Source organism: Sus scrofa, chromosome 10 (genome assembly GCF_054392235.1).
Source record: "Sus scrofa isolate SSC_HxYL_T2T_F1_AM1 chromosome 10, Sscrofa_HxYL_maternal_Yorkshire_Landrace_v2.0, whole genome shotgun sequence".
NCBI classification, from domain to species: domain Eukaryota; kingdom Metazoa; phylum Chordata; class Mammalia; order Artiodactyla; family Suidae; genus Sus; species Sus scrofa.
Window position 1 is genome coordinate 48,701,806 of NC_139392.1, and position 144,179 is coordinate 48,845,984.

At 38.8% G+C, this 144,179-nt stretch overlaps 1 non-coding gene and 8 pseudogenes across 1 annotated transcript; 4 read left to right on the plus strand and 5 right to left on the minus strand.

Moving 5' to 3' along the window:
• Positions 1–31,925: 31,925 nt before the first annotated feature.
• LOC110258105 (guided entry of tail-anchored proteins factor 1 pseudogene) lies at positions 31,926–34,225 on the minus strand (annotated as a pseudogene).
• Positions 34,226–35,295: 1,070 nt separating this feature from the next.
• On the minus strand, positions 35,296–36,222 carry LOC146399368 (olfactory receptor 8J1-like; annotated as a pseudogene).
• Positions 36,223–48,867: 12,645 nt separating this feature from the next.
• LOC110258530 (olfactory receptor 8K5-like) lies at positions 48,868–49,791 on the minus strand (annotated as a pseudogene).
• An 11,156-nt stretch (positions 49,792–60,947) lies between these two features.
• LOC110258858 (PDZ domain-containing protein 8-like) lies at positions 60,948–64,985 on the minus strand (annotated as a pseudogene).
• A 16,503-nt stretch (positions 64,986–81,488) lies between these two features.
• Positions 81,489–82,226, plus strand: LOC146399369 (olfactory receptor 4A47-like; annotated as a pseudogene).
• A 1,070-nt stretch (positions 82,227–83,296) lies between these two features.
• Positions 83,297–83,398, plus strand: LOC146399370 (U6 spliceosomal RNA). Its single transcript, XR_014818486.1, has one exon. It is a non-coding gene; the product is annotated as a U6 spliceosomal RNA (small nuclear RNA).
• Positions 83,399–87,162: 3,764 nt separating this feature from the next.
• LOC110258857 (dual specificity tyrosine-phosphorylation-regulated kinase 2 pseudogene) lies at positions 87,163–89,321 on the plus strand (annotated as a pseudogene).
• A 353-nt stretch (positions 89,322–89,674) lies between these two features.
• Positions 89,675–90,589, minus strand: LOC110258859 (olfactory receptor 4A47-like; annotated as a pseudogene).
• A 30,705-nt stretch (positions 90,590–121,294) lies between these two features.
• On the plus strand, positions 121,295–132,307 carry LOC110258860 (putative E3 ubiquitin-protein ligase MID2; annotated as a pseudogene).
• Positions 132,308–144,179: the final 11,872 nt, after the last annotated feature.

Here is a 144,179-nt window from a genome sequence, read left to right on the forward strand (position 1 = left end):
CAATTAAACTTTCAGGTGGTGTTTTGTAAGTGTGTGGCACTTATACTTTTACGAGTATCAAGGCTTAAGGTTGCACTAAGACTTCAGGGAATATTTTATATCTTGACAGACCTTCCCTCCTTTTTTAAAAATAGTTCTTCACCGGGCTGGGTTCTCTACCTTCTTTGATCATCTAAGGTTCATTTTTCTAGATTTGGTAAAGGGATTATAAAGAGCAGTGTTAATTCACTTGTAAAAATCTAAAAGGAACTGGACCCTAATAGTAATAGTGATATAAAAATAGTTGATATGAAACAGATTTTCTATCCTATGTATTTAACATGGCTGTAGGTATCTCATTTCAAGTTCTGCCATTTGAGAGGAAACATACAAATCTTAGGAACCCTTACTTATCTCAGGCTTTAAAAAACAGGGAGGTCTAGTAATCAGTTTTTTAGGAGATTGGTAATAATGTCACCTAAACTTGAAATATTTTTTAAAAACTAGTGTTTTCAAAATGCAAAATCTTTCTCCTCTTACCTTCAAGAATTTTGCCTATAAACAAAGCATTTCTGGGCCTGGAATACTTTCTCTCTTTATAGAAAGGCTTCACTTTATATTGAGTGCTGCAGCTTCCATCATTTTTAAAGGACAGAGACCTAAATGATAAAAATGGCATATAAAATATTACAATCTACCATCTCAAAAATATTGTTTATGGAGCTTGAAGATTCGAGTATTGATTGAAGTTTTATTTGTAAAAGAATGCTACAGCTTATGTGTTTTTTCTTTCTCATGTTCATATTAAAAGAAAAGCTAATAAACACTGTTTGAACTGAAAACAAAAACCCTTATGGAGAAAGCACTCGACCTCAAATAATTGCTTACTTCTATCACTAGGTCTGAAGATTGAAAAGATAGCCATCACTTTGCCTACTCTTTGTATCCTTTCTATGCTAATGGTTGGCCCTAAGTGGAAGTACATAAAGTTTTGCATCAAGATGCTCAATATTGACCAGATATCCTTTTGCAAATACAAAGAATGGGGAGGGTATTAATATACCTTTAAGGTCCTGCTAGCAATTCTGTTTTATAAATACCCAGAAGTGAGGTTGCTGGATCATATGGGGAGTTGTCATTCAACAAGTACCAGTTACGTAAGATGAGTAAGATCTAGGGATCCACTGTGTAACACTGTGGCTATAGTTAACAATACTGTACTATATGGTTAAAGGCCTTTTAGTGGACTAGACTCAGGTTAAGTAATCTTACCATAAATTAAGATTTAAAAAAATAGGCAGCATAAAAGAATCTAGACATCTTCAGAGGTAGGTGATAACTGAAACTGCACTCAATAAACACTAGAATAATTCTTAGCAGAACTGAAGACTTCAAAGGTAGGCTCCAGGATTGGTACTAGAAGTCTGAGTTCCTTTGCTTAATCCAGTATGTCTCATTCTACAGGAAGACTCATGATATCAGGCCATGCAACACTTGATGCTTATCTATGAAAGAGGAAGGGGCCTGCTAGCAGAGTGGGACTCACTAGAGAAACAGCAAATAACTTCATCTAGGAAAAAAAATAGAATTGGTTCATCAGTATCCGGCATTGCCTTCTCTTCCCAACCCCATTCTTTGGATCAGACTAGATGCCTGGTTTGATATGATAGAACTTTTGTAGCATCTCAAGGGGAAAATAAAGCCTCACAAGAAAATCTTTATCTTCTGGGTTTTCCTTCATTCAACTGACTTAAAATGGAATGTTCAAAAATAAATTTATTTTTTTTAAATCCTGCCTTATAATTTTATAATAAAGGAAAAGTCTAGGTATATAGAAACTATTTCTTATACAGGTTTGTAAGGCTACTGCTATTTCTTGTCAGCCACGAAACACTGGTGAAAATTAAAGTTAAGTCACATATCCTTTAATCTCCTGGTTGCTCATTAGTATTCATAAGAAGATTGTTAAAGCCTAGAGTATGATCAGGAATGACATTCTCTTTTAAGAAGTTGTTTTAATTGAATTATACTTGATTTATAATGTTGTGTTAATTTCTGGTATAGAGCAAAATGATTCAGTTTTACGTAAGGAATAACATACTTAAATACTTCAAATCAAGTGTGTTAGCCTTATTTGAAACTACATTCATTCTCACTTTCTGATTCTATGGTGCCACTGATTCAAACATTCAGATAATAGGCCTCCTCTCGCAAAAAAAAAAGAAAGAAAAAATGGAGCAATCCCAGAAGAATTAATATGAATAAAGACAGAGAGGGCCAAAGATGAAAATTTTGAGTTCAACATGCCTGGTAAGGGGGTATGACTGAAAAAGTGATGTGTACTTGATGGTGGAATGCACAGAAAATGAAACTAAGGTGTATTTTATTTGTTCTTAAAAATAGCTCATTACATATTTTACTACTCAATTAATGACTGCTATTTATTTGCTAATGAGCTAATCTGAGAGAATCATGACATGGAAATCAAGAAGGAAACGGTAGTCAATGACGACATAAAAGAAAGCTTGGGAGTTCCCATCGTGGCACAGTGGTTAAAGAATCTGACTAGGAACCGTGAGGTTGCAGATTCGATCCCCGGCCTTGCTCAGTGGGTTAAGGATCTGGCGTTCCCATGAGCTGTGGTGTAGGTCGCAGATTAGGCTCGGATCATGTGTTGCTGTGGCTCTGGTGTAGGCTGGTGGCTACAGCTCCAATTTGACCCTTAGCCTGGGAACCTCCATATGCTGCAAGAGTGGCCAAAGAGACAAAAAAGAAAAAAGAAAAAAAAAGAAAAGAAAGAAAGCTTGACGGAAGCAAGTAGAAGAGGTGTGCTAAAATGGCAAAGCATTATGTAAATTGACAAATAATACAATACAGGAATTTAAAAGAAAATTAGAGGATGAATGTTAATGATTTAAAATGGCTGCTTTTTAAAACTTATTTTTTTTTTGCAATATATAATCAACAATATATTAGATTTCAGGCAAATAGAGGAGATAACATAATTTTGGAAGTATAATTGTAGGAAATCTCACCCAAGGAATTGCCCTTCCCTTGCCATCTAATACAGTCCTGGACAATACTTTAATATCTGTAACCATTTTTCCTTGTCTTCCCCAAAAAGAACTGGGTTAACTGATTTGATAATAAATTAATGCATTACTGTTTATATACTGCATGTAACAAAACTGGGCATTTCCAATGAAGAACGATAATCCTTCTTTGAAATTAATGTATTAAAACTGTTTGGATCTCGGAGTGCCTGTCGTGGCACAGTGGTTAATGAATCCGACTAGGAACCATGAGGTTGTGGGTTCGATCCTTGGCCTCCCTCAGCAGGTTAAGAATCTGGCATTGCCATGAACTGTAGCGTAGGTCGCAGATGCGGCTCAGATCCTACGTTGCTGTGGCTCTGGCGTAGGCCAGCAGCAAAAGCTCCAACTAGCCCCCTAGCCTGGGAACCTCCATATGCCATGGGAGTGGCCCTAGAAAAGACAAAAAATAATAATAATAAAATAAAATTTTTTGGCTCTCTAGACCAGCCATTTACCTGGTATATACAAGTAATATTCCAGAAAATATTTGACTTCATTTAAAATCCCAAACAGTAAACATTAAAATAATACTCAGTGTTACGTTATAAAGTGTTTCTGTTTTTTTTCTTTTCTTTTCTCTTATGCTGTGCAAACTAATAATGTTATGAATACAACCTCATTTGGAAGGGTATTTTTGAATAACTTTCTTAATCTTTAGAAGTTTCTTTATAAAACTATTAAGTATTCCCCAGATCTGTCTGTGTAACACCTCCTCTCTCTTCTGGATCAGAATACTTGAGTTTGGTCAATTACTTCCATTTATCAGTCACCTTTTAAAATATGTCCCATTAAAAATTTTTTTAAATGCCTATACTACTTGTGCTGTGAATTTAGTATGTTTAAAAATGTGTGGACACCACTATTATCATTGTAAATAGAAAAGGGTAATCTTGTAATTTATTAAAGGAAATGAGAGAGAACATCTCCTTACGCTGGTAATCAAAACAGTTATTGTCTCAGGCCAAACAATTCTATGTTAGAGGCACAAGTGGCATCAAGGATGAAAAAGAAGGATGCCAATATGAATGGGGTAAGATAGAAGACCAAAAGAGAGTGAGGAAGAGAACAGGTGGGATGTGTGGATTATATGGTGTCATGTGTGCTCTACTATATATATTCATAGCCTACTAGGATTCATTCTATATACTCAGAGCCTGAACATCTCTTCAAGGCCACATATAATTAGAAAAACATAATGTAACAGCAAACAAATTACAAGGACAAGTTGTATGGTGCCAGAAGACTGGGTGGTATTTATGAATTGTGACTTGAGCACCTTAGCCATAGATTGAAGGAAAAAAGTCAGAAACCAACACATCAGACTTAGAAAATTTCCCTACAGCCTAGTAGCTTCTGATATTCAATAGGCATTGACACTGTTCGCTGTGACCTCCTTGTGACAATAGAGACAAACCATGAAGACCATTAGCATAAAACAAGAATAAGATTATAATTCATGAAAAACCAAAGTTGAAGCAATTCCTAGACAAAGGTCAAACTTCATCATTCTGAAAAGAGGAAGATATGTGTATCATCTGTTATGACCACAGTTTTGAGATGAAGAATCCATTTATGACTTGTGAATTAATTTAAGTGAAAATATAAAAGAATGGAAAAAATGATTTGTGTCTGCTATAATTTTTATATAGTACACTATTTCTAGCAGTATGTTAACCAATTTATAGGCATCATTTATTTCTAAAATAATATTAATCCCTTTTTTAACCCAAAACAAATAGCATTTGAATTTTAAGCCAATTCTCAGATAAGATAGTGGCAACTTTGAAAAGAGCAATGGCCAAAATCTACCAGCTAATAAGTGAAAGAGCTAGGATTCAAAACAAATTTAACTCAAAGACCTATACTCCCAACAACTACATGCAACTATATAACATCAAATTGTGTTTAGTTCATATTTTCATTATAGAAAATTCAACTAAATGTAGGTATTTATATTATATAAATACAAATTTATGCTACACATTTTATAATGGCGGATAAATTGGGAGCTAGCCATAACATTAAAAAAATTGTTAATTGACAATGTTCTTACTAGCTTTATTTACATATATACCATGAAATTTACTTATTGGAAGTAAATGAATTGCAAGTGAAATAATTTCAGTAATTTATTCTTTTACTAAGTCTATTGAATTATGCAACCATACCATTATCTGTATACAGCTCCAAAGTTGTAACTTTACAAAGTCAATATTTGTAAATAAACAGAGCTGTGCAAAGGTAACCACGATCCAGTTGTAAATATTTATATCACCACAAAAATTTCCTTTGTGCACATTTCTGGTTGATTTTCAATTCCTCCTATACCTCTAAGCCACTGGTGATCTACATTCTGTATCATATATTTGCCATGTTAGGAATTTTCATATAAATGCACTCATGTAATGTATAGAGTTTTATGCATAGCTTCTTTTGCTCAACAATTTTTTTTTTTTGTTTCTTTCATGGTGTAGCATGTATTAGAAATATCATCCTTAGAGTTCCCTTCATGTTTCAGTGGTTAATGAACTCAAATAGTATCCCTGGCCCCACTAAGTGGTTTAATGACCATGCATTGCTGTGGCTGTGGTATAGGCTGGCAGCTATAGCTCCAATTCAACCTGGAAACTTCCATATGCCACGTGGTGTATGGGCACTAAAATGAAAAAAAATATCCTTTGTATTACTGAGTAGTATTTGTATGGATATATTTTTTAATCCATTTACCAATTGATAGACATTTGGATTGTTCTCCTTTTGGCCTTACATGAATAATGTTGCTATGAATTTTGTGTAAGAGTGTCATTTTTATAAATATGTTTTTATTTTTCGTGGACTGATATCTTGGAATAGAATTTCTGGGGTGAGAGGAGAGACCATAAAACTACCTTTTATAAAACTACCAAAAAGTTTTCCAAAGCTTTTTTTCATCCCCATAGAAAAATAAGAGTTCCAGCTTCTTCATAATAATATTTGGTATTGGCAGTTATTTTGATTAAAGTCATTCTAGCTGATGTGTAATGACACCCTGCTGTGGTTTTAATTTGCATTTCTTAAATGGCTGATTATTGACCTTGATCTCTCTATTAAATCTGCAGCTGATGTGCTAGTCTGATGGTTCTACCAACCAGTATTGGACCAGTATAGAGCCTCACAGATTCTACAACTTTGGCCTTTCCCAGAAAAGCCGCTGAGATCATTTTGTTTTGAAAACAACCCTGTGAATAGGGATTCTTCAAATTCCACTCTGAATCAAATCAGCCCCTCTCTATCAGCAAAGCTGAAGGTCCTCATGACTTCCCTCCAATCACACTTCTAGATATTTACATAATGAATCTGATTTATCCAAAATGAAATTTGGCTTATTGTAGCCATCCATATAATGGAATACTATCTAGCAAGAAAATGTAGTGAGCTATCAAGGTACAAGTGGAGATAGGACATTTGGCCAATTGTGGTAGATTCATATGTAAAATTAAGCAATGAAATAAAAAATGAATTGTGTAACCCACAAAATACTGGTTGGTATTTTTAAGTAATTGACACATTGTTGTTTCAATGAAATCTTTAGTGTCTATGAATCATGTTTAAAAAAATTCTGTCCCTCTCCTCATTATACTGTACCCCAGTGTTATAATTTTTGGAAGTTTTTTAAGTGGAAAACTATGTGGTGGGTTACCCAATATTTTCTACAAGGGTAAGTCAATTTGGCAAATTTTTAACAAAATGTTTCTTATCTAGCTCTCTATTATAAAGAGAAGGAGGATAAAGAGAATGCCATATTTACTCAAGAGAAATATAGAATAAAACATTTGGTATTGGTCCAAAGAGTAAGGAGATTGTTACACTTTATGTTATAAAAGCAGTGAAGGAAATATCTTGGAGGATGGGAGATGTTGCTCCAAGATCATTACCGGAGGTTGTGTTTGTGTTTACAGAAATTGAGAGAAGTCTAGATAGTGCATTAACAGTGCTTATTCACCATTAGTGTATTTCAGTTTAGTGAATCTTGACCAGGATTCCAGTGATAAGACAGTATAGAAGAGAATGAGGGAGAATACAGAGCAGAAAGGAAGCGCATCTCAGATAATGAGAGGAGAGTGTGTGCTAAGATGCATGTACACACCTTGAGATTGGAACACAATTGCCTGGTTTTGAAAGCTTCCATAATGCCAAGGCATAGTCATCTAGAAAGTCCCTTGGATAGGCGTCTGCAGGGGAAAACAGGATCCTTTGAAGTGAAGAAACAAAGAACCATCATTCTAGAGTCTCCTTCTACTACTAACCAGCCAAGTGAGGTTAGGCAAGTTCTTAAAGATCACCATAGTCACCAAAAGGTATCATTATGTTGAAATGATTCTATGGGAGAACAACACACTGGTCAGCAATGTTGATTCCTTCTCCACTATGGAAGAGGAGCATAACATCAATAAAACCCTTTCATAGTCTCAGGTTCCACTGAGAGGTCTTCACCCATTGGGCAGATACTAGTGAAAATGGACAAAACTAGGAAATGAAACTTTTGGCCAATGACCAGTTCCCTACTAATTATCTCATCAAATTTTACCCAAAGGGTTTTCTTCTAAATTCCCCAGTTTAGGGACATGAAATGTGAGACATTCCAAGGAAAATATTCTATATCAGTTATACTAATATTGTGACAAAATCCTTAGTTCCTATTTGGCATTGTATCTTGTTCTCTTTAATTCATTACAAAATTATTGATTAATGACCCTAGGTTAAGAATAGACAGCCAGAGCAAATGTTTTAGTAAGCACAGAGGGCACATGGTTCTTTGGTATCTTTGTTATTTCCCCTGGAATTAAGTATGAGAACTCACAGATCTCTATAAAATAAGAAAGAATGAAATTATGTATTGTCTTCTAGTATACACCACTAGTTAATCATCACTGAAATACTGATGTATTGATTCAGTATAAGGTTACAATATGGAAACCCTTTATTTACTACATTACATTTGTTTGATGGCATAATCAAGCTCTGTTCACTGGGCATAGTGTTCATTACATGTATATTATATGTTTATTACATGTGCACACTCTGCCCTATAAACCTTGTTTGTGATGAGATATGAGAAAAAGAAATGGGTGTTGCAGGATGAGCTAAGTCCTGAATTACATATGGACCCTTCCAGTGGTTGCTACAACTCTGGATAGAAATCTATGGATTTGTGTTAAATGAGACCATCAGGGGAATTATACGGAGGATTCACTGTATAAACTTCCTGAACTCCCATATAAAATATAGTCTTGGTTTCCCATGGCCATTTATACAATATCCTTTATCATTTTTGCTTTAGTTACTTAATGTGATATAATGTTTTAAGATTAAAAACAAAAAAAATGGAGAATTAAATGTAATTTCTGGATTTAAATATTTCTAACTCATCTATAATGATTTCCTCAATTGTATTCAAGGTCAAAAAGCTTGCTGAGGACACTCTAAGGATTTGAAGATTTGTTTGAAGTATCATACCATATATAACAGTCAATGTGTATCTCAATACCATCTTAATACCAAATCACAAATCAAGGCATTTTGTAACAAGGCACAAGCAGAGATGAAACATTTAGCTATATTGTACCAGATATGTCTCCTTGATGGAAAAAAATTTAGAAAAATAGAGTATATTCACAGAATAATTATTTAAGATATGCAACGTGAAATTCAGACATATAAACGTCCTCTACACAATGTGATTTCTAAGCCTTTGGTGTATTTGCTTTTTAAGTCAAAGTGCCCTGTTTATACAGCATGAAAAAGAAGTGCAAGATTATCAACCCTTTCTTAGATTGCAGCCCAGTGTTAAATATTCATTAGAAAACAGAGGATTCATAGACAGTATATAAAATACACAATCCTTAACTTATATTTGCCCAGTACGAAATGGAAGCCAATTTCATATTCATCACATAACTCAGAGTGACTAAGGTGCAAGCTGATTCCCAGAGCTTTTAGCAGATGACTTCTGTGACCCGTATTCAGGATCATGGCCTTTGAGAAACTGGATGAACACCTCCTAGGAAGCTACTTGTGAGAATTTTTAAGTACTAACCCTACCGGATTTAAAAATGCTGAGGGACACCGCAAGCATGGTGGACTGAGGTAGGGATATCAGCGGAGCTCCAGGTGACAGTTTCAAGTTAGATTATTTTATGAGAAAGGGAAGAGGGTGGACAAATTCCCTTTGAAAATGGGAGGAAAGGTGGGAGGAAAGGGGGGGGAATAGTGGAATGTGGGAGTGTGGGCAGGGGCGAGGGGGGCGGGGAAGCGCTTGAGTGCTGGCACTGCCTGGGGGTTGCATGGCCAAGGGTCAATTGCCTGTGGTGCCTGGGCTGTGGTGGAGGCTGCGTGCATGGGGCGGAGGGGAGAGCAGAAAGGAATGCTGAGTGACAAAACAAGCATGGGGGACTGAGGTAAGGATTTCAGCGGAGCTCCCACTGAGAGCTTCAAGTTAGGCTATTTTTTGAGAAGGGGAAGAGGGTGCCAAGGATACATGTGAAAATCAGAAGAAAGAATTCCGGAAGGGGGGGAATGAGCAAGTGGGAAGGGGCGGGGCAGAATGCGCGAGTGTGGGTGGGGGCGAGGGGTTGGGGACTTACTTCTGGGCAGTATGTCTCTGTGCATAGGGGAGAGCAGAAGAGAATGCTGTGGGACAAAATGTGTGAGGGAATGAGGAAGGATGTCAGCGGAGCTTCTGCTGGCAACCTCAAGTTAGGATTATCAAAAAAGGGAAGAGGGTGGACAGGATCCAACTGAAAGTAACAGGAAAGCTGTCAGTGGGGGGGGGGGGTAAGATGCAGGAATGTGGGAATGCAAGGTGGGAAAGGAGTGGTGGAAACACACCTACCTATGCCCTGTGCCTGGACAAGGTGGGGTATGGGTGAATGGGACAGTGTGGGGAGGGGGCTTGCGAGAGACCAGGGCGTGGCGGTTGCGTGCGTGCGTGAGGGCTCCTTGCATGAGTCGCCTGCGAGGTGGTGGAGGTTGCTTGCGGGGGCGATGTGTACGTGAGGCGGAAGGGAGAGTGGAAGGGAGTGCTGAGGGACACCGGGAGCGCGGGGGATGGTGGGAAGGATGTCAGCGGAGCTCCCTCAGACAGCTTCAAGGTAGGGTATGTTTTGAGAAGGGGAAGAGGGTGGAGAGGATCCCTTTGAAAAGGGGAGGAAAGATCTCAGGAATGGGGGTGGGATGGGTGAGTGCTGGGAGGGGTGAGGGGGGGCGAGGACCCATTAGCGTGTGGCTCATGTGTATTGGGGGTAGCTGGAATGCGTGTGGGGGGAGGAAGAGCGGAAGGGAATGCTGAGGGTCACCACGAGGGAGTGGTACCTAGGGAAGGATGTCAGCAGAGCTCCTGGGGACAGCTTCAAGATAGGGTTGATTTTGAGAAGGGGAAGAGGGTGGAGAGGATCCCTTTGAAAAACAGAGGAAAGCTGGCAGGAAGGGGAGGAGGATGCGCAAGTGAGGGAGTGCCTGGGGTAGCAAGGGTGGCTGGGACCCGCTTGCCTGAGGTGAGTGCCTGGGGGGTGGCATGCTTGAGGGTTGTCTGTGTAGGGAGGAAGGGAGAGCAGAGGGCATCATGCTGAGGGACACTAGACCTGGGGGACTGAGGTCAGGATGCCAGGGGAGCTGCCCCTGACAGCTTCAAGTTGGGCAGTTTTCTGAGAAGGGGAAGAGGGTGCTCAGGATCCCTAGGAAACTGGGGAAAAGCTAGCAGGACCTGGGGGGAGGGGTATGGGGGAATGGGGCGGTGAGGCGAGGGGGCGGGGCCACGCTTCCCTGAGACCAGGGCATGGGGGTTGCTTTCGTGCCTGCGTCGCCTGCGTGGTGGTGGAGGTTGCCTGCGTGGGCGTTACGTGCGTGTGCGTTGCGTGCGTGGGGCGGAGGGGAGAGTGGAAGGGAGTGCTGAGGGACACCAGGAGCAAGGGGGACGGAGGGAAGGATGTCAAGGGAGCTGCCCCTGACAGCTTCAAGTTGGACCTTTTTCTGAGAAGGGGAAGAGGGTGCCCAGGATCGCTTGGAAACTGGGCAGAAAGCTAGCAGGACCTGGGGGGTATGGGGGAATGGGGCAGTTCGGCGAGGGGGCGGGGCTCTGCTTGCCTGAGACCAGTGCATGGGGGTTGCTTGTGTGCCTTCGTCGCCTGCGTGGTGGTGGAGGTTGCCTGCATGGGCGTTGCGTGCGTGTGGGGGAGGGGAGAGTGGGAGGTAGTGCTGAGGGAAACCAGGAGCGAGGGGGACTGAGGAAAGGATGTCAGCGGAGCTCCCAAGGATAGCTTCAAGGTAGGGTATGTTTTGAGAAGGGGAAGAGGGTGGAGAGGATCCCTTTGAAAAGGGGAGGGAAGCTGGCGGGCAAGGGGGAGGGATGCAAAAGTGAGGGAGTGCCTGGGGTGGCGAGGGGTGCGGGGACCCGCTTGCCTGAGGTGAGTGCCTGGGGGGGTGGCATGCCTGAGGGTTGTCTGTGTAGGGAGGAAGGGCGAGCAGAGGGAGGGCATCATGCTGAGGGACACTAGACCTGGGGGACTGAGGTCAAGATGCCAGGGGAGCTGCCCCTGACAGCTTCAAGTTGGGCAGTTTTCTGAGAAGGGGAAGAGGGTGCCCAGGATCGCTTGGAAACTGGGCAGAAAGCTAGCAGGACCTGGGGGGTATGGGGGAATGGGGCAGTTCGGCGAGGGGGCGGGGCTCTGCTTGCCTGAGACCAGTGCATGGGGGTTGCTTGTGTGCCTTCGTCGCCTGCGTGGTGGTGGAGGTTGCCTGCATGCTTGACTGAGACCAGGGCCTGCGTGTTGGGAGCCTGCGTGTTTGCTGGTTCCTGGCGTGCCTCGCCTGAGTGGTGATGGAGGCTGCGTGCGGGGGGGGGGGGGGCGGGGGGGAGAGTTGAAGGGAGTGCTGAGGGACACCAGGAGCTAGGGGGAGGGAGGGATGGATGTCAGTGGAGCTCCTATGGACAGCTTCAAGGTAGGGTTTGTTTTGAGAAGGGGAAGAGAGTGGAGAGGATCCCTTTGAAGAGGGTAGGGAAGATCTCAGGAATAGGGGTGGGATGGGTCACTGCTGGGATGGGTGAGGGGGGCGAGGACCAGTTAGTGTGTGGCGCGTATGTATTTGGGGTGGCTGGCATGCGTCGGGCGGAGGGGAGAGCGGAATGGAATGCTGAGGGACACTAGGAGGGCAGGGTACCAAGGTAAGGATGTCAGCAGATCTCCTGAGGACAGCTTCTAGGTAGGGTGTGTTTGAGAAGAGGAAAAGGGTGGAGAGGATCCCTTTGAAAATCAGGAAAGCTGTCAGGAAGGTGAGGAGGATGAGGAAGTGAGAGAGTGCCTGGGGTGGCGAGGGGGGTGGGGACCCGCTTGCCTGAGGTCAGTGCCTGGGGGGGGTGGCATGCCTGAGGGTTGTCTGTGTAGGGAGGAAGGGAGAGCAGAGGGCATCATGCTGAGGGACAGTAGACCCCTGGGACGGAGTTCAGGATGTCAGGGTGGCTGCTGCTGACAGCTGCTAGTTGGGCAGTTTTCTGAGATGGGAAGAGGGTGCCCAGGGTCCCTTCGAAACTAGGCGGAATGCTAGCAGGACCTGGGGGGGTATGGGGGAATGTGCCAGTTCCGCGAAGGGGCGGGGCCCGGTTGCCTGAGACCAGGGCTTCTTGGTTGTGTGCATGTGAGGGTTCCTTGCGGGTGTCACCTTCGTGGTGGTAGAGGCTGTGTGCGTGGGCGTTGCGTGCGTGGGGCGGAGGGGAGAGTGGAAGGGAGTGCTGAGGGACACCAGGAGCGACCGGGATGGAGGGACGGATGTCAGCGGAGCTCCTGTGGACAGCTTCAAGGCAGGGTATGTTTTGAGAAGGTGAAGAGTGTGGACAGTATCCGTTTGAAAATGGCAGGAACGATGGCAAGAAAGGGGGGGAACGCGCGAATGTGGGAGTGTGTGGAGGAGCAGGCGCGGGGCATGGACACGGTGCCTGAGCCCAGTGCGTGTAGGTTGTGTGCATTGGGTTCCTTGCCTGAGGCGCTTGTGGGCGTGGTGGAGGTTTCCTGCTTGGGCATTGGGTGCATGGGTTGCGGGGTAGAGTGGAAAGGAATGCTGAGGGACTCCAGGAGCGAGGGGGACTCAGGTAAGGATGTCAGGGGAGCTCCCTCGGAAGGCTTCAAGGTAGGCTATTTTTTGAGAATGGAGGAGGGCAGGATATCTTTGAAAATGTGAGAAAGTGTGTTGGAGGTTTGGGGACCACCGTAGTGCCAGTAAGGGACGAGTGGGTTGGGGACTCACTTGGTTTCTTTGCTTGTGTGGTGTGTTTTGCGTGTGTGGGGTGAAGGAAAGAGCAAGAGGGAATTCTCAGGTAATCGTGGTGGATTGAGGTAAGGATGATAGCAGAGCTCTAGCTGACAGCTTCAGGTGAGGTTTTTTTTTTTGAGAAGGGGATCAGGGTGGACAGGATCCCTTGAAAAATCAGAGGATCCCAGGAATTGGGGTGAAACTGCAGTGTTGGGAGGGGCGTGGTGGGCAGGAACCCGCTTGTGTGCAGCCCTTGTCTGGGCATAGCGTGACTGGAAGGGAATGCTGAGGTACTCCATCAGCCTGGGGGTACTGGTCTGTGGTCAGTGCAGATCTGGGCACTGGCCTCAGACGTGCTGGTCAGCCTGCTGCTCTGGCTAAATTTGAATCGTGGGGCTTAAGAGATGCAACCTGGTCTAATCCTCCCACTCCTCTTCCTGCGGTCTCCACATCCTGGGTGTAGTGTGTGAGGTGTGACCCTTACCCCCACACGGGTGACTAGGAGAGCAGTGGATTGGGGTTCTGATCCCTTCTTTACCATTAGCTAATTGGGTTATGAAGCAATTTCCCTGAGCTTCCTGCACCTGTCTCTCCTCATTTATACAATGGGAGAATAGCTCACAGCATAGTTGGAAGTGTGACTGAGACTAATAGTTTCCTGGCACGTGGAAGCATTTAGTGCATGGCCTCGTGCCTGGAAATACCAGTATATACATGTATTTCCAGATAAAGTACAAATTGTAGTAAGAAAGACTGTATTAAACTGCTGATTTCTTTTTGGTTTCTTCTAGGCATACCTCGCTGTGCCATATTCAACCAAAGCCCACCAGGTCCATCTTGTGAAGTCACAAGCCTGAAGCAAGTGGCCCTTTAGTTTAAGTTATTTGTGATATTCTGAGAGATTTGGCTTACTTCACCATTAGCTCCCAGCTGGATTGCTGCCTGGGTCTCCAAGTCTTCACACTTGCTTGCTTCCTTCCAGTTTTATTCTCCCTTATTTCCTCAGAGCAACAGAGTTACCAACTGGTTCAGAGCACAGACCTTGATGTTGGACACATCTCGTTCAGATCCCAACCCCACCCTGCTCTGCCACTTTTGGTGTGGTCTTGGACAAGTTATTTCACCTCTTTAAGAATCCTTTCCCTTGATGTCCCCATCATGGCTCAGCAGAGACAGATTTGACCAGTGTCCATGAGGTTCAATCCCTAGCCTCACTCAGTGGGTTAAGGGTCTGACTTTGCCTTGAGCTGTGGTGTAGTTTGCAGGCAGTGGCCTGGATCCTGCATTGCTGTGGCTGTGGCATAGGCCAGCAGCCATAGCTCCGATTTGACCCTTAGCCTAGGAACCTCCATATGCCATGGGCTTGGCCCTAAGAAGACAGAAAAGAATCCTTTCCTTTATTTGTAAAAGGGGGCAGTGGTGGTCTCTACCTTCTTTAGCTGTTGTGAGAAGTTCTAGAAGTATTGAGTGTAGAGTAGCCCATGGTAACTCATAGTAGCTCAGATAAATGGCAGATTAAAATGGATTACAACAGTGAGGCTGCTAACATAAGTGCATGAAGTGATGGACCATGGCATCTAGACATGATAGGGAGTTAAGCAGTAAGGTAGCAATGAATTGAAGAATGGGAGAAGTCAAAGGGAGAGACATTTTTTGAGAATGAGAAGTGGGTATTCTGAGAACTCATAGGTCATAGGGGTGAGAGGTTGTAGCCAGAGAATGGGCCAGTGGACTTCAGGACTTCTGAAGTGGAGCAACCTCATGTGTATGGAGTGGTCTAGGACACATAAGAGCTGTAAATGCCATGTGAAGTGGCATGTGGTCAGAGGTTTACAAGTGTTGGAGATCAAGGGACAGTGAGATTAGAACTGTGGGCTGAGTCATCGGTAGTCATTGAGGTTGCTTATCTGATGGCATGGATTGGAATGGAGAGGCAAATGGAGCTAGTGCTGAGCTAAGGTCCATTCTCATTAACAGGGAACAGTCATTTATTTCACAAATGTTTACCAAACTCCTAGTAATGCCATGGTGTAGCAAGACAGACAAGAGTCCTGCTCTCTGGGAGCTTGCAGTCTAGGAGGAGTGGTAACAGACCTTACTAATCCTGCCTATAAATAGCAAACTGCAAATTGAGGTAAGAGCCATAAAGGAAACATCAGGGTTCTATAAGAACTTGTAAGAGGAGGACCTGACCCTGTCTGGAATGTCAGGGAAGCCTCCCCTGAAGAAGTGATGAGAACTGGAAGATCAAGGGGAGTAGAAGGAGACAGAAGAGGAATGAATGGAGGAAGTATTGCAGATAGAGGAGACAAACATGTGCAGAGACCTGAAGCTAGAACATGGATAAGGAATTTGAAGCACTGAAAGGTGTCTCCTAGGACTAGAACATCTTAAGCAAGGGGAGAGTATTGGGAGCTGAGGCTGGATGGCGGCTCCCTTAATTATTTGAGGCTTTATCCTAGGAGTGGTGGGAATACTCCTACTAAAGGGTATTGATTAGGTGAATAACAAAATCAGATGTCTGCGTTTTCTTTTTTAAAATTTGAAATTAAACTTACTAATATTTCTCTCCCATGTCTTCTGCAAGTACAGAGGTATGTCATTAGGCTATGACTCTGATTCCTTATCTGTATTCCTTTGACAGTCTTTAAGATGTGGGAGGAGGAGGGTAATGTCTGCTAGATTGCTGTAACATTCTCGGGGTAATGAAAGTATCTTTTGCATTGAGTCATTTGGAAAATATTTCTAAAAATCTGAATCAAAGCACAACAGTCTTTCTTGTATTTTATGTGTCATTTGTTATCATAACCCTGAGGTGGACATCCATGAGTCTATATAGAGGGTTATTTTTTATACTTTTCTTTTTTCCTTTTATTTCACAGAATTATTTCCTCCCCTTAAGTTGGTTCCTGTAGCCACACATTGTAGGAGCAGCAAGTTATTCTCTTTTAACTACAGATGTAGTTAGGAACACCTTAATACTCAGTGGAGTTTTCCAGTCACTTTATGATGTGTCATGAGAGAAACTTTTGGTTATTTAGATCACAACTGAAAAAAATAACACAGAAGAATCTAGTGACTTTCACTCCCCCATGGCTTCTGTTGCTTTTGTAAGTAGCAATTCTCTACACTAAATATATTTTTGCTTGAGGTACCTAAAGTAGAATGATGTTCCTTCACACAACTATGAATGAAACAGACCAGAGCACCAAAGTGTTTCCAAGAACAAGACCACCAAAAATGGCAGCTAAGGTATTTTTGGAAGGTCCTAAGTGGAAAGTACTGGATTTCCATGGCATGAAATAGCAAGTAACTCCTTAGATTATCAAGTGTGTCTGAACAGAGTGCCCCGTGAAGGTAGGACTTAGACTAACTCACCTATCTTTTGGATATTAACCCCTTCCTTGTCAGATATGTGATTCTCAAATATTTTCTCCAAGTCCATAGATTGACTTTTCATTTTTTAGATTGTTTCCTTTGCAATGCATAACTTTTAAGTTTGAGGTAGTCCCACTTGTTTAATTTTGTTTTGTTGTCTTTGCTTTAGTTGTTGAATCCAAAAAATCATTGCCAAGATCATTGTCAAATTCTTGGGTCAAGAATGTACCCCCAGTGTTTTCTTCTAGGAATTTTCTGTTTTCTACTCTGTGTTTAAGTATGTGAACCATTTTGAGTTGATTTTTGTGTATTATATATAAGAAAGAGGCCCAGTTTGGTTTGTGCATGTGGCTGTTCACTTTTCCCAATATATTTATTGAAGAGACTATACTTTCTGCCTTGTAGTCTTGCCTCCTTTGTCATAAATTAATTGATCATTGATATGTGGGTTTATTTTTGGTTTTTTTCTTCTATTCCATTTATCTATCTCTGTTGTTATGTCAATACTATATTGTTTTGATTGTTGTAGATTTGTAATATAATTTTAAATCAAAGAGCATGAAGCATCCAGCTTTGTCTTTCTCAAGATTGTCTCAACTATTTGGGTCCTTTTAGGTTCTGTACACATCATCTGTGAAAAATACCATTGGAATTTTGATAGAGATTTCATTGACTCTGTATATTGCTCTGGCTAACATAGGTGTTTTAACTATACTAGGACTTAACCTGTGAGCACAGAATATCCATTAATTTCTTTTTAACTTTTTCAATTGACTGCATTAATGTCTTATAATTTGCAGTGTAAAGATATCTCACTTTTCTTTTCTAAGTTTATTCCTGGGTATTTTATTCATTTGATGCAATTATAATTTATCATCTAAAGCTCCGGTCACAATTTTGCTGTTATTACTTCTTCTTTTTAATGAATAGATCTTCCAGGTGTTAGACCACCATTTATCAAGGGAGGTTGATTGGATATTGATCATGCAACTCTATGCAATTGTGTGCTATATAAACACTCCAATAAGTAACCTTCTGGGAGTTCCTGTTGTGGGGCAGTGTAAATGAGTCTGAACCAATATCCATGAGGATGCAGGTTCAATCCATGGCCTTGCTCAGTGGGTTGGGGATCTGGTGTTGCTGTGAGCCATGATGTAGGTTGCAGACACATCTTGGATCCTGCATTGCTGTGGCTATGAAATAGGCCAGCAGCTGTAGCTCTGATTTCAATGCCTAGCATGGGAACTTCCATATGCCACAATTGCAGCCCTGAAAAGCAAACAAACAAACAAACAAAAAACAAAAACAAGTCTTCTTTATTAATATAACTTCAAATTTCTGTTACATATATACATACATATATATAAACACACATATGTACACACGTTTGTATACTAAGTTATTGTAAGGTAGGTAATTTGAAAATACTATCATTTGATTTTCATTATTCTGGTAAGATAAATGCAGTTTTTTCTATCAATTTCCTCAAAATAATTTTGTGAATTTCTACTTAGGAATGTTCTATTTCTACTTAGGAAAGTCATAACATTTTTAATATGCCCTGAGATGCACTTAGTGTATTCTCATTCCCTCCTAATATATTGAATTCTTTCAAAAGTATTACAGTGGACCATGACCACAAAAGAGAATAAAGTGCTATCCAAGAGTGAATTATTTTATGTAGATGGCCTGTTCCTAATAAAGATTCTCTGATTTTATATCTTACAAAAAGGGTAAAGGACAAATTCACAGATTGCCTAAGAAATAGCATATTCTTTATATCTAAAGCAGCTCAAGAGAGAAGTACAGACAAGACCTCAAGTTAGTAGAAGGAAAGAAATCATAAAGATCAGAGCACAAATCAATGAAACAGAAACAAAGAAAACCATAGAAAAGATCAATGAAATGAAAAGCTGGTTCTTTGAGAAGATCAACAAAATTGATAATCCCCTGGCCAGACTTATCAAGCAAAAAAGAGAGAGGACTCAAATCAATGAAATTGGAAATGAAAATGGGGAAGTAACAACAGACATCACAGGAATACAAAGGATCATAAGAGACTACTATGTGCAACTATATGCCAATAAAATAGAAAACCTAGAAGAAATGGACACATTCTTAGAAAAGTACAATCTTCCAAGACTAAACCAAGATGAAATAGAAAAGATGAATGAACCCATCACAAGATCTGAATATGAAACTGTGATTAAAAAACTCCCAAGAAACAAAAGTCCAGGACCAGATGGCTTCACAGGCGAATTCTATCAAACAATTAGAGAAGAGCTAACACCTATCCTTCTGAAACTATTCCAAAAAATTGCAGAGGAAGGGATTCTCCCAAACTCATTCTATGAGGCCATCATCACCCTGGTAACAAAACCAGAAAAAGACACCACAAAAAAAAGAAAACTACAGGCCACTTTCACTGATGAACATTGATGCAAAAATCTTCAACAAAATACTAGCAAACCACATCCCATAATACATTAAAAGGATAGTACATCATGATCAAGTGGGATTTATGCCAGGGATGCAAGTGTTCTTCAATATGCGCTAATCCATCAGTGTGATACACCACATTAACAAACTGAAGAATAAAAACCATATGATTCTCTCAGATGTAGAAAAAAGCCTTTGACAAAATCCAACACCCATTTCTGATAAAAACCCTTCAGAAAGTGGGTATAACGGGAACCTACCTAAATATGATAAAGGCCACATATGACAAACCCACAGCAAACATCATTCTCAATGGCAAAAATCTGAAGGAATTCTTGCTGAGATCAGGGACAAGACAAGGATGTCCACTATCGCCACTACTCTTCAACATAGTTCTGGAAGTCCTAGCCACAGTGATCAGAGAAGTAGAAGAAATAAAAGGAATCCAAACTGAAAAGGATGAAGTAAAACTATCACTATTTGCAGATGACATGGTACTATACCTAGATAATCCTAAAGATTCTACCAGAAAACTGTTAGAACTCATCCATGAATTTGGCAAAGTTGCAGGATACAAAATTAATACACAGAAATCGATGGCATGTCCATACACTAACAATGAAAGAACAGAAACAAATTAGGGAAGCAATCCCGTTTACCATCACATCCAAAAGAAAAAACACCTAGGAGTAAACCTACCTAAAGAGACAAAAGACGTGTACTCTGAAAACTCTAAGCCACTGATGAAAGAAATCAAAGATGACACATATAGATGGAAAGATATACTGATATACCATGCTCATGGACTGGAAGAGCTAATATTATCAAAATGACTATACTACCTAAGGCAATCTACAGATTCAATACAATCCCTATCAAATTACCAAGGACATTTTTCACAGAACTCAAACAAAATATTTTAAAATTTGTTTGGAAGCACAAAAGACCCAGAATATCCAAAGACATCCTGAAAAAGAAAAATGGAGCTGGAGGAATCAGGCTCCCGGACTTCAGATGGTACTACAAAGCAACAGTTTCTGCACAGCAAAGGAAACCCTAAACAACATGAAACAACATGAAAAGACAACCCACAGAATGGGAGAAAATCTTTGCAAGTGAATTGACTGACATGGGATTAGTCTCCCAAATTTATAAACACCTTCTGCAGCTCCATACCAAATAAACAAGCCTATCAAAAAATGGGCAGAAGATGTAAACAGGCAGTTCTCCAAAGACATACAGATGGCCAAGAAACTCATGAAAGGATGTTCAACGTCAATATTAGAGAGATGAAAATCAAAACCACTCTGAGGTACCACCTTACACCAGCCAGAATGGCCATCATCAAAAATTCTACAAACAATAAGTGCTGGAGACGGTGTGGAGAAAAAGGAACACTAGTACACTGTTGTTGGGATTGTAAACTGGTGCAACCACTGTGGAAAACAGTATGGAGATTCCTCAGAAAACTAAACATAGAACTACCATTTGATCCAGCAATCCCACTCCTCAGCATCTATCCAGAGAAAACCACAACTCACAAAGACACATGTACTCCACTGTTCATTGCAGCACTATTTACAATAGCCAAAACATGGAAACAAACTAAATGTCCATCAACAGAGGAGTGGATCAAGAAGAGGTGGTACATATACCCAATGGAATATTAGCCATTAAAAAGAATGAAATATTGGCATGTTTTGCAACATAGATGGACCTGGAAACTATCATGCTAAGTGAAGTCAGCCATACAATGAGACACCAACATCAAATGCTTTCACTGACGTGTGGAATTTGAAAAAAGGACAGACTGAACTTCTTTGCAGAACAGATGCTGACTCACAGACATTGAAAAACTTATGGTCTCCGGAAGAGACAGTTTGGGGGTGGGGGGTGTGCTTGGGCTGTGGGATGGAAATCCTGTGAAATCAGATTGTTATGATCATTATACAACTACAGATGTGATAACTTCATTTGAGCAATAAAAATAAAAATGCATAGTGTTTGCTAGTCAAGAAGGAAAAACAGGTTCTCATTACATTATTCAAGATTATGGAATGTTACAGATAGAATAAAGACATCAAAGACTTCAGCCAACCATATTACACATAAAGGTCACATATTTGAAATAAGACAGTCAAGGAATTAAACACAATATCAAAGTGCAGTGTAAGAAATATTTTGAGATGTTTTTGAGTATTACTGTTGCTACTATTATCACTTGTTTCAATTACTAGCTAGAGAGCTCATGTTTTGAGCACCTAATATGCACTGGAACTGTAATTAGCATTCATACAAAAGTATCATGTATTTCTCAGAACATGTATGAAAGTAGCTGCCATGGTTAATTTTATGTATAAGATACTCATACATAAAGGCATTAGTTTATACAGTGTCATACAGTATAATAATTTTTAGACTCAAAACTGAGACCAAGACCTCTCACAGCCAGCAAATTATATTATATAGGACATATGTTCACTGAGAAATAAGTAATATCAGGTACTCTAGAATGTATTTAGTTACCATCCTAATGCCATACAGCATATAGCACCACATTTTGATAAAATCTCTTTACCTTTGCACTGGATAATAGGCTTGAGAATAAGAAATAAGTGGCCTTGTAAATTTGTTCAGGGATCTGGTGTCTGGGTGGGATGTCAAGCCAGTAGAGAAAGTCTGGCATGCCCAAATGTTATTTCCAGCCACTTACACTGTTAACCTTATGATAGCATCAGAAAATATACTATAATTATCGTGTAGAAAAACACCAGACGCTGTGAGTTGTTATTATTGTATTGTACTTATTCCTCATTTTATAGAATTATTATGTGTTAATAAGGTATGGTGAGAAATGTTTAGGTTTTATTTTTGCCGCTTCATTAATACATATGTTCTTCATGTATAGTCCTAATGGTAGAATGATCAGCAGTGCATCTATTATCAGGTCAACATATTTAAATTTTGTTGGGCTTTGCCTTGCTGTCAAATACTTACAGGCAAGAAAAGGGGCTTAATACTCCCACAGCTCAACTAAACTTCAGGTAACTTTTTTTCTTTCTTCATTACCTTATTCTTGGAGCAGTTACATAAGAAAACAAAAATATAAATTCCATCTCTGTCCCTTGGATATGTGAAAGTTTTACAACCTAGGAATGTGTTGTTCAAAAACCTGGGAGCCTTCCATCCTTGAAGTAATAATCAAGAAAGATAAGGCACCTTTATCCTAGTCTCTATGCAAAGGTAGACCCTAACTTCCATTACGGCTAAATAGTAAGCACAGAAGCCCACCCTTCAGGGTAAGGACTTGGAGTACTTTAAAATTAGTTCACTCTCTGTTTACAAACACCCCCCTTATGTTTCAGAGGAGCTGAGTTCAATCTCTGTCCTTGGAATAATCTTGACCTTTAGCACAAAGTATTGAATAAAATTTTCCTTGACAATTTAATTCTGTCTAGTGCCATGCTTTTTTCTTGAAATATCTGCAACTCTTTACTACCAGATAAGTAACAAAAGAAAGAAATCTTACTCTCAAAATCCATAGGGGTGGCTGCTTTAGTGAGTTTGGACTGCTGCAACAGAATACTCTGAAAGAGGTGGCTTAAACAGTAATTATTTGTTTTTCATATTTCTAAAGGATCAGGTGCAACAATGTCAGGTTCTGATGAATGCCATGTTTCTATTTCACACAGGGTCATTTTTCTCATGCATCATTGCACAATAAAACAGGAAAAGAGTAGAGCTCACTTCCTCCTGGAGGGACTCCACCCTCATAAACTAATTGGCTACCAAAGGCCCCACCTCCTTGTACCATCCCACTGAAACTTGGGGTGCCAACATAGAATACAATTTTACACAAATATGCAAGCTATAAGTATAGTAACTCATTCTGTTTATAGTCAGCAGGATTTTGTTAGACTGTTGATGATACTATGCATGTAACAGTGATATACTCAAAGTTGGCCTTATTTCATCATTTTTACATCATTTACCTTGATTCATTATTATAGTCACCATCTTTTAAAAACAGTTGTTGAATAAACTTTAGGAAGATTTTTTTTTAAAAAAACCCATCATATTGCTTGGTCAATCCCCTTGGCAAATTGAATCTATATCAAAACTCAGTTAATTCTCCACTACTGAAATCAATAATAGGACATTTACAAATTTATTTTAATCACAAATTCATTTAATGTGCTTTAACATCTACTGAATGTGCCACTCTTTCTCAACAAACACCTGCAGGTTCATTACTGGATAAATAGACACATCATAAATCTAACCTGTTCAAATGGATGAATCATTGGTGCACCATCGTGATCACTTCAAAAATGTTCTTTAGGGTTTGGTTGTCATGATTATTGTACACCTGTAAATGTAATAAAATTCACTAAGGAAAAAAATACAACAGTTTTTGCAGACTTGATGAATTAATGGATCTAAGCAATGGATCTATCAATGGCTGCTGACATCAGAAAATGATAGATAATCAGACATTATTTATCCATGATGGAAGCATACAATAATATCTATAAAGTACTGTCACTAAAACAAAGAAACAAGCAAAAAAACTAACCAGTATCTTATCAGCACTTATTAAACAGGGGAAATTATTCAACAACCTCACAGGGATGCAAGTCTTAACATATAGATAATATGAAACTCTACAGGATAAAGCAGTCTTGTTCTTTAACAACAAAAACAAAATTACAAGGAACAAAGGAAATGAAAAAAAATGGAGACAGAAGTATAAAAAATAGACATGACATACATTAACCAAATGCCAATGTATGAACCTTTTTTGAATATGGATACAGACAACCTGTTAAACATTTTTAAGACAGTAAAACGTTCATCAGACAATAAAAAAAAGTTCTGAGCTTTTTATATGAGACAAATTACCACGTATGCTTTACAAAATATTCAGCTTATTTTATGAATGGACTGGTATATTTCTGATTGTATATAACTTCTGGAGGGAAAGCATCCTTTTCCTAAAAAATTCACTGTCTCATTTTGATATGCATATTTAGAAATATTCAAAGTTCTTTAATAGAAAAATTTGTCTTGAAAAACTTACAGTTATTTTCCTAATTAGTAAAATATTTTCTTAAAGGTGTATTTAACCTTTCCTATGAATAATAGACATTATATCCTTCTGACTTTTCTTTCTCAAAGCCAGAAATAACAAAAATACTTACTGATATTTTTGGCAAATGAAAAATATATTCATGCTATAAATACAAATAACTGTAATAACTTAAAAGATTGTGATAAATTGGAAAATTACTTGAAATAAACAATGAAACATTTGTGAAGAGATAAATTGTGCTTATAGGACACTACAAAATACAAGTCGACATGAAACATGAAAACATTAACTGTTTATAATAAGTTTAAATCTCACATTTTCAATGGTTTTATCTGGAAGTGTCTAGTGATTCAGGGATAGTAGAAATGGATGGGCATGATATTTGAATCAAAAATGGGACTTTTTTATATTCTCCACATGCTGGTTTTTGCCTCTTTTCCCTGGTTTACCATCAATGCTTCCTGGGGGATATGTCATTTTTTTCTCATAAAAATTATTTTCTTAATCACAGTTGTGTGTAAGCCTAAAATTCAGTTTTGGAAATAAAATGTTTTCTCTGAAAACCAAACTTGTCCATGGAAACACACTTTCTTTTTTTTTTCTTTTCTTTTTTTATTTTTTTCCCACTGTACAGCATGGGGATCAAGTTATCCTTACAGGTATACATTTTTACCCCCACCCTTTGTTCTGTTGCAACATGAGTATCCAGACATAGTTCTCAATGCTACTCAGCAGGATCTCCTTGTAAATCTATTCTAAGTTGTGTCTGATAAGCCCAAGCTCCCAATCCCTCCCACTCCCTCCCCCTCCCATCAGGCAGCCACAAGTCTTTTCTCCAAGTCCATGATTTTCTTTTTTGAGGAGATGTTGATTTGTGCTGGATATTAGATTCCAGTTATAAGTGAGATCATATGGTATTTGTCCTTGTCTTTCTGGCTCATTTCACTCAGGATGAGATTCTCTAGTTCCATCCATGGTGCTACAACTGGCATTATGTCATTCTTTTTTATGGCTGAGTAGTATTCCATTGTGTATATATACCACCTCTTCCGAATCCAATCCTCTGTCGATGGACATTTGGGTGGTTTCCATGTCCTTGCTATTGTGAAGAGTGCTGCAATGAACATGCGGGTGCATGTGTCTCTTTTAAATAGAGCTTTGTCCGGATAGATGCCCAAGAGTGGGATTGCGGGGTCATATGGGAGTTCTATGTATAGATTTCTAAGGTATCTCCAAACTGTTCTCCATAGTGGCTCTACCAGTTTCCATTCCCACCAACAGTGCAGGAGGGTTCCCTTTTCTCCACAGCCCCTCCAGCACTTGTTTTTTGTGGACTTATTATTGAGGGCCATTCTGACTGGTGTGAGGTGGTATATATCTCATGGTAGTTTTGATTTGCATTTCTCTTATAATCAGCGATGTTGAGCATTTTTTCATGTGTTTGTTGGCCATCTGTGTATCTTCTTTGGAGAAATGTCTATTCAGGTCTTTTGCCCATTTTTCCATTGGGGGATTGGATTTTTTTGCTGTTGAGTTGTATAAGTTGCTTGTATATCCTAAAGATTAAGCCCTTGTCCATTGCATGGTTTGAAACTATTTTCTCCCATTCTGAAAGTTGTCTTTTTGTTTTCTTTTGGGTTTCCTTTGCTGTGCAAAACTTTTCAGTTTGATGAGGTCCCGTGGGTTTATTTTTGCTCTTATTACTGTTGCTTTGGGAGACTGACCTGAGAAAATATTCATGAGGTTGATGTCAGAGAGTGTTTTGCTTATGTTCTCTTCTAGGAGTTTGATGGTGTCCTGTCTTATATTTAAGTCTTTCAGCCATTTGGAGTTTGTTTTTGTGCATGGTGTGAGGGTGTGTTCTAATTTCATTTCTTTGCATGCAGCTGTCCAGGTTCCCCAACAATGCTTGCTGAATCCTTGAACATGGAATATCTTTCCATTTCTTTACATCTTCTTTTATTTCTTTGATTAAAGTTTTATAGTTCTTGGCACATAAGTCCTTTACCTCCTTGGTCAGGTGTATTCCGAGGTATTTGATTTTGTGAGGTGCAGTTTCAAAAGGTATTGTATTTTTTCATTCCTTTTCTAATAAGAAATTCCAGATTCTTTACCCATTGCATCTCACAGTAACTTATTAGCTAGTTTCAAGTGTGTACATTTTACCCACTTTAGTGTTTGTCATTTTACTGTTTTTTTAAAAATTTTTATGTTTTAGATAAAACTGCTTTTTCAGATTTTCTCCTAGTAGTTTTATTGTTTTGATATTTCTGTTTAATTCTTTGGCTCAATGTCATGCAGTGATACAAAACAGAGTTGTGCTACCAGTGGATAGGCCAAAAACTCTCTCTTACCTAAGTGTGCCACATGCACAAAACAGATGGAGAGGATCAAGTGGAAGGAGAGGCAGTACAGCTAGTAAAGCTAATAAAGTCACAAGCCAAGGTACACAGACTAACACCCTAAAAAGCTGAGGAGGGAGCAGAACTCAGAACCACTTTTTATCACTTCAAGCATGGCACAATGATTTTCTGGTACACTCATGTGTTGAGGAACTTTGCATTCTATCTTGGTTGGATATTGTGATATTAAGGTATAAAGATATCTGAATATTATATTTCTTTTAAGAGAGATGATTTTATTCTTTTTTGAAATATATTTTAGCAGGCAATTAACAAGGGTTTTGTAAAACTGCAAAACTCTGCAAACTAACATAAACATGAGTTCATTTTTTAGCTTTCTCTTGGATACTGGAATCTTTCTCACACCAGCATGGTTCAGGCTCAGTGACATGGACAGAGTTGGTACAAAGAACATGGGTTCAGCTTTCACTGACTGGTTCCTTCCTGCTAAGAAACCCCAAATTTCCTTTGACTATTGTCTCAAACTCTGTCTTTTTGTTCTTTAGATCAGAAAACTGTGGGTTATTTTCAAGATTTCTATTTGAACGTTGTAGATTGGGGCCTTTCTTCAAAATAGAAGTTATAAAATGGGAAAATTGCCCATTTCTTGAGATTCTAATGCTTTTCAGCATCTGATTTTAGTCTCTTTGCAGTACTTTCAAGTTGTTTTTTCCACTAAAAATACATTTTATTGGAGTACAGTTGACTTACAAAGTTGTGTTACTTTCAGGTGTACAGGATAAGTAAATTAACCTGGCATACACATATTCATATATTATTTTGCAATTCTTTCCCTGTATAGGCTTTCAGAGAGTGATGAATACATTTTCCAGTGCTATGCAGTTGGTTCTTCTTACTTACCAATTTTCTATACTGTGTGTGTGCCAATCCCAATGTCCATTCTTATCCTCCCCTCCCCGCAATGTTTCTTCTTTGGTAACCACAATTTTGGTTTCAAAATCTTTGTGTTTGTTTATGTTTTGTGGATAAGATTTTTTTTGTATCATTTTTGGAATATAATAAGATATTAGCTTTTAACTGTGGGGTAATCAAGCTTAGTTGGATCATTGCCAGAAAGTTCAGGAAATCCTGAATTACTTTCAGTTTTTAAATTGTTTTGACCTGACAAAGTATTTTAGTTTGGTGTGTAGGTGTGTGTGTGGGGGGGGGGGCTTAAATATATTGTTTCATTTTCTTCTGGCTCACACCATTTTTTTTCATAAAGTCTGTATTCATTCTTACCTTTTTTGTGTGTTTGGTATATTTTCCTTAGGTCTTTTAAATTTCTAAATTAAGAAAAACATTTTAAGTCTCTTGGCACATATGTACGGTTAGTTTCTATTGTCTTTGTGTGCAAATTCACTATTTTATTTTCTTGCAGTGTCTATTTGCTTTTAAAAAATGAAAAATGTAAAGTTAGTCTAGAAATGATGATTTATTTTTCCCATGCTTGTGAGTAACCTCTTGCTTCTTCAAACCACAAATAGATATTTCTTTGGATGTTGGATGGACATTGTGGACATTTTTCAGTTGAGTACAGATGTGTTATCTTTCTTCAAACACTATTGAGTTTTATCTTGGCAGGCAGTTTATGTACTTGCAAATCAGCTTAATCTTTTGAGAGTTAATGTTTAGCTCTGTTAGAGTGGAGTATAATGATTCTTTCCTCTGGGGCAAGTTTTTCTCTCTTCTGCTGACTCCATTGAAAGTCTCAGATGTTGAATGAGATTCCTCCTAAGATTTGATGGAGTTTGAATGTGTCACAGCCCTGTGTGAACTGGTAGTTTTCATGTGCAGATCCTTGGTAGTTTCTCTTTCCCTGGTGGCTGTTCTTGACCTGGCCTTTTGGAATCTCACCTTAATATGTACAGTTTAGAAATCACTTGACTTTCAAACTTCATGTTGATATGTAATCACTTGGACTGCTTAGGTGTCTCCACCTAGTACTCAGCTCTGTATATTCCAGGCACCTCAGCTCTTCCTGATCTGATTTTGCATCTTCATCTCAACATGACTATTGTGTTCTCCATACTTCCACAATCACCCTATATAAGGGACCAGTAATTGCATCCCTTTACTCACAGGTCATGGTCCTCTGCTGCCAATCATCAGATATCTGAAAACACTCATTATATGCATGTTCTCCAATTTTTCCAATTATTTCATACATAGCAGTTTTTGCATCTTAATCCCTTATCTCTGTCTTTTCCTTCCCCACTTCCCTCTCCCCTTGGTAACCATGAATTTGATTGCTATGCTTGGGGGTCTTTTTCTGTTTTGTTATATTCATTATTTGTTTGTATTTTTAATTTATTTATTTGTCATCATTAAAGTTTTATTGATGTATAGCTGATTTACAATGTTGTGATGATTTATACTGTATAGTCATATTTTTTCACACTATATATAGTACATTTAAAGGTAATGTGATATTGCAAATTAACTATAGTTCAATTTTAAAAAGAGGAAGAAAGCTTATCCAGTTTTTCCTTATTTTTCTGGTCTCTCTCTTTTTTTGATGCTTCAAAAAGTGGCTCTTCTTTTATTAGAATAGTTGGCACTGTGCTATCACCTTTTGATGACCAAGAAAATCTTAGTTCAAATACTTTTGCTTCCATTGGGGATAGAATCTGCTAGAAGACATTGGCAACCAGATACATAAGCAAGATCATAATAATAATGCATGTTTACAGACCATGTCACAGGCTGACCTACATGTCCAAAAGAATTTTAAAAGGCACCTGTGCCCTGGGGAACTACAGACAGGCCAGTGATTCCACCCTAGCCAAGACCTCATTTTACTCTTCTGCCACAGCGATGGCTGTGTAATTCTATTTCTGCCCTCAAGGGCTCTTTATAACACCACCCCTACCCGCTTCCTGAGCACAAGGGATTGTTTTTAATATTGCCAAATTGTCTGGGAACTTCTTTTTTTATTTTTTTATTTTCCCACTGTACAGCAAGGGGGTCAAGGTTATCCTTACATGTATACATTACACTTACATTTTATCCCCCACCTTTGTTCTGTTGCAACATGAGTATCCAGACATAGTTCTCAATGCTACTCAGCAGGATCTCCTTGTAAATCTATTCTAAATTGTGTCGGATAAGCCCAAGCTCCCAATCCCTCCCACTCCCTCCCCCTCCCATCAGGCAGCCACAAGTCTCTTCTCCAAGTCCATGATTTTCTTTTCTGAGGAGATGTTCATTTGTGCTGGATATTAGATTCCAGTTATAAGTGATATCATATGGTATTTGTCCTTGTCTTTCTGGCTCATTTGACTCAGGATGACAGTCTCTAGTTCCATCCATGTTGCTGCAAATGGCATGATGTCATTCTTTTTTATGGCTGAGTAGTATTCCATTGTGTATATATACCACCTCTTCCGAATCCAATCCTCTGTTGATGGACATTTGGGTGGTTTCCATGTCCTTGCTATTGTGAAGAGTGCTGCAATGAACATGCGGGTGCATGTGTCTCTTTTAAGTAGAGCTTTGTCCGGATAGATGCCCAAGAGTGGGATTGTGGGGTCATATGGGAGTTCTATGTATAGATTTCTAAGGTATCTCCAAACTGTTCTCCATAGTGGCTGTACCAGTTTCCATTCCCACCAACAGTGCAGGAGGGTTCCCTTTTCTCCACAGCCCCTCCAGCACTTGTTATTTGTGGATTTATTAATGATGGCCATTCTGACTGGTGTGAGGTGGTATCTCATGGTAGTTTTGATTTGCATTTCTCTTATAATCAGCGATGTTGAGCATTTTTTCATGTGTTTGTTGGCCATCTGTGTATCTTCTTTGGAGAAATGTCTATTCAGGTCTTTTGCCCATTTTTCCATTGGGGGATTGGCTTTTTTGCTGTTGAGTTGTATAAGTTGTTTATATATTCTAGAGATTAAGCCCTTGTCAGTTGCATCATTTGAAACTGTTTTCTCCCATTCTGAAAGTTGTCTTTTTGTTTTCTTTTGGGTTTCCTTTGCTGTGCAAAAGCTTTTCAGTTTGATTAGGTCCCATGGGAACTTCTTAAACTGGGGAGTTATTAGACAAAAGTAACCCAGTAACCAGTTCTACCCCTCAGAACTGTATGCACGAGGCATTTGATAAAGGCTCTGGGCATTAGCTTTCATCCTAGTCACTCTGAACTAGATGATGAGTAAGACTATATTACAGGTCTAATGTGAGGGAAAAGAAGGGTGGATTTGTATGTTTTATATACTAAGTATAAATGTAAAATCTGTTCCTAAGTTTTCCATTGAATAAATATTTAACTCTAACAGTTGTCTGCCATATAATGAAAAGGGGGATAAAATCTTGTATTTCTTTTTCATGAAGGACAATTTGAGAAAATATAGCAAAGGCCTATAGGTCACAGAACATTTCTACTTTGCATACTATGATTAAGGTAGGAAGTTTATATGTTTGAACTTGTGATTTTATCAAATAATTTTTCTATGAATGTATAGTGTCTCTTTAATTTTAAAAAATTTTTTTTCAAGGCTTTAAAAATACCCTTCATTTGAAATACTTTAAAACACACAGCTCAAGCACAAAACAATGCATTATGGGCTCATGAATACATTTATAAAACATAGTGATGAAAAATTACCAGCTTCAAATAAGCAGATAATACATCCAAAGTCTTACCCAACAACTGACATTTCAAACAGAGGAAGTAAAAAGCACAAGCAATGTCAATTAGTGTTCTCTATTGATAGTACTGCATGAGATTAAAAAACACATTTTCATATGGTATTTGTCTTTCTCTTTCTGATTTACTTCATTCAAAATGTCTCTAGTTAGAAAATATATAGATATATTAAGAAATAAAAATATTTCAAATTATAGTAGTGGTCTTCACATTAAGTTACGTTTTAATCTGGATTAAAAATAGCATGAATTCTTTAAAGTCCTTAAATTATTAGAAAATTTTGAGGGGAGTTTCCTGGTAGCTCAGCAGGTTAAGGATCCAGTGGACACAGCCAGAAAAAGAAAAAAGAAAATTATGACTTTCCGTTGGCAATGTGACCTTTAAAATATGACAAGAATGCAAATCACAAGGAACAACATGTGGACACCACATGACATCACACAGTTCTTATTAAAAATCTGGTGCCATGCTGGCTAGAACGTAGGTGTGAGACTGATCTTTATGGCTTATGACAAATTGTATAAAATTATGACTCTTACAAGAATCTCAACATAAATTCCAAAAATAAACACGTTCAAAAATAAAAACTAACCTGTGGCCCATGTTTCTTTAAAAAAACACAATAAACAAACAGCATAAATCATATTTTCAACCTCCTAAATGACAATTCCTTTTTTTACAGTGCTGTAGCTGCATTCATCTTCTTTCAGCTGAAAGGGTGAAATGCAATAGCCACAACTTTGTTGCAGACTAAAATCCAACAGGTAATTCCAACACCACCTGCTATTCTAGTAGGAAATGCTGCCAGGCAGTCTAGCGGAGTTATCCATTTCCGGGCACCACAGCCACAGGGACAGAATAATACTTCCAAATGAGCGAGACCATCAGCACAGTTGCAATATGTAGAAAGCAACACTTACCACCCATTTTATCTTGGCCAGTGGCACTGTCCGTGCTTTCACGTGAGTTTTGAGCTTATCAGTTATCTTATTGATCTGCTCCAGCCTGGCGTATCTGGCAAACTTGGCCATCATGTTGACGGTGGGGAGCTCCTACTTCATATCCTGGATCTCTGCGTGCCTCTGGGACTTCTGCTCTGCATCCTCATGCAGTACCCAGGACATGAAAGAGAAGAATGGGAGTTCCCCTCGTGGCGCAGTGGTTAACGAATCCGACTAAGAACCATGAGGTTGCGGGTTCGGTCCCTGCCCTTGCTCAGTGGGTTAATGATCCGGCGTTGGGTAAGCTGTGATGTCGGTTGCAGACGCGGCTCGGATCCCGTGTTGCTGTGGCTCTGGCATAGGCTGGCGGCTACAGCTCCGATTCGACCCCTAGCCTGGGAACCTCCATATGCCGTGAGAGCGGCCCAAAGAAATAGCAAAAATACAAAAAAAAAAAAAAAAAAAAGAGAAGGACAGTCCTGAGGAGGAGGATCCTGAGTACATACCACCCAAACACGAAGCTGAGCACTAGCAGCCATGCCCAGCGATGGGCCTCCCCAGCACTCAACAACTCCCGGTGGCCCCAGCTCCACTACTACAGCTCCATGGCGACCACTTGGACTGCCCCGCCTGGGCAGTGAGGACCAGGCACTGCACAGTCACGATGCTGCATTTGCACACTGCTGTGTCTCTCTTTAAAAAATTTCCATCAGAGAAACACATCTGGTACTCTTGGCTAAATATCCCACCTCTGCTTGTGCCTTGTTATAAAATGCAGTGACTTTTGTTTTGGTGTTGAAATGCTGTATCATTATACATGGTACAACATTTCAAAGAAACAAAATATTTAGGAAGATGGGTAGCGTCCCAGGACAATCTGTCCTTAAATGTAACTAAGAGGAAACTCTTACTGATGAACTAGGAATATAAGATATTACATTTGATTTCCCATTTTCTTAATCTTAAAATATTATATAAATTTAAACAAATAAATAAGCATAACTGATAGGGGATATTTCAGAGAGGCATATGAAAAAACAAAGCTACATTTTATGAGGGAGTTCAGGAACTTTATACAGTGAATCCTGGATATATTTCACCTATGGTCTTGTGTACCATAAATTCATAGATTTCTATCCAGAGTTTTAGCAACCACTGGAAGTGTCCATTTGTAACTTATCCATAGTTCATCCTTCAATGCCCATTTCCTCACTCTCCTAGCTCATCACAAACAAGATTTATAGAACAGAGACTGTGCATATATACATGTAATAAACTCCATGCCTGGTAAACAGAGGTTGGCTGTTCAGACAAACAAATGTAGTGTAGTGAATTATAGATTTCCCTTCCTGTAACATTAGACTGAACTATCAATGTTTTAATATAGATTAACTAGTTAGGAGTATTCTAAAATAAAAGCTATACATAATTTCATTCTTTCTCATTTTTTAGTAGATCTATGAATTCTCATACCTAATTTCAGGCAAGTAAAAAGATTCCAAAGGACTATATGGACTCCTTGCTTACTAAAGATATGCTCTAACTACCCATTCTAAAACTAGTACCATTTATCAATCACTTAATAATAAATTCAAGGTCACAAGAGGCAATGCAAAGTATGAACTAAAGGATTTATCCCAATGTTAGTGAAACGGATTAAAGAAACCCTTACTCCAAGATGCCTCATATTTCTCCTCCCTACTTTGGAAGTTAAAAAAAAACTCAAATAACTTAATCAGTAAGGAAATTAGTAGACTTTAAAAAAAAAAATTAGGCGTGGGGGGGGTAGTCTGATTATAACCCAACAATGATCTTTCATGTCTATGAGTTTATATTTGCCATCTAAGACTACATTTCTCTTCTTATATTTTAACTATTATGAATGAAGATTTAGCACCTATATTTGAAGAAGCTCATCAACACTAAAACCAATTTATATGTGAACATACCCAAACAATATGATTTTCCATATACGTCTTTCAATTAATTCTTTATTTGTTAAGACTCATCACTAAGGTTAAATGTCAGTCACTTATTAAAATATGGATTTAGTGACCTTTCTCTGGTGATTCTGATTTGTAAGTCTGAGAAAGATTCTGGCCACCTCTATGTATTGAAAGGTATGCCACAGATTTTGTTGTAATCTAACTGATCACAAATTATCAGAAAACAGAACAAAATAACAAAACAGATTTTACTGTAATGGTATAAATAATTCTCACATTGTCCATTGAATATCTAATGTATCATGATAAAGAAAAATTATTAAACATAATAAATAAACTTGATCCTTAGAGCGGGGGAAAGGAAAAATCTTGATGAAATCGACTGTTCATGAATAAAATAAAAACATACTCAATGATACTTGAATATGCTTTCATATTGATATGTAAATGTATAATAAATTATATAAATTATTAATGGAATTGAATAATCTCAATATTTTATTAATACTCAGAATATAAATTCATTTGTATTTTTCAATCACAATATTAAAAGAGTTACATAGTTTTAAAGATACATGTCAGTTTAATTTCACTAAGTTAGCTGAAAAGGATTTTAGCCATCTGTAATTACATCTCTTCAAGATGCAGTGATCCATAAACCCAAACTTGTGCGGGAAAAAAAGAAAAAAGGTAATCAATAAATAAGAACAGTCAACTTATTTCTATCATCCATAGTTGCTGTTCTATTCAAACTTAATTTTTTAACATATCTTTCTGGATTCTAGTTCTGTATGTAGCTCATAAGTCCAAGAGTTTCAGTTTATTTTTTATTTAAATATTTATTTAATTTTGGCCATGCCCCTGATGTGTGGAAGTTCCCATCCTGTGCCACAGCAGTGATCTGAGCCATAGCAGTGATGACACTGGATCCTTAACCCACTGAGCCACTAGGGAACTCCTATTTTTAAAGTCAATGTTTATTAAATCTTAGCCAATTTTAATTCTGAGAATTACTTATAAACCTGCAAGCCAGCCATCTAACCTCAGTTTCTTCTAAGACAATGGCAGCCTATCCTAACCATCTCTTCATTTACCTATAGAGTTTTAAATTCATATTGACTTAAAGAACAGCCTGAATTTCTCAGAAATTTCTTTAAGGCAGCCTTCATGTCCTTATTCCTCAGGATAAAGATCATGGGATTCAGCATAGGAATCACCAGTGTATAAAACACTGAGACTGTTTTATCAGTATCCAATGAATGGTTTGTTTGAGGCTGTAAATACATGAAAAGAAGTGTTTCATAGAAAACTGACACTGCCATCATATGTGATGCACAGGTGGAAAAGGCTTTTTTCCATCCTTAGAATGGACAATACAATGTTGAAATAAGACATCAGAACTATAGTTATGGAAGAAACCAAGTTTGTAGCTGCAGATACAAATACTACTGTTTCTAGAAAGTAAGTATCAGAGCAGGACAATAGTAACAGAGGGACATTATCACAGTAAAAAAAAAATTATTGGAATAACAGTAAGACACAGAGAACACACAAGATGAAACTACAATAGCTGTGGAAAGCTGTAAAGGTATGTGAGGGAAACTAGTAGAAGGCAGATCCTCCAAGACAACACCACTATGTAGAGCAGTGGATTACAAATGCCCACATAGTGGTCATAGACCATCACAGCTAACATGAAAACCTCAGCCACAATGAAAACTAAGAACCGTACTTATTGGGTAGGAGGTGGTATGCTTCTGAACTAAAAAAAGGATAATAATTTTAGGGGCAATGACAGTCAAATTGCCAAGATTGATGATAGGCAAATGTCAGAGGAAGAAATACATAGGGGTCTGCAGTCGAGGGTCTACACTGGTGAGAGTGATGATGGTCAGGTTCCCAGCCATGGCCAGCCCATAGATGACCAGTAACACAAGGAAGAGGGGAAGCTGGAGGTCTGGCTTGTCTGAGACTCCTGTAAGAATGAACTCAGAGACCCATTTGAAATTTCCAGGAGCCATGTAAGAGTTTGGAAAGTCATCCATGGGGGAAAAACAAGGATAAGTGGTTACAAAGTTTAAAGAATTTATTTTCTGGACTGGGCCATTAGATTGCAAGGGAAGGGCAATTCCTTGGGTGAGATTTCCTGCAATTATTCTTCCAAATTATATCAGCTCCTCTATTTCAACTGAAATCTAATGTGCTGCTTGCTAGAGACTTTATCTTAAACTGCAAAAATAAATTTTATGTAGCAACTGTTTTAATTCACAAGCATTGCATTCATCCTCTAATTTTCTCTTTCAGAATTCTGTATCATATTATTTGCCAGTTTCCATAATGCTTTGCCATTCTAAGCAGCCATTCTTGTATTCCCTTAGGTCAAGATTTCCCTAGGTTATTAATACAGTCATAGACTATATTGTATCTTTGCTCTATGTGTCATGATTCTCATATTAGTTGGAAGGCAAATGGTATTATGAAAGCTTTTTGAGTAATCTAAGATATCTTTTTAGAATAATTGAAATATCTTTAGCTTCATTTTCAATGATTTTCATAATCAGGTCCATATCACTTTTCTTGTCTTACTAAGTTACCAGGCATGTGCTGAATATAAAATTTTATCTCTGGTCTTCTGCATTCTTACTCCTGTTGATTCTTCTGAGAGTGCTCCATTTGCTCACACACAGAGAGAGAGAGAGAGGTGGCATGTTATCTGAAAGAAGATTGTTCATTATTTGTAGCAGTGACCTTGTGTCATCAGAAACTGGAAATAAATCTAATGGCAAATGAGGCTAGCAAACTAGAATTTGGAGTATTAAAGAAATCATTCTTGGTCACACTTTAGGCATTTCCAATCTTTTTAGGAGTGTTACTAAGCAATGGGGAGGCTAAAAAGACAAGTGAGTTTTCTTTAAACTATTACCAATGGTTTATAGCTAATGAGTAATAATAGTACTAAAAATGTATTTAATATTGTCTCCATGAACGTAGAATTTTCTCTTTTTTCTGCCTTTTTTTTTCCTTTTTCTTTCTTTCTTTTTCTTTTCTTTTCTTTTTTTTTTTTTTTAGGGCTGCACCCATGGTGTGACATATGGAGAGTCCCAGGCTAGGGGTCTAATCAGAGCTACAGCTGCTGGCCTACCCAACAGCCACAGCAATGCCAAATCTGAGCCACATGTGTAACCTACACCACAGCTCACTGCAATGCTGGATTCTTAACCCACTGAGCAAGGCCAGGGATTGAACCTGCAACCTCATGATTCCCAGTCAGATTCATTTCTGCTGTGCCACGATGGAAATTCCAGAATTTTCTTTTATTATAAACTTGCAAGACTGGATTTTTTTCAAGTAAATTTATTTTTCAACACTTTATTTTTGGTTACTTGATCCAAAGTTATCCTAGTAAGTTAATTTTCTTCCCAAGTTTCATTTTCTCCTTGAGAATGTCATAGAGGTTGTGTCCTATCAAACCAGGAATCTTGGAGTCTACAGATTTTTAATATCTTGATTCTGCTTATACAGTGCCTTTCCTTAAATAGAAATCCTTCTTTTTTGATAACTTGTTTTTGGGTTTTTTGGCCATGCCCATGAAAAGAGGAAGCCTCAGGGCCAGAGATTGAACTCACAGCATAGCAATAACCAGAGCTATAACAAAGATAATAACAAAGATAAGGTAAATATTGCCTACCCACCTCTAAAGCAATGACAATGCCAGATCCTTTACCAGCTGAGCCATCAGAGAACTTTTAGAAATTTTAATTTAAATGTTGACAGATTTCTTTTACTATGAAATAGATGGTTTATCTAAAGATATTCTATTACACTTTGATTATATACTCTTCTTCCATATATGCTTTTGCTTATATTTGTATGTTAACAGAGTTAATGGAAATTTTCTTAAGGAAATTTGTGATGTATAGTTATATTATCAAAAAGGAACATCATTTAAAGTTTAAGTAATTGTGTATCCAGTTTTCTTTCACATATTTTTTTGAAATGTTTATTTTTTAATTTTAGCTAATATTGCAGAAATACAACTATGATATAAATCATCTCACTGAGAAAACATCCATTGTGTCAGTAGTGTTATAACTTATTTAAGTACACAAGACCTAATGGCACTAGTTTTAATTGTGAAACATAAATAGCAGTATGATATTCAACAATGCGCATCCTCCAAAAATGTTCTAAATATTGGAAATAAGTTTTACTTTAAGTATTGTATTATATCATTACTCACAATGTCCAGTGCCTTCCAAAATGAAAGTGAAGCGGCTCAGTTTAACATATAGTTTTGGATTTTTGGAAGCTGTACAAAGATAAGGTAAATATTGCCTACCCACCTCTAAAGAAAATCTGTTTCACACTCATAGAGTTTCTACATGGCTGTGGCTTTGAGATTTAGTGGAGCTCTATAAACCTTTCAGAGTCTAACTCCACCTCTGCACAGGTGATTCTAGCATCCACAAATTGCTTTTTACATCCTTGGGGAAGATTTCACTTGGGATTTACTCCTTAACAAGATTTCCCTCTAGGAGTTCATCCAGACACTGCAGCAGTGTTTGTGTGTGTGTGTGTGTGTGTGTGTGTGTGTACACGCATGCACATATGTATGTATGTGTGTGGTAGTCTGGACCTACATTATTGAAGTGAGTTCAACCACATGGCATCTAATTAAAGTGTACCTGTTGAGTAGCTCATTTGCATTGATATTTGTTATTGCAAAAATATAATATTAAAGATTTAGAAACCAATGAGTTAGCAGTGAAAAGAGAACAAAGTCCATTAATAAATTGTATTTTTTTATACCATTCTGTTGGGTTTTTTCTCTGCTTTACTTCAAAGAATACAAAATTAGCATAGTCATTATTTCAAGTAACGGGGTAAAGTGATGTTCAAAATGAAGATTTTTTTCCTCCAAAGAACAATCCTCAGTAGTAAAAGTATAATTTTAATTTTTCTTTATGATTGCCTTTCAAGTGAGAAAAGGTAGAAGATAACTCCAAGAGTCAAACAGAATGTTTAAAAATAAAGCCCTTGTGTCATGTCTACAAATTTCCTGTCCCACAAATAAATTTTTTACACACAGAATATTTTAATATATGTATTTACATATTAAAAGACTAAAAGAATTATGTAGAGAGGAACCTGCCATGGAGTAATTCTCTCCTTTGAAGCTTAAGTCCTCTTTGCAATAATATTTATTATTTTTTGACATAAGATTTTTTTCCTGTAGGGCCTTAAATTTAAAGCTGGATTTTGAAGCCAAAGGCAAAATGACATACACGTAACATGTTAATGCAGGCATATGGGAGAGTAATATATACATTTTAAGAGCAGATGAAAACAAACAGATTCACATTAAGTACTTATGGATGGTTACCTGGTCCTGGGAGAGATGAAAAATATATCAGTTTTCATGGGCAGTTGTAACAAAATATTGTAAACTGGTTGACTTAAACAATAGAAATATATTCTTAGTTCTGGTTTCTAGAAGACCATGATCCACATTGCTTAAAACAGCCAAACTCTTTTCTAAAGCAAAGTACTTTTGTGCAGTCCAATCAACAATGTATGTTATTTTTAAGAGCCAAACATTGTAGCTGTTATGATACTTTGTACTTGGGAATTTGGCATTTTTAATTTAACTCAAACTGGTGGGTTGGAAATAGCATTTCATTGCTTATGTAATTTCATTCCCCTGATAACTAAATATGTTAAGTCATTTTATGTGTTTATTGTGCATTCATATTCCCTCTGTGAAATGTCTTTTCAGATATTTCCCTCACTGTTATTATGTAGTCTTTCTGTCATTAATTTTTAATTAATTAATTTATTTATTTTAAATTTTATTTTATTTTTTAATTATTTCCCCAATACATTTTTTTCTTCTGTACAGCATGGTGACCCTGTTACACATACATGTACACATTCTACTTTCTCACATTATCATGCTCTATCATAAGTGACTAGACATAGATCTCAGTGCTACACAGCTGGATCTCATTGCTAACCCATTAATTTTTAGAGGATATTTATGCATAAGCTATAGCCTTTTTACTTACTTTGGCTTCTTTGTTGATAATAAATTGAACATACCTATGTGCATATCTTTTGGACATTCGTTCCATACTTCTTTTTATCTATCTCTATAATATATTGTTCTATCTTGATTACTATAGGTTTATAATCTTTTTATTTTTTTTTCCTAGGGCAGCACCTGTGGCATGTGGATGTTCCCAGGATAGGGGTCTAATCCAAGCTGTAGCCACCAGCCTTCACCAGAGCCACAGCAATGTGGGATCCAAGCTTCATCTGCAACCTACACCACAGCTCACAGCAATGCTGGATCCTTAACCCACTGAGCAAGGCCAGGGATCAAACCCACAACCTCATGGTTTTTAGTCAGATTCGTTAACCACTGAGCCACAACAGGAATTCCTATAGTCTTGAAATCATTATTGTAATTTCCTCAAATTTATTCTTCAAAATTGATTTAGCTATTCTGGAATTCTCTCTACTGTACAGAAACAGGCTAAAGCCAGACACAAGGGGATTTAGCTTTTAGATCTTAAGGTTATGTCTAGACATGCCTGCTCACTACAAAAGCAGTCACATTTGGTAGTGATTATTAAATTATTTTAATATTAAAATGTGGTCACTAATATAAAATTAAGTACATACCTTGTTAAAAGGTATACCTTTGGTCTTAATAATATAGTGTTAAATTAAGGGATGAGCCACTCAGCTGATGAGGATAAAATATTAAAATAGATAATGCTCCTTTTTTGAGTCATCTTTCCTCAACACCTTAAAGCCAGAATGTTTTCCTATTACATGTGGGAAAATTGAAGTGTTTGGAAAAATCTCTTCAAAAAAGAGTATATTGGCAGTCTGAATAAAGTAGTAATTGGACAGAAATTGAAGAAATCATTACAGAGTCCATGAAGGAAATCAACCTCAAGGAATTTTATAAATAATTGGAGGTTGAGTATATGCACTTGAGCCACTGGGGCCTTGCAACTATTGCCATTTAAAAGTCAATACAAATACTTTCCAATTTCCTAATTCAAAGCTCTTAGTGCATCAAGCCATTAATTAGGTATGGAGTGAACACAAATAATCTAAGTAAAATTAAAAGTTGTACTTCAGAAAGAAGTTTCAGTGTACAAGAACTAAAATATTTTCAAATAGGTTGGAAGCATTATTTCTAAACTCTTCATTATTATAAGTATAATGCAAATATGTGTTTTGTGGGTATTAAGACAATGACTGGGGACAGTGAAGTCAGGAATATTATAAGCTTTCTATTAAAAAATAAGGTAATGCTTTAGGACAATTCACATTGTATCCATAATGTCAAATAGCTGATGTTACTCATCTATTATTGATATTTTGCAATTTTGTCATTATTCAATGAAACGGATATGTCAGTATCCTTTCTTGGAAAAAAATAGTACTTGGAAAAAAATCAAAATACATAGCACTTTTTGTTAGTGCTTTATTTTTATTTTAAAGTATTATGTAAACATGTAAATCAATTACCTATCAGCACATACTTAGATTGTAGAGGAAAACTTGTGCATTTATTTCAGAAATAAAAATCAATATATATTGTTTTATAAGCACAAGACTATTTAGAGCATTTTTAAAATAGTAAAAGAAATAAAAACATGCCAACAACCAAGTGTCCATCAGTTGAAGAATGACCAAATACAAAATGATTAATCTGTATTCCACAGTTGGGTGCTGATATTAAAAATTAAAAAAAAACTTCATTACCCAAGAAAAGTGCTCATGATGAATACTCAAGTTACAAAGGTAAGTTTAGGCTTTTTGGTATGATTTTTTAAAAGTTCTTTCTGTATGGGTGATACTGCACATATAAATAATAATTATCTTTACTTGGGGGTTGTGCAAATTAATAGCAATGAAAGAATTTGGGGGAAAATCATACGTGATCAAAAAAGTCTGCAATATAATACAAATTGTTAGTCTCAAAAGTGAAATTTATTCTTAATATATATGCTTATGGACAGGATCCAAAGCTAACATGGTAAGCAGAATCGATTTTCTTGGACAATGCAGTTTTATATTTCATTTACTTGGTTTAATTTATGTTTTACTTTATTTCATTTTTACTTAAAAATTAAAAGTTTGTAGCTTTATAGAATTCATAATGAATACATAAATCTTAAATAAGTTTCTAGGATACCATACGATATTTTAAGATTTAGCTATATATTTGTATATATAGTGAAATATGCATATAATATATATAATATAATATATATTTATATATGGCTAAACATATATTTTAATTATATAAATAATATATTTTATATACCTATTTATATATAAATAAATATATATATAGCTGTATATAAAATATCTGCATATGTATAGATTAGCTAAATATAGCTAATTTGAAGTGATTAGCTAAGCCATCCCCTCACATAGATATTTTTTTCTTTTGTGATGAGAACACTTAAAATGAACTTCCTTAGTAAAGTAAACCTCAGTGCATTAAAAATGGACAAAGTTGAGAGTTCCTGTTGTGCCTCAGTGGGAACAAATCTATGACCCATGAGGTTGCAGTTTCAATCTCTGGCCTTGCTCAGTGGATCAAGGATCCCATGTTAGATTAGTTGTAATTAGACTCCACATCCATGTGCCATGGGTGCAGCCCTAAAAAGACAAAAGACAAAAAAAAAAAAGGAAAAAGTAAATGAAATATATGAATCTTAGATAAAGAGATCCTGATTCATATTTTGATATAATTCCTCACAATTTTCACTTTGAATTCCAGGGTAGATTGAAACAAGCATTACTGAGGTAGTGTATACATTTTTAAAAATCTAAAAAATGCCTCTTTAAACAAATAGGAGAACATGAAGATGTAAGGAATCTATGCATTGGCTGAGTGAGTAGAAAAGGAGAATGAAACCTTGTGTAGCAAAATATCAGCTCTGTTTGTACAAGCTCATGAGGGAGTCAAAGGAGACATGATGAAAGTTCAATTAACTCTAAAGGGTATCAGTTATCTCTAAACTTTGTTATCATTGACACAGCTTTTCAAAATATTGATGTCATTTAGGAAGTGACCAGATAACTCCTTTATCTTGAGCTTGCCAATCCTAAATCAACTTGTTTATCCAGAAGCTATCAAAAAACAAAGTTAGCTGTAGTATGAGAGTCTCTCAAAGGACATCTAGAATTAGCCAATATTTTTCTCATGGTTCTTAATTAAGAAAAAAATCTTCCAAATGTCCACTCTAGCTGTGAAAAGGAGAGAAGGAGAATCATAATACAATCTGACTAAAAATTTCCTTCTGAGGTGGCATGCTTTATTTCCTATTTAGATTAGATTTTTTTTTTGTCTTAAAAGCTATTTCTCAGGCTGCTCCCGTGGCATATGGAGGTTCCCAGGCTAGGGGTCCAATCGGAGCTGTAGCCACTGGTCTACGCCAGAGCCACAGCAATGTGGTATCCGAGCCGTGTCTGCAACCTACACCACAGCTCACGGAAACTCCAGATCATTAGTCCACTGAGCAAGGGCAGGGACCAAACCTGCAACCTCATGGTTCCTAGTCGGATTTGTTAACTACTGCACCAAGACGGGAACGCCTAGCTTAGATTCTTGAAGCAGATTTTTCATGCTGTGTTATAATAACAGATTTTCTTACTATTTAAGGCTTTTCTAACCCATACATTCTTCATGGTTCACTTTTATTTATCTTTAATACACAACGACTGCTATGACATATACATTACTAATTTTCTAGTTAATTGTACTCCATTTTGACTACTTAAGATTTTTTTTTAACATCCACAAGTGTAAGCTTGACCAAAAAATTTGGTATGGTTTTCCTTCTTTCTAAATATATAGGTTCCTATATGGTCTTGAAAATTACTTGAGATTTAAATTATCTGGCTATAATATTTATTCAGTCCAAGAGGAAGTGTTTCATCATGTACAAGAAGAAAGCAACACGGTCAACCATTTCTACTTTCTGATGGCATAATTGGACTGACAGAATATTAAACAACAACTTTGGGACCCACTTTTAACTGAATATTAAGATATTAATTGAGGATTTTGCATCAATTAGTTAAAGTTCTCCTCAGAGCATCTTTAACTTCTCTGTTTCTTAGGCAATAGATCAATGGATTCAGCATAGGGATCACCAGGGTGTAAAACACAGAGGCCATTTTATCCATAGAAGATTTGTGGATTTGTGTTGCAGGTAAATAAACAATAATGTCCTATATGGAACATGATCTCTACTGTCAGGTGTGAACTGCAGGTAGAAGGCTTTGTAACTTCCCTCAGTTGAGTTCATTCCGAGAATGGCCATGAGAATAAATGTGTGTTATACAAGAACAATCAAGGGTGAAGAGAGCAAATTACACCTTGAAAATATCAAAAAGATCAAATCTAATTCATGTGTGTCAGAATAGAGCATGGATATCCCAGGGGGACAGTCATGGTAAAAATAACTGGTGATGTTAGAGGTTAGAGCCACAGAAGGACAACTTAAATAACTTAATGGTGAGAATCCATAACACAAAAGTGCTAGAGAGCTAGGGAGTGAGTACTAGGCCCCAACATACTTTCCCTGCCATGGTGACTATGTAGAGGTTTGCAGATGGCTACATAATGATGTTAGGCCATTGCTGATAGCATAAACATCTCAGTGATGATGAAAATCTCAAAGACTGCTAGTTGGGTGGCACACCAATGATAGGAAATTGTATTTTGGTGAAGGACAAAGTTGACCATCATTTTTAGGCCAATGAGAGTGGAGTAACCAGATCAGTAATTGACAAATGTCTAAGCAAAAAGCACATGGTACTTTGGAGTTCAAATGAGTCTGGAAATCATGCCCAGATTTCCCAGCACTGTGATACAGAATATGACCAGGATGATTCCAAAGAGAGGCACCTGCAGCCTGGGGTTATTGGTGATCCGCATGAGAATAAATGTAGTCACCTTTGGTGCTACAGTATGATTGTGTTTCTCCATATGGTTCATCTTGGTAACCTGTGTATAAGATCAGTACTACTTATATTTGAGATGCTCTCCTCTTTTTTAATGGACACTCCTGGAGGTATATGGATTGAATCCCAGCAGCAGTTGAGATCTTCACCCTAGCTGCCCCAAAATTGGATCCTTAAATCATTGTACCAGGCTGGGGACCAAATCTGTGCTGCCTCAGAGAAAATATTGGTCCAGAATTCCAAGAAATGCCATCTCCTAAGGGAATTAAATACATGATATATGAGATATAGAATTGTTTTCTTTGTCTCAAATATAAATGGAGATTCCTCTTCCCATAAGGTCAAAATCACACATACCTACATTCACATGGCAGTGAAAGTGCCTAATGATTAGCTTTTCTGATTGTAATGCTGTTCTTGACATCAGCTTTTGCTTACTGGACAATCCATTTTAAGACATTCACCTCAAGTAAGTACATTTTCAGCCACAAAATTAGTTCAAGAGCCAGGCTGCTCCAACCATAAAGTTTCCCTTTTAGAAAGACCTAGATGATACAGGTAACTGACTTCTTGCTTGAACCTGCTTTTCCCTTCTTGCACATTAATTTCTGCTCTTATGCTTTTAATTCACCAATACAAACTGAATCTATGCACACCTCTGTTGACCACAATGAAAGCAGAACCCATGGCTTTTCTCCCTCCCTTGCTCTCTCCTCAACCTCTTTGTGTGGCTCTGAGTGTGCCATGTACCCTCCAGGGTATGAGTAATAAGCCTTGTTTTTCAAGGTTCCCTGATGACTGTCACCAGGGTGCATCCTGAAATCATAATAAGAATCACAAGGGTTGATGAACCACACACTAGCTCTGGCCAAGGGAAATGTCCCTAGGTGCTCACCAAAAATATTAAGGCCCAGTGGAGTGCCCATTCCTAGTTGATAGACTCACAAAGCACACATTCACTGAAACATTTGTAAAGTACACTTTAAAGGGGCAAGATATTTTGAAGTGACTGTTTTGATACAGCTGCTTAAATATATCAAATGACCTATATACTATATTTCTGCTTTTTTAAATTTTCAAGTAATTTATAAAATAAAAATCAACACCCAAACCATGCAACTTAACATTATCAACAATCATCATGCCTGTTTAAAGTTGTAAGACAAAGACAGACATTGTAAACTGTTGGTGGAGTGATGGATTACATGGTGATTGTAAAACCTCTGACCATTGAATATAAATTTAAGTACTTCCACTTAGTATAAAGTCAGATTTTTACTCAATTCAAAATCCAATGCTATTTTAATTTTAGAATTTGGCTATTAATATCTTAGTTCTCCTTTGTCACTTCAGTAATTTCTGACAAATTACCTATACTGAACTTCCAATCATACATCCTTCTTTTGAATAAAAGGAACTTGGCCATTCTGACTATTTATGAATTCTGATGATATATGGAGATTCATGTAAAGAGACCCAGTAGAAAACAAAACACAAATGAATATCAAGCACTGACAGAGAATGCATTATGTGCCAGGCATTTTTATGAGCACTTTACATATATTAATTTACTTCATCCACACAATAACTTTAGGACCTGCCTTAGATCCCAAAATCTGCAGATACTCGTGCCTCATCATCTACCTTCCTTGTCCTCAGGGGATTCTGAATCTGCAGATTCAAACACTGGTAAACATAGCAATGCATGTATTGAAAATAATCTGTGTCTAAGAGGACCCATGCAGTGCAAACCCTTGTTGTTCAGGTGTAGTTTGTATTACCATAGTCCACCTGAGAGTCAAGGAAACAAGGTGCACAAGGAGTGAATTAACTTAACCAAGTTATCTAGATAATAAGTGGTAGAGTCAGGATTCAAAGTAATTCTGTATTCAGAATATATCTACAAAAACATAATAGCATTCTTCTCTTCTAGTAAGGTCCACCTGAGAACAAAGGAAGTAAAAAGTGGGACAGGAGAAATACTAGGTAAATAGGGATAAAGATCCTTGTTAAAATAGATACTTTAAGTATTATGTTCATTTGAAAAAAAAATGCTAAGTTTGTCTAAATGCACAACATAGGGTTATCAGAGACTATACTTGTCTGTAGTACATGTTGATCCTATTCCTGATAGATAAATATGTTTAAACAAAAGAAGCAGTTTTGCACAGCATAATGCTTTCAAGATCTTTGGTGATGTTTCAGTTTAAGCTGTATATCCTGAGAAGTTTTCAATGACCAATATTTGCTACCTACCTAATTGGAAAATCTGCTTTTACTTCCTATTGTTTTCATCTTCATTGTCTGTCACAGAATATTTTGGGTTTTTCAAACCCCTTTGAGACTCATTTTGTTAAATATTTGATATTATTCAAGAATTTTAAAAAGGGCACACAATTACCAAGGGAGAGTTCCTTGGGTATTTGTTAATTATTCTTCAAATGCACATTAGGAAAAGTCAAAATTATGTCATGCCTGGGTCTAACTGAATAAATAAGTTACCTGATGGCACTAAACATTGGAAAAAATAAATATGCCTTTGTCAGCATCTCAAGTACATAATATAATATACAGGCTAAATATATTTTAAGCATACATATGCAATTCATGAGTAAATGAAAAGTGACTTTGTTGAAAAGCATTATATATTATTATGACAAGGTATCATTCATTAACCAAGTATAATTTTGATGGATGTATAATTAAAAGTCAATATAAGACAATGTTTAATGACATTGTTTTTCCCAATGATCTGTAGTAAATATTTTCTTCATCAGTTCTTAAGTTATCTTTCATCCCTTTCTGTATCTTTGATTTTCAGAAACCTTATATGACATACTTTGGTATAATTTCCTTTCTGTTTATCCTGCTTAGAATTATGTTAGAATTGTATATCTTGGGGTTATAGTTGTTGTTTTTTTTAATTTTTTATGGTTTGGAAAAAAATCTGGCCAAGATTTCTTCCGCAAGATTTTCTGCCTCATATAATTTCTTCTTTCCACTTGCACTACATTTGAATGTACTCTATGAAGCTTGCTGTTGTTCTAGGGATCACTGAGACTATTTTCATTACATTCATTCAGTATTTCAGTTTTCCTTTGACCTCATTTTTGATAGCCTTTATTGTGATGTGTTTAAGTGTACCTATCATTTCTTTTTCAGCACATTATATGTTGTTTTTCACATTCAATAAATATATGTTCCTTTCAAATATTGCATTTTCATCTCCAGAAGTCCCATTTGGTTATTTTTAATCTTTTATTTATCTTAAAATATGTTTTTATTAATTACTTAGTATATTGAGTATATTAATTACTTTAGTATATTGAACATAAATAGATTTTAAGAATTTACCTGACAACAAACACGTGGTTCCCTGACCAAGAGTTTAATAAGTGTTTCCATCAGGAGAAATGTGGATTTCTGTGGAATCAATAAAAGAAATATTGAATCAACAATAAGGCATGTTGGGGAGGGAGTGCCATTAAATTGAGACCTAAAATATGAGGATTAATTTGACTGAATACAAGGGAAACTATTTATCCATGCATTTTAATTAGACTTTGCTCTGGAGCTGAAAAGAATGCAATTGTATTTATTAGAAATATTATCAAGTGACATTTGGCTTTTTCATAGACTATTAAAATAACATTTCATATTGGATATTACATACAAAGTTTGCATTGACTCTTAAAGACCCCGTGGGAGGCATTTTTTACTTCTTTGTTCCTTAAGCTATAGATTAAGAGGTTAAGCATGGGGATTACTAAAGTGTAAAATACAGAGGCCATTTTATCAGTATCAAAGGAGTGTACATAAATGGTAGAGACCCATAGACCACAACCACCACTGACAGATGAGAACCACACTTAGAGAAAGACTTTTTCCTGCCCTGTGTAGAATGCACTTGAAATATGACTATCAGGATCAGTAGGCAGGACACTAGGATGACCAAGAGGGAAGAGATCAAATTAAATGCTGAAAATAATATGGTCGACAATTCTATTTCTTGTGCATTTGAGCAGAGCATAAGTACCAAGGGAACATCATCACAACAGAGATGACTAATGATATTAGCGACACAAAATGTCAATGTAAAAATGTTAATAGTGAACATTAGTGCCTGAAAGGCACTATAGATGTATGGAATGCCTACCAACAAATGGAAAAGTCTCTGGGACATGATAACATTGTAGAACAGGGGGTTACAGATGACCAAATAGTGGTCATAGGCCATGGCCAACAAGCTAAAAAATGCACTGATGATGAACATAAGGAAAAATCCAACTGTGTGGCACATGCATAGTAGGAAATGGTATTTTGATCCACAGCTAAATTTATAAGCATCTTTGTACAAATGACTGTAGAATTACCAAGATCAATGAAAGTCAGGTGTTTGATAAAAAAAAGTATATAGGGGTGTGTAGGTGGGAATCCATTTGGGTCAAGATGATCAAGCCCAGATTTACCACCACTGTGATTGTGCAGATGATGAGGAAGATCCCAAAAAGTGGGGCCTGAAGCTCAGCCTTCTTTGTAACTCCCATCAGAATGAATTCAATCAGTGATGATAGATTCTATTGGCCCATTTAGTCCAGTTAGCTTGTCTGGCAAGAAACAGAGAAAGTGCTATTAGCTTTCATGTGGTGTTATCTAAATAAAGTATAATATTGTAAGTAGAATTATTTTTCTTTTTTTTAATAAATTTTTTTATTTTTTTAAATTAATTAATTGATTAATTTATTTTTATTTTCCCACTGTACAGCAAGGGGGTCAGGTTATCCTTACATGTATACATTACAATTACATTTTTCCCCCACCCTTTCTTCTGTTGCAACATGAGTATCTAGACAAAGTTCTCAATGCTATTCAGCAGGATCTCCTTGTAAATCTATTCTAAGTTGTGTCTGATAAGCCCAAGCTCCCGATCCCTCCCACTCCCTCCCCCTCCCATCAGGCAGCCACAAGTCTCTTCTCCAAGTCCATGCTTTTCTTTTCTGAGGAGATGTTGATTTGTGCTGGATATGAGATTCCAGTTATAAGTGATATCATATGGTATTTGTCTTTGTCTTTCTGGCTCATTTCACTCAGGATGAGATTCTCTAGTTCCATCCATGTTGCTGCAAATGGCATGATGTCATTCTTTTTTATGGCTGAGTAGTATTCCATTGTGTATATATACCACTTCTTCCGAATCCAATCCTCTGTCGATGGACATTTGGCTTGTTTCCATGTCCTGGCTATTGTGAAGAGTGCTGCAATGAACATGCGGGTGCATGTGTCTCTTTTAAGTAGAGCTTTGTCCGGATAGATGCCCAAGAGTGGGATTGTGGGGTCACATGGAAGTTCTATGTATAGATTTCTAAGGTATCTCCAAACTGTTCTCCATAGTGGCTGTACCAGTTTCCATTCCCACCAACAGTGCAGGAGGGTTCCCTTTTCTCCACAGCCCCTCCAGCACTTATTATTTGTGGATTTATTAATGATGGCCATTCTGACTGGTGTGAGGTGATATCTCATGGTAGTTTCGATTTGCATTTCTCTTATAATCAGCGATGTTGAGCATTTTTTCATGTGTTTGTTGGCCATCTGTATATATTCTTTGGAGAACAGTCTATTCAGGTCTTTTGCCCATTTTTCCATTGATTGATTGGCTTTTTTGCTGTTGGGTTGTATAAGTTGTTTATATATTCTAGAGATTAAGCCCTTGTCGGTTGCATCATTTGAAACTGTTTTCTCCCATTCTGAAAGCTGTCTTTTTGTTTTCTTTTTGGTTTCCTTTGCTGTGCAAAAGCTTTTCAGTTTGATGAGGTCCCATGGGTTTATTTTTGCTCTAATTTCTATTGCTTTGGCTTTTCAAAATGGGGAAAAATATTTTCCATATCTGATTTTGAAACTAAAATAAACAACAGAATCTTCTCAAATAGAGGGAGCCATATGAAATCAAATGCACAGTTACTCCAGATTAAACTATATAGTAAGCAGTATTTGGAACCTAAACATGGAATATGAAACACCATCTACATATTAATATAGAAATATTAGACCCTGGAGTTCCCATTGTGTCACAGTGGTTAACGAACCTGACTAGGAACCATGAGGTTATGGGCTCAATCCCTGGCTTCGCTCAGTGGGTTAACCATCTGGTATTGCTCTGAGCTGTGGTGTAGGTCACAGATGCAGCTCAGATCCTGTGTTGCTGTGGCTGTGGTGTAGGCCAGTGGCTGCAGCTCTGATTCAATCCCTAGCCTGGGAACCTCCATATGCCAAGGGTGCAGCCTTAGAAAAGAGCAAAAAAAAGAGCGAGAGAGAGAAAGAAATATTATACCTTATTTCATCTCTGCAATGGCATTAGAGTTTTCTTTAGTACATGTCCATTTTGTCTGAGAATTCTTGTGGAGTTTTAAAATTGTTCAATAGACTATAACGAGTGTAACATATGATGGAACATGTAATGTGAGAAAAAAGAATGTATACATGTATGTGTAACTGGTTCACCATGCTGTGCAGTAGAAAAAATACTTATATACAGAAATAAAAATAAAAATAATTGATAAATATATTTTATTGATAAGTTCCACTTGCTACATTTCATAAAGTTTGTATGGGAAATCAAGAAAACCAAGTAGAACTGCTCTGACTGAAGATAATGAACTCCTTTGGCTTAATCCACCTTGATTACCTTCTTTTCACATTCTATTTCTCCTTTGTGAAAATCTGGAACTCTGTAAGCATGATTTTCAATTGGAGGTGTAGGTATCATTCAAAATATTCAAACAGATTAAATGTAGGGTATAATCATTATAACACGTAATCCTTGGTTTAGCCTGCACAGTCCAAAAGGGCCAAGGCAGAAACTTCTCCCTATCAAGTGAAATTTCTGAGAGCTGTTAGTTAAAAAAATAAGTCACTAAGGGAGTTCCTATCATGGATCAGTGGTTAATGAATCTGACTAGGATCCAAGAGGATGTGGGTTCGATCCCTGTCCTCACTCAGTAGGTTGAGGATCCAGCATTGCCACGAGCTGTGGTATAGGTTGCAGATGCAGCTCAGATCTGGTGTTGCTAAGACTGAGTCAAGCAAATGAATACAAGCTGTGGTATGGGCCAGAATCTCCAGCTCAGGTTGGATCCCTAGCCTGGGAACCTCCTTATGCCATGTGGCCCTAAAAAAACAAACAAAATAAGTCAAACTAAAAAGATAAATGGAAGATTTTATTTGAACCAAATTAAGATTTATAACCCAAGACCAGCCTCTCAGAAGATCTGAGAACTGCTCCATCCATTAAAGGTAAAAGCAAAGTTGTTTAAGAATTTGAGTCAGAAGGTTATACATTAAAGGATGGATTATTGATAGTTTATACAATTCTCTTGTATGAATACAAAGCAAGCAGTGAGTCATGGGTCATTGTGGCCTTGTACAAAATTAAGAAGGAAGGTTATCTCCTATACAATTATCTTCTTAATATTAGGAGAATATTGCTCTTTATGATTCAGCAGGCATTTCTGCTGACAGGGAGGTCTGGTTGATTCCTAATGCAGATACACAATGCACAGTAAAGGGGGCAAGAGGCTAAAGGGTAGAGAAAAAAATTTTGTTTAAAGTTTTCTGACCTGACTTAAATATACATTTCTATTTCATCAGAGCTGTCAGAGAGGAAGAAATTCTCATTTACCCTTCAAGGTTCTTTCAGCTGGTCTAAGAATTAAATTTCCATGAGATAGACTAGCAGGAAAAAAAATCAAAGTTGTATAACATGTAGATATGAGAGAAGCCCAGGAAAACTGAGGAACTTACAGAAATTGCCAAAGCTCTGACCTTCAATATTATCTTCAGCTAAGGACTAAAGAGGATGTTGGGGGTAGTGATTTGGGACTTCAAAGGGAAAGGAGGTATTTCACATGGAAATGGAAAAGCAAATATTTGATAAATAGATATTTGTTGGCCATGCAGAAACAATGACACATGGTGTTCTGACCTCAAGGCACTGCCTGAGTTCCCCCATCACCCCTAGCAGACTTTCTCTACAGATATGGCTGGTGATATTTCTACTATGGGAACAAGCCTTTTACCTAAATTCTTTCAGGTGATAGAGGGGAAGATCAAATAATCTTTCTGAGTCTTTTGGGTATTGAATTTTCAACTGGAAACAATCACATGCTAAAGAGACATTTGATGGAGGAGGAGCAAATGTCACTCCCCTAAAGGCACCAAGAGTCTGAAGCCGCTGAGTGACACTTGGCAGAGCTCTAGGTATCTTCTAACTTTTAGTGTTGATTTAGCCAGTTTGATCCAAGGAATAGAAATGCAATACTGGAGATTTGCTAAGCTATTTCTATCTAGCCATTTCATTTTTAAAAATAAAAACTAAATGTTGCAAGGCCTTACAATGTTTTCCTTACAATGGGAGACACACTGAATCAAGCAAATGGATACAACATTCCAGGAGCAATCCTACCACTTTGAAGACTTTATTGTATTGCTGGGAATTATTCTTGTGTTTATTGAGTTTGCCTCCATTTTGAGTGTCAGTTATGAACTCCCTCTCAAGATAGCTTTTTCAAACTACACCACAGCTTTTGGCAATGCTGGATCCTTAACATACTGAGCAAGGCCAGGGATCAAACCCACATTCTCACAGACACTATGTCAGTTTCTTAACCCACTGAACCACAAGTGCAACCCTGAAGATGTCAAGACTCTTTTAGCCTGACCATACTAATATGAGAATTTACTCCCACTAAAATACTCATAAGGGTACACTGCAGTATTGTTAACTATATACACAATGTTATACAGCAGATAATCAAAAAAAATCAAAGTTGTATAACATGTAGATATGAGACATACCCAGGAAAATGGAGGAACTTACAGAAATTGACTTATCTAATCCTAGTCTTCTTGCATGATTGAAATTTTATATATGTTCATTAGTAATTCCCCATAGCAATCTCACCTCTGGGTATTTATTGATAAGAATGCTATCAAGAACTCTAAAATGTTATGAATACACTGTCCCTTCTTATTAAAAAAGATGTCTTTGATCATTTTTTTCTTTTTTCTTTTTTTTAAATTTTTATTTCAGCCATACCTACAGCATATGGAAGTTTCTGGTCCAGGAATCAAACCCAAGCCACAACAATGACTATAGTCACAACAGCGATGATGCCATCTCCTTCACCCACTGAGCCACCAGGGAATTCCTACTGGTCATTTCTTAATATCTTTATGCAACATTTTATGTACTTCCATTTGGAAGTAACCACTACAGCAGACAGGATACAAAAGGATGCAAAAGGATGACTGGCTTTTTAATCTTCAGCCTTGGTGATAGTAGTTAGGAATTATTGGGTTTCAGGGGTTTCTCTATAATCCTTAAATCATTCTATTTATTTTCCAGTCTACTTACTCAGTTTCTAAAACCTATTCTGAAAACAAAATAAAACAAACAAACAAAATAAGTAGTAAGCAACTAGTTGGGAAAACAAGTAGAAAACTGAAAAAAAATATACAATTTCATGCATGGGAGTTCATCCTTACATGTAAAGACTTACATCCTTATATTGGAATTATTTTCCTCTAAAATATTGCAAACTTTTATAAAATATTGTAAAATAATACATATTTTAATGTTTTTTAAAATATTACATTGGACAAGCAGTACATAGGACATATACTAAAAATATTTTAATCTAAAATTCATACATAACAGGGTATTGTGTATTTTATCTGGAAAGCCTAACCTTATTATTTTATAATAGCTTAGATCAGTGTTGATTTTTTTCAGATTTTTTTCTCTTTACTTGCAATATCCAAATATATTTTCAACTTTTTAAAATAAGAGGGATATATAAACCTAGTCAATTTGTAAGATTTAATGTCCTAAAAATACTCCAGTTAAAAAGGGAGATAATGAATCTTTGTGGTGCAAAGAATCAGCTGTCAATGACCGTAAGAGTGTCCATGTCCAGAAGACAGAAACCATTGGAAATTACCTATAGCCAGATGATAATTGAAATCAACAATTCCTATCTATTCACCTTTAATGAAGAATTGAGTTTCTTCACCAACATAATTTTTGCTTTTTCTTTGGGTAGGGAGAATGTATGCCTTCCTTCTCTCTTTGCCATGCTCCCTGAGGAAATAGCATATAATTGATTCACGTGATTATGCCCAAATCATCTGAGTGATTTAAAAAAATTGCCCATGGTTTTTGCTAATTATCTAGGACACGTTACACATTCTCTAGTTGAAAAATGTAAGGGACGATTAAATAAAGATACAAAATAGCATAAATGATCCCACACTTCACGGAGATCCACATAAAAGTACTTTGCTCACCTACACAGAGTTAATGTTTAAATTAAGCATGGAAAATACTTTGACATCAATTTTATTCCAGTAAAATTAGGAGAGTTCCAAAAGTCACAATAAATTTTAAAGGGCATTGTCATCATCGCATACAATTTTTTCTCTGAATTTATTATTCAAATGAAATATGTACTGGCACTGTGTTAAAATATATATCATTTAACTTATGTGAGAGAGATATTGTTCTCATATTCAGGCGACATCAAACTCAGATAAGCCATGTAATTTGACAAAAGCTGCATGATTGATAACTAGAAGATTTGAAGTTAAAGCCTCATATTTAAATGAGTGATATATAGGCTTTGTCCTTTTTTTTTTTATCTTTTGCCTTTTTCTAGGGCCGCACCCACAGCCTGTGGAGGTTCCCAGGCTAGGGGTTCAATTGGAGCTGCAGCCACTGGCCTATGCCAGAGCCACAGCAACTTGGGATCCGAGCCGCATCTGTGACCTACACCACAGCTCACAGCAATGCCAGATCCTTAACCCACTGAGCAAGGCCAGGGATCGAACCCCGCAACCTCATGTTTGGATTTGTTAACCACTGAGCCACAATGGGATTTGTTAACCACTGAGCCACAATGGGAACTCCCCTAGGCTCTGTCGTTTTATATGGCAAACATATAATAATGGTTGTATAGCAATGTGTTACTATAATGCTTATCTCAACCCTACTGTTTCCTGAGCTGAGATCCCACAACTCTAGGGATCAGCACAACTTCACTGAGAATAAAATCTAGGAGAGTCCATTCATGGCTCAGTGGTAATGAACCCGACTAGTATCCATGAGGATGCATGTTCAATCATGTCCTTTCTTGGTGGTCAAGGATCTCACATTGCCAGGAACTGTGCTATAGACCAGCAGCTCTAGCTCTGAATCAACACCTAGCCTGTGAATTTCCATATGCTACAGGCATGACCCTAAAAAGAAAAAAAAAATCTAATATAAGAGAGTATGTTCCATCTCATAATATGTTACTTGTGCCCTCTTCCTCTAGGACTTCCATGTGTATAAGAACTGAGGGAAATTCACTTACAGTTAGAGCTGGGTCTCAACTGTACAGATGAATATGTTTTGAAAAATGTTTTATTTGTTTCTAACATATAAATTGGTATATAGTTTTCATTCATATAGCTTATTTGAGTGTATCTACACTTTTGCATTTTAATTTGGCTGTTCTTTTTGTTACCATTTTTTTTGAAATTTTATACATGTGCTAGACAAAACTGCTTTTTAAAGATTTTTTTCCTAGCAGTTTTGTTTCTTTACTTCTTTTGCCCAAGATCCTGCAGTGATACAAAGCAGAGCTGTGTTACCACTCTCTCCCACCTGAGAGCTCCACAAATATGATACAAAATTGGATGCAAGGGATGGGGTGAGTAGGAGCAGTCCTAAAATTAATGTTAGTACAAATGACCTCGTGTGGCTCAAGACCTCAGCTAAACAGAAACGCTCCCCTGAGGAGGTCATTCCAAAGGCTCAGAGCTGGCCTTCTAGGATCAGGCAAGGGTGTGGACATCCCAGGCCTGCTGCAGTCACCCTTCACTGCACAGCACATTCAGAGTGTGGGCTCTGGGTCCAAGATCATGTCGTGGTTCTACTGTGAATCAGTGCTCTTGTTTAGGTGGTTTCTCTCCCTTTATGTCTCTGTTTCTTACCAGTAATGTAGGGCTGATCTTTGGTGGGTCCCAGCTAAGTGAGCTATTAACCAAAGCCCAGCCCAAGGCCTTGGTGAAGGTCATCTCTCCTGAGAAGCATTCCCAACCCTGCCATACACTTGACTGTCCCATCTCCCTCCTTGTGTGGTGTCACCCATGTGGGAGGAGGGATCACTGTGCCCCTGTGGCAGTTCTGTTGCCTCTGTTCTCACCCCATTTGTTCTTGAATTTCTCCTGAGAAACTCAGGGAGACAGAGGTGAAACACTGGAGCCCTGCAGGTGACAAGGACCAGCTTTGAAAAGCCATGGAGGAAATGCTGCAGAGTTAAATTGATCCATCCACTAGGAGCCTGGGAGACTGGCCACCCCCAGGGAGATGTTTATGGACATGAGTGTGGGGTCTGGTTGGTCTGGACTGGGGACATGGCCACTAATCTGAGGGCTAGGCTCCTTGTTGCAGAGGATCCCAATGTCCCTGTCCTCTTTCTGACCTGATTTCTGCAGTGAAATGCTACCCCTACCTCACTGAAATGCCACCCCTACCTCACTGAAACCCCTACTGTCCTGCCAGACAGAGGGCTCTGGAACCATGAGTGAACAGTGTGTCTGGGCCTGTGACTTCTGGGCTTACTGCCTGCAGTTGGCAAGAACAGGATGATCTGGATGGGGATACAGAGTAGAATGTCAGAGGTGGCCTTGCTTGTTATACAGCAAAGGGATTAAACACCTCAGTGGGCAGGACATTCCCCAGCACTGAGGTCTGGCCAGGTTTGTCTTGTCATGTCGAGGGTCTGAGGGCCCCCACACAGGCCTGAGGCAACTCCCATGGGGAAGGGGTGAGGCACCTGGAGGGGCAGCCTGGCCTGGGGGCTGTGCTAGACATGGAGTCAGGATACCTGGTTCTAGCTCTGTCCCCACCTGGCTGTGGCTGGAGCATAACAGTGGGATGGAGTTGGGGAAAATGGTCATGTGCAGAATTTCCAGTGGTGCTGGTGTCGTAGACAGTTCTGAGCCTGTGGGGCTAACTTGCCACAGGGCATTTGGGCATGGAAGCCAAAGCCACGCCAGAGGTCCAGAACTACCTCTGCCCTAGAGGACTCCCCTTCCTCTGAGGAATTCTAAATTTCACATATGGATGTTTTTGACTGTGCCCCAGGAAGTGACAGGATTCACAATGGAGAAAACCAGGGCATTGACCCCAGAGAGTTGTGGTGCCTGTCAACAAACTGATTCCTGTAAGCCCAGACTCTTGCATCTTCCCACTCAGAGAAAAGCACTAAATTTATTGACTAGTTTGTTCTTGATACTGGAAATAGTATCAACCTGATACTCTTGCTGTTTTGTTTTCTATGTTGAACCTTTCTGACAATTCTTTGATGTGGTTTCACAGTTTCTTTACATACAGTTGTGCTTTCAATTTCCCCCTCTTTGCACTAACATACAACTGTGATGTTTCTACTGCCTCTCCCAGTAAATATAAAAACACTATACTACGTTTTACAAATATCATTGGCAGCATTACTGAGCTTTCCATAATTGAGGTTTTACAGAGTTAAATATGTTTAAAACATGACTACATTTTGATGAAACTATAGTTTTTCATTATTTCTACCGCCCTTTCAAATATTTCAGTTTCTGTAGAATGCCTGGATGTCCCTAAAACTTCCATGGTAAAATCCAAAGCCACCAGCCATTTACTCTGCCTTCCAGGTTATCAGTGGTAAATGATTTTTTTAAATGATAAGATGAAAACTGGTTATTACACTGAGCATAGATCCAAATATATGCCCAAGAGTGGGATAGCTGGGTCACATGGTAGTTCTATGTATAGTTTTCTAAGGTACCTTCACACTGTTCTCCATAGTGGTTGTACCAGCTTACATTGCCATCATCAGGGCAGAAGGGTTCCCTTTTCTCCACACACCCCTCCAGCATTTGTTATTTGTGGACTTATTAATGATGGGCATTAGGACTGGTGTGAGGTGGTATCTGGTAGTAGTCTGATTTTCATTTCTGTAATAATCAGGGATGTTGAGCATTTTTTCATGTGTATGTTGGCCATCTGTTATCCCTTTTATTTGACTAGCTTTCTACTGTTCAGAGAACTTTTGTAATTATTCTATTGTTCTCCTCACAACTATCCTGTGAGGTAGTTTTGTTTATTCCTTATTTACAGCTGGAGAGACTGCAGCACAGAGACATTTTGTTGGCTTCACTATGGTTACACAGCTCACTAATGGCCAACTCCATAAACTCTTTTATGGAGTCCCAGGCTATAGGATCTGGGCCAGAATCCTTACTCCTATATTATGCCTTTTCCTGCCAGCTGTAAAAGCTGTTCCACCATTAAAATTCTTGTCCATTTCACTGTGTATCAATTATGACAGTAGTTACCTACAAAAGGGAAAAACATATGTAAATATATGTTATAGTCATATAAAAGGCCAAAAATTTTATGGTATACCAATGAAGGTCATGCTCACACATTTTCTCTCAGGCATGTGTTACTGGTATCCACTGATGGACTGAGTATCTGAATAGAACTTCATTTTAAGAGAACTGGTCCCAACTCCTATGTATTTATGCTGTCTAATTTTTAAAAAATGAATAAATACATTGGAAGCATTCAGAATGATCACCACTCCTTTAAGCCTGTAGGATGTCAGAAAAGCAACAAATCAATTTTTGCATGATTCCTCTCTCTCACTACATTTTCATGCATGAAATTATTTTTAAAACAAAAATCGAAGCAAGTTCCCTTTAAAAACAGTCCTCTGAAACTTCAAATATGCTTGCACATGCTTTATTTCCTATGGGAGAACTGAAGATGACAAATAATCATAAATGTTTAGAACTTCCACTTGAAAGGAAATCATCAACATTTTGAAAGGATACATTTCAAAATCCTACTGGTTATTCTCTTTTAACTAATCTTGTCATCCTCTCAAAATTCTCAATCAACTGCATTCTATATTTATTTCCTATTACATTTTGTTTTTCAATGAAAGCTCTTCAAATTAACCACTAGAGACTTATTATACTTAAACTGAACAGAAACTTCAGGAAAAAAATTCACAGAAGCATAGAAGGAAGCAGTATATGTAAACTTTTTTTTCTTTTTTTTACCAAATCAGTATAACTGACTAAAGCTGTGGCTTTTGCTTTCACATTTGGCAGAAGCAAAACAAAAAAAGCATCCCCTAAAGCCCCCAAATAACAAAAATCTCAAGCAAGTAGAATGTCCAACTTTATAACACAAAGTAAGATTCAAAACCTGTTCCCTCAATGATTTCTGTTGTCAGTTTGGGCATGCAGCAAATTTATTGTTATAACTGTGAGGGAAAATAAAATATTAAGAATATGGACAATATCCTATTTAACACTAATTCAAAAACTAGGAAGAGGAAGGAGAAATAAAAAGACATCACACATAAACACCCAGAATTATCCTACATAATTAGAAAAATTTGTAGATAAATTAGTAAAAATAAATTCCCAGTAAAAACCCAAAAAGCATGTCTATAAATACAATATGAAACAACCAATTTAGGGAGATGGTCATGTTTTTTCTGGAAAACAACATTTACATCTCTAGTTCTTACACCAGCAAATAACTGCGGAGGAGCAGACCAAAGTGCATAATAAGAGAGTTAAATGAGTTGTATCTGTGGTACTTTAAATGCAACTTTTCCTCAATTACTTGAAGGTTGAAACAGACTTAAACAGACTCATATGGGCCAAACAAGTCATCTGATATGCTACTGAATGGCTGAGGGTCTATTAGTTGGGTTCTTTCACTATCAAGTTCTTCTTCTGTATCATCTGTGTACTTGCTTATTTATTTATTTATTTTTGGAGTGCTGATCTAAAGACAGACTTTCTAAAGTTTCAATATCTTCAATGCCTACAATGTAGTGGCTCATAAAAAGTATTAGAGCTTGTAGTCTTTAACCTGACATAGCTAAAACAGCAGAAAGAAGTGTTTTTTTCCTCAAATAAGTTGTGTCTTTTTCTTCTCTAACAAGGGAATTATTATGTTCCAACTCCTGATCAATTTCATTCTGCGCTTTACCTAGCATGAACTCTAATTTCTGGATCCTTTCCTCTGTAGGCAAGCCCTTGTGCATGTCATGATTTATTTCTTTAACTGCAATGAAAACACTGTCATCCAGACCACCCTTCTTTCTTACTAACTTTATTTCCATGCTGTTTCCCCATTTAGAGTGACTTTTTGGACCAGAGACCTCTGTGTCGCTGCCTTTGCTGTCTGATGTGTTGGGTATGTGTTTTGGCAAAGGATCTACTAGATCAGTTTCTGACTCAGAAAGGTGAGTTTTAGAGACCTGATGCAGATTTAACAAAAAAGAGCTTGTATTGATAATATGTCTTGTCAAACCTGTTATTCTATTGACTGACATGCCAGCTTCAGCATCAACACAAGGGAGCAGGCCTAAGAAGGTTTCTTGTCCTTCCAGCAAGAGATTTTTCAGGGCCCGCTCTATCTGCTGATCAGTTGCTCCACAAAGAGGAGTCTTGGCTAGACAATTTTCTTGACATTTATTATGGCAAACATAAGCACAGAACATAAACTGGGAATCAGCTTTAGTCCAATTTTTTTTTCTTACAGTAGTCACACCAAGTTGGGTTCTGTAACTGAGTATCTTGGAAACTACGTTTATTTTCTGCTAAACCCATCTGTCCAAAAAAGTGTTGCTCTTTAGTCAAGGGAGAAACCACTTCACCAAATGGAGGTCTTTTTTTTCTCTAAGTTAGTTACTACATGATGCAATTGCTCTCCTTCTTTCAAATATCTGAAATGAACAGTAATATCACCATTGAACCCATTGTCATTGAACCCATTTTGCATACTCAGATTGTGTAGTGTGGTTCTTGTGACAATGGCCTTAGGTGATGGGGCTTCCAGTCTGAATTTGGAAAAGTATTCCATGGTTGATATGTCTAAGCATTCTAAAGTCATCACTTCAAGTTTAAAGCTAACATGCCCCCAACAGACAAGACCCCATAATTTGATCCGTGTACCACACATTGTGATGCTCAATTATCTGTGGCAGGCCTCTATGTCAAAGAAACAGCTGCCTCTGGTTGTTGTCCATCTTCCTAGCTTATTACAATAAGGAATTTCTGATGATTCCCATGTTTTAGGGTCATCTGAACTGTCCTTAGGAGGATAGGAAATTTCTGAAGTCAAATCTTTCACCACTTCCTGCTTTGCTAAAAACTGTTTAGCTGCAGCTTCTTCTATGTGATCCAGATTTTTTTTCTTGCTTTTCAGTAGGTTTATCTGTAGGAGGTGGCAGCAAAACTGGGCTTTCAACAGGAATATCTCATTCTGCCCAATATGCAACCTCAGCAGAAGGCAAAGGAATTTTCACTTGCGGTCATGGTGGCACAGGCTGTTTGAAAGTGGGTCCCTGGGTGGGTTTTGATATTTGTGCTTGTTCTGTTATCTCAGAAGATTTCAGGGCTAAGGATTTATGTCCTTCTTTGGATGGCAGTTTTGGTGGTGCCAGGTGCCTTCCTATAGCTGATTTCTGGTTTTAAACTAGTGATATATTTCCAAGAGTTTTTCACAGAAAGTATTGTTGGCATACATTTGGGAATGTGCCTTAATGACTGTGCCTCATCTTTGACCTCAGTTTGTGCTCTGACATCACTCTCCGAGTTCTCAAATTCTGAATCCAGGACTCTATTTTCAGCATCTATTGCCAACCCATTTGTTTCCTCTTCATAGTTTGGCTGGCATGAGCTTGACAGAAAGTTTTCTTTCAACTATCCAAAATTATCTTGCAGCATCACACTCTGTTTTCTCTGGTGAACAGGCCTTTCATAATATACCAGGACTTGGTTGCCAGCATACTTGATAAGCTTCTACACTTGCAGTGTAGATGTAATTTTCATACCTCCAATAGCAATTAGTTGATCTTCTCACTGAATATCTGCAATTTCAGCAGGTGATTTTGGGGCCACAGTCTCAATTATGACATGCCCAGCGTATGCATCAGTTGACTGGACAAGATGAAGTGTAAATCCAACACTTTGTAAATTCCCCTTTATTAATTCAACCATCTCAATAGAACTCCTATGTTTTTTTGTGTGTTTGTTTTTTGTCTTTTTTTTTTTTTTGCCATTTCTTGGGCTGCTCCCACGGCATATGGAGGTTCCCAGGCTAGGGGTCTAATCAGAGCTGTAGCTGCCAGGCTACACCAGAGCCACAGCAATGCAGGATCCAAGCAGCATCTGCAACCTACACCACAGCTCACAGCAATGCCGGATCGTTAACCCACTGAGCAAGGGCAGGGATCAAACCCGCAACCTCATGGTTCCTAGTCGGATTCATTAACCACTGCGCCACGACAGGAACTCCTTAGAATTCCTTTGTTTTTCTTCCCAAACACTACTGCTCAGCTCAAGTGTGCAATGAATATTTGCCTCTCTATCATAGGATCCAAAAATAAGTAACTTACTACATCTAACACTGTAACTTTAAGTCAGCCTTCTGTAAGTGCCCGTTGTTGTATATGGATATGCTCTTCATCTTCTTCAAATCCTTGCAAGAAGGAATGGGAAAAATGGCTTAAACCTCATCTTGTGACTCAAAAGTGTGTGCTTGCTCCTGTAGATTTTCTTGAGCTGGTTGAGGATGATGTAGTTGAGCTGGGGCATGGACTGCCCTTGGAACTGGGACCACACCCCGAAGTCCATCAGTGGGTCCTCCACGAGGGAGAACCAGTGGGTGAAGGGCATAAGGGTGAGGGAGAAGCTCAAGCTCCCCACCATTGGGGACAGCTTGATGAATAGATAGGTGGACTTGCAGAAGACCAGGTCCATGTCTATGGCCAAGTAGAAGCCCCCATTGTACTCCACCTCCACCTGTTTTTTTTTTTTTTTTTTTTTTTTTGTCTTTTGTCTTTTTTGTTGTTGTTGTTGCTATTTCTTGGGCCGCTCCCGCAGCATATGGAGGTTCCCAGGCTAGGGGTTGAATCGGAGCTGTAGCCACCGGCCTACACCAGAGCCACAGCAATGCGGGATCTGAGCCGCGTCTGCGACCTACACCACAGCTCACGGCAACACCGGATTGTTAACCCACTGAGCAAGGGCAGGGACCGAACCCGCAACCTCATGGTTCCTAGTCGGATTCGTTAACCACTGCGCCATGACGGGAACTCCCACCTCCACCTTGAAGGTAAGCTCTGCAGTGGAAGTGGTGGGCAGTGCCTACCCCTTGGGGCCCTCGGGCTCCAGGTGACTGAGGGCCCAACTGGCTGGAGGAGCCAAATGTTCTTGATGAAGGGCACCCTCTTGCCCAGGAACACATCCCTCACACACATGCTCAGCCCCTCCATCAGGTGCCTGGTTGTCATGGTCTGCAGCAGCTCCTGGAACTCCACCTTGATGTTTTTGGTGACCTCCTGGCAGGCTAGTGTGGTGTTCTCAGCTCCGGGAACAGGAACAGAATGGTGGCATTGAGGAAGTAGCAGTTCTTCTGCCATCGGGGGGTGGGGATCGTGTAGGTTGGGTCCTGCCACCCTCAGGGGGCCTGCTGGAGGACTCCTTAGCCGAGCTGCTGCAGCCACAATGGTACTCCCTCAGGGCTATAGTGGAAGCCATCAGCTGCATGGGTGGCCTGGTCAGGCTGTGGCTAGGGCTATTTGTGGTAAAGCAGCAAGAACTGGGTGAGGAGCACGAGGAATGAGCCAAGCATGGCCCATGCCATGATTATGAGCAGCAGCCCCATCCTGCCACCACCTCTTCCTGGGGTGCCCAGGCCCTTGCCGCTGTGCCTACTGTCTGGTTTCTTCGTGCCCCTCTCCCTGCTGCCACCATCTTGAGGACATTGTGTGAGCAGCTCTGTTGGCCTCCTCAGGTTGCTCCTGTTGGTGCTGAGGCTGAGGTGGAGGTGGCAGCAGGGCTTTAGGGTGCAGATTTGTGCTTTCATCTGACCAACACATTGCATTTAGGAGAATTAATTTTTAGAAGATTTCAAATCATATACTTTGTGATCATAAGCTATAAGGACACTGTACTCCCCATTGTCAAAATTTTCATACTAATTTTGGAAATTCCTCTTATCTGAAAAATGAGTAGGTTGATTTGTTTATATTTAATGAACATTTTAATTCTGAGATGGTATTTCCCTTAGGAACCCCCGAGATAAGAAAAGTAGAGAGCCTAAGAATGATTTGGCTTTTAGATTACTATAGAACTTTGGTCTTTTTCTCCACTTTATGCTCTATTTGATTTTTTAAATTAAAAAAAAAATTTGGACTATGAATTTACCTGAAAAAGAATTGGACACCTGGGAACCAAGAGGACACAAAAATTTATTCTTGGATTATTAAATATATTTTAAAATGTCACATATTTAAACAACGCCATCTCTCTTTGGCAAAATAAATATGTTATATATGTGAATAAGTACAAGACTGAGTGGCAATACCTATCATCCTTGAAAGTATTGTGACAATACTTATCATCCTTGAAAGAAGATATTAGGATTAAAACCATTGTCATTTCTGTTCTGTGCCAAAGGCTCTGGGGACTTATTTCTAGCATTTATTGTGATTTTCCCATGTACTGTTTACTGCATAAATATTTTGTTATCAGTATTGCCTTATCTGATTCTCACAAGATCCCTTTAATAGGCATTTTTATTATGCTTGGTCATAATGTTAGAATCCAAGTGTTTGAAAATTTTTAATAACTTTTCCCCATCACATAATATAACTAAGTAGAAAACCCTGGATTTGTACCTAGGTCTCTACGAATGTGGAGTTAGTGTTTTTACTCATTTCATTTCATTGTCTCTCCTGCTTTGATCCAAGAACAAGTTGATAACTGCTGAAACCATATATTTATTTTCTTTACTTTTAATAAAAAGTCATTGGTGCAATGGCCTTATATGAATGGTCTTATATTCTTATTTTCTTAGTGGCAGCCTGTAGCTGGATATGGAATTCATTTGTGCAGACTGTTTTGGAATGTCTGATATACTGGAAGCATAATTGAATGTTTAAAATAAGCAAAGGACAGATATTCATATACACAATCATATATTTGTAATATTAACATTGTTAATTAACTTTTTAGCTATAAGTGGCATTTGTAACAGTGAACTTATTTTTAATTCATATATTAAGCTTCATTATTCTTTTACTGTCCTTTTTTTTTGTCTTTTTAGGGCATATGGAAGTTCCCAGGCTAGGTGTCAACCAGGCTAGGTGTCAAATTGGAGCTACAGCTGCTGGCCTATGCCAGAGCCACAGCAAGCCAGACCTGAGCTGCATCTGCGACCTATACCACAGCTCACAGCAATGCTGGATCCTTAGCCCACTGAGCAATGCCAGGGATCAAACCTGCAACCTCATGGTTCCTAGTTGGATTCATTTATTTCCACTGAGCCACGATGGGAACTTCTATTGTCCTATTTAACAAATATAGATAATATGGACATATACTGACACACAATTACATACAATTCAACTGATGCATTTTTCTTATATGTATAAATAAGGACCACCTTTCCAGTGGCATGAACTAAAGGGCTTGTCCTTGCAACCATTCAGATCCTCCTGCTCACAGTCTAGCTGCTTTCCCTTGCATAGGGACATGTAGCCAAAAGATATTGCAAAGACCATTGTCAAGAGCTTACTGCCTATGTTTTCTTCTAGAAGATTTGTGGTTTCAGGTCTTTATTCCATTTTGAGTTTACTTTTGTGTGTGGTATGGGGAAGTTTTCATGTTTGATTATGTTGCATATAGCTCTCTAGATTTCCCAACACATTTTTCTGAAGAGACTGTCTTCCCTATTATATATTATTGCCTTCTTTGTTGTAGATTAATTGTCCCTATAAGTATGAGTTCATTTTAGGTTCTCAATTCTGTTCCATTAACCTATGTGTCTATTTTATTGTGCCATTACAAACCTGTTTTGATGACTGTAGCTTTGTGGTATAGTTTGAAACCAGAAAGCATAATGGCTTTAGCTTTGTTTTTCTTAAGATTGATTGGGTTGTATAGATTCTTCTTTGTTTCCATAAAAAATAACATTATGTTTTTCTAGTTTTGTAAAAAATGTCTTTGGTATTTTTATACTGAGTTGTATGGGATCCATAGATTATCTTGGGTATGATCATCATTTAACAATATTAATTCTTCCAATTATTGATCATGGTATATTTTTCCATTGGTTTGTGTCATCTTCAGTTTATTTCATCAGTACCCTGTAATTTTGTGGGTTTTTTAAAATAATGATTTTTATTTTTTCCATTATCACTGGTTTATAGTGCCCTATAATTTTCTTGGTATAAGTATTTACCTTCTTAGTTATGTTTATTCCTAGGTGTTTTAGTCTTTTTAATGCAATTGTAAATGAGACGGTTTCTCGATTTGTTGATCATGGTGTATGATACTTTCAAAGTAATATTGAACTTAGGAAACATTTTTTTTTAAAGATTGTAGCATCTATTTTCATCTGTGATATTAGCCTATAATCTGGTTTTGGTATCTACATAATGCTAGCATTATAAAAAGAATTCAGAAGCATTCCTTCCTCAGTGGTGTTTTAGATTGGTTGACAAAAATAGATGTTAATTGTTTTTCTTTCTTTTTTTTTCTTTTTAGGGCTGAATCTTTGGCATATGGAAGTTCTGAGACTAGGGGTCAAATCACAGCTGGACCTGCCATCCATGGCAACATGGGATATAAGCCACATCTTCTACCTATGCCACAGCTTATGGCAATGCCAGATCCTTAACCCAATGAGTGAGGCCAGGGATAGAAGCCAGATCCTCATGGATACAAGTCAGGTCTGTTAACACTGAGCCACCATGGGAACTCCAAGTTTTAAAGCTTTTTTGATATTTGGTATAATTCATACATGAAGGTGTCTGGTCCTGTTTGCTTTATAGACTATTTTTTAATTACTGATTCAATTTCACTACTGGTAATTAATCTGTTCATATTTTCTACTTCTTCCTGATTCAGTCTTGGGATATTGTGCATTTCTAAGGCTCTATAGTTTCCTTCCACACTGTTCATTTCATTGGCATATTATTGTTTATAGTAATCTCTTATGATCCTTTATCTTTCTATGAGGTCAATCTTCTTAGCTTGAGGCTTTTTTTAGCAGCCTACTATATGATCTATGCTGGAGCATGTTCCATGTGCACTTGAAAATAATGTGTATTCTGCTACTATTTGATGGAATGTACTATATATATATGTTCTTTATATATGTTAATTTCATCAAATATAAAGTGCCATTTGAGGCCAATATTTCCTTAACAGTTTTATGTCTGAATAATCATTCATTGGTATAAGTGGAGTTTTTAAATTCCCTAAGATTATTGTGCTATTGTTTATTGCCCCCTTAATGTCTACTAATATCTGCTTGATATAGAGGACCTCCTACACAGGTATATACATTTAAAAGTGTTGTATCTTTCACTGGGATTCATTCTTTTTATCATCTTTTAATGTCCTTCTTTTTCTCTGTTAGAGTCTTTGTTTTAAAATCGGTCTTGTATCTCATACTGAGTGAAATGAGCCAGAAAGACAAAGACAAATACCATATGATATCACTTATAACTGGAATCTAATATCCAGCACAAATCAACATCTCCTCAGAAAAGAAAAGCATGGACTTGGAGAAGAGACTTGTGGCTGCCTGATGGGAGGGGGAGGGAGTGGGAGGGATCGGCAGCTTGGGCTTATCAGACACAACTTAGAATAGATTTACAAGGAGATCCTGCTGAATAGCATTGAGAACTTTGTCTAGATACTCATGTTGCAACAGAAGAAAGGGTGGGGGAAAAATGTAATTGTAATGTATACATGTAAGGATAACCTGACCCCCTTGCTGTACAGTGGGAAAATAAAAAAATTATAAAAAAAAAAAGAATTTTAGGAGTTCCTGTCATGGAGCAGTGGTTAATGAATCCGACTAGGAACCATGAGGTTGCGGGTTCGGTCCCTGCCCTTGCTCAGTGGGTTAACGATCCGGCGTTGCCGTGGACTGTGGTGTAGGTCGCAGACGCGGCTCGGATCCCGCGTTGCTGTGGCTCTGGTGTAGGCCGGTGGCTACAGCTCTGATTCAACCCCTAGCCTGGGAACCTCCATATGCCGCAGGAGTGGCTCAAAGAAATAGCAAAAAGGCAAAAAAAAAAAAAAAAAAAACCAAACAAACAAACAAACCAAAAAAAAGAAATGGAGGCAACCCCCGCCAAAAAATAAAATAAAATAAAATCGGTCTTGTCTAACAAAATCATTGTCACCCTCAATTTCTTTCTTCATTTTCCTGAAATAGTTTTTCCATTCCCACACTTCATTTCACTGCGTTTTTGTATCAGAAATGAGTCTTTTGTAGGAAGCTGATATTTAGGCCTTCTTTTCATATCCATTTGGCCACTCTATATCTTTTACTGGTGCATTTAGTCCATTTACATTTAAAGTAATTATCAATAGGTATATACGCCCTGCCATTTCATTAGTTGACTTTGGCTTCTCTTTGTAGTTCATTTTTGTTTCTTTTCTTTTGCTTTTTTTCTCTTACGATTTGATGACTACTTTATTGTTTGAATTGCTTTCTCTTTCTTTGCGTGCATACCTAGGATAGTTTTTTATTTTGTTGTTACCATTAAGGATGTGTATGTTAGGGGTGTGTGTGTTAGGGGTGTGTGTGTGTGTGTGTGTGTGTGTGTGTGGTTAGCTGAGCTCTTAAGTTCAAATGAATTTTATTTATTTTTATTTGATTTTTGTGTGTTTTTTTGGACCCACTCCAAGGCATGTGGAAGTTCCCCAGCAGGTATTAAACACACACCACAATTGCAACCTGCTCCACAGTGGCAGCAATGCCTGATCCTTAACCCACTGCTCCACACAGGAAGTTCCTCAAATGCATTTTAAAAACTTTGAGTAGTTACTCAGACCTGCCATGTTTACTTTTTTCACCCTGGCCACTTATTCTGAATATAATTTTACTACTTTTTTCTGTTGACCTTCTTACTACCTTTATACTTGGTTGACCTACTAACTTTAATCTATGTTTTCCTTTCCAATGAGATTTTTCAGTTCCTGATATTAATATCTCTATTGTGGCCTTTTCTTTTATGCTTATAGAAGTCCTTTAAATGTTGCCTGTAAAGGTTGTTTCATGGCGCTGGAGCCCTTTGAATCTTTCCTTGTCTGTAAAACTTTTGACCTTTCCTTCAAATTTGAATAAAAGCCTTATCTTGTAGTGTATTCTGTGTTATAGATTTTCCCTTTCATCACTTCAAATATATATTACCACTTCCTTCTGCACTGCATTGTTCTGATAACTTTATGTGTTGCCTTGTAAGAAACATGTTTCGTTTCCCTCATTGCATTTAATATTTTCTCCTTATCTTTAATTTTTGTCATTTTAATTGCAATGTATCTTGATGTGGTTCTCTTTATGCTGTTTCTGCTTGGGATTCTCTGTGCTCCCTAGACTTCTGTGTCTGTTTCTGTTCCCAGGTTAGGGACCTCTTCAGCTCTTTTGTCTTTAAATTTGTTTTCTGCCCATTACTCTCTCTCTTCTCTTTCTGGGACCCCTGTAATGCCAATTCTGGAACACTTGAAGCTGACCAGGGGTCTCTTAAACTGTCCTAATTTCTTTTAATTTGTACTCCTCTTTAGCTTAAATGAGTTACACTATTCTGTATTCTAGCTCACTGATATCTTCCTGTATATCATATTATCTACACTTGATTCCTTCTAGTTTAATTTTTATTTCAGTATTACTCTTTATCCATTTCTGGTTATTCTCCATGTTTTCTAACTCTATAAAATCTTCTAACTTTTCACTCTGTTCATGTAATTTTCTCCCAAGTTATTTGAGCATGTTCACAATCATTATCTTGACCTTTTTAGCTGGCAGAATTTTATAACCATTTATTTTAATACTTCTTCTGGGGTTTTAATTGCATTTCTTCATTTAGAACATATTCCTTTGTTGCATCATTTTGCTGAATTTTCTGTGCTTTATTTCCATGTATTTGGCATTGTCATTATGTTTCCTAATCTTGAAGAAGTGGATATTTATAGGAAATGTCCCATTGGCATATTGCTTTCTGTTCACCAAAGCTATGTGTTCTACTGATCTCTGATATGTGGGCTTCATGGATCCATGTTGTTGAGGGCTGGCTCCTTTGCACACACTGGTAGATGGGGCTGGAACTGGTCCTATTGATTTGCAGGCCCTACTTGTGTGGTGGCCACTTGCTGCTGGTGGACAGAGACAGGTCATAGCATGGCTAGTTGTATAATTGAAGAGTCCAAGTCCTGGTGTAGGCCCTTGGTAGGTGGGGCTGGGTCACAAAGAAGCTAGCTATGAAACTTCACCAGTCATGGGTCTAGTGTGGTTAATTGGCTGTCAAAACACATTCTTTGGTAGATTAGCTGAGGGCATGATTCTGTCCCAGAGCTGATGTCATTCTACTGATGGCGAGGATTTTCCAGGGTGTTCTGATGTGGTTCTAGCCTGCTGGTGGTCAGACTGAGTATTGACAAGCTGACTGCAAGGCATAGTGTTGCAGAGGGTGGTATCTTCTGTGGTTTGCTCAGGCTATGTCCCTGAATGTAGGGCCCAGTTAACTATTTGTGGATGATGCTGTTTCCTGAGGAAAGTGGTGTCATTGATTGCTGATCTGAGCCAGTTTCCAGAGTCTCTAGCTATGTGACATGGGTCTTAGTGTTGGCGGCAGCTCACTGGTGGAAGAACTAGGGACCAAGAGGTTCTGAGACTTGTACAGTCCCACTGGTGAGTGGGCTACATCCTGAAATGGTTGACTGAAATATGACTACAGTCTCACGGCTGGAACTACACATTGGTGTTTGGGGCTATGACACAGTGGGCCCTGTGCTTAGATACAGCACACTGTTGGCTGAATCTGGGTTCGGGAGTGTCTAGTTGTTGTGCCCAGGGTCCTGTAGGTGTTGGGATACATGTGGACAAGGTCATGGCCCATGTTGTCCCATTGTAATACATTCCCTGATGGGTGAGGCTGGATCTAGGGCTGGTGATATTTGAATGATTAGTGAGCCTAGGTCTGAGAGTGGTTAAGGTCTCAAGAGGTCCTAGAGTAGCCAATTGGATGGCATTTGAGGATGTATCCTTGCTTGGCCCAGGACTTCTCAATATTAGTGTGAATGGATAGTGAGCAAGTTGTGGCTAACCACTAAAAAACTTGAAGGAGCATTCCAATATGACACTTTCCCACATGTTTCCCTATTTTAGGACACCTCACCAAAATGGCTACTGCCAGCATCTATGAACCAAGGAGAGTTCAGTTTCCTCCTAGCTCTCCATGAGGCTCTCCAAAATCAGCAAGTGGTTTCTCTCAGGCTCCTTTCAAATTACTATAACTGAAAATCTGCAATGAGTCTTTGGATGTGTGTGATTTTGTGTGTAAGATTTAAGACTGGAGTCTCTATTTCCCACAACCATTTAGTTTTCCCAAAAGGATGCCCTAGTATCTTTCAAAGCAAAATATTTTGGAGGCTCATTTTTGCAATACAGCCCCACCCTGGCTTGGGTAGCTCCATGAGTTTTTGAGTCCCTTCATTTTTTTGTGAGAAATTTTGCAGTTGTATTATCCTCTTATTTTTGGGTTTCATACATACTCAGGCTATGAGACTTGACTATATCTTGTCTCCTCCACTTCAACTTGTCTTATTGTTATTCCTTCTACATCCTTAGTCATAGAGGATCTTTTCTGTCACCAATAGTTGCTTCATAAATTGTTGTAATTTTCATATGTCCATGGGAAGAAGTGAGATCAGGGTCTTTCTACTCTACCACCTTGGCCATTCCCCCCCTGTATGTCTGTTTCTATGCCAACATTCCACTGTTTTGATTACCATAGGTTTATAATATGTTTTAGAATCATGAAGTATTATTGTTTTGGCTATTTGGAAACTCTTGAGAATTCATACAAATTTTGCATTGGATTTCTCTATTTCTGCAAAAATATTTTTGGGATTTTGATAGGGTTTATGGTGAATTTGTAGCTCATTTTAGGGATTATTGATAGTAAATAATATAAATGATACTAAATATTCCATGTGATGAATTTTTTTTTCCATTTGTGCCTTCTACAATGTTTCAGCCAAATTTTGCAGTTTTTAGTATACAAAGCTTCTGTCACCTTGCTTAAGTTTATTCTTTAGTACTTTTTCTTCTTAATGCTTATTATAAATGGAATTATTTTTAAAATTTTCTCATTATATTATTCACATAAATTCAACATCATTTCATGAAAAAAAACACTCACAATAAATTGGGTACAAAAGTAATGTACCTGCATATAATAAAGTCTATATATGACAGACCCACAGGATATGACATATTCAGCATTGAAACATTGTAAGATTTCCCATTAAAATCTGGAGCCAGACAAGAGTGTATATTCTCACCACATCTTTGCAACATAGATCTGAATTTATAGTTTTCTACATATATAACAGATAATCTCTGATGTGATATAGTTTTATTTTTTACTGTCTGTAACAGTGATTCTGATGGTAACCAATTCCTATTATTTGGCTCTCATCTTAAGCATTACATTTAGGAAAGACTATCTCTAATTATATTATCTTTAGTAAAAAATTTCCCTCTATGTCTGTTGGAATACCATATTTGTTGTCTTGACTAAAACTACTTTATAACTAGCTTACTCTTTATTGTCTGACTCTATCATTAAAATATAAGACTGAATCATGAAGAAACATTTTTAAGTTTTCCTTGTTTTATTAATTGCTGTTTCCTCAACCGTAGTTAGCATATAATAAGTATGCTAATTTTAAAAAATAAAATAATTTGATAAATAGAGTTATTATATCTAAATTGGTGATATTTTTTCTTTATCTAACCAAATGTAGGGCAGAATAAATTGAGTATTAAATAAAATAAAAGCAAAATTTGCTAGAACAAGTGGAGAGATATACAGTGAGTTAATCTTTACAGAAAATAATTTAACGGATATGTTGCTCTTGGTTTTTAAAATGGTTCTAAATCTGTTGTTTTTCAATGTTACATTTTTTCTGACTTTAATTCTATAATTAGTTTAGTAGCATATTTACATACAAATGTACTTTTTAAATTTTGTGGAAAATCCCAGTGATTTTAATTAGGCAAGAATCAGTCTTGGACACATTCCAGTTCTAAGACTTAATGATAAATGAGACAGATGCTCACAAGCCTTCCCCCATGCTCCCAGCCTTCTTTTCCTCCTGCTCGCCTGAGACGCTCTACCGGCTCAGGTCTCGCTCCAGCCTCCACCTCCCCATGCCTCTCCGCTCGCTCATCTCCCACATTGTCTCTGCCTCGTTTTCTCTCCTAGTTGAGGGGAAAAGGAAAATCACCATCATCTTCCAGGAGCCCCCTTGGCCTCAGAAAAACAAGACCAGACATGATCCTGGGTTCCCACTCCTGAAGGATTGGCTGAGCATGGAGCAAGCAGGCAGCCTGGTGGAGCCTGCATGAAAGGTCATGGGAGGAAAGCCCCTGCAGCCCCTGACTCTCTCCCCTTGCCCAGCTGGTCCTTGGCCCCAGCCCTGCTTTCCCAGGAGCAGGCCAAACACACCTCCATTGATGGTCTAGTGCATCCGGGGGAGCTAAAGATTTGGTACAAGAGGATGAGATTAAGATGGTGGAATAGAAGGACTGGAGCTCATCTTCTCTCCTAAAAAAAAAAAATTCACTACTAAAACTGAGCAGTCTTCACCCAAATGGACTGGAAACCTTAAAAAAGATATCCTACTCCAGAATAAAAAGAAGAGGACACAAAAAGAGACAGGATGAGTGATTTCATGATATAAACAACCCCATACCTCCTGGGTGGGAAGCTCTACAGACTGGAAACTAACTAGTTCAAAGAGACTCACCTACAGGAGAGAGAGTTCTGAGCCCCACATCAAACTCTTATGTGTGGGAATCTGGCATGGGGAGAAAGGGCCCCAGAGCATCTGGCATTGAAGGCCAGTGGGGCTTGTGCACAGGAGCTCCATGGGACTGGGGGAAATGGAGACCCCATTCTTAAAAGGTGCAGACAGACTTTCACATGCATTGGGTCCAAGGGCAAAGCAAAGTCTCCATGGGAATCTGGGTCAAACTTGACTGCAGTTCTTGGAGGACATCCTGGGAAAACAGGGGTGAATGTGGCCTGTTGTGAGGGAAGGACATTGAAAGCAAAGCTCTTGGGAATATTCAGCAGCCATGCCTTTCTCTGGAGGTAGCCATTTTGGGAAAATCTAGCCCCACCCATCAGTAAGCTGCTGAGAAGCCCCAGGGCAAACAACAACCCTGGTGGGATCACAGCCCTGCCCCTCAGTAATCAGGCTACCTAAAGACCCCTCAGTCACACAGCTGGCTCTAATCCCATCCAGAGACTAAACCCCACCACCAGAGGGATTAGAATCAGCTCCACCTACCAGGGGGCAGGCATAAGCCCCTTCCATCAGGAAGCCTACAGCAAGCCTCCCATACCGAATTCAGCCACAGGGGGGCAGACATCACAAGTAAGAGAGGCTACAATTCTCTCTGGAAAAAAGGACAGCACACCAAAAACCTATAAAAATGAAAAGACAGAGAACTATAACTCAGATGAGGGAGAAAGGAAAAACCCCAGAAAGTGAGCTAAACGATGAAGAGATTCATAGCCTCCAGGAAAAAGACTTTAGACTGTTGATGCTGAAGATGATGCAAGACATTGGAAATAAACTGGAGGCAAAGATGGATAAGTTACAGGAAACACTGAGCAAAGAGATACAAGGTATAAAACTTAAACAAGAAGAGATGCAAAATACAATAACTGAAATAAAAAATTCACTAGAAGCAGCTAACAGCAGAATACAGGAGGCAGAAGAAGGAATAAACGAGGTGGAGGACAGATTAGTGGAAATTATGGATGTGGAACAGAAAAGAGAAAAAAGATTGAAAAGAAATGAAGAGAGTCTCAGAGAACTCTGGGACAATGTGAAACACACCAACATCTGTATTATAGGGGTGCCAGAAGGAGAAGAGAGAGAGAAGGAGACAGAAAAAATATTCCAAGAGATAATAACCGAAAACTTCCCTAACATGGGGAAGGAATCGCTCACTCAAATCCAGGAAGCACAACGAGTACCATACAAAATAAACCCAAGGAGAAATACACCGAGACACATATTAATCAAACTGAGAAAATCTTGAATGCAGCCGGGAAAAAAAGCAAATAACATACAAGGGAACCCCAATAAGGCTATCGGCAGATTTTTCAACAGAAACTCTGCAGGCCAGGAGGGAGTGGTATGATATACTTAACGTGATGAAAGGAAAAAACCTCAACCAAGATGACTCTACCCATAAAGGCTCTCATTCAGATTTGAAGGAGAAATCAAAACCTTCACAGATAAGCAAAAGCTGAGAGAATTCAGCAACACTAAACTAGCCTTACAACAAATACTAAAGGAACTTCTCTAGGCAGAAAAGAACACAAGAAGAAGGAAATAAAAAAGAGCAGCAAAAACAAATCCAAAGCAATTAATAAAGTGGCAATAAGAACATACATATCAATAATTACCTTAAATGTTAATGGACTAAACGCCCCAACCAAAAGACATAGACTGGCTGAATGGATGCAAAAACAAGACCCATATACAGGCTGTCTTCAAGAGACCCACTTCACTTCTAGGGACACATACATATTGAAAGTGAGAGGATGGGAGAAAATATTTCACACAAACGGGGATCAAAAGAAAGCTGGAGTAGCAATACTCATATCAGACAAAATAGACTTTAAAATGAAGACTATTTTAAGGGACAAAGAAGGACATTACATAATGATCAAAGAATCAATCCAAGAAGATATAACAATTTTAAATATCTACACACCCAACACAGGTTCACCACAATATACAAGGCAACTGCTAACAACCTTAAAAGGAGAAATCGACAATAACACAATAATAATGGGGGACTTTAACACCCCACTTACAGCAATGGACAGCTCAACCAGACAGAAAATCAATAGGGAAACACAGGACATGAATGATGCATTAAACCAGATGGACTTAATAGATATTTATAGGACATTCCATCCAAAAGCAACAGAATACACATTCTTCTCAAGTGCACATGGAATATTCTCTAACATTGATCGTATCCTGGGCTACAAATCCAACCTCAGTAACTTTAAGAAAATTGAAATCATATCAAGCATCTTTTCTGACCACAACACTATATGACTGGAAATCGACAACAAGAAAAAAAGGCAAAAAACACAAACACATGGAGACTAAACAACATGCTACTAAACAACCAATGGATCACTGAAGAAATCAAAGAGGAAATTAAAATAGACCTGGCAGGAAATGACAACGAAGTTACAACATTCCAAAACCTATGGGATGCAGCAAAAGCTGTTCTAAGAGGAAAGTTTATAGCAATACAAGCCCACCTCAGGAAACAAGAAAAAGCCCAAATAAACAAGCTAATTTTACATCTAAAGATACTCCAGAGAGAAGAACAGACAAGACCTCAAGTTAGTAGAAGGAAAGAAGTCATAAAGATCAGAGCAGAAATCAATGAAATAGAAACAAAGAAAACCATAGAAAAGATCAATGAAATGAAAAGCTGGTTCTTTGAAAAGATCAACAAAATTGATAAACCCCTAGCCAGACTTATCAAGCTAAAAAGAGAGAGGACTCAAATCAATAAAATGATAAATGAAGAAGAAGAAGTAACAATGGACATCACAGAAATACAAAGGATCATAAGAGACTACTATATGCAACTATATGCCAATAAAATGGAAAACCTAGAAGAAATGGACACATTCTTAGAAAAGTACAATCTTCCAAGACTAAACCAAGATGAAATAGAAAAGATGAATGGACCCATCACAAGAACTGAATATGAAATTATGATTAAAAAACTCCCAAGAAACAAAAGTCCAGGACCAGATGGCTTCACAGGCGAATTCTATCAAACATTTAGAGAAGAGTTAACACCTATCCTTCTGAAACTATTCCAAAAAATTGCAGAGGAAGGGATTCTCCCAAACTCATTCTATGAGGCCACCTTCACCCTGATACCAAAACCAGACAAAGATTCCACAAAAAAAGAAAACTACAGGCCAAATTCACTGATGAATATCGATGCAAAATCCTCAACAAAATACTAGCGAACCACGTCCAACAATACATTAAAAGGATAGTACATCATGATCAAGTGGGATTTATGCCAGGGATGCAAGTGTTCTTCAATACGCGTTAATCCATCAGTGTGATACACCACATTAACAAACTGAAGAATAAAAACCATATGACCCTCTCAATAGATGCAAAAAAAGCCTTTGACAAAATCCAACACCCATTTCTGATAAAAACCCTTCAGAAAATGGGCGTAACGGGAACCTACCTCAACATGATAAAGGCCATATATGACAAGCCCACAGCTAACATCATTCTCAATGGTGAAAAGCTGAAAGAATTCCCGCTGAGATCAGGAACAAGACAAGGATGTCCACTCTCGCCACTACTCTTCAAAACTGGTGCAACCACTGCGGAAAGCAGTATGGAGATTCCTCAGAAAACTAAACAGAGAACTACCATTTGATCTAGCAATCCCCCTCCTGGGCATCTACCCAGAGGAAATCATGACTTGCAAAGACACATGTACTCCGATGTTCATTGCAGCACTGTTTCCAATAGCCAAGACATGGAAACAACCTAAATGTCCATCGACAGAGGAGTGGATCAAGAAGAGGTGTTATATATACCCAATGGAATATTAGTCAGCCATTAAAAAGAATGAAATACTGGCATTTTTAGCAACATGGATGGACCTAGAAATTATCATGCTAAGTGAAGTCAGCCATACAATGAGACACCAACATCAAATGCTTTCACTGACATGTGGAATCTGAAAAAAGGACAGACTGAACTTCTTTGCAGAACAGATGCTGACTCACAGACATTGAAAAACTTACGGTCTCCAGAGGAGACAGGTTGGGGGGGTGGGGGGATGTGCTTGGGCTATGGGATGGAAATCCTGTGAAATCAGATTGTTATGATCATTATACAACTACAGATGTGATACATTCATTTGAGTAATAAAAAAAGAAGAAAAAATAATACTTAATGATAAATAATGTTAGAAATATAAATGTCCAGTGATCTTTGCCCCTGTGGAAACAACGTAATATCCTTTTAAGAACTGATAGAATTTTTTCAGAAGGTTCTTTGTTAGGCTTTAAGCAATGCATTAGAACAAAACAAGAAAGAAAGAGGAAAGAAATAAAGGGAGAAAGAAAAAAAAAAGCAAAGAAATAGAAACAGCAGAAGAATATAGGCTCTCAAATACTCGAGTCAACTATTCCTGGCCACACCAATATGACAGGATGAGAAGACTAAATGATTGAAGGGTATTTTTCTATTTTGAAGTTTGAGAAAAAAAGAGTAAGTTGAGATAAATATTCCTGGGATCTGGCTAGATCCTACCTTGCCAAGTAAACATAGGATTTGATCATCTTCCTGATAAATTATCCAAATGTATTAAGCCTTTGATTTTTTTTATAGTCATCCTGGTATTTCTTTTAAACAATCTATAGTGAAATTAAAATGTTGTAGGAATAATCAGAAGACTCCATGGAGAAAATGAACAGATAGATGAATAAGATAAATTATTTTCACAAGAAAAAATCCAGTCTTTCACTCTTGGCATCAATATGGGATGAATTACAGTTCTTTATGTATAACTTAAAAGGTGCCCCCTCAGACTGTGAACAAAAGTCCACAAGGTAATACTCTCAGTAAATATTGAGAAGCAGACTTTAGAGTTGTGTGACTTTTTTATTATGAAAAATTAATCATTTTGAAATAAATTAAATTTAGATTCCATTTCTCAAGTTTTATCTTTTAAAATTTTGTGACCTCTGGTAGATTAATGAGATATCCTGAGCCTCATTTTTTCAGCTATAAAATGGTCATTGCTGTTCTTATGAAAGTAAATATTAAATGTGACAAGTAAATTGTGAGTGTTTGATTGGAATTCACTGTAAGAGTTTATAGCAGTGGAGTGATAAAATTAAAGAAGATTCAAAGAGAATCCTTTGGGCTGCTTCAAGATAACACATTGTTGGAGGGCAGAATAAAACTGTAGAGACTTGGCAGGAGGCCATTGCAGTAAGCCAGGAAGGAAATCAGGGTAGGAAATCATCAAAATTGTGGTATATTTTGAACATAAAGGCAACAGGATTTGTTAAAAAGATGAATAAGAAATATGAGAACATGAAAGGGAAAGCAAAATGCTGTGATTTTTTTGTCTGAGCATTTATATTGAAGGTGGTACCATTTAATGATGTGTGGGACACTTTTTATATTATGGAAATCTTAAAATTTTGTCTTATATGTACCAACTTGAAATCCAACTGCATTTGGCAAAAAATGAAGATATTTATGCAAAATTTAAAATATGGTAGTGACAGCGGATTGAGAGACAAAACTGAACTGATTCAGTATTTATTGATCAAGACAATCAGAAAGAAGTCTAGTGGTTCTGTGACAATCTGAGCAGTGACCTATTCATAGTTTGATCAACTTACAAGAGTTATGTAAATTAGTTTAAATGGGCCTCAAATATTACACCTTTGCAACTTTATAAATTTTGTTTTTATGGAATATTCCCAACTCTTCTTGTTCATTCACTTTTCCCTAAAAACTCAGCTAAGGCATTGCTTCCTCCAGGAAGCCTTATCTGGTTCCAGCTTGAATGATATATTCCTACACTGTTATCCTTAGCCTTGCATCATTATTCTTGTAATGCACTTATTACACTGGCCTGGAATTATGTGATCCCTCAATATATGTCATGTTACAAAGGGGAGAGAACTGAGCCTCATCAACTTCATAATCACAATGATTATGACACATTGGATTCAAACAAATTCTTCATATTCATTGTTTTAATTAAATTGATAAAAGATAAAACTTATAATTCATTTTAAAGCTCCCCTACCTTGTTTTATAGATAAAAACATGTAATATGTGAAGTCATCCTCTTTACAGACTAGATGAAGCAAAGGAGCAATATAACTTATTTCATCCTCTTGGGGTTCACACAGAATCCAAAAAAACAAAATGTCTTTTCATTATGTGCTTGTTCTTCTATATTGTTACTGTGGTGGGAAACCTGCTCATTATTATGACTATAACTCTCAGCAAGACCATGAAATCACCAATGTACTTTTTTCTTGCTACTTTTTCATTTATGGATGTCACATTCCTCTTCATCTAGCCCGAGATTAATTTCAGACTTGCTCTTTGGGGAAAATACGACATCCTTTGAAACTTGCATGACTCAGCACTTTATAGAACACTCTTTTCAGTGGATCAAAAGTCTTCCTTCTGTTGGTAATGGGCTATGACCACTACATGGCCATCTGTAAGTCCTTGCAATTTTTGGTTATCATGAGGCAAAAGGTGCATGTTGCACTACTGTTGCTGTCCTGTGTTGGAGGTTTTCTGCACTCAGTATTTCAATTAAATACTATTTATGGACTCCCATTCTGTGGCCCCAATGTCACTGATCATTTTGTGTGTGATATGTATCCCTTATTGGAACTCATTGGCACTGACACATTTCATTGGCCTTACAGTGGTGGCCAATGGGGGACTGATCTGCACTATTGTTTTTCTGTACTTACTCATCTCCGATTGAGTCATTTTGCACTCTCTAAAGAACCTGAGTCACAAAGGGAGGCATAAAGCCCTCCAGACCTGTGGTTCCTACATCACTGTGGGTGTCTGCTTCTTTGTTCCCTGTATTTTCATATGTGTAAGACCTACTAAGACCATTCGCATTGACAAATCATTGAGTGTATTTTTTACAATCATAACCCCTATCTTGAACACATTAATCTATAGTCTAAGAAATTCTAAGATGACTAATGCTACGAAGAACCTCTGGAGAAAATAAAGGCAGATCAGGTATTAAAAGTAATTGCATTTTCTCTCATGAAGAAATTAATTTAACATAAGGGTATATTTCTTTGGAATGTAAAAATCTTCATAAATCTGATGCAAACTTTCCTTTCTTTGAAGGATTTATGATAATAAAATTAAGGAATAAACTATATGTTCATAAACAACTATAGTTTTTTTTTTTCTGTTAGAATGTAAACTCTGTAATGTTTGTCACTTCACCTGGAGAGGTGGAATGCATTTACAGTAGGGAGTCAATAAATAACATATAATGTAATAGTCAATGAAATGTTTATACAGTTACACTAATTTTTTAAAATTTATTCATTTATTTATTTATTTTGATTTTTTTTAGAGCCACACCCATGGCATATGGAGGTTCCAAGGCATATAGGTCTAATCTGGGCTACAGCTGCCAGCCTACACCACAGCTCATGGCAACACCAGATCCTTAACCCACTGAGTGAGGCCAGGGATTGAACCTGCAACCTCATGGTTCCTACTCAGATTTGTTTCCTCTGTGCCAGCACAGGAACTCCTGGTTACGCTAATTTTTAATAAATGTCTGAAGTTAGTTTCATTGCTTTCTCATTCTTAATTTAGTTTTTGGTCAGCATCTCAACTTTTATCTACTTTTTTTTATTGTACTAGATAAAATAGTTAATGATATCTGGACCATCCTCTTTATTCAATTTCATTTGCTTCACAAATAAAATTTTTAGTGAGATATATATTTTTTAATTCAAGATTGAAAATATTATGGATAATAATAAATATTAACATTGGAATGCAAGCAGAAGTAAAGAGAGTAGAATAAACCTCATACATATCCCAAACTATTATCTCCCGGGATTTCCAGACTCAATCACTATGTTTCTGATATTAACTCATAACTTGCAAGTACAAGCATGTTTTCATTTGTTCATGTGTTTATGTCTCTGTGTAAACATTGTACATTGCTCTGCTTAGCTTTCTGAAAATCTTTACATACTAGTGTATATATATACCTAATTAATTCTCAGTTTCCTCCTACTGCTTTACTTCTTTATAAGGATACACTAAATTGTGCCCACTTTGGCAGCACATATACTACAATTAGAATGATACAGAGATTAGCATGGCCCCTGTACAAGGATGACACAAATTCATGAAGCATTCCATATTTAAAAAAATACACTAAAAATGATATAACTGTAATAAGAAAGATCAAACATAATTCCATACTGGATCTGTTTCTTCAATTTTGTATGCTATTGCTTTTCTACAAATTAATCACTAAATGGAAGTTGTCTATAGCTTAAAATAAACATAACGCATGGCCCATCTCCAGGAATCCTACCTCTGGTGCCTGAGTATTAAGTTAAAATACCTTAGTTTAGCACCAGGAAACATCCTGCCAGGCCAGCTGTGAATGGCTGCAGGAAAAAAGAAATTAACACATGCCCACTGGAATCTGGCCAGAACAAGAAAATATTTGCAACAACTTATTCCTTTTCCTTCACTATCTCACCTCTCCCCGCCCCCCTTTTTTCCCTTGTAAAGAAACTAGCATCCAAACCCAGGCAAGTTGTTTCTCTGGGACACTAATACACCATATCCTCGGTCTGCTGGCTTTCCAAATAAAGTGTCTATTTCTAGATACAACTTGTCTTTCAGTTTATTGCCTGAGATGGGGCAAGCAATATGAACTTGAACTCAGTAACAAAAAAAAGTTGTTTTTATTTTAATCTTAAATTTTCATTCATTTTAAACTTCATTGTCTCGGTTTTCCTTTGTTGGTGTGCATTTTATATATTTTATATTTCATGTACATTTTTGAGAAATTGACGGCAAGTTTTAGTATACTATAATGGAAAAGAACATTGCTTTTTAAGGAAGGTAGTTCTGAGATCAAATCTTAGCTAAGCTACTAATAATGTAAACTGGCAAAACATGACAACCTTAAATTTTGGTAAATGTAGAATGATGGACATATTTGCAAGATCAATTAAATAGTCTATATAAGCTCTTAGACAAATAAATTGCTTATTAATATTAATTATTGTGAACATTTTATTACTAGATTCTTTTAAATGTAATAAAACTACTCACCTGGCCAACAGTGTTAATCTAAAATAGATACTAGTGTGTATAAATATAAGTAAATATAAAATATATTAATTAATTAATTAATCTATCTATCTTTAGGAAGGATTACTATTTTTTTGTCTTTTTAGGGCTGCACCTATAGAATAAAGAAGTTCCCAGTCTAGGGGTTGAATTAGAGCTACAGCTGCCAGCTCACACTACAGCCACAGCAATGCCAGATCCTTAACCCACAGAGTGAGGCCAGGGCTTGAACCTGAGTCCTCATGGATACTAGTCAGTTTTGTTACTGCTCAGCCATGATGGGAACTCCAGGTATAATTATGTATAATTTCTCTTTGCCAGATGAGAAGAACACTGAAGTTCACTGGCCTCTTAAGTATTATTGCTATTGGACTAATTCCTTATCTTCTTGACAAAACTTGGATCTCTATTTTTTGTTCTCTGCTCCACATTATCTCTGTACTTCCAAAAACTTGATGTATTATAGCTGTGAGTCTAAATTCCCTGACAAAAACACTCCGAGGGGTCAAAAATCATTTTTCTGTGAACACTGGTTCTCTACAGCATGCAAGAAGTGTATGTAAAGACTCAAAATATAGGAAGTTATTCAGAAGGAGTATAGAGTATGTGTTTTGTTCAACATCAATTATCCTGACAGTAGAAGAAAACATGGCCCAGAATAAATGCTTCATCAGTATTTACTTAATGAGCAACCATCATCTCTACTTAACCCTATTAGTAGTAATTGCTTTTGTAAAAAAAAAAAAAAAGGCCCTTGTTAACCATAATGCTTCTGACATGGTTGGCATTGCATTCTTGGTTATAAATTGAAAAGCAGGATTTTATGTCTGATACATGTGAAGATTCTCATCTGAAGATATTGAATCATGTCTATCCAGTTAAAGTAGGAAGGACTTAGTGTATTCAATTAACTGGCTTGAAGAATCTTTGGAGATTTGGGGTCACAGATTCTAATTTGAGCTACAATTAACAAGTTGCAGAAGCACACCTGACAGGCCAGTTTTGCTCAAGGGGATGCTGTTCTGTTGATGCCAACCATGTCACCACTGGCTAAACTGCAAAGGTGTCACCACATTCCTAATCCCAGAAGCACTCAGAGTCTCAGAACTACTTGCTTCCAATAACTAATATTCATGCAAAAATTTGCACAAATCCTCCTGGTTGTTGGAACCCATATAAATATGTCTCCATCCAGTTACTTAAGGGGGTGGGGAATGTAGCACTTTGGCCTTTAAATTGCAAAAAATGGATTCACATTTTGGAAACTCATGGCATAGGCATATTATATTTATGAGTATTTTGCCTAGTCACACACTCCCAATGTTCACTAGAGTTGGGATTAGAATCTTATAATATGGGTTTAATTTATCTCATAGAGAGTTGTTTATTCCTACAGAATTTTATTTTTTTATTTTTTTGTCTTTTTCTTTTTTTTTTTTTGCTATTTCTTTGGGCCGCTCCCGCGGCATATGGAGGTTCCCAGGCTAGGGGTCGAATCGGAGCTGTAGCCACTAGCCTACGCCAGAACCACAGCAACGCGGGATCCGAGCCGCGTCTGCAACCTACACCACAGCTCACGGCAACGCCGGATCGTTAACCCACTGAGCAAGGGCAGGGACCGAACCCGCAACCTCATGGTTCCTAGTCAGATTCGTTAAGCACTGCACCACGACGGGAACCCCCCTTACAGAATTTTAGAATGTCCATGTTTCTACCTTGCAAGCAGGAAGAGAAGGAGAAACAAAAGACCAGGAGGCTTCTGGCTAGAGTGAAGTCGTGGATACAAAAGAGAGTTATTCATATATTTACTGTTTTTTTATGGAATACATACTGCTTAATAATTGTGGCTAGTGATAAAGTAGAAATAAAAATAGAACAGTTCTTCGTCTTCTGGCACTACCAGAGTTCAGAAAAAGATTTGGAAGCACTTCTCAAGGAGCTCTTTTACCTTAATTGTAAGGTATCAGACAGATGCTATCCTTAACTAAAAAAGAAAAAAAGAAAAAAAATGCTTGTTTTGCATTACTCACTCTAATTTAAATGAGCATTAAGTGAAAGTCAGGTGGCGAAGTATGACATTCCATGCAAAAGAAAAGCTGCGGTAGCAATGCTCTGATCATGTAGACTTTAAAACAAAGGTGGCTACAAGAGACAAAGTAGGTAATTATATAATGATTAAAGGATCAATCCAAGAAGATATAACAATTGTAAATAATAAGCACTCAACATAGGACCACAATGTATAAGGCAAATGTTATCAGCTCTAAAAGAAGAAATCATCAATTATACAAAAATAGTGTGGGATTTTCACATCACACTTAAAGCAATGCACAGGTCATGAAGAGAGAAAATCAATAAGGACCCATGGACACTATATAATGCATTAGACCAAATGGGCTTAGCAGACATTTATAAAACATTCCATCTAAAAGCGGAAGAATGGGCATTGTTCTCAAGAGCATATGGAACCTCCTCTATGATAGATCACATTCTGGGCTACAAATCTAGTCTCAGTAAGTTTAAGAAAATGAAATCAGGTGTGGCCTGGGAGGAGGCTCTTGAGCAAGTCAGCAAGGCAGTGCAGCCCACTCCCTCATGCACTATGTGAGCAAGGCCTACAGCATGCCAGGGAGGGTGAGGCATGTGAATGGGCCAGGTGGTGCCACCTGAGCAAGAAGAAGAACATGCAGTGGCAAGGAGAATGTAGGGCCCCCAGCTGAGGTTGGGTTGAGGGGATGGAGATGACTGTATGTGGCTGGCTGTAGCTAATGCTGGGTGTCAGGGTGCTGGAGATCTTCTAGAGGAGCCACCTGGGGGTGGCCATGGTGGCACCACAGAGAAGTAGCAGCAGCAGCAGCAGCAGCAGAGATGATGCCCCTGAGATGCATTTTCCTCTCCAGTGGCCATGTTAACCAGGAAACTTTCCACTGCTGCTCTGGGTGGATATCTGATCAGTAAGGAAGCCTGGACCCTAACCCCCCATGGGAGCCCACCCCAGAGACCCATACCAGCCCCAGGCCAGTCCCTGTGGCACAGGGCCATGCTGCCCACAGAACCTTGAACAAAGTATGCACCACCAGTGGGGCAGCTACAGGGACCCTGGGGAGGATTGCTCGCCCTCGCCTGGGCTCTGCTTATTTTTGCATGTGGGCAGGGGCTCCTCTGAGCTTTCCTGGTGGGAGCCCTCCCAGGCCTCCTCTACCCCAGGCTGGGCTAGGTGGTGGTGCCCAGGCTGGCAATCCAGCTGCCCCTCCGGGCCTGCAGAGGTCAGCAAAGTGTGCCACTGGCCTGGCCTAGATCCTGCCCAGCTTCCCTGTGGGGTCATGAACTTACCTGCACTAGGGGCCCCACTTAACTTTGAAGCTTCCAGAGCCCTGTCTGTGGGTCCACCTACCCACTGCTCCCTGGAAGCCAGAGTTTACCATCCTGGCTCTGCCCTGGGGAGAGCTGGCTCCACAGCCCAGAGAGGTGGGGCAAGGCCATAGGTCTGGGTGACTTTCTTCCCCTTGACCCTCTTTTGTTTCATCTCTTGCACAGCTGCCAGGCAGAAGAGGGGACAGTGCATCAGTTTCAGGCTTCCCAAGGGCTTGGCGCAGGGGCCACATGGAGTGGGGAACAGCCCACCCTCCCCCATTGCCCTGACACCTCTCCTGACCAGCAACACTGCTGACACAGCCCACGGCTGGCCCACAGTAAACACACAATGAATGATCACCTATACTTGGGCAGCCACAGCCCCAGACAGATCCATGTTCAGCAGCTGTTTGAGGCTAAGAGCAGAAGGCAGATGGTGCTCAGGCCACAACAAAATGGGCTTACAACAGTAAGCAAAACAAGGCTGCTGGTGGTGTCAGAGTGGCAGCTGGAGACATTTGCAGATGGCAGGGGAGCTCTACCTCTCTGAAGTCTCTGGAATGCATAGGGAAAATGAAAGCCACCCCTGTGGCACCCAAGCAAGCAACAAAGCAGTATATGCAAAAACTAATCAGCTTTGAACACCATGAGATTTTCTGCTACCCTGAAATATATTTCTTTGGTCCAAGGCAAAGAAGCACCAAGGCAGGCCCAACAATAGTAGCTATGATGATGACCAGGGATGTTATGTGCAGGTGCCCCACAATCCTACGGCTTACAGGTATGAGGTGCTCAAGGTCATTGGGAAGGGGAGCTTTGGGCAGGTGGTCACTCTTACCACCACAAACTCCACCAGCATGTGGCCCTGAAGATGGTGTGGAACTAGAAGCACTTCCACCAGGAGGCAGCTGAGGAGTTCCACATCCTGGATTACCTGCAGAAGCAGGACAAGGACAATACCATGAACATCATACACATGCTAGAGACCTTCACCTTCCACAGCCACATCTGCATGACAATAGAGCTGCTGATCATGAACCTCTAGGCGCTCATTAAGAAGAAAAAGTTTCAGGGCTTCAGCCTGCCTTTGGTTGGCAAGTTTGCCTACTTCATCCTGCAGTGCCTGGACACTCTGCACAAAAACAGGATAATTCACTGTGACCTGAAGCCTGAGAACATTTTATTAAAGCAGCAGGGTTGAAGTAAGATCAAAGTGGTTGATTTTGGCTCCAGTTGTTACCAACATCAGCAGGTCAACATGTACATCCAGTCCCATTTTTACCAGGCCTGCAAGTGATCCTCGATGCCAAGTATAGCATGTCCATCTATGTAGAGCCTGAGCTGTATCCTAGTGGAGCTCCTGACTTGTTATTCCCTCTTGCCTGGGGAGGATGAAGTGGACCAGCTTCCCTGTATGATTGAACTTCTGGGCATGCCCTCCCAGAAAATGCTGGATGCCTCCAGGTACAAAAATAACATCTATGTTTCACATATTAGTATGGGTGGGCTCTCAGTGCAGGGAGGTGTAAACCAAGATTTTATGTCTTATTTCTTATTTTATTTTTCTAATATCTGTAATAAACCTATTAATTCTGAAACTATTACATTATTTAAGAGAGAAACATGAGAAAAACTTCCACTAAAAAATTTACAGTAATAACTCCATAACATGCCTTATCACATGAAACAAAATTAGTACCTCAACATAGACATTTACACACAAAACTGTACATATTTTCATAAGAAATTGTGAAAACCTTAAAATTTTTTTCAAATAAAATACATACTTTGAACTAGGAAATTATGAACATCTTAAAAGTATGTTTTGATCATTGGAAGTATTCACACAATAAATGTCTTCATTATGTTCACCTTATTAAACATGAGAAGAAATTTACTGCAGTTAAATAATCACGCATAGCCTTCCTGGAAATAGCAATTCTTCTTTGAAAATAGGTGATGTATGTCCCTACTGCTTCATTATCTTTTGCTGGTCCAGAGCTTCTTCATGGCATTTTTCATCTCTCCATTTCTCAGAGTATAAATTAAAGGGTTCAACATAGGAGTGACAATAGTGTAAAACACAGTCAAGGATTTATCACTGGGCAAGGTAGAAGGAGATTTCACATACATAAAAATACAGGGCACAAAGTACAGGACCACAACAATAATGTGAGAGCCACAGGTGGATAAAGCCTTGTGCCTCCTTTTTTGACTGAGATTCTTCAGGGAGTGCAGAAATGACCCCATAAGAGATGAATAAGAGCATAAAGTTGACTACACAGATTGCCCCATCATTGACAACCTCAGTGAGGCCAATGATGTAGGTGTCAGTGCAGGCAAGTTCTAACAAGGGGTACATGTCACCGATGAAGTGGTCAGTGCCATTGGGACCACAGAAGGGAAGGTTGTAAACAAAGAGAAGCTGGACTACAGCATGTAGAAACCCACCAACCCAGGCCAACAGCAGCAGCAGAACACACACCCACTGATTCATGATTGTCAAATAATGCAAGGGTTTGCAGATGGCCACATAGTGATCATAGGCCATGACCACCAGAAGTATTGTCTCAGCACCACCAAATAAGTGTCCTATAAAAAGCTGGGTCATGCAAGCTGGGAAGGAAATGGTTCTCTTCTCATAGAGTAAGTCTATAATCACATTTGGTGTGACTGTAGTAGAAAAACAGCACCCATAAAAGATAAGTATCCAAGAAAGTAGTGCATAGGAGCATCCAGAGTTGGGCTGATCCTCACAGTCATGACAATGAGTATGTTGCCCACCATTGTCACAATGTAGATGAGCAAGAACAGGACAAACAATATTTTCTGACCCTGGGTGCTCTGGGTGGGCCCCAAGAGGACAAACTCATTTACATTGTTCCTTTGTTCCATAGTTTCTTCTCTATGTTTTATTTCAGAGATCAGTACAAACTTATGTATAAATGTAATCATTGCCAGTGACTTCCTGAAAGCTTAGGTTGATTTGTTTATTCATTCAAGCAATAGGAATTGTGGTTTATCACATTCCAGTACATTCAGATATTATAATACAAAGCTGCTCAAAACATGATCCCAACCTCAAAAATCTTACACTTTAATGGAAAGGCAAGTAATTAGATACATATGTGGGAAAAGGACACATTATTAGTCTTTTTGTCTTTTTTTTTTTTTAAGGGCTGCACCCATGACATATGGAGGTTCCCAGGCTAGGAGTCTAATCAGAGCTGTAACTGCTGGTCTATGCCACAGCCACAGCAACACCAGATCCAAGCCGCATATGCAACCTACACCACAGCTCACAGCAATGTTGGATCCTTTATCCTCTGAGCTAGGCCAGGGATCAAACCCACAACTTCATGGTTCCTAGTCAGATTCATTTCCACTGTGCCATGACGGGAACTCCAAGGACACATTATTAAATAAATGAGTTTCCACAACTAGATTGCCACCTGGAAGCTAATTAAATTGTACATATTGCTAATACTTTATACAAAAAATTCATTAAATCTTTAATAAAAAGATTAAAGCAGGATTTCCTTCATACTTACTTTCCCAGTTAATAAAGGAGATGATGTGCTACGTTTGAGGGGTAGAAGAGTCTTCTTAATCAATCAATGAAATCCCACATAGGTATCTTTGGAAATTTCAAAACTTCTTAAGGATTTAGGAATAGATACTACATTGTCAATACACAAAAGTAGTTTGGGGAAAAGATTTACACTGTAGAGTGTTTAAATAGAGTTAATATCTAAAGTAGATGAAGACCACTAAGCAAATAACAAATTAAAAATATAAATAAAATATAGGGTGTTCCTGTTGTGGTTCAGTGGTAACAAACCCAACTAGAATCCATGAGGATTTGGGTTTGGTCCCTGGCCTAAGTGGTGTAGGTTGCAGAGGTGGCTTAGATTCCACGTTGCTGTGGTTGTGGTGTAGGCTGGCAGATGTAGCTCCAATTCACCCCATGCTGTGGCCCCAATTATATATATATATATATATAAATATATAAAACATTTAAACAAAACAATTAAAGGAAAAAAACATCTAAATTGCCAAGAAACATAATAGGATGCTGATACTCAGGTGTGAACAAAAAAAATAAGAATTGGGGTTTTTTTTTTGTTTTGTTTTTGTTTTTATTTTGTTTTGTTTGTTTTTTGTCTTTTTGCTATTTCTTGGGCCACTCCTGCAGCATGTGGAGATTCCCAGGCTAGGGGTCCAATTGGAGCTGTAGCCACCGGCCTACACCAGAGCCAGAGCAACGCACGATCTGAGCCGCGTCTGCAACCTACACCACAGCTCACGGCAACGCCAGATCGTTAACCCACTGAGCAAGGGCAGGGACTGAACCTGCAACCTCATGGTTCCTAGTCGGATTTGTTAACCACTGTGCCACGAAGGAACTCCTAAAATAAGAATTGTAGTAATGGCCTGGTTACTACAGAATTAGAAAGTCAGTCAGTCAAGTGCTATAGATGTCACATCACGTTCTAGATTTTAAAAGATTAACAAGAAATTCTTAGAGAACATATCAATTGAAAATATCATGATATTTAGAAACATCTGCCAGTTAAAATATCCCCAAATCGTTACACTTGAAATTAGTTTCTAAGTACCTGATGTTAGAGAAGGTAAATTTATTCTGGATCTTTAAATATGAAAATATTCAAAGAGAGTACTACATCATAGAATTGACTTCCACATACCTTAGCAATCACAAACTAACTTGGCTGATCATGAGGGTCAGATAGAGGAACATTTAAAAGGATAAACTCTCAAATCACCAATGAACTCCTGCAAAATGTAAAGCCTAGTTCAGAATCTTGTGTATATATATAGTTCCTGGGTTATCTACATAAGGAGACAGATATTCAAGCCACATTCTTGGTGGTGGCGGCTTCTCCTTTGTCCTTCATGCACAGATGCCATCTCAAAATCAATAAAGGGATGGATATATGCACCATCACTGGACCTTGAACTGTTTCCATGCTTGCAGCAAATCTGATTTATGTCATTCTTTCAGAAAAATATGACCTTTCAAATTTTTGAGAATTTTAAAAATGAATATGAATGTCCTTTTATGTGAAGAAATTTGAATCTTGATTGTGAACAGAGATTAAGAATATTCATGGCTAGCAGAATTTATCCTATTAACAAACAAATGTTCAATCAACATTTTGATTAGAGGGAAAATTGTAAATTTTGGATGAATTTTTTAGATAAAAAATGCTATTCGTGTTTTACCAATAAAATCAAAATATTGAAATAGCCTTTGCCACATTTTGATTCTCAACCAGTTATACTATTTGGTCTTCATTACATATTGTTGAACTTTGGGTTTCTTGGAGGATGAAGAATAATTTTGTATACATACTCTATTGTTTTGAGTCAATCATTTTAATTTGTGAAAAAGCCAGTCAAGTCGTTACTGGCACAGGCAAATACTCTCTGAGATAAGGGCAAAAGACCGCAAAACACTTTATCTACAGCTAACTGCAGCTCATGTTATTGAGTTATTCACTTGGGGCATCTCCAAGGGTGATTCTTATCTAATTAAATTCTTAGGGACCTTAGTCATAATTTGGAGGGCAGAGTCTTTATCTCCAGAGATGCCACCATGATAAATCACCTTGTAGAACAGGACTTACAGAACCCTATGCTCTGGAGGGAAATCTTAAAAGAATAAATAGAAGCCAAATCACCAAAAGGGAAAAGCTCAGTCTGGGCATAAATGAAATATGTAAAAAAGCTCTTGTTTAAATCATTACCTTCAAAATAGGCAAAACTGTTTAAGATTTGGAGAAGAGACTTGTGGTTGCCTGATGGGAGGGGGAGGGAGTGGGAGGGATCGGGAGCTTGGGCTTATCAGACACAACTTAGAATAAATTTACAAGGAGATCCTGCTGAATAGCATTGAGAACTATGTCTAGATACTCATGTTGCAACAGAAGAAAGCGTGGGGGAAAAACTGTAATTGTAATGTATACATGTAAGGATAACCTGACCCCCTTGCTGTACAGTGGGAAAAAAAAAAAAAAAAAAAAGATTTGTCTTTGTAGATGACATCTGACCTGATTTCCAGAAGATGATGAATGTTAATTTCAGAACAAATCATTTAAAACTTGTTTCTAATGTAGATAGTTCATCATATAATTTATCACAGAGTTTCAAACAGGCAAGTTGATAGAATTTGTGTTTATGTGAGAGTGAAATAGAGAAACATTTGTGGGACTGTTCTATTTATCTCAAAGTGCTGCTCATGGAGGATTCACCAAAAAAAAAATACACTAGGTCACAAAAGATGTTGCAATAAATTTCAAAGTGCTTTAATCATACAGACTATATCTATCTATCTATAGGGATAGAGAGATGTGTATATATATATATATATACGCTTACATATGAAATATGTTATATATATAACATTAAAATGTTATTCAACTAGAAACTGATAACAAAATTTTAATGTTTTCTCACTATTTACAAATTAAGCAACACAAGTCTAATTTACCCATGAACATTTTGAAAAATAAATTTTCAAGAGAAATATAATGGTATATGCATGTAATATATATTTAAAAATCTATGAATTATATACATAAACTACATATAATGTGCTACATAGTTTCATATGTAAATTAACTAAGTACAGCTAAAGGAGTGGTTAGAGAGACATTTCCAGCTTTAAAAGCAAGTATTAGAAAACAAGAAATATTTTAAGAAATGACCAAGCTTTCATGTCAAAAAGCAAGAAAAATAAAAGTAAAATAAGGATAGAAAGCATTATAGCATAGAAATAGGATATAGAAGTAAGAAATCACTGAAATAAATATTGATTGAGGAGTTCCTATTGTGGCTCAGCAGTAATGAACCAAACTAGTATCCATGAGGACATGGGTTTGATCTCTGGCCTCACTCAGTGAGTTAAGGATCCAGCATCATTGTGACCTGTAGTGTGAGTCACAGACGCAGCCTGGATCTGGCATTGCTATAGCTGTGGCAGCTACAGCTCCAATTTGTCTCCCACCCAGGAACTTCCTTATGCCACAGGTGTGGACCTAAAAAGACTATATATACATATTAAATTTTCATTGAACCAATTCCTGGATTCATATGTTTTATTATCCAGCTTTAAAAGCAACATATGAATCATATGGAAACCTATGAATCCAGGAATTGGTTCAATGAAAATTTAAAAGCTCCTAGCAAAATGGATTTAGAAAAATAGAGAAAAAATAAATTATCAGAATCAGGAATCAAGAGAATGTCATCACTGCAGATCCTACAGATCTTAGAAATATAATAAAGGCTATGATAAATTAATTTATGACAGTATACTTGCCAACTAAATGAATTGTCACTGCTCCGAAAAACCCAACCTTCTAAATAAACACACTAATAAAATAATGTAAAACTAGAATAATCTACTACACAATACAATTAATTATTGGGAATCCTTCCCTTCCCAAACAGAATTCTATTCCCATATAGCTTTACTAATGAATTCTATACAAAAATTAAACAAGGAATAGTACCAATCCTACCTAAATAATATTAGAGATGGGAGGAAATTATTATACTCCCTGACTCATTTTATGTATGCATCATAACCCTTATATAGAATGAAATAAGGGCATCAAAACAAAAATAATCAAATTGATATGTCACATCAACATAAACACAAAATTCTAAACAAAATAGTTTGATTTTTTGGATGTTTTATTTTTAGATTTTTTTTTTCTTCTTATGGTATATGAGGCAAGTCTGGAACAGTGTTTCGTCAGGGGCTAATTACGTACCACTACTGATCCAAAATCTTTCTAGTATTTAGCCTACTGCACTGACCCTGTGAACCACACAGTTTTCTACCTGGTGAGAATAGGCACTATTCCTGGTCCAGTGTGAGCACCAAGGACCTTTCTAACTAATCCATCTGGGTAAATCTTCCCCAGCCTCTGGTAGTTTCCTCAAATCCATGAATTGATGGGGATCATCTCCAGATGCCCAACATTCCCTCCCTCAATCTCTCTGAATCTCTCTTTCTGTCCTCCAAGTATATCATATGCAATTAAAATAACATCAGAATTCTAGCTGTCTTGGTGCACTGGTCTCCTCAATCAACATCATCTCCTCAACTCAGGAAGTCTACCAGAATCTTCTGAGTATCTCTCTCTGTGCCAAAACATAGAAACATTTTGAAGGTAATAAACTAGAAAAATCCTAGAGCCCAACTTTTTCCCATTGCTCAGTGGTCACTGATAATTGCTTATGAAGTCCAGTGTCTTGAAAATAATTATTTCACATTATTTGTTTGTTTCCTTGGTTTTACAAAAACCTATACATGAATATTTATAGAAGTTTTATTCACAATTTCAAATAGCTAGAAACAATCAAAATATCTCAATAGAGAAAAAATAAACATGTGATAAAGTTTAGAATACTACTTAGCAGTGAAATGGACTACTGGTAAATAAATAATATGTATAAATTTCAAATGCATCATACTAGGAACAAGAAGCCAGATTTAAAAGACAAAATACTGGGTGTGATCTTACATATAGTAAATGCAAAAAAAAAGCACCAAAAATTCTTAGAAACAATAAGCAAATTCAACAAAGCTATGAGACAGAAAATTAACAAAAAATGATTTTCATTTATATACATCAACTATGAACCATTTATAAGCAATTTCATGTTAAGTTTGTAAATAATCCCATTTGCAGTGGAAGAAAATGAATAAAATGCTAGGTATTCACCTGAGTTGAGGGATGTATGATTTAGCTTGGTTGTGGTAATCATTTCACAGTATATATGTCTGTAAAATTATACAACTTATATACATAAAATTATTTTAGTGGCCACACCCACATCATATGGAAGTTCCCTAGCCAGGTACTGAATCCAAGCCCTAGCTGAGACCTATGCCACAGCTATGGCAAGGCCAGAATCTTTAACCCACTGCGCCAGGCCTGGGATGGAATCTGTGCCTCTACAGCAATCCAAGCAACTGCAGTCAGATTCATAATCAATTATGCCACAGAAGGAACTCCAAATATATACAGTTCTAATTTCTCAATTATACTTCAATAAAGCTGGAGGATGAAAAGACAAAACTGTAGGAATGGAAATGAGTCAGTGTTTTCCAAGACCACTGTTTTCCAAGGTATAGACAGGAGATGCTACAAGGAGGCATGAGGAAATAGTTTTGGTGGTGAAACATTTTGAATATTGATTAACATGTTGATTACACTATATATGTATTTATCAATTCCTGCAGAACTTTCATGAAAAATGATGAATAGTATACTGTGAAGATTGTGTTTTGAGTAAAACTGAGAAACAAAGAACTCTTACATTGAAATATCAGACAACTGGAAAATTTAACAGAAGACAAGAAACTACTTAAAATATCAGCCAAAAAAATTAAAAAATTAAAATTTCAATGAAATATGCTAGTTCTTTATGAATGTAAAAGAAGAAGTGTTAAGTGGAAATAGCTACCCAGTTTGTGGATAAGAATTCACAATTATCTAAAGATACAAATTTTTTCTCAATCAATCTTATCAAAAATAGTATGTGTATTTTTTTACAAGACTAGCTTATTGAAAACAAATTTTTAAATATAAATGTGCAAGAATAAACAGAGTTCTGATAATGTAAAGTAATAAAGGAGACCTAGACCTATGAGATATCAATGCCTATTATATATATTTTTTAGGGCCACACCTGTGGAAGTTCCTGGGCTAAGGGTCAAAAAGGAACTGAAATTGCCAGCCTATGCCACAGACACAGCAACATGGAATCCAAGCCATAACTACAACTTACACCACTGTTCATGGCAATGCCAGATCCTTACTGCTGAGCCACAGTGGGAATGCCTCAATATGTATTTTAAATCAAAATTGATCATATTTCATGTTAAACAATAAAAGAGTAAAGAGTAAAAAAGAAAACACTGGGAGTTAATAGAGACATGATTTTTATCCAAACATAGACTATATTTTAGAATACAAAGTTGGGATATCAACTAATGAGGAAAAATAATTACTCATCTATAAAAATGGCCATCTTCAAAAATGATTAAAATTCAATCCCCACTTAACTCTTTACATTAAAGTGTAGATGGTTCAAAAATTTAAATATAAAACAACAAAAATAGTTAAATTTTTTTTTTTTTTTTTTTTATTAAATTTTATTTTCCCACTGTACAGCAAGGGGGTCAGGTTATCCTTACATGTATACATTACAATTACAGTTTTTTCTCCCACTATAAAACAACAAAAATAGTTAAATTTTAAGTGTTGAAAAAACATGGGAGAATATTTTGGTAACATTGAAATAGGGAAATTCTGGAAGTTCCTGCTGTGGCACAGGGGGTTAATGATTTAGATTGTCTCTGCTGCCAGTTTGATTCCTCAAACATGGAAAGTGCTTTTCCATCTCTTTAGATACATCAGTTCTTTTGCAGATGTTAATTTCAGACATGAGAGGCTTTTTACCTCTAACATGATGATTATAAATGTCTCATCCTGCTTAATATCCTCAGTTTATATATCATGAAAGCCAAAAAGGTTTATGACACTGGGTTTCACATAACCCTTATCATTAATGTATATGCAGAAACAGTTCTATGTTACTTAAAATGTCTATAAAATTCTTCTTTTAGAAAACATATCACTTTTATAGTAAAAGATATTTCAGAACCAATAAATTATATATTCATAAATCTAGGTGTAATACCTTAAATAAGTGGCAGTCACCACACAGGGTCATAATTTGCATACTAGTAAAATGAGATTACAACCCTGAGTTTTTGTATCTAGTAGACTAAAATATATGAACATATGTAACACAGTTCTTGCACTAATATAGATAATCACTCTTCATTTTCTTTTCATTTTTTCTGCTGTACAGCATGGGGACCAAGTTACACATACATGTACACACAATTTCTCCTCCCACTGCTGTGTTGTGATATAACTATGTAGACATAATTCTCAATGCTACACAGCAGGATCTCTTTGTAAATCCATTCCAAGAGCAAGAGTTTGCATCCATTAACCCCAAGTTCCCAATCCCTCCCACTCCCTCCCTCTCCCATCAGGCAGCCACAAGTCTATTTTCCAAGTCTATGATTTTCTTTTCTGTGGAAATGTTCATTTGTGCTATATATTAGATTCCAGTTATAAGTGATATCATATGGTATTTGTCTTTGTCTTTCTGGCTCATTTCACTCAGTATGAGTGTCTCTAGTTCCATCCGTGTTGCTGCAAATAGCACTATGCAACTCTTTTTTGTGGCTGAGTGATATTACATTATGTATATATACTACATATTCCTAATCCAATCATCTGTCATGGACATTTGGGTTGTTTCCATGTCCTGGCTATTGTGAATAGTGCTGCAATGAACATGCGGTGCATGTGTCTTTTTGAAGGAAAGTTTTGTCTGGATATATGCCCAAGAGTGGGACTGCGGGGTCATATGGAAGTACTATATAGATTTCTTTTTTTTTTTTTTTTGTCCTTTTGCTATTTCTTGGGCTGCTCCTGCAGCATATGGAGGTTCCCAGGCTAGGGGTCGAATTGGAGCTGTAACCACCAGCCTATGCCAGAGCCACAGCAACGTGGGATCCAAGCCGCGTCTGCAACCTACACCACAGCTCACCCCAACGCCGATCGTTAACCCACTGAGCAAAGCCAGGGACCAAACCCGCAACCTCATGGTTCCTAGTCGGATTCGTTAACCACGGAACCACGATGGGAACTCCAAATGTATAGACTTCTAAGGCATCTCCAAACTGTTCTCCATAGTGGCTGTACCAGCTTACATTCACACCAACAGTGCAGGAGGGTTTCCTCTTCTCCTCAGCCCCTCCAGCACTTGTTATTTGTGGACTTATTAATGATGGCCATTCTGACTGGTGTGCGGTGGTATCTCATGGTAATTTTGATTTGCATTTCTCTAATAATCAGGGATGTTGAGCATTTTTCATGTGTTTTAAGGTCTTTTGCCCATTTTTCCATTGAGTGGTTGTTTTTTTTTGCTGTTGAATTGTATAAGTTGCTTGTATATCCTAGAGACTAAGCCCTTGTCCATTGCATGGTTTGAAACCATTTTCTCCCATTCTGTAAGTTGTCTTTTTGTTTTCTTTTTGGTTCCCTTTGCTGTGCAAAAGCTTTTCAGTTTGATTAGGTCCCATGGGTTTATTTTTCCTCTAATTTCTATTGCTTTGGGAGACTGACCTGAGAAAATATTCGTGTTGTTGATGTCAGAATGTTTTGCCTACATTCTCTTCTAGGAGTTTGATGCTGTCCTGTCTTATATTTATGGCTTTCAGACATTTTGAGTTTAATTTTGTGCATGGTGTGAGGGTGTGTTCTACTTTCATTGCTTTGCATGCAGCTGTCCAGGTTTCCCAGCAATGCTTGCTGAATAGGCTTTCTTTTTCCCATTTGATGTTCTTGCCTCCCTTGTCAAAGATTAATTGACCATAGGTGTCAGGGTTTATTTCCGGATTCTCTATTCTGTTCCATTGGTCTGTCTGTCTGTTTTGGTACCAGTACCACACTGTTTTGATGACTGTGGCTTTGTAGTATTTCTTGAAATCTGGGAGAGTTATGCCCTCTGTTTGGTTTTTGTTTCTCAGGATTGCTTTGGCGATTCTGGGTCTTTTGTGGTTCCATATAAATGTTTGGATTGTTTGTTCTAGTTCTGCGAAAAATGTCATGGGTACTTTGATAGGGATTGCATTGAATCTATAGATTGCTTTGGGTCGTATGGCCATTTTTACAATATTGATTTTTCCAATCCAGGAACATGGAATATCTTTCCATTTCTTTACATCTTCTTTGATTTCTTTGATTAAAGTTTTATAGTTCTTGCATATAGGTCCTTTACCTCCTTGGTCAGGTGTATTCCGAGGTATTTGATTTTGTGGGGTGCAATTTTAAAAGGTATTGTATTTCCGTATTCATTTTCTTATATTTCATTGTTAGTATACAGAAATATGACTGATTTCTGAATGTTAATCTTATATCCTGCTACTTTGCTGAATTTGTTGATCAGTTCAAGTAGTTTTTGGGTTGAGTCCTTAGGGTTTTCTATGTATAGTATCATGTCATCTGCATACAGTGACTTTTTACCACTTCTCTTCCTATATGGATGCCTTTTCTTTCTTTTGTTTGTCTAATTGCTGTGGCTAGGACTTCCAAAACGATGTTGAAGAGCAGTAGTGAGAGTGGGCATCCCTGTCTTCTTCCAGATTTGAGAGAGAAGGCTTTCAGTTTTTCCCCATTGAGGATTATATTTTCTGTGGGTTTATCATAAATGGCTTTGATTATGTTCAGGAATGTTCCCTCTGTACCCACTTTGGCGAGAGCTTTGATCATGAATGGGTGTTTGACTTTGTCAAATGCTTTTTCTGCATCTATTGAGATGATCATATGATTTTTGACTTTTCTTTTGTTAATGTGGTGTATGACGTTGATTGATTTGCATATGTTGAACCATCCTTGTGAACCTGGGACGAACCCCACCTGGTCATGGTGTATGATATTTTTGATATGTTGTTGGATTCGGTTGGCTAAAATTTTGTTGAGAATTTTTGCATCTATATTCATCAAAGATATTGGCCAATAGTTTTCTTTTTTGGTAGTATCTCTGTCTGGCTTTGGAATTAGGGTGATGGTGGCATCATTGAATGTCTTTGGGAGTGTTCCTTCTTCTTCAACCTTTTGAAAAAGTTTAAGGAGGATGCTGGCCACTAGTTCCTCTTTATATGTTTGATAGAATTCGCCTGTGAAGCCATCTGGTCCTGGACTTTTATTTGTAGGGAGTGTTTTTATAACATATTCAATTTCATTTCTAGTGATGGGTCTGTTCGGTTGGTCTGTTTCTTCTTGATTCAGTTTTGGCAGGCTGTAAGATTCTATAAAGTTGTCCATGTCTTCCAGATTGTCAAATTTGTTGCCATATAGTTGTTCATAGTATTCTCTTAAGGTTTTTTGTATTTCTGCAGTATCCATTGTGATTTCTCCTTTTTCATCTCTAATTTTGTTTATTTGGGTTCTTTCTCTCCTCTTTTTAGTGAGTCTGGCCAGGGGTTTGTCAATTTTGTTGACCTTTCCAAAGAACCAGCTCTTGGTTTTATTAATATTCTCTATTGTTTTTTGAATCTCTATTTTATTGATGTCTTCTTTGATCTTCATAATTTCCTTCCTTCTGCTGACTTTAGGACTTTTTTGTTCTTTTTCTAGTTCTTTTAGGTGGAGGCTTAAGTTGTCAATTTGGGATCTTGCTTCTTTTTTGAGAAAGGCCTGTATTAGTATAAATTTCCCTCTGAGCACTGCTTTCACAGCATCCCGTAGATTTTGAGAGGTTGTGTCTTCATTGTCATTTGTTTCAAGGTAGTTTTTAATTTCCTTCTTGATTTCCTCATTGACCCATTGGTTTTTTAGTAGCATGTTGTTTAGTCTCCATGGAGTAGGTTTTTTCTCTTTCCTTTTCCCAAGGTTGATTTCTAATTTCATGGCATTGTGGTCAGAGAAGATACTTGAGATAATTTCTATGCTCCTATATTTATTGAGGTTAGCTTTGTGTACCAATATGTGGTCGATTCTTGAGAATGTTCCATGTGCATTTGAGAAGAATGTGTATTCTGATTTTTTTGGATGTAGTGTCCTGAAGATATCAATGAAGTCTAACTTTTCTATTGTTTCCTTTAGGATCTCTGTTGCTTTATTGGTTTTCTGTCTAGAGGATGTGTCCATTGATGTGAGGGGTGTATTAAAGTCTCCTACTATGATTGTATTCCCATCAATATCTCCCTTTATGTCTGTTAATATTTGCTATATGTATCTGGGTGCTCCTATATTTGGGGCATATATGTTGATGATAGTAACATCCTCTCCATGGATGGATCGCTTAATCATTAAGTAGTGTCCTTCTTTGTCTTTCTTTATGTCTTTTGTTTTAAAGTCTATTTTGTCTGATATGAGCGTTGCGACTCCTGCTTTTCTGTCATGTCTACTGGCATGAAATATTTTTCCCCACCCTTTCACTTTCAATCTATATGTATCCTTTGTCCTAAGGTGAGTTTCTTGTAGGCAGCATATTGAAGGTTTTTTCCTTTTTGTCCACTCAGGCACTCCGTGTCTTTTGATTGGAGCATTCAGTCCATTGACATTTAAAGTGATAATTGATAGATTAGTATTTATTGCCATTTTGAACCTCATGTTCCAATTGATTTTATGGTTCTCCATTCTTCCTTCCTTTTTTCTTTTTCTTTTTTTGGTTGGATGTTCTCCGGTTATTATCTGCTTGAGTGTTTTTTTTTTTTCATTTTTTTTTGCGAATGCAATGTTAGGTTTTGGCTTGTGGTTGCCCTGTTTTTTAAGTATGCTAACCCCTTCCTCTAATTGTGTGTTTTAGCCTGATGGTCCTGGAGGTTCAAACACTTCATTACTATATTAAAATTAAGAAGAGAAACATACAAACAAACAAACAAAAAGGGTCTATTTATTTCCTAACATCCCTTGCCCACATTTTTTGATTTTGATGTCTCTTTGTTTTTCTTTTTAATTTTATTTTGTTTGAAACATGTTCATGATTAGATCTGTATGCTGGCTTATTTGAGTGACTGCTCTCTGATTGTGGTTTCCTCAGTCCTAGTTCTTCCTCCTCTTTTTTTTTTTCTTTTTTCTGCCCTTTCTTTCCTTCCTTTCATTTTGGTTTAGAGAAACCCTTTCAGTATTTCTTTTTGCCTGGGTTTTTTATTGCTGTATTCTTTTAGCTTTTGTTTATTGGAAAAAATTTTTCTTTTTTCTTCTATTTTAAATGATATTCTTGCTGGATAGAGTATTCTAGGTTGCACATTTTTTTTCCTTTTAGCACTTTAAATATCTCTTGCAATTCCCTCCTGGCCTGTAGTGTTTCTGTAGAGAAATCAGCTGATAATCTTATGGGGGTTCCCTTGTAGGTAACATTCTGCTTTTGTCGTGCTGCCTTTAGGATCCTCTCTTTATCACTAACTTTTGTCATTTTTATTCTAATGTGTCTTGCTGTGGGTCTATTTGGGTTCAATGTATTTGGGGCCCTCTGTGCTTCCTGTATCTTGAACTCAGTATCCTTTAGATTTGGGAAGTTTCCAGCAATAATTTCTTCAAATATATTTTCCATCCCCTTATCTTTTTCTACTCCTTCTGGAATCCTATTATGCGTAGATTGGCCCACATTATATTATCCCATAGGTCTCTTATATTGCTTTTATGTTTTTTTTAATTTCATTTTCTGTCTGCTGACCTGATGGGGTGATTTCTATTATTCTATCTTCTACATCACTGATTCATTCTTCTGCATTATTCATTCTGGTTTTTACTGCCCTTAGTTCAGTTTGTATCTCTGCAAATGAATGTTCTAGTTTTTCTTGGCTCCTCCTTATATTTTCTAGTTCCTTTCTGAGGGTACCTGCATTACTGTTCATATCTTCTCTTAATTCCTTCAGTATTTTCACTGTTTCTCTTTTGAACTCAAGGTCTGTCAGACTGCAGAGATCTGTTCCATTGTTGACTGTTTTAGGTGAGATCTCCTGTTGGTTTGACTGGGGGTGGTTTCTCAGCTTCTTCATCTTGCTTGTTGTTTTCTTTTCCCTGGGGGAGTTGTACTCTCTGTGACCAGGCAGTGTTTGCCTTGTCACTGCCGTGGAATGTTTCCTGAGGGCTGGCGTTGTTGGTCAGTCTTTTTTGAGGCAGTGTGGCTTTTCTGGAGTGTTGATGGGGCTAACAGGGTCTCTTTGAAGCAAAGGAGGACTTCCTGAGGGCAGACAGGACTGGGAGGTCCACACCACGATGGTAGCAGGTTTCACTTGGTCATGCAGAGCTTGTTCTGGCATTTTTAGGCTGTGGTGTTCTTGCAGGGGGTTGGCGGTGTTGGGAAGCTGTTCCTCAGGAGTGCAGCACCCCTCGAGGGCTGGAGCAGCTATCTGGGTCACTGAGAACCCAGGAGGCTCTTCCCCATGGCAGCCCAACTCAGAAGGACTGTGAGAATGTAGGCAGATCTTTTCACGGCCCAGCCAAGCTTGTTGTAGCTTTTCTGGGCTGCATGGGGTCCTGCAGAGAGCTGACAGTCCTGTGCAGCTGTTCTGCAAGAGTGCAGCACCCCCCAAGGCCTGGAGCAGCTAGCTGGGCCACTGCAAACCCAAGAGGCTCTTCCCCATGGCAGCCCAACTCAGAAGGACTGTCTGAGAATTAGGCAGATCTTTTCATGGCCTGGCTAAGCTTGTTCTAGCTTTTCTGGGCTGCAGGCCTTTTCTAGGGGGCTGGTGGTGTTTGGTGCTGCTCCGCAGGGGTGTAGCCCCTCCAAAGGGCAAGCAGCCCTGTGCAGCGACAGCCCCTGTGGTGGTAGGCTTCTGGCAATTATTGAGGCCAGCCCTCCCATATGGCAGGCAACCCCAGGTCAGGGGTGGGGGGAGGAGGTGTCAGGGGTGGGGGGAGGGGATGCACTGGGAAGCACAGCTTTCTGATAGCTAGTGGGCCAGTAAGCTTGCTGTGGCATGGGGAGTATTCTATAGGGACCCACCCCTTCTTCTCTCCCATCCCCAGCATGGGCACAGACCAGGCTCTTCTCCCAGGTTCCCTCTGATGTGGCTTTCCACTTCCCTGCCCCTAGAGTATTGCTCCCTCCCCCTGCATCACTCTGCTTTCTAGTCTCCCAGGCAGTCTCTGCCCCTTCAAACTTGACAGACCGGTTTCTAGACCTCCCAAGCAGTCTCTGCTCCACCCCACCCCCAGCCCTTTCCCAGACTAACCTTTGGAGCCGAGGTGTCGGTGCCCAGCCCCCACCCAGGCATCTCAATTTTGGGGGACTGTGCCCATAGTTCAGGTGATCCATTCAGTTCTTGATCTGCTTTTCAGAACTCCGACTTACTACTATACTCTTCTCTGCATCTGGAGATTCCCCCGTTTTGGTTGATCTTTCCCCCGAGTAGGTGACTTTCCAGGGTGCAGGATCCCTTTCTCCTCCACCGTTCCCTTTCAGGAGCGCCCATCCAGCTCGGATTCACCTTCTCTCACTCTCCTCTTTTCTCTTGTATTACCTAGTAATGTCATGAAATTCTTGCCATTATTGGAGTTTAGGTTCTTCTGCAAGCGATTGGTTGCTGTTCTGTGTGAGTCGTTTATCCTGTAGATGTGATTTTTTTGTTGTGTTTGTGGGAGAGGGCGAGCATGTCCCCCTACTCTTCTGCCATCTTGTCTCCTCTTCCTCCCTTCAATATCTATAGATTATAGTCTACATCACTCACTGGTATTTCACTAATCCTACCTTGACTCGTTTGTTTTATATGTATGTGGGTTTCCCCCATAAAATTGACCAAGGAACTAATAAATTGAAGCCCTTATCACCCTTCAGGACTGGACATTTATTGAGGCCAGGGCCTGAGCCTAATGCCTTGCCCTAAGGGATGATCAAGTCATGGTTGATGATGAAGATGGTGATGCTTTTTCCTGGTTTCAGGGTATAGGATGGATTATGAGTGTGGGTAGCAAAGGAAAAACCCTGGCGGTAGGGGGATGAATTAATGAAACATTTAGAGTAATAGTCCAAGAGGGTGATATGGCTTCAACTTAGCATTTCCCTGCTCAGAGCCTCATTGTCTTACCAGAAGAACTTTAGTAAGATTGGAAAGAAAAGGAGGGCAAGACTTTGGGACTGTAATGAATTTATGTGGGGTTGGGGGATGATGTAGAAGTAGGCAAGTGAACTAAGCAAGTACAGTAAAGATAGGGGAAATCAGGGGTGGAAGCTGGATTTAGAAGGAAGATGAGGAGTGTGGTTTTTTTTTTTTTTTTGGTCTTTTAGGACCACACCTGCAGCACATGTAGGTTCCCTGGCTAGAGGTCTAATTGGAGCTGTAGCTGCCAGCCTGTGCCAGAGCCACAGCAATGCCAGATCCAAGCTGCATCTGTGACCTACACCACAGCTCACAGCAATGCCGGATCCTTAACCCACTGAGCAAGGCCAGGGATCAAACCTGCAACCTCATGGTTCCTAGTCGGCTTCATTAACCACTGAACCATGATGGAAACAGGAGTACTTTTTAGACATACTGAGCTTAAGGTAACTTGGATAAACAAGTGGACATGTCTAGCAAGCAGTGAGATACTGCTCCCCTTTCAATTCAAAGCAAAAAATACTTACTGAACATTGACCATATGCCAGTCACTGTGCTGGAGCTATAGTCAAATAAGACACATCCCCTGGCCTCCAGACTTCATGTTTGATCAGGGAAGAAAAACTAATAAATTCCTATAAGGTAGTAAAGGGTATAATTGAATTGTATATAAAGTGCTATGAGATTATAAATACAGAATCAATTGTACCCAAGCAGGTTATAAAAAAGTTTCAGAAGTGACAATCTTTGGGCAGGGCTTAGAAAGACAAGTAGACCTTTGCTTAATAAACAAAGGATGAAATGAGTTTCCAAGTGAAAATAGAGTCTTGGTCAAAGGCACAAAACATGAATGTATATGGCATGCTAGTGGAAAGAGAGGTAGTCTCAAAAGAATAAAGAGAATGGGCTGACAGAGTAAAAAAGAATGGTGCAAAAGAGGTGACGGTTGTTGCAGACCAAAGACAAGATTTTGTTGCATTTGACTAGAGAGGCAGTAGAGTGTGAAGGTTGAAGGTGTGGACTCTTAGCGTTGGACTCCCTGGGTTCAAATCCCACCTCTGCCACTTCCTAAGGTGTGGCCTTGAGCAAGTCACTTAGTCTCTGTGTGCTCAGGTTGCCTCATCTGTAAAGTGGGGCTAATGGTACCTTCTTCATGGGGTTATTTTAATGACTGAAAGAGCTATTATGTAAAGTGATTAGGGTAGTGCCTGGCATATAGTGAGTGTGATATTAAGGTTAGTCCAAGGGCTGAATTATAAGAAACAAGGCATTACATCATTGTGTACTCCACCATCACCAGTCTCATTTACAGAAGCTGTAAATGAGAACTATCTTAAGTTACCAAATATTCTAAGCCTGGATCCAGGGAGCACCAGATACATCTCTTATTCTCACATGAGTGGGAGTTCCTGAGGAGGGTGATACTACCTGTCTTAGAAAGGTAGATCCAATGTAGGGAGAGGGCAAGGAGTCTGGGAAAATAATGAGAATGGCCAGAGTGGGATTTTTCATTCAGGAAAAGTGGAAGCTCTCATTGTGACATTTCCCTCCTGGCAAGTGGAAATAAAACAGAACAAGGCTGAAATTCAGCAAGCATATTTTATTTCAGCAATTGCAGAGTTTTCCAGCAGAGACCACAGAAGCAGCAGGGTCCAGTGACAGGTCCTTTGCTGGGCTTGGAGTATGTAAAACAGCCCTGTGAAGAGGGCTAGCAATTGGAAATGCAGCCCTATCTTGCTAATGAAGCACATCTGACCATGTGAGCTGTGATGCTCTCAAGGAACCCACTGTTTGTTCCTCTGCTTTTTAGACCTCTGCTCGAGTGATCCTTGAATAGACTCTTGGAATGATTGTACATCCATGTGTGACTGTTCTGTTTGCTGCTGAAATGAGACTGAATCTTATCTGCCCACCTATCCAGCCCAGGGGTTTCACTTTATAACATATTGGTTTAAATTCTGGCTTTACCCCTTTCCAGATGGGGCATCTTAAGCAAGCCACTGAAATTCTCTTAGTCTCAGTTTCCCCAACTGTGAAATGAAATAAAAATAGCTCCTATGTTGTAAAGTGGTTATGGTAATTATACGAAGTAATTTATCTATAAAGTGGTGGACAAATTAAGTGCTTAAAAGATGTAAGTTCATTTTCCCTTTACACTTAGGCAGCCCAAAGATCTTCTGCTCTCATTTTAGCCCATCTGGGGGCTTCATATCCTCTAATGTCAATAGTGGTAGAGATGGGCAAAAGAAGTCAGTACATGGAAAGGCAATGAGGAATGGTGGCTTTTTCCCCATGCCAACCCTGACTTTGTAGTAAAGATATTTTGAGGTAGCCAATATCCCCCAATAGGAAATGTATTCAGATACTGAACAGCCCAAGGTAAGAAATATCTACTAAGACATGATAACAACTATGTGAAAATATATCTACACAGTCATATATTTAATGTGATGTTATATCTATACATTCATATGTTTTAAATTTTGAAGGGAAAAAGGAAAGCAAAACAGTTTTGTTAGGATGTTAGAAATATGTTGTTGTAATGTTATCTTAATATTCTTGTGCCTGTGGCCTCTTCCTGATGTTCTTCAGTCTCCTTACCCTCTTTCCAAAAGAACAGCAGGAGGTCAGGGTGCTGGAGTAAAGGGAGTTGTACAGTGGAAATAACATGGCCCCATCTCATCTGTCCTTCTGCCCAGGCTTCCATTAACCATCATGATCTACCAGAGACCGGAGAGCCTCCTATCTTTGGTGCCTTGGTGCCCTTGCATCATTAGTATCATCATCTCTACACTTCTTCTAGGAGTGTGATCTTATGAGGGGGTATGGAAGAAGTCATGCATGCTTAGCTGTCAGTCTGAACCTTTGAGAGACAGCAGGGAACAAAGGCAGAAATCACTGTATAATACTTTGGACTTTCTTAGCATGTGAATACTGCTATGCATAAGGCAAAACTTATGGAAGAATATGACAAATTGGTAGAGATCATCCAGCAGAGGAAGCAAATGATTGCTGTCAAAATCAAAGAGACAAAGTTAAAGCACAGCACTTCAGGGAGGCCAAAGCTGAGTCGACTTAACAAATGTCAGAGTTTTATTCCAATGATTCCAGTTAGAACTTGGATCATGAGTGCAAGAAGAAATGAGGTTTGAGGGAGGGAGGCAAAGAAGAAGCAATATTTGGGCTGGTGCAATGAATCCAATAAAAGTGATAGCAGTTCTAGGATGTTGGAACTGCTCTATATCTTGACCTGGTTGGTAGTTACATGGGTGTATGTATATGCAAAAAAACTGAGTTGTACACTTCAGATTTGGATGCTTTACTGTATGTTGGTATACACAAAGGAAAAAAAAAAGTAATGGTAGAAATATGGGCCAGAATTATGGAAGTATCATGAATTCTGTTATAAGGTATTTGGGCTTTTTCTGAAAAGTACTAGGAAAGCATTGTAGTTTCTTAGGACGGGAGAAGACTCATGGATATGGAAGAGGTGTACAGGGTAGGTCAAAATGGGATGGTACTGAAGTCAGGAAAGCAAGTTATGAGGAATGATTCTTGCATGAATTGATGAAGGCCTAAACCAGGGATGTGGCAGCACAAATGAAAGAGAAGAACATAACAGGCATCACTAGCAAGGAAATGATGGGAATTGTAGAAAGATTAGATATAAAAGATGAAAGAGAGAGAGAAGACTTCCAGGCTTTTAGCATGGGATCTGAAGAATCATGGTCAAGAAGGTCAAGTGTGAGCCTCCATGCCTCTATATGTTTTTATGCTTATTTGCCTGCTGATCAGTGTGGCAGTTATGAGCTCATGCTGTGTGTACAGTGTGGGAAATTATGAGAGCTTGGAGTGATAACCATTACTCTGTGCCATGCTCTGTGGTTCCAACTAACAGGAAATGATGTTTCCAAGAACACAGGCATGTGAATGCACAGGTGTGCATAAAGATGCTTATAGATATATATATACATAGAAATGTAGATACTCATAAAGAAAAAGAAGGTCCTTTATATTAAATGTGTATAACAGTATATTGACAATAAAATGTCAACAGTGGTGATCTCTGGGTGGTAGGGTTTCTTTTTTTTCTTTTCTTTTCTTTTTTTGCTTTTTAGGGCCATACCTGCAACATCTGGAATTTCCCAGACTAGGGGTCGAATCAGAGCTACAGCTACCAGCCTACCATAGCCACAGCAATGCAGGATCCAAGCCATGTCTGAATCTGTCTGAATCTACACCACAGCTCACAGCAACACTGTATCCTTAATCCACTGAACAAAGCCAGGGGTTGAACCCACATCCTCATGGATCCTAGTTGGGTTCATTAACCACTGAGCCATGAAGGGAACTCCTTTTTCCGTTTTTTTTTCCTTTTTCTTTTTTTTTTTTACCATACCTGCACTATACAGAAGTTCCCAGGCCAGGAATGGGACCTGGGCCACAGCAGTGGCCTAGTCACCACACTGCCAATGCCAGTCATTGTGCTATAAGAAATCTTGTAGGGTTTCTTTTCATACTTTTTATTTTCTATATTTTCCATAATGGCCATTCATTGTTTTTATAATCAAAAAATTAATGTGATCAATAAAATGAGGGGGTAGGCAACCTAAAGTATATGACTGAGTGTGTTGCATGGTAAGTAAGTGGGCCATAGGTGGGAGGGGAGTTAGTAAAGCAGACATGGAGGGGAGGTGAGAAGGCAAGTGGCTAGTACAGGAACCATGGGATATGAATAGCTCTTATTTTTAGAATCACTACAGTATATCACCTTCATGTTGTTTTATCATTTTTAATTAAGCACTGGATATGTTATTGCATTTTCTTTTGCTAATTCTTTAAGGTTATGAAACTAAGAAAGTTGGCACAGCAGGTTTCTAATTGCTGCCAGTGTCTTGAATGGTCAACAGTCTTCATCAACCAAGCTGAATATATCCCGAAAGAAAATGACCAGGCACAGTTACTCCAGTCTGCAAAAAATATTGCCAAGAGGTGAGTTCCTTATGTTCTTTCAACATGCCTGCTCTTATGAAAAGAGGCCCGCTTAAAGTCACTCAATTCTATTCAGGCATCAACCACCTGAAGATTTTACCAGCTGGCTAGTTACTAAGCCTCAGTGTGGAAAATGTTCTTCTTTCTGTTCCTGTGGTCTCCCAGTTCTTCCAATGCCCAGCCAACCCTGTGCCCTAGCCATGCTGTAGCTCTGCACTGCCCACTTAAGGCTGGAGCTTTCTATGCTGGCATTGGTAGAGGGACAGAGAAACTTTCAGCCACATAGATAGGTGTGTACCCTTCCTAAGTCCACGTGAAGTTTCTCTCATTTTCATTTCACTTTCTCACATAAATCTTTGAGAGCAATAACTCTTAGGCTTTTATTTAATCAGCCACTCCTTCAAAAATTTAATGGAAGTCATGAACCTGCTTCACAAGGAGGAAAAGTGCGTATTAGGTGTAGATATACATACGGAATTTTGCATACAACTTCAGAGGACTCATGGATCCTTAGAAGCCCATCTATACAACATTTGTGAAGAATCTGAGACCTAAAGTGAATCACTGTTCAGTATAGTCACCAAGGTTTTGAGGGGCTGCAGGGGCTCATTAGACCAGATTGGATTTTCTTATAGTGCCCTCTCATTCACTGAAGACTTTTTGGCTCCAGGTTCACAGTAGTCCCTTCTATTGCTTCAGCCATCATTCTGGGTCATGTCAGCAGCATCCACATGGCTGACCCATCTGGTCCTCTAGCCGTCTGTCTCCTGGCTCCTTGCTGTCCCCTCCTCTACTGACCCTCACCTCTGCTACACTTCATCCACTCACTTCCATGCCCTACATGTCGAACCTCAGCATCACTCCAAATTACACTTAAGTCATAAGTTAAAACATCCTGCTTTCTAACTGAAACCTCTATATTTACAGTTGTTGGTTTTTCTCCAGTGCATTTATTCTTCAACTTCTTTGGAACCCCTAAGTCCTGACTCCTACATGCCAGCTATATACTGTCTTCATTTCTCTCTTTGGCCTATTTAGGGTCTGCAATTTATCACTTCAGCTACTTTATATTTAGTATCCACAGTTCCTTTGTCCCACTGTCTTTAGATCACACCAACCTAATAAGATCCCAACCCCGAATCAGCCCATCTGTTCCAATCTTTTCCATGCCTATAGTTGAGTTGCGAACCTTGCTGGAGAACATCATGTAACCAAAGATGTTGGTACTATTGCACTACAAATTTATGTTTTCTAATTTCAGCTGGGCCCTCAGTACAGACCAGAAATTTCTTTGGTCAGCTTTATTTTTTCTTGGTCTCAATAAAGTCTATTTCAAATTTTCTGTGCTCAGAGTTCCCATTGTGTCTCAGTGGAAATGAATCTTACTAGCATCCATGAGGACATAGGTTCAATTCAGGCCTTGATCAGTGGCTTAAGGATCTGGTGTTGCCATGAACTGTGGTGTAGGTCACAGATGAGGCTCAGATCTGGCATTGCTGTGGCTGTGATGTAGGATGGCAGCTACAGCTCTGATTTGCCCCCTAGCCTGGGAACCTCCTTATGCCACAGGTGCAGCCCTGAAAAGACAAGAAAAAAATTTTCTGTACTCAACTAAAAGTTCCAACCCTGCTATCTCTCTGTTCATATTCAGCAAGTGACTTAAATCCTATCTTATGGAGAAAGTGGTAGATACGATATGATAAATTCCTCAATTTCTCATACCAAACTGCTGCAATACTGACATCCATTACTTCCCTCTTCCTTCTGGTTAAATGGAAGAGATATCCCCTCATTTGTGCTTTGGCTATGTACTTTCTTTTTTCCATAGCTTCAATTTTGCCCCATCACAGGTTGACCTCGCATCCACTTTTGTTTCTCCTATCTAAAAACAAACAAACAAACAAACAAACAAAAACAACTTTCCTCTACTTTATACTTTAGCTACTGCCATCTCTCCTTCCATTCACAGCAAACTTCCTGAAAGAATTTTCATATCTTTACCTCTAATTTACTCTTCTTAAATATTTAAAATTTATTTATGTAATACTTGTACCTCATCAAATGTTGTTAATAGTAATACAGGAAGAAATAGCAATCTCTTCTCATCCCCAATTTCTGCTCTCTAATAATAATAAAAATACTGGGAATTTACATTGTGTTGGGCATTATTTGAAGCCTTTATAAGTATTAACTCACTTAACCTGCACAAAACTTTAGGATAGACACTATTATTATTCGCATTTTGTGAAAGAGAGAATGAGGCTCATAGAGGTATGTGACTCCTCTAGGGCCAACCAGCTAGTTTAGGGGCAGAGACAGGATTCAGATCTATGGACCTAGCACTATAGTGTGCATGTTTACAACCAAGACAAGCAATTTCAGTTCTATTAGGTGCTTCTATTGGCAAGAATTTTATGTTTCTAAATAATATCCTTATGTTGCTACTTTTTCAATTTTAGATATTAACAGTTAGCTTCTGTGAATTTGGTAAAATTTTATCCATTATTTATTCAAATATTTTTATGCCACCTCCTTCTGCTCTTACAAGGACTCCAATTATATGTATATTAGGCTGCTTGAAGTTGTCCTGAGCTCACCAATGCTCTGTTCATTTTTTTTTAGCTTTTTTTCTGTGTTTTTCATTCTGATAGTTTCAAATGATATGTCTTCAAGCATACTAAGCTTTTCTTTTATAATGCCCAATCTTACACTAACTGCTCTAGTTTCATCTCAGTTATTGTAGTTTTCACCTCTAGAAATTCAATTTAGGTCTTTTCATATCTTCCATATATATACTTAACACACTTAGCTTTTCTCTAGCTTTTTGAACTTATGGGATGCTGTTATAATAATTTCTTTAATGTCTAATTCTAATACCTGTATCAGTTCTGGGTCAGTTTCACTAGTTGCTTTTTTCTCCTCATTATGGGTTTTATTTTCTTTCTTCTTTGCATGTCCAGTATTTGATGCCAGACATTGTGAATTCTGTCTTATTGGGTGCTGTATATTTTGTATTCCTATAGATATTTCTAAACTTTGTTCTGAGACACAGTTAAGTTACTTGAAAGTAGCTTGTTTCTTTCAGGTCTTGCTTATAAGATTTGTTAGGTGGAATCAGAGCAGTGTTTAGTCCAAGGGAAATTTTTGCTCACTTCTGTGGTAAGACCCATCTTAGTGCTCTACTGAGTGCCCCATGAATCATGAGATTTTATGGTTTAGCTGGTGGGAACAGACACCATTCCTAGTCTCATGTGAGCATTAGGATTTGTTCCCTCTAATCTTTTTGGGTATCTCTTTCTCTGGCATTGGACAGTTTCCTCACATGCATGTGTTGATCAGTAGTTTGTTGGATACTAAAGGTGAACCCTCTGAAGGTCTTTAGAATCCTCTCTGTGCAGCTTCCTCCTCTGCAGTACTCTGCCTTGTGATCTCCAATCTACTTAGTTTCTTTGATTTTCAGCCCTTTGTTCTTAATTAGGAACTCTATTGGGTTCCACCTAATTTTTCCCTTCATGTATCATTTTAGTCCCTTAATTTTGCTGGAACAAATTTTCCGATTAGCTTCCTAAGAAAAAGTACAAGGGACATACATTTTTGAGAATTTTTTGTTTAAAGAATATTTAAAATTTATTTTCTAATTTGATAGGTTGGAAATAAATTTTCGTTATAACTTTGAAGGCATGGCTTTCTTGTCTCCTAACTTCCATGTACTGATGCTATTTTGATTCCTGGTCTTTTGAATGTGACCTGTATTTTAAAAATCTGAGGCTTTGGAGTTCCCACTGTGGGGCAACAGGTTAAGTATCCAAAGTTGCCTCTGTGATGGTGCATGTTCAATCCCTGGCCTGGTGTAGTGGCTTAAGGGTCTGGTGTTGTCACAGCATAGGTCATAGCTGTGGTTTGGATTTGACCCCGGGAACTTGCATATGCCATGGGTGGGGCAAAAAAAAAAAAAAAGAAAAAGGAAAAAAATCTAAAGCACTTTTTTTTCCTTTTTACAGCTGGAAATTCCTGGGCTACGGGTTGAATCAGAGCTGCAACTGAGGCCTACATCACAGCAACACCACATCTGAGCCACACCTATGACCTACACTGCAGCTTGCAGCAACACCAGATCCTTAACCCACTGAGTGAGGCCCAGGATTGAACATGCATCCTCACAGAGACTATGTTGAGTCTTTAATCTGCTGAGCCACACTAGGAACTATGAAATAAGAAACTTTGAAGGTGTTATTTCAAAGGCCACCAAATGAACACCTTGTTGCTAAATATAAGAGAGAATCCTTTGTTTTATCACACTGTCCCATCTTACGTGGTCTCTCAGTAGCATTTGTCCCTACTGACCAATTTAACTTGAAATTTCTCTGCCTTTAGTTTGAGAACACTCCTTGTTTTCTTCCTACCTATCTGGTTTCATTTGCCTTTAGCAGCAACTCTTCCTTGACCTATTCCTTTAATGATATTGTTCCCTGTGATTCTGTCTTAAGCTATTCTCTTTTCTCATTACACTTTCTCCCTGTTGCAAACTTAAAGTTCCTAGGGCTTAAGTTACCATGTAGCTGGGGTTCTATTTAAAACAAACAAAAAAAGCTATCTAGCTGTTGATGATTCCCAACTCTCTATATCTAAATCTTCTTTTCATGGGCTCAGTTTATGGCCTATGGAGTTGGTGCAATAGATGGCTAATTACATAGTATTGTTTAAGAATCATCTACCCAACTTAAATATTTTTCTTACTCATTTCTCAGAGGGTCTGAAATTCTTCCCCACCATTATTCATTGATCAAGAACCAAGACTTGAGTTAAAATGAAATTTTAACTGGAAGGGTTGTTACTGCCACCTTACAAATGACATTTATTATATTATCCCTAATAGAGATCAAAGCCTTGAGAGATAGCTGATGTTGTGTTTAGCTTAAATATTTCTACACACACACACACACAAACACTTACATATACCTCAATGTCATTTTAATTTCATCCTTAACCTTCTAGCCACTATTACCAATTTGGGAGGATATAGACATATAGATATAGATTTATCACAGAATAAGGCCATGCTGTATATATAGTATTTTAGATATATAGATGTAGATCTATCACAGAGTAGACATAGATACAGATATAGACATATAGATATAGATCTATCACAAAATAAAGTCATGCTATATATAGTACATTTTACCCTATGTTTGAAACATAGCAATATATCATAAACTTTCCTCTGTCATTAGATAATTTTTTACAACTTGATTTCCAATGGTCTTATATTGTTTAATCTTTTGATGTACAATGCATTACTTAGCTCAGTCCCCATTGTTAGACAATTGGTTTACATATGGTGTGTTGAGTGCCTTTGTAGTTGTGTCTTCGCATCCATCTTGGTTATTTCTTTAGTAAAAAAAATTGTGAAGTACTTAGCAGGAAATCTGATTTACAAGTGGGAGCCTCTGTGTAGTGTGTAATGAAGGAATTATTTTAAAATGAGGGATGCTAAAAAGGACTAGAATATTTTTGTTCTAAAAGTTTCCCAGAGACTTACCATGAAATAGAGAGGCAAACATGAGACTGGGCCACATCTTTGTGGTCTGTTTGGGTAAAATACAGGTCAGACCCCTGGATTCTCTTACACAGATGCCAACAAGAACAAAAGCCATCATCTGGGGAGAGGAGATGCTGATGGGGTGTTTGGAGAATCCCAGGAAGTACATCCCTGGGACAGAAATGCTCTTTGTTGGCATTAAGAAGGGAGAAAAGGCAGACTTGATAGCTTAACTCAAAAAAGCTACTCCACTGCCTTATTTAATACAAAACAGAAGTAGCTCATGGCTCATGACTTTTTTATGTGTACCATATTTAAGTTGATCTCATACACCAGAATTAAGTTCATGAGTAGCTGATAGAATATTTCTGTTGGACAGGGATGGCTTACATAAGATAAGCTTGTAGCTCAATGAATATGATCAGCTTTATGAATTTTGAGTAGTTCCATTTCTGCAAGTACAATCATTGTTTTCCCCTCTAAAGATACGATTGGACTTGATTAATGGTGTTCACCCTTTGAATGCATATATGTGTATGTATGACTGATTCACTCTGCTGTGTATCTGAAAATAACACATTGTAAATCAACTATACCCCACAAAAAGTAAAAAAATAATAACATTCAGTTTTTCAGAGAGATGGTGATTACCTCTTAAAATCTATAGGAGATTGAGTTTATATTTAGGTTTATATAACTGGATATATTTATATATATATATATATATATATATATATATATATATATATATATATATATATATATAAAACTACTGAGGAGATCCCTTTACTGTCTCATAGAATAGAGCAAGATTCATGTGTGCTTCCAGTTGTGTTCTGTTAAGGCAAAGACTGAAGATAAGCTGACAATGTCTACTTTCTCTTTTTGGTCTTAAACATGCTTATTTAATTAAAATTCTCTGTATTTAAAATGTTGCCTTTTACTTAATGAAAGGCATTTTAGTATTGTTTATATATAATGCCAAATAAAAATATTTAAAAATTCTCACATTTCATAATCTATAATGTCAGCTGTTTTTGAAATTCAGCATGATAAGATAAAGCAGCAAACTTTGCTTGTGAATTTTTTACTAAGTCAGACCAAGTTATAATTCTGGATTGTCTTTTAAATAGCTATGCAAAAACACATACAACTATAGAACTACTGTAGGTGTGTGATTGGTAATGGTGCTTTTACCACATAGTTAGAAGTGCTAAAGTGGAGGAGATAAGCCATCAGCACAAATTTTGTAAATTATGGCATCATTAGGCTTAAGAATGAACAAAATCATGGATCAAAAAATTCTTGCTGTAGAAATGTGATGTCAAAGAATATTTACATTTTAAGCTGTTTTATTATTTTTTTCTTTTTGGATGTGCCTGAGGCATGTGAAAGTTCCAGAGATCAAACCTGTACCACAGCAGCGACAATGCCAGATCCTTAACCCACTGTGCCACCATGGAACTCATTTTTTGACATTTAATGTTAAATTTGACCTCCAAAATTTGATTCATTTTCAGTCCTAATAAAAAATATGTAGACATTATTTAACACAGGTATAAAAGCTCCTACAAAGTCATTATATATATTCTTAAATACTACCTCATTTTAATTTATGTTTCTTTGATTTCTTATGTAGTTGGACTTTTTAATATTTATTGGCTATTTGTTTTCATGTTTTGTGAATTAACTTTCTGTTTTATTTGTCTACACACCTGTCACACCTTTACCTTCTGCTCATTCACAGACACCTTAAAATCTGATCTGCCTCCAGTTGTGACCCCTTGCAGTCTGTCCACTGCTGCCAGAGTATTGGTCTTGAAACATAAATTTGAGCACATCAGTCCTCTGCCCAAAATTATTCAGTGGCTCTCATTGTATTAGTCATTCGTTTCTTTATCCTGACCTAAAATTAATACTTTTTTAAATTTCCCCAATACATTATTTTTTTTCTACTGTACATCATGATGACCCAGTTACACATACATGTATACATCCTTTTTTCTCACATTATCATGCTCCATCATAAGTGACTGAACATAGTTCCCAGAGGAAATCAATAAAATAGAGATTCAAAAAAACAATAGAAAAAAATCAATAAAACCAAGAGCTAGTTCTTTGAAAATGTAAACAAAATGGACAAACCTCTGGCTGGACTCACCAAGAAGAGGAGAGAAAAAACCCAATTAAAATAAGACATGAAAAAGGATAAGTCACAACAGATACTACAGAAATAATAAAATTAATTCTTGAAATACCTCTATTTTCAGAAGTGGCCCAAAGCTATTTTTGGTAGATGTGTATCAGGGGATATGTATTTATTTAACTCTTCATCCCCTTACAGCTAGTTTACATACAAGTTTCCTCTCTGTTCTTCCTATATACAGTGCCTCCTACCTCTGCTCTAGAATGCATATTATTGCCAAGTTAATGCTCTTTCCTTTCCGTTACTTGAGTGCTCAAGGATCTTTATTGGCTCCAATTCAAGTCTGGCACAGGGCCTAGACATGTATGTTTTGATCAAAGCTCAGAGATAATTCTGATGTAGAACATGGTAGTTTAGAATTGCTAAAGTATGTAAAAATATACCTTTTAGAAAAATAAAAGTAACTGTCTAGGTAGTTAAGGATATAGAGTTTAGAACCCAATGAACTTGGGATCAGCTCTATTTCTTTTTTTCTGACCCTTGTGTGACCTTGAGCAAGTTACTTAACCTTTCTGAGTCTCATTTACAAAATGGAAATAACAATTGCTACACAGGGTTATGGTAGAGAGTAACTTAAGTAATGTATGCAAAGTACATGCATGATGTCTTATATATACTAAATGCTCAATAAAGGTTAGCATTCGTGTTGTTGTTAGTTATTCAGTTAGTCATTCAACAATTGTTTATTTTCTGTGTGTCCAATGCTGTGTTAGGGACCATGGAAGATTATAAGAGATACAAATTATGGACCCTGCTCTTGGGGAGATAAGACTAGCCTAGCATTATACAATTAGAGAATAATGAAATTAAATGTCAATGTTATGAAAGATCAAAGTATGGTATTTAGGGGAAGGTTTTAACCAAGCCCCTGGCTATGATTAGCATTGAAATAATCTGAAAAGGACAATATCGATAATGTAAATGCTTTTATAACTTTTATACAGTAACATGTATATTTTTAGATAGAATATATTTTAGTTCATGTAACAGAAAAGGAAGGTGGTTTGTCAGATATTTCTGAGGACAGAATGGGTGTACATACCATCCCTACTTAAAAGTGAAAAACAAGATGTTTCTGATGGTTTTCTCCTTTTGAGCACATCAGTAATGTAATGTCACTTGTTACAGGGTAAAACTCACTGGTAATGGAAGAATATTAGAGAGGTCTCACATGGGTACAGATGCTATCCAAAAGGTTTTAAGGAAATTTATGAATTAGCAAGTTAGGAATAAAAATGTAAAAAAAAGAATCTGACACAGAAAATTTTAGAAAATGAAGGAGTCAACCAATCTGTTTAAAAAGCACTGGCTACCTTCATGATTGTTTAATGATCATTTCATGAGACAGATATACACACATGACAACTTTGTGTTTGTAGTTATCTTTGTTACTGGATTAAAACAACTATCATTTGTTGAATATCTACTCTATGCCAGATGCTGTATAGTAATTTTATATCATGATCCTTACAATGAAACTATGAGTAATTATCACCCCCATTTAACAGATGGGGAAACGCATGTTAATTTGCACAATTAACCCATATTAATACTGCCAAAGTATATAATACAACATTTTGAAATTAAAAAACAAACCAAACCTGAGTTTCCATCAGGGCTCAGTGGTTAGCAAATCCTACTAGGAACTGTGAGGTTGCGGGTTTGCTCCCTGGCCATGCTCAATGGATTGAGTATCTGGCATTGCTGTGAGTTGTGGTGTAGGTCACAGATGAGGCTCATATCTGGCATTTCTGTGGCTGTGATGTAGGCTGGCGGCTGCAGCTCTGATTGGATCCTTAGCCTAGGAACCTCCATATGACATAGGTGCAGCCCTAGAAAAGACAAAAAAAAAAAAAAAAGAAAGAAATAAAAACAAGTAGGTTGAAGGTCATGTAATAAGAAAACCACATGACTGCTTTGCTCTAATATCTATGAGTTTGTGTAGGCAGAGTAGATAATGGGCAAAAACATTGATGAGCAATCATCTCCATAACCAAGGCTTAGATCTTTGCCTGAATACCTTTATCATTAAAGCAAAAGTAGTTTTGGGGAACTTGAGGTCTCAGCACTTGGCTTCAGGTTGTATGGTACATTCAATCTAAAGCCTCTTATTAAGAAAACCTCCTTTCCATGAGATGTTGGGTTGGGCAGCAAAAGTAATGATTGTCAAATTCCAGAACAGAGAGCATGCTTTCCTTACCTTCTTTTCAACCCTTCCTTATAGCCCCAAACCCACCATCTATCTTAGAGGAACTCTGTACTGCCTCCCATGACACCATTACAGTCCACTGGATCTCAGTTGATGAGTTCAGCATCAGCTCCTATGAGTTTCAGTACACCATATTTACTGGCCAGGCTAACTTCATCAGTAAGTCATGGTGTAGTTGGGCCCTGTGGCCAGAAATAAGGAAATGTAAGGAAGCAGTAAGCTGCTCAAGATTGGCTGGGGTGCCATGAGGCAGGTGTTTGTAAGACATGTTAGGTTGTTCAGTCTAGTGTCTGATAGACAGTGCAAGTTCCCCCTCAGGGCATTGCAAAGACCTTACTGATGGGTAACAAGCAAGTTGCATATTTCCTTGCTGGGTAGTCACTGGGGCCACTCCCATTTGTTTATGTAATTCTTAGCTTTTCCTTAGTTAATCCATGTCACTCCACTCTCCTAAATCAGAACACAGCACAAAATTCATTCCTGAGTATCTGAGCCACCATCATTGCTGATTCTATGTGTGTGAACATCTCTCTCCTTGATTCTCTCCCACTTCATTATCATGGTAAAATACATGACATTCAAAGACTACCACTTCCTTCCATATCTATTTGGATCAATGAAAAAGTGACAAGCCTCCTGCCTCTGTCGCTTTTCCCGCTGACCCTTCTCCATGTCCTCCAAGAGTCACACCAAATATAAAAATGCATCAGTGAGCCACCAAATGAAAGACATCTCTAAAGCAGTCATTTAGGTCATGTGTTATGCTTTCATCTTCTGATGAACTGGAGTAAGGCAAGGCAGAGTGGGACCTTAACTCCAACCTCAGGTTCTGCTCAATGTACTGGGGAATATGGAAATGAAAGCAGAATTATAACTGGATTCAAGACTAGAACTGATTCACGTCCTAAGTTCTACATCTGTGTAATTGCAAATTAGTATTTTTCTCTTTACCTTGCATTTGTGCTTCTGTCTGACCTTACAGACCCATATAAGAGGAGTTTTTCCAACAAAACTCTCCTGATTGATAGGTTTCCTTTTCCCATTTTGTGACAGTTTAGGTCCACATAGTGGGGTGGGGAGGTAAGCGAACATTTAGGGTCAAACTCTAAAAAACACTTGCCTCATGCAGCTCCAAACTAAACCATTGGCCCTGGTAGCTGTCTTACTGGGTGTTTCTTCAGGTTGTGAAGTCACAAACTGCTAAGGCCTCCCCAGTATGCTTGTTTGCACTTGTCTCTCCTTCTCTGGAAAGTCTTAAAGCCAGTAACTGCTTCTCTTTCCTGATATGGGGGAGAACAGTTGTCTCCTGGGGTTGAGAATAAGCCCAAGAAGTGAGAAAGATCAAAAGTCTGTCAGAAGTCACCTCTATTTTCAAGACCATATTGTCCTTTGTAAAGACAAACTTAAAGGATAATTCTTAATAGTGATAAGATCATAGCATCTTGTAATTGGAAGGGACCTTAGAATTCATCTAGTCAAATCCTCTTCCTTTCTACCAGACACCTTGTAGGTGCTTGACCTGTTCCTGCTCAAACTGAACTGTAGCTGAGATGTAGCAAAACAGCCCAGTCAGCTGTTGTGCAGCTATAAACAATTGTCAGTACTTCCTCATGATAAGCCTAACCCTTCCTCCTAATGAAGAATACCAACAATGATAACATATATGTATTATGCTTTTCCATTTACAAATACTCCCTTATCTAATTTGGACCTCCTGACTTCTTACTTAGCCCTATGAAATGGATGATATGAATTCTATTTTATATAGAATAAACTGAAGCTCAAGTTACATGAATTGCCCAAAAGTCACAGAGCTACAAAGTGATGGGGTCATGATTTGAACCCACGTCCATCAGACTCCAAGCTTAATGAATTAAATCACAGCTTCCCCTTTATGCCTCGCTAGCAACATGACAATTCTGATAATTTTAGGTAGCTCTAACATCCCTTCAAAATCTTCTCTTTTCCAGGCTAAGCATCCTCATGTGACATGGTTTCAGACCCTTTAACCACTGTGACATACTTTTCTGGGACACACTCCTGTTTGTCAAAGTGCTTTATAAATGTGCTGTTAAAAAAGTGATAGCAGGACTTTGAAAGTGGTCTGACTACCACAGAGGAGAGCTGAATTATTGCTCTGTGCATTACCTGATGTCCCCTTGTTCCATACCTTTTTTTCCAGCAGCAACATCGACTACCGTGTTGACTGAGCATAGAGAAGGCTGAAATCTCCAGGTATTCCACATCTGAATCCTATACAGTTGAGTGTCTAAACTGAAATACAACACTTTGAATTTATTCTCAGTGGCATTTTATCTGGTTAGTTCTGACTCCTCATTCCAGCCTGCCAAAATCCTTTTGTATCTACATTGTGCCTTTCAACATATTTACTCCCCCCGACCCTGGCACCAAGCCTGCCTTCCATATCTTCTTCCTCTGATCATTGATAAGAAAGTGGAGATAGGGACAAGGGCAGAGCCCTGAAGCAAAATTTGGGGTGGTGATTGGCAAAAAAATTGAAACAATTTTACTTGCAACAACATTCATGAAGATTCTAGTCCTATATGCTGGTCTGGCCTGCCACTATTGACTGAACCCTGGTTCTGAGAGCTACATTCCCTTGAGGTTTCCCCACATTTTCTCTTCAAAACCACTTTATGGAAGTATAATTGACATACAAACAACCATCCATCAACAAATGAATGGGAGTTCCCATCGTGGTTTAGTGGTTAATGAACCTGATTTTTATCCATGAGGACAGGAGTTCAGTGGGTTAAGGGTCTGGTGTTGCCATGAGCTGTGGTATAGGTTGCAGACCTGGCTCAGATCCCATGTGTCTATGGCTGTGGGGTAGGCCAGCAGCTACAGCTCCAATTCAACCCCTGGCCTGGGAACCTCCATATACCATGAGTGTGGCCCTAAAAATACAAAAGACAAAAAAAAAAGTGAATGGAGGAGTTCCTGTTGTGGCTCAGTGGGTTAAGTACTCAACATTGTCTCTGTGATGACAATGTTTCTCAGCCTTTCTTTGTCTTTAATACATTAATTTCAATATATTAAAGACATTGATATTTTTAAAGGTGACTTTTATTTATTGCACTGTTCCTTATTTTGGGTTTAATCTAATGTCTCCTCATGATTATATTCAGGTTATGCATTCATGGCTGGAGAATCACATAAGAGATGTGTTCTCTTTAGGGCATCACATTTGGAGACACATGGTATCTACTTGCCCTTCACTGATGATGCTAATTTTGATAGCCTGGTCAAAGGTGTTGCCTAACTTCTTCTCTGCATATTTACTATTTTTCCTTTTGCAACTAATAAACAATCTGTGCAGTGATACTTTAAGACTGTGAAAATATCCTCCCTTCCTCATCAAGTGCATCTCACTCCCACCCTTCTTTTAGCATCAATAATTCTTACCTGGTTCAGCCTTTACTCTGATAATGGCAAAATGATCATTTTCCAACTGAGCATTCCCTCCCACACTTACAAGTTGCTATTCTGCATTCTACTGTAGGCAAAATCTCATCCTCCATCGGCTCATTTTTCTACTCAGTGTGGACTCATGAATTCTCTTCATTCAGTGGTTTATACTTCTTTACTGCCCTTAGTTGTTGTGGTGCTCAGATTGCCCAGATTCACATGGTGGGAGCCCTTTAAGATGACTCCTGGGTCCTTATGTTCTATCATTTTCTTAAGCAGTTCCTTTCTTTCCAGCATAGCAAAATGTTCTAGGCTCATTTTGATCATATCCTGCCCCAGCCTTGAAATCAGCCATTTTCCTGAGAAACCCTGGTACTTTTAATTTTTTTTGTCCATGCTCACGGCATGTGGAAGTTTCTAGACCAGGGGTTGAACCTATGCCACAGCAGCAATGGATCAACAACACCAGATCCTTAACCTGTTGAGCCACAAGAGTACTGCACCTTGGTCCCTTTGAATGGGAGAATGTATTAGAATCCAAGACCTGGATACTAGAAACACACACACAACACCTCACATACATATACATATACACATACTTCACATATATGTGCATATGTATACACATGCATATACATATTTTAGCAATCATGAGTTCATGTCAATACTTCCACTTCCAGTCCATCCCCACAGGTTCCTACTTGCCATCCTCCATTTCATATTTATATGTTCCTACTTCCACAATGAGAACCCTGGCTCCCAACAATACCAACACAGATGCTCATTTGCTCCATCGCATAGTATATTTGAAATTGTTTCAAAATACAATAGCACTACAAAAACAAGCAATAGTTGGGGACTTGTTTGCAATTCTTCTCTTGCCCCCATCCCTTTGCTGTGGTTTCTTCTGCTTAAAATGCAAGTGGCTTCATTTGTCTCCATTTAGTTTTAGACCCCACTCTTTCCATTCATATTGATTTAAATTTTTTGAATTTGTAAAACAATGGTATGTTTCTGAAAAGGAAAACTATACAAAAAAGATATGCTCAGAGAAGTATCATTCTCTCCTGTATCCTTTTAATTCTCTTCCCCAACCCCAGTCCAATGTAGTTAACCAAATTGATTATTTTCTTGTTTTTCCTTCCTGTTGTTACTACTGTTTCATAAATCAAAGCAAATGTATGTTTTATTTTGCCCCCTTTTTCTTGCAAAAAAGGTAGCATACTACAAATACTCTTTTGTAATTTTATTTTTTAAATTAACCGTATATCTTGGAAATCATCCCATATCAGTTCACAGAGATCATTTTCCTTTTTCATAGGTGTATAGTACTTCATTTTGAAGTTTCTTTTGTCTTTGGGGTTTTTTGGTTTGTTTTGTATTGTTAGAAGTATACCTGGGTGATCATATGTTTCTCTCTTTGTTTTCAAATTTAATATGCAGCTTATGATTCATACTTTGCATTTGCAAATAGGCAACCAAGCTCTCAAACATTGTTCCTGGCTCTTAATCCTTATTGTCTTTCCATGAGAGTCACTAAATATCTCCACCAATTTTTCTTCTTTCTATAGCACATCTGTTTACACTCCATTATGCTTCTTTTTCTAGTTTTAATTTAGACTTTTCCTACTTCCCCCCAAGTTAATTATAAAACCTTCCTGATCATATCTCTTTCAAATCATTTATTATTATTTCCATCTTTCAACTCCAGTAAACCTTTTGCTTAAGCTGCATAGAAATGATCAAATTCACCACTCTTTTCTTCCTGCCCTTTCTTTTCCATACTCCGGTAGAATTATGGTTAAAAATTGGTAACCTGACTAAAAACCAGGTAACATAAGAGAGACATCTAGATAATTCACAGACAAGAATGTTGATCCTGCCTTTACTAAAAGTTAGCTGAATACATGTTTTTAATTATGTACACTTTTCTCTAAGTCAATGTTTATAGTCTAAAGAGTTTCAAAAGCAGAAACCTAGATCTCTGATCCCTTTCCCTACTTGAGAGGGAAGAAGGTTCCAGAGAACAATGTGTTCTTGGACCACCCAACCTCAAATGAATATTAGAGTCATAACCAGGAAGGAGTAAAACTGAGTAGTGCCAGGTAAAGAGATGATATTTCATATTGATTATTATATCATCTCCTGGACGTCCCTATGACACCTTGGAGTCCAGCTGGTTTTGGAAATAAGGGTGAGGATGGTGTGGGAGAGTTGAATCATGAGCCTGAAAGCTACACTATCTTGCAGAGACCAAGGAGCACTGTAGCTTGTTTCATGAATTTTGATGTAGTGGATAAAACACTGGACTAGTATTAAAGAGACTAGGGTTCTGCTCACACCATCCTCAGCTGTCTGAGGCCTTGGGAAAAAATCACTTTTCTTCTCTACATCTTAGATTCCTTTTGTAAAATGAAGGGAATATAGTGATTAAGTGTCCTTTTGGCTCTGAGATTCCATGTTACAGTGCTCTGCACAGAACCCACCCATTCAAGGTCAAACTCAGATTGCAGAAGACTGGACCTTTGGGGTAAAGATCTAGAGACTCCATAGAAAAGATGATTCTGTGATTTTTGTATAGAAGCTTTTCCTATATTATTTGGCAGTAAATTGAAGTAACCTAACTTTCACTAGTGGTTACTGCCAACTACCAGAAGCAAGGAGCCTGGCATAAACTTAGCTCCAAGGGAGAAAAGAAGAGGAGGTTCATCTCACTATGTCTTCCAGGATTCAAAAGAAAACAAAATGAAATTTACTTTCAGGGGGACTTAGGATGAATTCTCAGTGTGCTTTCTTATCCTCTCACTATTACCTTAACATCCTTGTTTTTGCCCACATTACAGGCCTGTGTAACTCCATGGATAGCTGGATGATTGTGCCCAACATCAAACAGAACCATTACACAGTTCACAGGCTGCAGAGCGGGACATGCTACATTTTCAGTGTTAAAGCCATAAACCAAGCAGGTAGTCAGAAAAGTGAACCTACCTGACTCAAAACAAATAGTACTTTGTGCCAATTCCAAAAGGAGAGTTCAGGAGTTCCTGCTGTGGTGCAGTGGGTAAAGAATCAGCTGCAATGGCTTGGGTCACTCTGGAGGTGTGGGTTCCATCCCTGGCCTGGCACAGTGGGTTAAAGGATCCACTGTGGCCACAGCTGTGGTGTAGTTTGCAACTGTGGTGTGAATTCAATCCCTGGTCTGGGAACTTCCCTGTGCCACTGGAGCAGCCATAAAACAGACAAACAAAAGGGGAGGTCAGGGAGTTCCTGTTGTGGTGCAGTGGAAGCAAATCTGACTAGGAATCATGAGGTTGTGGGTTCAATCCCTCACTCAGTGGGTTACGGATCCAGCATTGCCATGAGCTGTGGTGTAGGTTGCAGGCATGGCTTGGATCTGGTGTTGCTGTGGCTGTGGTGTAGGCAGGCAGCTACAGTTCTAATTAGATCCCTCACTTGGGTACCTCCATATGCCACATATTTGGCCCTATAAAGACAAAAGACAAAAGACAAAACAAAAAAAAAAGGAGAGGTCAGTTTTGCCCTCCATGCCAGCAAGTACACTGAGCCTGATGCTGTCCTCCAGGGCAGTGTAAGAGGGCAGAGGTACTCATTAGAGAGAGGATCTTTACTGTTGGTGTTTGGGCTTTGGGAAAAGGGTTTGCTTGTTCCCCTGGGAGGTTCGAAGGCACAGAGAAGTATATAAAATATCTGGTGGCTTGTAAGACTGTTGGTGAAGAATTTTTCTCTGCACTCCACCTCCATGCTTGGGGGGGACAATGGAATAAAAGTACTGTTTGTGTTAATCTGGTAAAATCCAACTACAGAGGAGCTATAACTGTTCAGAATGTTTTCGGCTGAAAGTGACAGAAAAATCCAACTAATGTAGCTTGACAAATAGTATTTGTTAGCAGATTAAACAAATAGTATTTCTTCCACTCTCTCTCACATAGCAAGAAGTTTGAAGGTAGGCAGTTCAGGGCAGGTGCAGCAGTTGTGTGATGCCATAAAAGACTCAGGTGTCTTCTCCCTTTGTGTGATGGCTCATTGCAACCTGGCCACCATGTGGACACTACCACCTCTAGATGTCATATTTCCTTTCAAGATAGAAAGTTTGGGGCAAAGAGTTCATACATGTGATGGCTATCCCTTTTTATCAGGAAAGCAGGCATTTTCCAAGAAGTTTCCCTCGCCCTATCTGACTTCTGCTTTGGTCTTTTTAGTCACCTCTAGCATCAAGGGAGGCTAGGCCCTTGAGCAGTTAACTTTGCTGGCCTCTATAGTGAAGGTGGGTAAGAGACAAAAAGTAGGGGATGGGTATTATATTATATTCACCAGTGGTAGCTGTCAGATGTGGTTTTTTGTTTGTTTGTTTTGGCCATGCCTATAGCATGTGGGACTTCCCAGGCCAGGGATCAAACCTGCACCACACAAAATGGAATACTACTCAGCCATCAGAAAGAACAAACTAATGTCACTTGCAGCAACATGGATGGAACTAGAGATTCTCACTCTACGTGAAGTAAGTCAGAAAGAGACAGACAAATACTATATGATATCACTTACATCTGGGGTCTAATATATGGCACAAATGAACTCATCTACAGAAAAGAAACAAACTCATGGACATGGAGAACAAACTTGTGGTTGCCAAGGGGGAAGAGAAGGGAGTGGGTGGACTGGGAGTTTGGGGTTAGTAGATGCAAACTATTGCATTTGGAGTGGATAAGCAATGAGATCCTGCTGTATCACACAGGGGACTATATCTCATCACTTGCAATGGAATACTACGGAGGATAATGTGAGAAAAAGAATGTACATATATGTATGACTGGGTCACTTTGCTCTACAGCAGAAGTTGATAGGACATTGTAAATCAACTATAATAAATTAAAAAAAAAAAAACAAAAAACCTGTACCAGAGTTCCCGTCGTGGTGCAGTGGTTAACGAATCTGACTAGGAACCATGAGGCTGCGGGTCCAATCCCTGGCCTTGCTCAGTGGGTTAATGATCCGGTGTTGCCGTGAGTTGTGCTGTAGGTTGCAGACATGGCTTGGATCCTGCATTGCTGTGGCTCTGGTGTAGGCCGGTGGCTACAACTCTGATTAGACCCCTAGCCTGGGAACTCCATATGCCACAGGAGTGGACCTAGAAAAGGCAAAAAGACAAAAAAAAAGTTAAAAAAAAAAACACCTGTACCACAGCAGTGATCTGTGACACCAGAGTGTTAACCACTAGGCCAGCAGGGCCACATTCCCCTGACATGTTTGTGTAATACAGCTCTTGCCATACCCAGCTATTGGTTCTTAGTAACTCACTGGTTGTGTTATATGACTATAAGGAATTCTTTGTTGTGAATGATCCTACTGAAATATTTTCTTTTTTTTTCATAAATTTGTTTATTTATTTATTTATTTATTATTTATTTTTTCCCACTGTACAGCAAGGGGATCAAGTTATCCTTACATGTATACATTTTCCCCCACCCTTTGTTCTGTTGTAACATGAGTATCTAGACATACTTCTCAATGCTACCCAGCAGGATCTCCTTGTAAATCTATTCTAAGTTGTGTCTGATAAGCCCAAGCTCCCGATCCCTCTCACTCTCTCCCTCTCCCATCCGGCAGCCACAAGTCTATTTTCCAAGGATATGATATCACTTATAACTGGAATCTAATATCCAGCACAAATGAACATCTCCACAGAAAAGAAATCATGGGCTTGGAAAATAGACTACTCAAATATTTTCTTTAATTATTGATGATGCAACAGTCATTCTAACAAAGTTACCTAATTATATGTTACTTACCTCCCAGTAGTTAGAGAACAAAAAAATGATCCTGTAGTTGAGTTATTCTCAGGGTTTTTTCTATTCTGCCACCAAGCAGCAGTGATCTCATCTATTCCCTCACTTTGTCTCACCTCAAATCTCCTTCCCATAAAAACTGCTCATCCCAAATTATCCACTGAAATAAAGCAAAGCACAAAATTGATTTGAGAACATGAGACCCTGAGAGCCCCCTTTTAATTTGATAGTCTATGAAGGGGAGGGAAACTGATTTTTATTTTATTGAAAACTGTGGTTTCTGGCCTGCTTTCTTAATATAATCCAAACACCAGTCAACTTTCACTAACTCAGGAATGATCATCATATAGAGGCTCCTCTGGTAGTGATGATTCTGGAAGACAAAGAAGAATTCTTAACTACTTCCTCATGCATCTTTCTTTCTTTCTTTCTTTCTTTCTTTCTTTCTTTCTTTCTTTCTTTCTTTCTTTCTTTCTTTCTTTCTCTCTCTCTCTCTTGCTCTCTCTCTTTCTTTCTTTTTTCTTTTTAGTCTTTTTAAGCCACACCTGTAGCATATGGAGTTCCCAGGCTAGGGGTCAAATTGGAACTGTAGCCGCCAGCCTACCCAACATCCACAGCAATGCCAGATATGAACCATGTCCTTGACCTACACCACAGCTCACTGAAATGCTGTATCCTTAACCCATTGAGTGAGACCAGGGATTGAACCCACATCCTCATCTATGCGAGTTGGGTTTGTTATCACTGAGCCATGACTGGAACTCCCCTCATGCATTTATCTTGTTTCTACTTTCTTCAGGCCAACCCTTTAAACTGGATCCCAGAATGACTCACAAGAAGTTGAAGATCTCCAATGATGGATTGCAGATGGAGAAAGATGAAAGCTCTCTGAAGAAAAGCCATACCTCAGAGAGGTTTAGTGGCACAGGGTGCTATGGGGCAGCAGGAAATATATTCATTGACAGTGGCTGCCACTATTGGGAGGTGGTCATGGGTTCCTCCACATGGTGAGTAGATCCCACTTTTCTTTTCTCTCTCCTGTTGTCAGTGTCTTGGGCAATTCAGTTCTATAGCACAAACATAATATCAATAAGTCAGGGTTAAAAGGTATGTGGTGGAAACCACTCCTAGAAAAATTTGACATCTTTTTAAAAGTAAAATCTTGGAAAATATACTGAGCTAGGACTTGAAAATTACAACACTCTAGTTGCTAACTTATTTAAAATCTCTAGTGTTGTCAGTATCACAAATCTAAATGTAAACTACTTAAGGAAGAAACATGTATTCTATTTCTTAGATAAATGGTGTCTAGCACAACTCAGATCACTAATAAATGTTTATTCCTTTCTTTTGTTCACTGTCTCACATGTATGCAATTGGCATTGCCTACATATCAGCTCCCAAGAATTAATGGATTGGCAAGAATGCCTCCTCATGGGTCTTCTCCCAATTCAATAGTAATTTTGTAGTGAGACATAACAATAAGCAAGTGCTGATGGGTGTACACTCACAATTGAAGTGTCTGGGTATCCTTCTGGATTATGACAACAACATGCTATCTTTCTATGACACGGCTAACTCTCTCCATCTTCATACTTCATTCTTCCAGTTTGTCCAACATTCACGATCTGGAACAAATCCCTAATGATCTTGTCTGGCTTGCCTGCCCCAGAGTTTATTAATTACCCTGAGCAGCAGGAATGCAACTGGAGGCCTCAAGAATCCCCTTATGTTTATGGGATGAAAGCTTGCCATTAAGTTTCAAGAGAGCATATAATTCACTGGCTCTCCAGTTCAGCAGTTCTTCCTCTCCTAAACCTCAGTTAATGTCAAATAATATACCAGAGACAAAAATAAAGTTCATTTGAAGCCTCCAAAATAACTGGATATAGATTTAATTTTTGTGCATTGAAGCTTGTATATGAATTCATGTTCAACTTTCTCAGAATAAATTATATTGAGTAGCCTGGGCTCAAGCCATTGGAGAAGAAATTTGAAGAATGCTTCTCTTGTCATTAGAGAATTAAAAATTCCCAATGATTTAGTGTAACTGCTATTGGAAGGAATTAGGGTAGTATGAGGTAAATAATGTATAAAGATGCTCTGAACAAGGGGCTAGCCAGCCAGAAAGTGGGGGTGTGTCAGACTTTTTAGTACTGGCCAATTGAGCCAAGTAGAATTTTGAAGTATCAAATGATCCCATGTTATGTGTAGCTTTTTATGAAAACCTACAATCAAGGATTTATTATAAAGGAAACATGTATGTGTATATATAATACATAAATATATAAAATAAATAACACATATTCATTTTATAATTATATAAATAAAGTTTTTATTTTATAATTATATAATAAAGTTTTTAATTCACTCATTTGAGTGTGAATTTTATTGGCAGGGAAAATAAATTATACCATCCATTACTGTTCCCTAAAGGGAACCTCAAAGTTAGTCAACATTTCCCCCCTCCTTCCATTCATGCCTTCCTTCCTCCCTCCTGTCACACACTCATGCACATGCAGTAATGACACAGATGGCGGGAAGGGCTCCAGGTTGGATTAGGAGAGATTAGGAGACAAAATTGCACAAGAGATGCTACTGCTGGATAGAAAATTGATTCAGGTAGATTGTTACATGCAGCACAGTTTCATTGATGCTACCTAATGGAGCAGGTTTGTCTGAATTCTTCAAAATTCCATCACAGAATATTTCAAAGTAATACAGTTTTATTACTCTCAAGTACATACAGTTACTAGAATTAGGCTGAAAAAAAGGATTTGCATAATGGAGGTTCTCTAGGAGCCTGCCTTATTTACTTAATCAGTAAGAATGGAGCATTGTAAATGCAACAACTGTTTGCATATAAATATACATATATTTTCAGATAAAACACTTCTGAAGAGCTTAAGAATGCCTGAGAATAGATTGTTTTCTTAAACAGGTCCAATAATCATTCCTCTCTGCGATCTTGTTTACACTATTCATTTGCTTGGTGAACCCTTCATGGCAAATGCAGATGTAAATTTCATCACAGGCCTTATTGTTATCATTGAAGGGAATTGAGCTTTATAGTCTATGGTTTTGTCAGTTCCACTGCTGAGATTAGGAATGTCAGTCCCAGAGCTTTTCCCTCTTAGGAGCTCCGTCCGCTTCAAGGAGTCTACTTCTTGGGATGTGTGAAAATACTATTCTTGTACAACATGGTAGTTGTAACAAGCCCCCACATCGGAGCCTTGAAACATTGTCAGAACATCTCCCCCCATTCCTTTCCACCACCTTGGTGGACGTTCATTCATTAATTCATTCAACAAACTTCTAGATGCCAGGTATCACACAGCAGCTGACATGTTGATAATCCATGGTCCCTGCCATCAACTAGTTTACTCTTCTGTAGGAGAGCTACATCTATACATCCCCTAAAGAACAGTTTTGTATTGCTTGTATGCCTAACATGGGAAGCACGACTGATGTAGATACAGATGGCAGCTTCCAATTTAACTATCTGGTGGTCAAGTCAGATTTTTGGCTTTAAAAACCATATATACTTCACTGCTAATCAGGAAATGAGCAACCTCAGTAAGATTCAGCACTGCTGGGAAGTAGCTTGCTGTGATGGACATCTCATCATAACCTTGGGACTAAAGTCATCTATTTCCTCTGCCACTTACTAGCTGTGTGATCTGGGGCAAGTTTCACTTCACTTCTCTGAGCCCTTGTTTCTTCTTCTGTACCTACCTCACAAGGCTGTTGCAAAGATTCAAAAGGATAGCACACATAAACTGCTTAGCACAGCACCTGGCATTTAGTTTAAGTATGGCATTAGTGTGGCATACTTAACTTGTAAGCATGGCCTTTAGTTAAATATGCAACAAATATTAATCTCTTCTGCTCAGCTCCAGCTCCAATACTGTATAGCAGTGCTTTGAAATGTATGTATTTCATTTCTAAGTTACCCCTAAGTCTCTCCTCCAGGGCCTATCCCCAAGTTCCTGATCTATTTCAGATGATTTTAAGCTCTTCATAAAACCCTTCACTGGCTCCCATAGCATTCAGGAGAAAGTCCCAGTTACTTAGGGTTTGGCTCTTTAAGTCCCTATTTGCTTTCCCAGCTTTATCTTGTAACACTTTCCCCCTCACACTGATGACTCAAATCAAGCTTGACTGCAGAAGTTGTTCTCTGGTCCTGGAATGGAGATACTGTTAATAATTTTGATGCCAGAGTAAACAGTAGGAATTATTCTTAAATTAAGGGAATAGTGTGAAAATGCAAGAAGTGCAGAATCCTCCTCCTCTGCCCAATCCAATTTTCCTTACATTGGTTGGCCTTGAGTCTCCCATGCTCTCCATTTGTGGTGCCTTTTTAGATTTTAGTGCCCCAAGATGAGGTCACAGTTTCCCCACCCTACTTTTGACTCTAGCTTGGACTACATTTCCCCACCTCCGCCCTGCGCTACAGGATTAACTTCTGAAGCCCTAGACTGGCTTATGTTCTCTTTGGAGCATCTGTGGCATACTGAGCATGTCCCCTGCTCAGCAATGATCATTTTCCACAGCAGTGTTTTTCAAAGTGTGGTCCTCAGACCACCTTTTAGAATCATTTTTGGTGTGTGTTGAAACAATTGATTCCTAGGCCTCACCCTTGATCTATTTCATTAGAATGTCTGGGCACATAGGTGGAATTTTACATTTTAACAAGCTCCCCAAGTAATTCTGATGCACACAAAAGTTTAACACATAAGAATCTTCTTCTTCACTAGACTGTGAATACCATGAGAGCAGGGGCTGTGTCTTTTGTTTTTGTTGTTGTATTTTTAACACCTGGCAAAGTGTGTGGAACAGAGTAGTTGCCTGGCTAATGGTAATTGCATGAATGTATGAAGGAATAAATGTAAAATCAAAGTTTCCCTGTTGTACTCTGATATCCATGTTGGTGTTTGTTGTTTCTGGGGCAGAAAAGCTTGGCTACTTCCCCATTTGGGGTGTATTGATATTATTTTGCAAATGTCCCAGGACTCATACTTGTAAGTGAGTATTGTCCTCCTCAAAATCTCTTTGGAAGTTGACTTGGGGAATTGTCTGGAGCATGTGGCCCCTTTCTTTTCAATAACTTTTTGGTCTTTTCAAACTTTGTTCATCACATGTGGATTTAAGTTGTGGTTTTAGCCAAAAATCACTTAGAGCTAAGCCTATTGAATAAAGTAGGAAATTAAACTGGGTTTGGGGTAAGCAATGATGTTTCCAAGCCAAGTAAATGAAAAGTGCTTTCCAAGAAAAACCATGGTGGCACAGTATTCAGTGGGGGTGTGGTGAGTCTCAAATACTCCAGTAAACTTCATAGTTGCATAGAATACTGGCAATACCCGGTACCTTGAAAGAAGTCATTGACCTATCTCTAGCTAAACCCAGTTGACAAAGGGAACAGGACCTGTATTTAACATCTTCAAGGAAGGTGACTACATAAGTTTTAATTGTTGCTATCCTCAGTTTGTTCTCCTACGATCCTTTCTGCTAGCAGATTATTCTTTCTCTCTGTAATGTATGCTTATTTCCACTTTTTATATCATCTTACTGAAGAAAGCACAAAAAAATCAACAATAAACTTTTTTGAGAATATGTAAGAAATTTAAATGCCACATTGGAGTTCTGGCTACTTGTAAGTAAGAGTAACTGCATCTGTCTATGTTTTTTATCATGTAATTCCATTGTGTAACTTTGGATGCAGCAGATTTTACATTGCAGCAAAATCACATCTGTGTCCTTTTAAGCTAAGACACACTAGGTGACTTTTCTAAGCTTCCATGGTTTATACATTTATATATGACTCCTGGATGGAATGATCCACAGAAGGATTTTTTGATAATTGCAAATATTTGATACCCTTTCTCCTACAGAATGGAGAATGTGAGGCTGACAGATGAGAACCACTCCCACAGTTATTTCAATTCTTGAAGCAAATTGCAGCCTCAGAGTCACTGCACTGTACTTGGCTGTGTATTACAGGTTGGCCAGGTGGACTGCCATCAGGTAAGGTGAAGCTGCCTTTTACAATCTGGTCTGCCAGCTTCAGATATATACTGAGGAGTTCTTGGCTAGAATATTTATTAGGCTATTGTTGGACTCTTTTTTATCAAATATTTTATCCCAGGTTTATTTGTACTGGGAACTCTGGACAGTAGTGTCTCTCCTAGTGACAAAAATCTGAGCATCTGTGGATTACACAGCCTCATCCCTCTAAAACATCCCAGCCCATCCAAAAATGCTATATTATGAATTAAATAAATATATATATGTATTCACGAGTTCTTTATTGACTCTCGCTGGAGTTTAAGTTGGGGGGGGGATTAAAAGGAAGGAGGTCATGAGTTGCTGCAATTGTCTAAATGACTTGGGGGAAATTAATTACTATATAATAGATAGAGATTTGGGCAGGAAAGATCCATAACATCCGAAAATTGTGATCCAATCATGAAGAGTTTGGTTTCAGGAGCAAGATATAGTTAGGAAGACCAAAGAATGAAGGTATAAGGCCCAAGGAAACATAACACATTTGGTTTCAGTGCTGGGAAAAAAGGTGGGCATTAAGGATGAATGAAGAAAATCCCAGTGCTGAAACCTATTAGTTAAAGTCAAGGGAGATCTGGAAGATGTGAGCTTACTTGCTGTTAAACATCTAGCATGTAGGAGGAACATGGGGGGCAGTTAGGAGATTCCCCACCCCCCACTGCCACCCCAGAGCTGAAATTGGACATACTTTAATCAGAGTTACTAAAGGAGGCATGCATTGTGAATGAAGGCCTGAAAAGGGTGGCAGCTAGAGAACTAACTTGAAACTGGTTGTCAGACCAAGGGCCTATAGGCACTATAGCCCAAAGGCAAGAGGATTAAAAGGTAAAAATTTGGAATGTCAGGGGTTAGTTGTCTAACTGGAAAACACCCAAGCAAAAGCTGAATATGAGGCTATTACCCACAGATAAGAGTTTATACATTTGGGGGAATGTGATGTTTAGAAAGGCTGGACCCATGTTAATGTGACAAGCCAGAGCACACATGGGGTTCTTTTTACTCCTCTACCTAGAAATAGGGTTGGTTCTAGAGTCTCAGTGAAGCTGAGCTTGAAGGTGGGGGTGAGGTGGTTTTTACAAAGATTAGGAGTAATGCCAAGAGAACAGACTTGTGGTTGCCAAGGGGGAGGGGAGAGGGAGTGTGATGGACTGGGAATTTGGGGTTAGTAGATGCAAACTATCACATTTAGAATGGATAAGCAATGAAATCCTGCTGTCCAGCACAGGAAACTATATCCAGTCTCTAGGGTAGACCATGATGGAAGATAATAAGAGAAAAAGAATGTGTGTGTGTGTGTGTGTGTGTGAGAGAGAGAGAGAGAGAGAGAGAGAGAGAGAGATTAGGTCACTATGCTGAGCAGAAATTGGCACCATATTGTAAATCAACTCTGCCTTAATAAAAAAAGAATGTGGCAAGAAAGATTAGGAGTAATGGAGGCCAAGTAGGCTGGTGCATGAATTTTAGAAATGTATACAGCATGACAGCAAATGACAATGACTCTCCCTCATTGTGAATCTCTAGAAGTGGAGGGTTAGGGAGTCTTGTTGGGCATAAATACACAAATTGCAGTTGTGACTGGTCTGGCTTGGTCATTCATGACATGCTTATTTATGTCCCAAGGACTCTACTTATTTCTATGGAAGCATATTAAAATGAAAAAGTATTCCTAACATTTTTTTAATCTGGTGGGGTACTCAACTGATAATTCTTGCTAAATAGTCTTTGATCTATGAACTAGAGTTACTAGTGGTAGCTGAAAAAGGAGGCCTATACTGGAGACGCAGGTGTGAGAGTGGAATTTCTTACCAAATTTGTACATGGGAGATTCTTAGTAAGTGCTGGTTGAATAGAAATAGAACCTGATGGAGTTCCCATCATGGCTCAGTGGAAATGAATCTGACTAATATCTATGAGGACACAGGTTCAATCCCTGGCCTCGCTCAGTGGGCTAATGATCTGGTGTTGCCAAGAGCTGTGGTGTAGGTCACAGATGTGACAACTGGATCTGGTGTTGCTGTGGCTGTGCTGTAGGCCGGCCGCTGTAGCTCTGATTTGACCCCTAACCTGGGAACCTCCATATGTCTTGGGTGTGGCCCTAAAAAGACCAAAAAAAAAAAAAAAGAACCTGATAACCAAAATGACAAATGACAAATGGACCACCTCATACTTTGTGAGGTTTGTTTTAGGAGAACTCCACACCATCATTCATATAATTTCTCCCAGGCATTTGTCTCCGGTCCAGCATTCCCACAACTGCCTCTTGGTTAATAGGCTATTGTTTTTTATAACCAGTCATCTTCAAAGGGAACAATTAGAGTTACCTGTATTAGCCAGCAATAAAGTGCTAACTGAAGGGTGTGTGCAAAATTCACATCCCTACCAACCTCTCACTCTACCTCTTCCTTCCTTCTCAAAAAACAAGAAAATGGTAACAAGAACCTTCTAGAGGCAATGTTTTTGTTGTCTGAGCTGGGGATGACTGAGGTGGGTAGTCGTCCCAGATTTTTAGCTTTGGAAAGATCAGCCAGTGATGCTCTGGCAAGCCTGTTGGAAACATACTTTGAGACAAGAGGAGTCTTTCAAGTAAAAGAAAATAGATGCCCACTCTACTTTCTGTTAGGCTACCCTTATGCATACAGAATGCAAAGAGGATCTGCTACTCTTCCAGATAGAATGGAAGTCCCAGAAAAAATGGAATTTGGGCTTATTTTCTCTAATGTACAGTGACAGGAAAAAGTCATTATGCTGGGCCTATCTTTTATCCAGCTCAACTCCCTCAGTGATAAGGGAGGGTGCTGTGAAACACCAGCAATGTGAAATTCAACAGCAAGCAGCCAGTACACAATGAAAGGCAAGTCCAAGGCCTGACTCATTTAGAAGGTAAAGAGACAATGAATTACTTTTAGATTCAGTTTATTATTTACATCTGTGAAAGAAAAAAGTAGTCAAAGTTTCCTGGTCCTTGTGATCCTTGTCTCAAGCAGCAAAAAGGATGACACTGCAGCAAAAGGGATCAGAGAATGGCAATGGTGGTATGAAGACAGCTCTAGACTGCAACTAAGTGAGTTTAGAGTCTGTAGCTCTCTTTGAAGGGGGGATGAGTCAGGAAGACCCTTATCTCATCAGATCTCAGCAGGTGGGGTGCTCCAGTGGTGGTGGAAATTAATCTGACTTGTATCCATGAGGATGTAGGTTTGATCTCTGGCCTCACTCAGTGGGTTAAGTATTTGGTGTTGCTGTGGCTGCGGTGTAGGCTGGTGGCCACAGCTCCAATTCAACCCCTAGCCTGGGAACCTCCATATGCTGCAGGTGTGGCTCTAAAAAGCAAAAAAAAAAAAAAATCTCAGCAGGTGGGAGGCAATGAAAAACTGCTTCTTTACAGTCTCCCAAGGGAGAAGAGAGAGAAAGAGGTGAGCGGGAGATGGCCTTGAAACAGCTTCTTGGAAACCGCCCATCTTCTTGTGCTCTGGGAGGATCACAGGTGTTTTGCCAAGACTCAGATGAGCTGTGGTTCAAGCCTTTGTCTGTGGAATTTATGTGGATAGCATAAAGTTTCCACAGTACCACAGTGGTGCTGTTGTACAGCAGCCGATGGCCCAGGTACCTTCCATGGAGAGGAACAAAAGGAAGTGAAGTTAGAGTCTGTTGAGGAACTTCCTGTCCCTCCTTCTGCTTACCTTCTATTGGTGTCCTTTCATTCAGTCCCTCCAGGTTCTGGGGAGGGATGGGCCAGGGATTAAAGGGATAATGGCCCACACTACAAATTCAGGCCCTGCAAGATTCAGTACCAATGCCAGTGAATCCCAAAAGCCCAAATCCTTTGCTATCTATCTCTGGTTCTTAGTTTTTCAACTATGAAGGGAAATGCATGAGTAATTTCTGAGGCCCCTTCTAGCTCTAAAAGTATTAATTTCCATAAGCACAAGTTTAGTGAATGTGGTGGTAGGAGCCTAATCTGCATACCTACTCCAAGAATGTTGTGACATGAGGGCAGATCATCAGGAACTTTATAACTAAAACAGAGAAATGTCTCTTGGCAATTTCCATCAGATTCCCTTTGGAGACAACTGTACTCCTCCATACACACTTAGTTTCATTCAGGGCTCCCCTGCCAATCTCCCCCACTTACATTTGCCACTTACTTTTTAGCTTTCCACTTTAGCTCTCTCCTTCCTTCTTTACTAAGATGCAAATACTGCTCTAGCTAGACACGGATCAGTTTTAAATTTTAGGTCAGCTGTCTGATGTCTTCCATATGGCCATGTGGGAAACTGACAAAGACATTCCATTTTCCAAGGGCAGAGCAGATCACTTGATATAGCAACCAATAAGGGTCCAATGTGCCACCTTTCCCAATCAAAGCTCTTCTTCCTAAAACTTCCACTAATGCACCCCTTATGCGGCAGAGGAGAGGGTCTTGGGATTGCCACTAGTCCAAGTTTTCATTCGATCACTCACTTATTCGTTCAATCACTCGTTTATTCATTCATTCACCAAATAATTTATTGATAACTTCCTTGCATCAGGAGCTGGAATTCAGAGATGAATAAAATGCAGTCTCTGCCCTCATAAGATGCACAACCTAGAGGCGAGACAGACCACCAATAAATGGACACTTACGTAATAACAGAAGCTATCACCGAATGTTTGCCTACAGTTGTCCCTGATACTATTCTAAACACTTCAGATGTAGTAACTAATTTAATTTTCCCAGCAATGCTAGGAGGTAAAGACCAGTACTGGCTCCAAAGGACATGAATAGTTAATCCCTATGCCCTTGCCCAGACCAGCAGGTTCCCTGGTGGTGCCTGGAAGCCTCTAGCAAGGGTTTGGGCTCTGGATGCCTTTGGCGTGGGCTAAAGGAGTTGTCAGGGCCAGCATCCAGGAAAAATACCCAGCCTAGTGGCTCCTGGAATCCAGGGATGACCCGGCAGGATACCCAAGACCTGGCTAGACACCTTCAAAACCGCCCCCGCCCCAGTTTACCCATCATCTTTTTTCCTCCCCTTTCCCTCCAGCTCCCAATACTCCCCCTTTCCAGGCCAGCCCCTTCCCCTGAGCTGCCTCCTCTTTGAGTCATTTCCCCTTTTCAGCCCCCAAAACATTGGCTCTCTCTTACCTCTGGCAGAAAGGAGAGGAAGGGCAAATGGGCTTTGGGTACCAGGTGAGCGCTTTCCCCAGTGAGCACAAGAACCGCCAATCACCGCACTTCCCCCACCCGGCACCCCACTCCATTAGGAGCGGCAGGAGATCCAGGGAGTTTCCCTCCAACTTCCCTGTCGTCGGAAGGCCCCGGTGGTCAAGCCTGGGAGGTGCTGCATGCACACCGCCTGGTGTCTCCTGGGATGTAAAGAGGGAAGTGATGGCCCAGTCTGGATGGGGTGAGATCAGCGCGCCCCCGGGGGAGGACCCCGCTGCAAAAGCAGCTAGGGAGCCCGGCAGGGCAGCAGAGCAGAGGGGGACGGGGCACGCCCAGGAAAGGGGAGAGGGGCGGGGCTCCCGAGGTTGTGCTCAAACCCGGCCCACGCCCCAAGTGTGCACACAGGATGGGGGGGGAACGCATGATTGAGCACAGGGGCGCGGGGGGTGGGGGGTATGGGAAGACCCGCATGCGTGCAGAGAGGGTCCAGGCAGGGGACGTGTGTAGGCAGTGCGTGCGTGTAGACCTATGTGGTGGAGAGGAGAGAGCGGAAGGGAATGCTGAGGAACGCCCAGGCTAGGGGCAGACACTGGGAGAGTGGGGGACTGAGGTAAGGTAAGCACCATAGCTGGACTCCCCAAGCCACTGAAGAGGCCAGGGATTGAGCCCAGGAAAGGGGAGAGGGGCGGGGCTCTGGAGGATTATCCTGTGTGCAGGGGCTTCTGAGCTGCAGGCACACAGCACTGGGGCGAGGGGGGGGGGGGACCCGCGGGGGCGGGGAGGGGCGAGGGAGGCAGGGATCAGCTTGCATGCCCCGCGTGCATTGGGGTTGCGTGCTTGGAGGCGTGCTTGGAGGCGCAGGGAGAGCCTAAGGGAATGCTGGGGGACACCGCAAGCCTGTGGGACTGAGGTAAGGATGTCAGCAGAGCTCCAGCTAACAGCTTCAGGTTAATTTATTATTTGAGATGGGGGAGAGGGTTTCTCTGTTGGAAAATCTAAGGGAAGCTATTGACCTCCTCAAAACAAAACAAAACAAAAAAACACAAAACACAACAGAAAGCAAAACACCTGGTGGTTCCTGGGCCCCTGGATGGCCATCTGTAGACCCCCGGCAAGAGCTGAAAGAGCAGAGCAAAGCCAAATGGATGACTTTAGTATTCGCTCCTGGGTTTGGGGACTCTGCGACAGGGGGACAGAACAGGTGACTGCACTTTCGCCTCCTCTCTCTGTGGGCCCCTTCTGGGCTTGGGGTGGCTTGGAGGCCGGGTCATCTGCCTTCTGGGACTTGGCGCCTTCAGAGAGGGGGCGAATTCTACCAAGGGGTTGTTCTCCAGGGTAGGGCGGTACGGGGGCCCATGGCCTCAGCCAGCCAGCCTGCAGTGATGGGGAAGGGGCCTCACCACCAGGCCCCATGAGCCTCCCGCTGGTCAGCGCAGATCTGGGCACTGGCCTCAGACATGCTGGTCAGTGCTGCTCTGGCTAAAGTCGAAGCATGGGGCTTAGAGGTGCACTCAGGTCTAATCCCCCCCCCACCCCCTGTCCTAGGGTCTCCACAGCCTGGAGGGGAGGCGTGTGACCCTTACCCCCGGTTGGGTGACTAGGAGATCAGTGGATTGGGGTTCTGATCCCCACTTTGCCATTAACTAACTGGGATGTGAAGCAATTTCCCTGAGCTTCCTGTGCCTGACTTTCCTCATTTATAAAATGGGAGAATAGCTCACAGCATAGTTGGAAGTGTGACTGAGACGAATAGGTTCCTGGCACGTGGAAGCATTTAGTACATGGCAGCGTGCCTGGATGTACCAATATATATTATTTCCTGATAAAGTACAAATTGTATGAAGAAAGACTGTATTAAACTGCTGATTTCTTTTTGGCCTCTTCTAGGCACACCTAGTTTTGCCATCTTCAGCCAAAGCCCACCAGGTCCATCTTGTGAAGTCACATGCCTGAAGTAAGTGGCCCTTTAGTTTAAGTTCTTAGTGATGTTCTGAGAGACAGGGCTTAGTTCACCATTAGCTCCCAGCTGTATTGCTGCCCGGGTCTCCAAGTCTTCACACTTGCCTGCTTCCCTCCTGTTTCATTCTCCCTTACTTCCTCTGAGTGACAGAGTTACTGACTGGTTCAGAGCACACGCCTTGATGTTGGACAACCCACGTTCAGATCCCAACCCCACTCTGCTCTACCACTTTTGGTGTGATCTTGGGCAAGTTATCTCACCTCTTTTAGAATCCTTTCCCTTGAAGTCCCTGTCATGGCTCACTGGAAAGGAATCTGACTAGTATCCATGAGGTTCAATCTCTGGGCTCACTCAGGGGGTTTATGATCTGACGCTGTCTGACCCTCCCTCTAGGGCCAAGTTTGGTTATGGCCAGCACCAGATTGGTGCAGAGAATTAATAGGGAATGTGTTCTCTTCTGTTTGACG